This window comes from Pongo pygmaeus, chromosome 3 (genome assembly GCF_028885625.2).
Source record: "Pongo pygmaeus isolate AG05252 chromosome 3, NHGRI_mPonPyg2-v2.0_pri, whole genome shotgun sequence".
NCBI lineage: Eukaryota > Metazoa > Chordata > Mammalia > Primates > Hominidae > Pongo > Pongo pygmaeus.
The window spans coordinates 196,772,022-196,916,200 of NC_072376.2; the positions used below are offsets into that span (position 1 = coordinate 196,772,022).

Consider the following 144,179-nt stretch of genomic DNA (forward strand, 5'->3'; position numbering starts at 1 on the left):
ACCTGGGATGGTTCACCAAGTCCTAAAAACTCCTACCTGGCCTGTCTCCTGAGCCAATGTGAAGTAATGGAAAAAGACCTGAAGAAAGGTCTCCTTGAACCCCCAAGTAATGAATGAAAGCTAAGAAATCTTGCCAGCATTCCTCCCCCGATCTTGTCTAAAACAAGCCCTACCCTATACATGTTTATTCTTCTGCCTGGGCTTCTTCAGGTATCCCCCCGGGGAAATGCTACAATCCCGGGGTTGTATTTCAGCGTGGCTCAGTCCTGCCTTGGCAGTGGCACAAGATAGCAAAACTGCTGTTCTCCAAAGTAAGAGGGAGATTTAGGGTTTGTACTCCAAGTGGCTGATGTGAAATTTCAGGGTCTCTTGGATTCTTGGCTTGGGAGCAAGGCCGTGAATAACTAAGACTTTCAAAATGTCTTTATTCCCCCTGCTCCCTTACAAAGCACCTTAGGAAGGAGAAGGTGCTACATGGAGAATTCCATAGTGGAACTCTAACGCTGTCCTCGTTCACAAAACCAAGATATATTTCAATACAACAATACAAACATAGCTCTTGGCCATAAAGAGTTTTCAAAAGCATAGACGATGCTCAAATTTTTATTTTCAAATTTGAAAGTTCCTTTTCCTAACTTCAACCCTCCAGATTTGCATATAGGAATATTATAGTTCATCAAAAATTCATATTCCAGTACATTAATACAGTGGTGAAACATAGGAGAGAGAACATGTATACAGCATGAGTATGTAAATTAATAGGCATGCAGCTTTGAAAAGGAGATCCTGTTAGAGATTTAATTTTAACTGTAGCAGCGCCTGGTTTCACCTTTATTTTTCCTTAACCTATGTTCTCTTTTATAATCCACAATTAAATAAATCATTTACATAAGGATATTTTTACCTGGCAAAAAAATAGCTAGAGAATTACTGGCTGAATAAAATCTCCCAGTGATAAGCAACAGGCCAGTTACATAAATGAATGAACAGGCAGTATAGGCAATAGGACCAGTAGAGCCTGTGAACTGAAGATAAGCTTCCGGGGGCAGCAGCCACTCAGCCCGCACCTGCCAATTGTTGCCATTCAGGCTGGGGGTGCAGTGACACAAGCTCTTCCAATTTTTCAAGAGAAGTCAGACATCCTGATGTTTATGAAAAATGTCCAAAATTTTTAATTTGGAAATCCATGCAAAAATCAAAACAAAACATGGTACAAACAAACAAACACATCTCTAGTCTGGTAACATTTTATGAGTTCCCAATTAGCAAGCTCTGTAGTAAGGGGCAGCTGTTTGATTTTGTTTTGTTTGTTTTTAGTTATTTTATTTTATTTTTTGGAGACAGAGTCTCGCTCTGTCGCTCAGGCTGGAGTGCAGTAGTGCGATCTCGGCTCACTGCAACCTCCGCCTCCCGGCTCACTGCAACCTCCGCCTCCCAGGTTCAAGCAATTTTCCTGCCCCAGTCTCCCGAGTAGCTGGGATTGCAGGCACCCGCCACCACACCCAGCTACTTTTTTTGTATTTTTAGTAGAGATGGGGTTTCACCATGTTGGCCAGGCTGGTCTCAAACTCCTGACCTCAAGTGATCCACCCACCTCAGCCTCCCAAAGTGCTGGGATTACAGGCGTGAGTCAGAGTGCCTGGCCTGTTTTCAATTATTTTGAATGCTATTTGAGTTTCAAAGCAAAAGGAAAATTCTCATAAAGCGTTGAATTTGAAGATACAAATGTATTCAAGAAAATAACATTGATAGCTTAAAGTGGACATTTTATCTAAATGAGAACTATCACTGGGAACTGTGATGACACACAGAGGAAGTATAGAATGTTCTAGTACCTTCTGAGTCAGGCTAGCTGCATGGGCAGGCTAGCGCAGTGTCTTGATTGAAGGTTTTTCATGATGCCATATCACAGACCTATGAGAAGATGGGTTTCAAAGGACAAGTCATAGGTAACCTGTAAACAATTTGTTCAATCCACTTTGGTACTGAAAGTTCCTTGAAGCACAGGTTAAATTTGTTCTGGGTAAATTGCTTCAGACTGCAGAAGCTGACACTTCCCACTTCCTTCCTGTTTCTGTTTCCACTTTCTGTGTCCTAACTTTCTTCTTCCAGATCGGTTAGTTCTTTCCTCCTCCTGAACCAGTTTCATCATATTTACCATACAGGCAATTCTTCTTGATTAAATAAGATAATCGTTTTGGTTTGGTTCTGAAATGCATTATCCCACCTTCTTAGTTATTTACAGTATTTTCCTTAGGCTAATGTTAAAATTGGTCTAAGGAAACTATGCCATCCCAATCTCCCATGCAGCCATGCCTTTCTCCTGCTACAGAAACTCCCATGCACAGAGACAAAGACAGCCACTGTCTGGAAGTGCCAGGAGCCATTTTGGGATTTATGACAGGTGGTACACCTGTTCTGGGGGCTGACAATGGAATGTGCTTCTGGTCTGCTCTGCCTTAATTTGTTTTTCTAGACATGTTCAACAGCTGGACAAGATCCCTATGATCAATTAGGCGCTGTGCCCTTGAAACAAACACTCACACAAACAGCTGGAGAATCCCTACAGGCTCACACTCCCCATGGCAGTCCCTAAGAAACTCGGCTTTCCCATGACCAGACATCTAGAAACAGAATGAGTGAGGTAGGGGAGGCGTACGGTATAAGAAGTGGAAGGAAGATTCTAAATGTAAAGAAAAAAGGGACCCCAAGGTCAAGCACTGTATTTGGTCCTGGAGATACAAAGATCCATATAGTGAGATATCTTACTAAGATCATAAAAGAAAGAAGATGTGGGATCTTAGAGTCTAGAAAATGGAACAGACAAGTAACTCAATAACTACCAATTTAATATAATAATAGTAATAGACTATACAGGCCTCAGAGGATGTGCAGAGAAGCAAGAGTGAGAAACCCTATCTGAGGGCATAAGGACAGGTTTTGTTGTTGTTGGTGGTGGTGGTGGTGGTGGTTTTTTGGGGGTTTTTTTGAGACAGAGCCTCGCTCTGTTGCCCAGGCTGGAGTGCAGTGGCGCCATCTCGGCTCACCGCAACCTCTGCCTCCCGAGTTCAAGTGATTCTCCTGCCTCAGCCTCCCCAGTAGCTGGGACAAGGACAGGCTTTAAAGAGAATTTAGCCACAGAGTTTTGAGAGAAGAGTCGACTAGAAAGATTCAGTGGGGCAGGATGCTCTGGGCGCGATGGAGATGGACATATACAACCTAATAAAGAAGACAGGAACGACCTCCTCCTGCCCTCTGATAAAGACATGCGGCCTGTTTCCAGCCCTAACATATAGGTGTGTCTGCTTAGTGGACACTGAAATGAAGAGCAGGCTCAGAGCCAAGCATGTTAGTCTGGGGCGTTCAGGAAAGAGCAGAGAAGTTTGCTGCTTAGCAAAGAGGGGAGGGGGGACCCCAGGCCGCTGTGAAGGCTCCGGAGGCGGCAGAACTTGCAGGCGCCCTTGGGTTCTCCGAGGAGGCTTGGCAGCCACGGGGACCGGAGAGGCGTGAGAAATGAGGGTAGTTAGGGTAATTAGGGCAGGGCCCCCTGAAGGAGAGCCTTCCAGTCCAGCCTGCCTCGGGAGGATCCACTTTACCATCCAAACCAAGTGGGGAAGAGGAAGAGGGGCGATCAGTCGCTGCAACAAAAAAAGATGTGCTTCAGGTGGGAAGATTACTTGAGGCCAGGAGTTTGAGACCAGCCTGGCCAACACAGCGAGACCCTGTCTCTCTTTTTTTAAAAAAAGGCAAAATTTAAATTAAAAAAAGAAAGAAAGGAAAAGAGGAAGTGCTGGCCGTGCAGCACAGCAGAAAACGTGGGGCAAAGGTGACCACGTGGGCAGAGGCTGCGAGTGTCAGGAAAAGAGGAGAGGCCGAGAACTGCTGTTTTGCAGACCCCTAACTGGCCCCCGCTGGCCCCCGCAGCTGACTCAGCGCACCCTAAACTCGGAGGAAGTGCCAGATGGCCAGGTCCTGGGTAGCCCGGGCGCTCTCCCCGCTCCAGGTCTCCCGAGCAGGGGTGCAGGCCCGAGCACCCGCACGTGGCGTGCGCCCCTAGCTCCTCCAGGGGCGGCGGCTCACCAGCCCCCGCCTTAAGTGGCTGGCTTCCACCCAGCCAAAGCCAGGAAATCTCTGTCCTTAAGCCTCGATTTGTTAATTATTTAAGCACTCTGTGTGTGAGAGAGAAAGACCGTGTGTGTTTAATTTCCTTTATTAAAAAGCACGCCGAGCCCACTGGGACCGCGGTGCTGAAGAGGCCGCCGGGCCCGGGAGAGACTGCATTCTGAGAACCAGCCCGCAAGCCCCGAAGTCGGAGATCGCAAGGTCCTAGTGGCAACAGAGCCTCCTAGCGATGACAGCGAGCCTCGCCCCGGCTGCGGCGAACCCGCCCCCGCTCACCCCGCCACAGGTCTGGCGTCTCCCGGGTCCGCCCCGGCCGCGGGCAGAGCTGGGAGGGCTGCTCAGCCCGCGGGGCAACCCTGCTGCGGCTCCATCCACACCCTCCCGCTGCCAGGCGCCGGCACCAGGGACGCTGGGCCCCGGATTCAAACCTATGATGGTGCATGATATAGCAACATAACATAACATAACATAACATAACATAACATAACATAACATAACATAACATAACATAACATAACATAACACAACACAACACAACATAACATAACATAACATAACATAACATAACACAACAAACATAACATAACATAACATAACATAACATAACATAACATAACACAACACAACAAACACAACACAACACAACACAACACAACACAACACAACACAACATAACATAACACAACATAACATAACATAACATAACATAACATAACATAACATAACATAATATAACATAACATAACACAACACATAACAACACTGAGCGTTTAGATTCAGCATGTACTCTGGGCCAGGCTCCGCTCTAAGCTGGCGTAGATCACCACGATGACCTCTAGAGTCTCCTCTGAGGCGGGTTCTACTGTTAGCGCATTTAACAGACGAGGAAATGGAGACAGAAGTGGTGGAGGAAGTGGCCCAAGCTCAGGCGGTGGCTAAGTGACTCCAGGGCAAACCCCTCGCCCCCTGTGCTGGAGGAAGCCCGCGCCCAGGCTCTGTCGCTGAGCAGGGCACGCCTTCCACGCAGCACCCAGATGCATTGAACACTGCACGCGCACGGGAATAAGAAACCGCGACAAAAATACGGGTGCATCAGTGTAGAGTAATGAGAAGGGAAAGCTGTTTGTAAGCACGATACAAAACTCAGAAAACATCAGGGGAAAAAATGGAAAAGCCCGACCAAATACAAAATTTTAAACCTAGGTTGGCTATAAAACAATATACCACTGAAGAACTGGGGCCGGGCATGGTGGCTCAGGCCTGTAATCCTAGCACTTTGAGAGGCCACAGCGGCCTCCCAAAGGATCGCCTGAGGCCAGGAATTCAAGACCAGCCCGGACAACATGGTGCGATCCTGTCTCTATTTATTTAAAAAAATAAAAGAGGAAGTACTCGCGGTACAGCACAGAGGATTGCTTGAGCCCAGGAGTTAGAGACCAGTTTGGGTAACATGGCAAGACCTCGTCTCTACTAAAAAAAGACAACAACAACAACAACAAAAATTACTCAGGCACGGTGGTGCACATCTGTATTCCCAACTACTCTGGAGACAAGAGGATTGCCTGAACCCAGGAGATAGAGGCTGCAGTGAGCCGAGATCGCGCAACTGCACTCCAGCCTGGGCAACAGACTGAGACTCCGTCTCCAAAAAAACAAAACCAAACCAAAACAACTGAAGAACTGGGAAAATATTCATGACACTTATTAGGAATGAATGGCTAAGTTTACTAATATCCCCAAAACTCTTAATGACAAAAGATGTAAACACACATTTCAGAGAAGGAACTAAAAATGGAGGATAAGCAAATTGAAAAGGTGCTCAACTTCCTTCCTTCCTTCCTTCCTTCCTTCTTTCCTTCCTCCCTCCCTCCCTCCCTCCCTTCCTCCCTTCCTTCCTTTCAGACTGATTCTCACTCTTTTACCCAATGGTGCAATCTTGGGTCACTGCAACCTTCACCTCCCAGGTTCAAGCGATTCTCATGCCTCAAACCTCCCAAGTAGCTGAGATTACAGGCGTGTGCCACCACGCAGGCAAATGTGTGTATTTGTAGTAGAGATGCAATTTCGTCACGTTGGCCAGGCTGGTCTCGAACTCCTGGCCTCAAGTGATCCACCCACCTTGGCCTCCCAAAGTGCTAGGATTATAGGCGTGAGCCACCATGACCAGCCAGGAGGGCATTTTTCACCAGTAAAGTTTGCAACTGTGAGTTCACATCAATTGCCCCATTTTCAGTTTTGCACCTGAGACTTCAATCTAGTTTTCTTGTTTTCCATAATTATAACTGTTCTCTCTAGTAGTGAGAAACCCGGCTCCCATCACCCTCAATATATTTACTTACGGAGTCCTCCTCCTCCATGTATCCAGTCTCCCATTCCCTCTGTCCCACTATCGTACTGCTTGGACTTGGGTACCCTTCTCTGGCTGCTGCCTCCACTGCCCCTACACAGATGCCCCCTCCAAGCACGTGGATTCTGCCATCCTACTGTGTCCTCTCGCCCCAGCCCCCACATGGACACCTACCTTGACATTGTAGGCTGTACATTCCCCGTGGGTCTTCCCTTCCATGCAGGTGCCCTCCCTGCTTGGCCCCTCCTTTAATTCAGACATTAAAGGATAAATCTGGCCAGGCGCGGTGGCTCAAGTCTGTAATCCCAGCACTTTGGGAGGCCGAGGTGGGCTGATCATGAGGTCAGGAGTTCAAGACCAGCCTGGTCAACATAATGAAACCCCGTCTCTACTAAAAATAGAAAAATCAGCCAGGCGTGGTGGTGGGCGCCTGTAGTCCCAGCTACTTGGGAGGCTGAGGCAGGAAAATGCTTGAACCCGGGAGGCAGAGGTCACAGTGAGGTGAGATCATGCCACTGCGCTCCAGCCTGGGTGACAGGGTGAGACCCTGTCTCAAAAAATAAAATAAAATAAATAAAATACAGATAAATCCACTTGTGTGGAATGATTGGCTCAAAGGCCATACCTCTTTGAATACACATTGCCAAATTGCCTTCCTAAGTGTTTGTGCCAATTTATCCTGCACTGAGAATCGCATCTGAGTGCCTGTTTAACGACACCTTTGCTGGCATTGGATATTATCTATATTTTTCCAGTCCCTTTTTCTTTTGGCTTCTTTCATAAGGGCTGTGCCCAGGACAGAAAGAATTCCAGAGCTCTTTATGGAGCCATCTCATCCAGCCGCCTGACTCACCTACGTTCATACCTCAGCCATCTGATTCGTTTTGATCACCAGTTTTGATCTGACTAACTGGTGAGCTTCAGAGTACTAAACCATTGGTATAGTTACCACATTTCTTTAATGAGCTCATGCTCCCCCCATTCACAAAGTAGTGACTGAGCAGCAGTATGATGTGCTGGGTTTTATAGCAGTTTGCAAAGATGTGTAAGTTACAGTCTCTGCCCTCAGTGCTCTTGTATTCTTGAAAAGGCCAGATATTCAGATGATATTATGAATACAGCGTTCATGTGATAAGAACTCCACATCATCTGGGGTTCAGGTTATGCACCTGCAAAGTGGTGTGTCCAAAATCTTCCAGTGCCAATATTCAGAGTGATTCCACAGTTACACACCACCACCCTTTAAACTCGCCTCCCTCTCCTTCCCAACACAAGCCCTGTGCCCCCATCAGACTAGTCTCCTGGCCTCCAAATACACGAATACACTGTGTTTACTACTGATGGCATATCTTATCAGAACCCCTCCCATCCTCAAACAGCTGCATACATACATTCTCTCATTTAACTCACACAGCAACTCTGTTGAGGCAGTTATTTTAATCTCCCCTCCTTAGATATTGACACAGATTTCAAAGATGGTCCTGCCAAAGGTCTTAAAAATGGGGCAGAAAGTTGAACCTAGGGATGTCAGACCCCAAATTGTGTGGGTACCCTTCCCTTGCCACGGGCAGCTTCATTTGCCATGGGCAGCTTCATTGCCAGGGTGTCCTTCTCCATGTCCTGCTCTTCTTCCCACAGGGATCACCCTCCCTCTCTGCCCAGTGCCTGCCTCTTGGTTTTATGTAGGTCCTATCCATCCATCAAGGTCCAGCTGAAAAGCCCACAAAATTTCCCAAATCCTCCCGGCTGAGATTTCTCCGGGGAAGCTGAATCACAGTCTTTGGTAGACTTTTCACAAGGTCATCTGGCAAGGTTTTGATGGAGATAGATGGGATCTCCAAAGGAATAATTCCTGGGCCCCAAGCTGACTTCTAGTGGCATCCCCAGAGTCACGGGTTCCTCTGGGTGGAAAATCTTTTAAAACAAATGTTCACCTTCTTCACTGGGCTTGATAAATTCTCCCTGGGTGAAGGCCATGTGGAGCCCCTGGTCTGATGGGGACAGGAGGGACTGTGTGTGAAAAGGAAATTAATTCAATGCTTGCAAAAGGAAGATTCTATCAGGAAATACACCTAATTGGTGTAAAAGGCCACTGTGGTTGTTGGCACTGAGCCACTTACCCCGCCAGCCTCAGTGCTTAGTGTATTTATGTCCTTTGTCACCTTCCTAATTGGAAGGAGTCACTCTGCTGACTCACCATCTTTCTCCCCTTTATGGAAGAGCCGTGGGAGGTAGTGTCACTCAAGGTCAAGGGCTCAGATTTGGTCTGGGTCTGCAGTGAGACGGTGTCATTACCCTGAGAGCTGCTTGGCAGCTCTCAGTTTGGAAGGTAAATTAGTGTCTTCAGTTGAAGACTTGCTGCGCAGATGGCCACCTTAGTTGGCATGACATCTCACTTCCTTGTCTCCCCCTCAGAGGAAAACGCCTGGGCTGGCTGGGCCTCATGACTATGAATTTCCATGACTTTTTTTTTTTTTTCCAAGATGGAGTCTCGCTCTGTCGCCCAGGCTGGAGTGCAATGGCGTGATCTCAGCTCACTGCAACCTCTGCCTCCCAGGTTCAAGCGACTCTCCTGCCTCAGCCTCCCAAGTAGCTGGGACTACAAGCACGCGCCATCACGCCCGGCTAATTTTTTGTATTTTTAGAAGAGACAGGGTTTCATCAAGTTGGCCAGGTTGGTCTTGAACTCCTGACCTCAGGTGTTCCTCACCTGAGGAATCTGACCTCAGGTGATCCACCCACCTCGGCCTCCCAAGGTACAGGGATTACAGGCATAAGCCACTGCACCCGGCCGAATTTCCATTACTTTTGAAACACAATAAAATAACTAGAAAGAGAAGCTCAAAATCAGCCCAGTACTAAGAATGTACCCATGAGGACGACAGAGGCAGCAGGATGTCGACACTGTGCTTGGGAAGCAGGCAGCTGGGCGGGCGCTCAGACACGCTCACTCAGGAGCTCAGTCTGCCCCTCATCGCTCTTCCCTTCACTCAGAGAATTCTCTTGCCCCCAAATGCAAGTGTCAGGCTGCTGAAAAACTCCTTGAAGTTCAAGCACTTAGTCTTTCTACCGTCCTGTCCACCCTCCTGGCAGGGGCAATGAATCAAATTTCTAACAACCTGTCTTTCCTCTGCAAGCTTGGCCACATCCAAAGGGCAGTCATCTTAAAGCTGGGATGGAGAAAGAAAAGAGGGTATAAGCCATGCTCAGAACCTTCTGGGCTCAACTCTAGTGTGTGTTCCCACCCAGCCCCAGCCTGAAAAGGCCTAGACTAGAAAAGCCAACCAGATCATAGAAAAGCCCTCGGGGACAGGGACCAAGGCCCTTGGCCCTCAGCCTGGCTTGAGCTCCCAGCCAACAGCCAACTCCGATTTTCCAGCCATGTGCAAGACCCATCCTGTAAATGGATCCTCCAGCCCCCGGTGCAGCTGCCCTGGGGCCCAGTCAATGCCATGTGGAGCAGAGATGAGCTTTCCCCCACCCCATCTGTGTCCCAGCTGCAGATCTGATGATCTGCTATTTCAGTGAAGCTTTGGGATGGCTTGCTACGCCGCAACAGATAACCGTAGCACCAGGGTTCCAGCATTCCCTGAGGGAGCCCAGAGCGATGCTGACTGCTCAGCACACCCCAGGAAGGGGCCACTGGCCAGCCTCGCACAGGCAAGATGATACGAGCCTGTGAGACGGCACCCGAACAGCAAGCCCAGCGCTGAACACCTTTCACACGCCTTTCATGCTTTCCAGCCCCTCCCACTACTCCTCACCCGTATCCTTGGATCTTGGGAATCTGCTCAGTATTTGGGAGACTTGACCACGGTTGCTGTAACTTAGTAAATATAAATGGGGAGGAGGAACCCCAGTCACTTTTTCTCCCAAGTCCGAGCCCATTACCCCCGATGCCGTGGGGCCCTGTGCGGGCTCCCTTCCACACCCAGCATGGTGCTTTGTGGAAAATGGATTCCACAATGGGAACAAGGGGAGTTTGGGGTCTAGGAGGAAATCCAAGGGATGTGATTGCTGCAGGAGCCCAGGCAGGAAGGAGTTCAAGGAGATCAGGACCATGAGCATCACATACAATAGAGACACCATGAGAGAAAAGAGACTAAAGCATCTAGATTTGGGAGAACGGACATGAGTTCCAAGAGCAGAAGGGACAGAAACTAACCTGGGGTGGCTTCGAGTGACTGGGAGGGAGGAGGTAGAGCCGGTGGGTGCTCGCAGGCAAGCCCATCCTAAAGCTTGTTGAGAAGGGAAGGGAAAGGTATGAAGTAGCCAAGCAGGAAGGTGGAGAGGCTAGGGAAGATCTCTAGTTTCTAGGATAGTTTGCTTTTTAAGAATGAAGTTGCTGGCCAGGCGCGGTGGTTCACACCTGTAATTCCAGCACTTTGGAAGGCTGAGGCGGGCGGATCACAAGGTCAGGAGTTTGAGACCAGCCTGGCCAACATAGTGAAACCCCGTCTCTACTAAAAATAGAAGAAATTAGCTAGGTGTGGTGGCGGGCGCCTGTAATCCCAGCTACCTGGGAGACTGAGGCAGGAGAATCGCTTGAACCGGGGAGGCGGAGGTTGCAGTGAGCCGAGATTGTGCCATTGCACTCCAGCCTGGGCAAAGGGGCAAGACCTTGTCTCAAAAAAAAAAAAAAAAAAAAAAAAAGAATGAAGTTGCTAAGCAAGTTTATTCAAGAGAACAGCCGAGAGGAGGAGCTGATCCTAAGGCCTGGTCCCTGGACCATCTCCTGGTCCAGAATGCAGGAGCTGTCCCTGTGCAACTGTGGACTGCTGGGGGCTGAAGGGGCCCACCGGGTGCAGGCAGCCAAGCAAGGAATCAAACGACTGCGTTAGCTCCTTCCGTGCCTGCGTGCAGGAGGGGCTGTGGGGCAGCAAGCCTTCGCCAGGTCACGGGCCTGGAAGCTACATGTGCCTGCAGCTGAGCTCTAACCTTTAAATTAACTCAGATGGTCTTCTACAGACCAATAAAAATAGCATTTTCCAAAAACAGGTTGATTACCCCTTAACTAGAATGGCTTGGGCGAGAAGTGTTTTGAATTTTGGATGTTTTTTGGATTTTTAAATATTTGCATATACATAATGAGATATCTTGGGGATGGGATCCAAGTCTAATTCATTTATGTTTCATATTCATTTATATCTCATATACCCCTTATACACATCATCTGAAGGTAATTTTATAAAATATTTAAAAATAATTTTATGTAGGCCAGGCACGATGGCTCATACCTGTAATCCCAGAACTTTGGGAGGAAGAGGTGGGAGGATCGCTTGTACTCAGGAGGTGGAGGTTGCAGTGAGCCAAGATCGCACTACTGCACTCCATCTTGGGCAACAGGGCGAGACTCTGTCTCAAAAAATAAAATAAAGGCCGGGCGCGGTGGCTCACGCCTGTAATCCCAGCACTCTGGGAGGCCAAGGTGGGCGGATCACGAGGTCAGGAGATTGAGACCATCCTGGCTGACACGGTGAAACCCCGTCTCTGCTAAAAATACAATTAGCCGGGCGTGGTGGCGGGCGCCTGTAGTCCCAGCTACTCCGGAGGCTGAGGCAGGAGAATGGCGTGAACCCGGGAGGTGGAGCTTGCAATGAGCCGAGATCGCACCACTGCACTCCAGCCTGGGCGACAGAGCGAGACTCCATCTCAAAAAAATAAATTAATTAATTAATTAAATAAAAACAAAGAAAGGGTAGCTTTTGGCTACCCAGGGCACACTGCCTATGAGGTAGCCCTGCTCCTCAAGGGGCAGTTTAAAAAATAAAAAAGAGGCCGGGCGCGGTGGCTCACGCCTGTAATCCCAGCACTTTGGGAGGCCGAGGCGGAGGGATCACAAGGTCAGGAGATCAAGACCATCCTGGCTAACGCGGTGAAATCCCGTCTCTACTAAAAAAATACAAAAAAATTAGCCGGGCGCGGTGGCGGGCGCCTGTAGTCCCAGCTACTCGGGAGGCTGAGGCAGGAGAATGGCGTGAACCCGGGAGGCGGAGCTTGCAGTGAGCCGACATCGCGCCACTGCACTCCAGCCTGGGCGACAGAGCAAGACTCACAAGGACAGAAAACCAAACACCGCATGTTCTCACTCATAGGTGAGAACTGAACAATGAGAACACTTGGACACAGGAAGGGGGACATCACACACCGGAGCCTGTCGTGGGGTGGGGTAGGGGGAGGGGGGAGGGATAGCTTTAGGAGATATACCTAATGTAAATGACGAGTTGATGGGTGCAGCACACCGACATGGCACATGTATACATATGTAACAAACCTGCACGTTGTGCACATGTACCCTAGAACTTAAAGTATGATAATAATAAATAAAAAAAGAAAAAAAAAAGATGTGCTCTATTCTTTCTTTATATAAAAGAGAGCAAACCTGGACTATCCACGCTGCAAGTGGTTGTGGAGGGGCTGGCCCGCTCCCCTTCCGCGCAGTCTCCTCCCGCATCACCTCTGTGACCGCTGTGCCCAGTCAGGCCCCACAGACGCTGCAAGCGACGTCCTCAACCGCAATCTCGGCTCCTCGGGCGCCACCCAGTGGCCTCAGGGCGGAATCTCGGGCGAGCTCGGAGGGGCTCCGGGGCGGCGGGGCGCGGCGCGGCGCCTGTAAAACGACCCTTTGTCTTCAGAAGGCGCTTGTCCTGCCAAAGCAAAGCACCGTGCTTTACAGCTACTGGAAGAGCAGTCCTGAGAAACAAAGCCCCGATTTTTTATAGCCACCGGGGAAACCAGACCCCACTTCCTTCCTCCAGGACCAGGGCTTTATTGATGCGGGTCATCCTGTTTCAGGGCTGACCTGCTGCCATCCCTCCACGAGAGAGAGGAGAAAGATTGAAGCTCTCTCAGGGAATTTATCAAAGGTTTTTCTGTTCGGGTTACCAAACTGTTACAAAGAACTCTCTTATGGATCTCTTTCTCTTTCTTTTCTTTTTCTCTTTCCTTTCTTTCTTTTCTTTCTTCCTTTCTTTTCCTCTTGCTTTCCCTTTTTCTTTCTTCTTGCTTTCTCTCTTTTTTCTTCCTTCCTTCTTTCTTTCTTCTTTCTCCTCTTCCTTCTTTCCTTTCCTTCCTTCCTCTCTCTTTCTTTTCTTTCATTCTTTCCTTTCTTCCTTCCTTTCCTCTTTCTTTTCCTTTCTTTCTTCTTTCTTTCTCTCCTTTTTTTCTTTCTTTCCTTCCTGCCTTCTTCCTTCCTTCCCTTTCCTTTCTTTCTTTCATTTTTTTCTCTCTCTTTCTTTTCTTTCTTTTTTTTTTTTGAGTTTTTAAATAACACTGAGCATGATCTGCCCTTCCCTGCACAGCTGAGAGGAAGAGGCTTGGGGGCACGTGATGAGTGACACCTTTAGTGCCCTTCTGTGCCCTCCTGTCAGGGAGGGAAACGGCTTCTGCCTCCGGGAGGGAGATGCCAGGAAGCTCAGCACGGGACCAAAGGGGGCCCAGGTGAGGAGGGTGTTTGGGGCAGGGAGCCAGTGGTAACCATGGGCCCTGGTCTTCTTCAGGACTCGGTGCCCACTGTCCCCCACTCCCCCAGACAGCTGTGCATCCAGGTGCTGTGACCAAGTGAGGCGATACGGTGGGTGCTAGACCATGAATTCAATTTCTCATAAAGGAATTCAGGAGAAACCATGTCAGAATAAAGGTTTCACCAAATTCAAGAATAAAACTCCATAACCAATTATTACCCAAAGACGATGATGCAGGGAAGGTGGCCTTCCCAAGCGGGGGGGTTGCATTGAAAGTTCTGCTGTGAGTGATCAAGTTACTTAACCCTCTGAGGCTCAACCTCCTCTGCAAAATGGGGATGTCAATGACACCCACTTCATAAGACTATTGTGAGTTTTTATTGAGGTGATATACATTTAATGGTGATAAATTTTACGCATAGACTTGGAGTATTAAAAAAAAGTGCCACATTCAGAATGTTCCCAAATCATATTAAATCAGCTTGCCTCTGTGGTGAGAAATTCAATCCATGGAATTTCAGGTGTCCTTTTTGTCTCTAGGATCACATGAGAGTCGTTGGTAACCCTGTGATGTCCAGAAAGCCAGGGCTGGGCCTTTAGCCCTAGTCCCTCAGGGTGATGCCAAGCCCCCGCCCAGCCCAGCCAGCCTGGTCCCTAAGACTGACAGCCATGGAGGGCAGGGCCAGGCCTCCCAGGGCCCCCTCCCAACCAAGCCCTCTGGGTTACTTCCTCCTTCCTGAGGGGCCTGAGTGTGGGCTGATGTGGCAGGGCTTGTCTTTATTACCAGCAGAATACACACACACACACACACACGCACACACACATACGCGCACATATATTCTGCTGCCAGCCTTGGGAGCTGTCTCCAAGCCTCTGGCACTCAGCACCCTCCACCTCTTGTCCTCCAAGGGCTCTGTCCTGTGCCCTGAAGGAGAGATTTCACAGAATCTCCAACATGAGGCTGGAGAGCCCGATACTTGGGACGGCAAAGGAGAAACAAAGAAAACAGCAAGAACGACAACGTGGAAAACACAAATTAATTCCTCAATGAATCACCCTGTAAAACCATAGCACATGTACAAGGCAAATCCTCAGTAACTGGGAATTGTCATCGATGTCAGAGGCTGGATTGGGGACACATAAACTATTGTCATTAGTGCTGTATTATTGCTGTGCTGCGGCCTACTCGGCTGTTCCTTTTGTTGTATGGACCTACCTGCCCATTGGTGCCCTACTGGTCTGGATGTAGGCCCTGGATAGCAGAGAGCAACTTGTTCAGAGCTCACTCAAGGGACCTGCCTAAGCCTTTGTTATGTGAGTTTCTGGTGTGTGTGTGTGTGTGTGTGTGTGTTTTCAATATCTACAGAGATAAATTAGTTCAAACAAACTGTGCTGTGTAAGTGACCTGCCCTTGGTGAGCCCTCACTGCAGATTTGATCTTTCAACCACAAGAGAGAGAACTGTGCTCCAGGGGAGAGAACTGCATCGGGTCAGGAGGTCTGGGCTGTCCTTCAGCCCGCGGTGGCTCTGTGCTCGGCCTCTGCACACTGGGACCTTGACATTCACTATCTTGGGTTTCTCTCCTCTGATGGGAGATGGGGATGGGGGCAGGGGATCCCACCTTCCCTGCCTACCTCCCTCGGATCAAAAGAGGTCACAGGATATTCAGTGGACACATTCTGAAAAACACTTGTCAGACGAGGTAATTATATTTCAGATAATAACGTGAGCAGGGAAACGCCAATGCCTGAAATTCCCTATGTCACAAAATAGCTTCATGCTAGCCTGATACCCAGGCGTGACAGAAACTCAGAGTCCATGCCACTTTCTGGCCTCAAGCTTGCATTCTTCCATGGGGCGTGACCGGGCCAACCATCTCTGTCATCTACTCCCAGCCTCCTGCCACTTGCCAAGAGTGAGGGCTGTGCAACCATCCCTTGGGGCCTCTCGACCTGTCTCTATCCCACCTTCCTCCTCTTCCATACCACCCCCCGGCTTCCTGGGCCTCCTACTTGAGGCAGCCCCGGCCCCTCCTCGCTGATCACTCCCGCAGCGGAGAGAGGGTTGAGCCTCGCAGAGAAAAAGCTGGTGTTTCGTGAACGTGTGTTATGAGCTGCATCGTCTCATCAGTGCTTGTACAACCCTCTGACTTGGTCTTTTCATTTTTACAGGTGAGGAAACTGAGGCTCGGTAACGGGTTCAGCTTGTGCCCAAGTTCACACACAGCTAAGAAGACACAGAACAAGACCCTGCGCCTTGGTCCCTGGACCCCATCTCTGCAGTGCCAGAGGGGCTCCGAAGCCCGGGTCTCCACCCCATTCTCTGCCTCTCCTAAAGGGACTGATTCTCAGCTTGGCCACAGAGTGTGGGCAAAACAGAACTGGCCCCACTCAGTCACCTCTGAAGAGCTTCCCAGCCCAAGAGGAAGACACCCAGCTAAGCAGACCAGCTGCCTGCAGAGGCTTTGGGGAGACAGTGGCCCCAGGAGGGGTTCCCATTGATTCTATTTAAATAAGGGAAATGTAATAAGTATTTTTTGTCACAATGGTCAAAAAACGATAACAAATTTAGTTTAAAGATCTTAATTGTGGTCGGGCATGGTGGCCCACGCCTGTAATCCCAGCACTTTGGGAGGCCGAGGCGGGCAGATCACTTGAGGTCAGGAGTTCGTGACCAGCTTGGCCAACATGGTGACACCATCTCTATTAAAAATACAAAAAAAATAGCCAGGTGTGGTGGCGTGCATCTGTAATCTCAGCTACTCAAGAGGCTGAGGCAGGAGAATCACTTGAACCGGGAAGCAGAGGTTGCAGTGAGCCGAGATCGTGTCACTGTACTCCACCCTGGGCAATAGAACGAGACTCTGTCTCAAAAAAAAAAAAAAAAAAAACAAAAAAAACCCTTAATTGATCATTTATTCATGATTCCAGAATCAGGCAGCCCCTGTACTGGAATAGGTTCAAAGCACCGTGGCCAGACAGCACGGTGGTCAGGCAGTAGCAGAGGATAGAAAATGGAAGGGCAGTCTAGCGCTGAATGGTTGCAGCTGGGCGTTTGCCTAAGTTCACTCAGTTGGCCACCCATGGTTGACTGAAGCTCAGCTGCTGTAATGAGGTGAGGCTCAGCTGTTTGTTACAGAAGTATGCTCCTATGTTAGGTTTTCAGTTAGTTTCTGAACTAAGCCAGGCGGCAGTTTGTTATGTCAGGGCTGAAGTGTGGAGGCATCCTCGGGCCAAGTTTAGGTTAATTTAACACCACTGAAAGACCACGAGATGTCAAACAAAAATCCAGCATTGACAAGGCACATCTAGAATTTCACTATACTTCTCAGCCTCCATGACTCTTGTAAATATTAATTTAACCCTCTGGGTAAATTGGTAATCAAATTCTCTTTGTATTAAGGCAGTGGTAAAAGTTAATAGGCTGTAAGCCAGAATAATTCCTGGGTGGTTTTACTGCAGAGCATGTCAGTGCCTCGAATTGTACTGGGAGGCACTGAGTTTCTATGCCACACTCCATGACTGGAATAGCATTATCGTTGACTCATGTGGCATTCCCACTATTGTTATACAACCTGGTACAAAGTAGGTGTTCAATAAACATCATTGTAAGGCCAGGTGCAGTGGCTCACCCCTATAATCCTAGCACTTTGGGAGGCCAAGGAGGGTGGATCACCTGAGGCCAGGAGTTCAAGACCAGCCTGGCTAACATGGTGAAATCCAGTCTCTACTAAAAATACAAAACTCAGCCAGGTGTGGTGGCACGTGCCTGTAATCCCAGCTACCTGGGAGGCTGAGGCAGGGGAATCGCTTGAACCTGGGAGGTGGAGGTTGCAGTGAGCTGAGATTGTGCCACTGCACTCCAGCCTGGGTGACAGAGCAAGACTCTGTCTCAAAAAAAATTAAAATAAAATTTTAAACATCATTATAATAAGTATCAAACTCAGCACACATAGCACAAGACAAAAATCTAGGGGCTACAGTTAATACTTTTTTAATGTCCATGGTTCAGGAATGGATCTAGAAACTTCTTCCTTTAGTGCCCTGAAACAGAGATCCTAGAAAACTAAGATGATTTAGTTTGGGAAGTTTCCTGATCCCTTGTAGAATCTTCCTAATAGCTGACCCCAGTGCTCAGAACCATAACAAATTCTGAATTTTGTACAGGAAGTGTGAAAAAAAAAAATTTTACCACTGACCTCAACAAAAATAACAACCCCAGTCAAAGGTCTAGTGACACCAGGGTATCTTTAAAAAATGCCTGTAGGCTGGGCGCAGTGGCTCATGCCTGTAATCCCAGCACTTTGGGAGACCGAGGTGGGCAGATCACCTGAGGTCGGGAGTTGGAGACCAGCTTGGCCAACATGGGGAAACCCCGTCTTTACTAAAAATACAAAATTAGTTGGGTGTGGTGGCAGGTGCCTGTAATTCCAGCTACTTGGGAGGTGGAGGCAGGAGAATCCCTTGAACCCGGGAGGCAGAGGTTGCAGTGAGCCGAGATCGCGGCATTGTACACCAGCCTGGGCGACAAGAGCGAAACGCCATCTCAAAAAAAAAACAAACAAAAAAACAAAACAAAAAATGCCTGCTACCTGGTCACTAAACCTCAGGAATCCAAGGCCCCGGCCCACTCGGTGCTCACAGTTTGAGGGTGACATCTACCTGGTCTGTCTAAAAGAGCAAAACATCATTCCACAGCGTCACTACGAACAGCTGGCCTTCCCGTCATTCTCCTCACTTCACCCCGTGATCAGTCAAGCGAGGAAGGAAGAAGTCAGTAAGACACTGACGCCTTTCCTGTTAGACAACCAGGAAGACCCGCGTTCAGTTATCACACTGTAAATCAATCAATCCTGACACCTTCTCCGTGATCCCAGGTCTTCCTATGGCATTCACTGTTTTGTTTATGTCCTTTTGCTTTAATTCAAGACCCTGTGACGGCATCGTGCCCAGCTCATGCTCTGCATTAGTAAAATAGTGGCCGCTGTGGCATTCGGGTGTTTTTCTTGCCCTCGAGTTTAGCTCAAGTAGTGGGGCTTTCATGTGCAGACACACAGCGATGGGTGAGCAAGGATCTGGAGGAGCCTGGAGGGTCTGGGGCTGGTGGGTGGTTCTGGAAACTAACAACTCTAGTGCCCCACCAGTCACCTGACTCCGCCACTGTCTCTATCTCTTTTTCTTGTGATGCTTCTCACTTCTCCTGCCCCCAGGCAGCCGCTGCACTGTGATCTGCTTGTCACTGTCTATGCCTCCTGCCCAAGGGAAGCTTCCTCCTGCAGTGATCCCTCGTAGCCCTCCTGCCTCATCGCCTTTCCTGTGCAGCCTCTCAGCAAAGTCAGGTTCCACTGCTGCTAGCCTGCCTCTGCATATTTCAGAGAGGTGACCTGGTGGACATGGCAGAGCTCTCCGGGTCAGGCCCCTGCAGGGCCAATGATAAGCCTACCACGTGGCCCAGAATAAGACACCAGGTGCCAGCAGCAGCCCGGGTCTGCGCAGGTGCAGCTGTGTTTCAGGAGCAGGCTGAGCGCGGCAGGGGCTGTGACGGACACATCCAGGACAACGGCCCGGGGCACAGGAGCCTTTCCTCTGCCTCTCTATTTGGGTTTATGCATCCGTTCATCTGGTCTACTTGGGGTCACCAAGGTCCTCCGTGTTGTTGAGTCTGATGGCCAATTTCCAGGCCTGGTTCTCCCTGACTTTGCGCAGGCATCGGACCAGCTGTCTCCCTCTCCTCCCGGAAGAAGCTCGGCCCCAGGACACCACACTCGCCTGCCGTGGCCTGACTCTCCTGGCAGCCCCTTTGTTGGTCTCCTTCACTCTTCTGCCCCTCCCTTTATTGTTCCCTAAGCAAGGGCTACAGATTCCTTGATTCCCTCATTGATGTCACTGGTCTGATCGCTTTGAATACCATCTCCACGCTGACTACTGGAATTTACACCTCCATCCCAGGCCTCCCCCTGAACCCCAGCTGCAGACTCCTGGCTGCCGACTTTCCACTCAGTTGTCTAACACTCATCTGAAACCTAAAGTGCCCAAACTCCTGATATCCATTTCTAAGTTTATTTTAATTTTTGTACATTAAAAAATTTAGGCCAGGTACAGCTCATGCCTGTAATCCCAGCACTTTGGGAGGTTGAGGCAGGAGGGTCACTTGAGCCCAGGAGTTTTGACCACCCTGCGCAACACGGCAAAACTCTGTCTCTATTAAAAATATATACAAATTGAGGCTGGGCGCGGTGGCTCACACCTGTAATCCTAGTACTTTGGGAGGCCGAGGTGGGCGGATCACCTGAGGTCAGGAGTTCGAAACCAGCCTGGCCAACATGGTGAAACCCTGTCTCTACTAAAAATGCAAAAATTAGCTGGGCATGGTGGCACGTGTCTGTAATCCCAGCTACTCAGGAGGCTGAAGCAGGAGAATCGCTTGAACCCGGGAGGCAGAGGTTGCAGTGAGCTGAGATAGTGCCACTGCACTCCAACCTGGGTGACAGAGCTCTGTCTCAAAAAAAAAAATATATATATATATATACACACACACACATATATATAATTATATATATATATATATAAAAATTTAATAAAAATGTTTCTGTAGCGAAACATCTTGGTATGTTGCCCAATCTAGTCTCCAACTCCTGGCCTCAAGTGATCCTCCTGCCTTGGCCTCCCAAAGTGTTGGGATTACAGGCTTGAGCCACCACACCTGGCCTGACAGCCATTTCTATCAACTCCTCCCGTGATCCCTCCCAAAAAACCCCTGCTCCTCTGGGCTTCTTTGCAAATGATAACTTTATTCTTCATGTTGCTCACACAAATCTATATATATGATAAAATATCTTAAGAGATATATTTTATACAGTCATCTTCAACTTCTCTTTTTTCTCTCACTCCCACTTCCAGTCTTCAGCAAATTCTGTCAGTTCCGCCTTCAAAATGTGTCCAGAATCCACCCTCTGCTAACTCTCTCCCCGGCTCCCACGATCCTCCTGGCTTGTCACCTGCTTCCACCTTTGCCTGCTGTGGTCTCTTCTCAACTCAAGCCAAGCAACTCCGTTCAAATACAATTAGATCGCAGAACTCCTCAGCTCCAAACCCTCCAACAGAGCTTCCTCCGTCACTGAAATTCAATCCACGGCCATACAAGGCTCGCAGACCCACGGTACCTGGACCCTCGCTGCATCTCTGACCCTTCTTCCTCCTCCTCTTGGTTCTCTTGCCCCACTTTCTCCAGCACCCCAGACATGCCCCAGCCTTGGTGGTCTTTGTCCCTGAGAGACCTCCTCATGGTTGCCCCACCATCTCCTGCAGGTCTTTATTCAAATGTTGCCTTCTCTTGAGGCCTTTCCTGGACACCTCAGCTAAAACTGCCACCCCTACCCCCTAGAGCCCCCCTCCCTTCCCTCCTTAGTTTCCCTGATGAGCACAGGCCGCTGTCAGCACCCCACATTCTTACTGATTTATTATCTGTACCCCTCAGTGAACAAAGCCTCCGGGAGAGCAGGCATTTGTGTCTGTTCTGTTCTGTGCTGTATCCCTAGCACCTAGAAGAGTGCCTGACACAGAGGAGTTTTCCATGAATACTTCTGGAATTCGCGAACCCGTGCAAATCTTCATTGCCCTGTTCATCAATCTTTACGAGGCAGCTGCTGTCCGTGTGTGCACGCCTTCTCATGGCTGGTTGCTAGCTGTCCTTCAGCCAAAACAGAACCTTTCCAGGGTTCAGTTTGCCTAGACAATGCATTACTCACTTATGTGTTGTAGATCGACTGACAGAGGGATTTTTTTAAAACAATTTATTTATTTATAGATGGAATTTTATTCTTGTTGCCCAGGCTGCACCGCAATGGCACGATCTCGGCTCAATGCAACCTCTGCCTCCCAGGTTCAAGCGATTCTCCTGCCTCAGCCTCCTGAGTAGCTGGGATTACAGGTGCGCACACCATCACACCTTGCTAATTTTTGTATTTTTAGTAGAGATGAGGTTTCACCATGTTGGCCAGGCTGGTCTCGAACTCCTGACCTCAGGTGATTCGCCCACCTTGGCCTTCCGAAGTGCTAGGATTAGAGGCGTAAGCCACTGCACCTGGCAATATTTTTTTTTTTTTTTTTAATTCACAAGACTTTGTTACTCTGTTCCTTCATTGGTACAGTATTAAAAAATTAAGAATATTCACTTCACCCTATAGTCTCATTTGCAACTAAAGATGGATCTATATCACATGGGCGCTATAATGTTGGAAAGGCAATAGAAGAGTCTTTGTCAGAGGCCCTTGGTTACTCACTATTAAAGTCTCTAAGCTTCAAGAAGTTGGAATCTCAGAGAACCAGGGCATTCTTCTTTGAGGGCCAGGGAGGGCGTGTATGGGCAGCTTGCTGACATCTAATTTGTAGGTCTAATCAGGAAATTGCCGGACCACCTGTCAAAAAGCAATTATTTCTATGTCAGTATTGTTCCAGCCACATGATAATCTGATGATAATCTTCATCTGGTCATTTAAAACTATGTCAGAATGACATTTAATTCATAATCCCTGAGGTGAAATTTAGAAGGAAAAAACTTTCTGTAATTTAGTTTAAAATATCCATATATTGAAATGAACAGTGTTCAGTGTTTATTGCATGAAATGACACTTCCTCGCTTTCTCTTATATACATTTGTCATGTTATATGTTAAAGTATGAATGATTGTCAGGCTCTAGCTGAAAAGAGAGGGGCTGAAACAAGTCACCTGGGGTTCTGATTCGTTTCTCCATTTATTTCAGTCACCCCATAGTTCACGATGTCTAGTCCATCTGGCAGGCACAGGTGCAACTATAAAATAGGAAGAGGTTTTTATTACTTTCCAGTCCCGTTCTAAATGGAGCTGGTGACTGCAGTAGCCTGTCAACCTGCTGGTGATAAAACCTTTCAAATAAAAACTTCTCTTCTGCAAAGATAAAGAAAACTAGATTCTGCAAAGATAAAGAAAACAAGAAGTCTAATATCCTTGCCTCTTATAACCTTCTTCTTCTTCTTCTTTTTTTAAGAGCCTCTGTGAACATTATTTTTAAAGCCAACAATTAAACTCTGCCCTTCCATAATACAACCCAGGCCTTCAAACGCAGATGCTGCTGCCTTTGAATCACGGCCTCGCTCACTTCCTTCAGTCCTGGCAAATGAAGCAATTCAGAGGAATTGAATTGAGGCCCATCTCTATCCGCCCTGCATCCTCCTCTTCCTTCCAGGCTGTGTTGCTGAAGGAGACAGCTCAGGGGAGATGGCATGGATGCCTGCTGGAGGATCCTGCAAAATTCTGACAAGCCAGCTAGGAGGCCAGCGGCGCTGACCCTCTACGCCAGATGGGAAGGCAGAGACACAATCTGTTTCGCTCCGCAAACATCTGGGAACAAAATGGTCTGTTCACCAGTGCAAAATACCATCCCTAAGCAGTATTTCTAATTGTTCTTTTTGTGGGCTGGGCTGTCTGCACACACCCAGTGAGGCCAGCTCAAGTGGTTATTACTAATAGTCCATGCTTTACAACCACACCGGCACACAGAAAAAGAAAGAAGCCTTTCCGGTTCATTTCTGGATGTCAAAACAACTCTGGCACCAACACATCTGGCAAATACCGTGCTGCGGGCACACAAACACGAAACCAATGTTATTTATGATAGATGCACACATTCTAAATAAAATATTAGGCCAGGTGAGGTGTCTCATGCCTGTAATCCCAGCACTTTGGGAGGCTGAGGAGGGTGGATCACCTCAGGTCAGGAGTTTGAGACCAGCCTGGCCATCATGGCGAAACTCTGTTTCTACTAAAAATACAAAAAAAGTAGCCAGGCGTGGTGGTGTATGCCTGTAATCCCAGTTACTCAGGAGGCTGAGGCAGGAGAATCAATTGAACTCGGGAGGTGGGAGGTTGCAGTGAGCTGAAATCGCGCCACTGCACTCCAGCCTGGGCGACAGAGCCAGACTCCATCTGAATAAATAAATAAATAACTAGAAAACATATCTTGGACAAGAGTGAAAAATAGTGCAAATGGGTCCTGTCTTGGTCTGTTCCTGCTGCTGTAACAAAATAGCTTGTATTGGGTAATTTATAAACAATTGAGGCCCTGAACTCCTGGCCTTAAGTGATCCTCCTTCCTCAGCCTCCCAAAGTGCCGGGATTCCAGGCATGCGCCACCATGCCTGGCCTGGAAGATGTTTTCGTGACAGATGAGTCTTTTAATAGAAACCCCCCCTTGTGAATCCCTCAATCCAGGCTCTCCCACCCTCACCCCTAAAAATAAAAAAGAGAAGAAAAAGAAAGCCCCGTTGCCACACTATCAACACACTTCATCGCAATCCGGAATGTGCTAAACTTCAGCTCCTCACCTTGGCGGGCGGCCTGTCCACTCCCAGGACCACAGGCTGGTTTCTCTGGTGTGGCTCTCGGGCCAGCTGCTCCGGGGCTTCGTGTTCTCTTGTTCCATCCTTTTCACATCGCACACAAACACGACCTCTGCCGGGCTGTGGACTCCCTGCAATTGGCCTCAGTGGAAATCAGTGTCCTCCAATCGGCAGGAAGGGGTGGGCATTCAGGGCCACAATCGGGGTTTGGCCTGGCAGGGCCACGTCAGCAAAAGTCACATCACCACGGCCATGAGCACGTGGTACTTGTGCTGGTGCCGAGCACCCTCCCTCACAGGAAGGATGTTGATCCCCTTCTTGGTCAAGTTAATGAGGTGCGGCCAGAGCTGTGGGAGGACTCCACGGCCTAGACTAGACCACCTGGGCCTGCAATGTCAGAGACGTGGGAGATGGTGCCTGAGGCAGCCCCGAGGGAGAGCACCTGGGCCCTGGCTTGATGTGGGAGGGGTTCCACGCTTGGGACTCCATGCTGTCGTCTCCTGGCGAAGTGGGGACTCTCTCCTCTCCATAAACTGATTCTCCAGGGACCAGATTCTCAGTGACTAGTGCATGATCCTTTCCTCCATAATGAAGACACCTCAGCCCACACGGATCCACTGTCACATTCTTCCCAGACTGCTTTCCTCCTTCTCTACCCCACCACCATCCCAGTGGCCACCAGAAGGGAATCCTCCATCACCTCTTCCTCCTCCCCCACCACCTCTTCCTCCTCCTACCCCACCACCTCTTCTCCCTCCTCCCCACCACCTCTTCCTCCTTCCCCCACCACCTCTTCCTCCTCCTCCCACCACCTCTTCCTCTCCCCCCACCACCTCTTCCTCCTTCCCCCACCACCTCTTCCTCTCCCCCCACCACCTCTTCCTCTCCCCCCACCACCTCTTCCTCCTCCCCCACCACCTCTTCTCCCTCCTCCCCCACCACCTCCTTCTCCTCCCCCCCACCTCCTCCTCCTCTCCCCCACCTCCTCCTCCTCCCCCACGATCTCCTCCTCCCCCACCACGTCCTCCTCCTCCCCCCACCACCTCCTCCTCCTCCCCCACCACCTCCTCCTCCTCCCCCCACCACCTCCTCCTCCTCCCCCACCACCTCTTCCTCTTCCCCCACCACCTCTTTCTCCTCCCCCACCACCTCCTCCTCCTCCTCCCCCCCACCTCCTCTTCCTCCTCCCCCCACCACCTCCTCCTCCTCCCCCACCACCTCCTCCTCCCCCCACCACCTCCTCCTCCTCCCCCACCACCTCTTTCTTCTCCCCCACCACCTGCTCCTCCTCCTCCCCCCCACCTCCTCTTCCTCCTCCCCCACCACCTCCTCCTCCTCCCCCCACCACCTCCTCCTCCTCCCCCACCACCTCTTCCTCCTCCCCCACCACCTCCTCCTCCTCCCCCACCACCTCCTCCTCCCCAGCCACCTCTTCCTCCTCCCCCACCACCTCCTCCTCCTCCCCCCCACCTCCTCTTCCTCCTCCCCCACCACCTCTTCTTCCTCCCCCACCACCTCTTCCTCCTCCTCCCCTACCCCTTCCTCCTCCCTCACCACCTCTTCCTCTACCACCTCTTCCTCCTCCTCCCCCACCTCCTCATCCCCCTCCCCCACCACCTCTTCCTCTTCCCCCTACCTCCTCTTCCTCTTCCATTACCTCCTCCTCCCCCCATCACCTCTTCCTCCTCTTTCACTTCCTCCCTCTCTTTCTTCACCTCCACCTGGACCTCCGCCTTCACCAAAGCCTCCTCGACCCCACCGCAACCGCCACGGTCACCGATGCCCCTCAGCTGCTGAAGCCACCCCACAGGGACTAAAACCTGGCTTCATGGTGCGCCCTGACTTGGGCAGTTCCAGAATCCACAACACCACAAGTCTGGGGCTTTCGCACATGGGAAAGAGTGGAAGACATTTTTAAAAACAAGAGTACTGAGGAGCAATTTATGCCACCATGCAGTGCAGTGTGTCTTTTAAAGAATGCCGCAGCAGCTGTGCAATTTGAGGAGTAACTAAATCCAATAATTGCTAATGCTAGTAATGCATTTTATTAAACTACACAAATACTTAATAAAACAGTAGTACTGTTGGATTATCCAACAAGTAGATCAATGAAACAAAATGTATTGAATGAAATTTGAGTACGTCGGCTGGGCGCGGTGGCTAACGCCTGTAATCCCAGCACTTTGGGAGGCTAAGGCCGGCGGATCACCTGAGGTCGGGAGGTCGAGACCAGCCTGACCACCATGGAGAATGGAGAAATCCTGTGTCTACTAATAACAGAAAAATTAGCCAGGCATGGTGGCACATGCCTGTAATCCCAGCTACTCGGGAGGTCAAGGCACGAGAATCGCTTGAACCCGGGAGGCGGAGGTTGCAGTGAGTGGAGATCGCACCAGTGCACTCTAGCCTAGGCAACAAGAGAGAAACTCTGTCTCAAAAAAAAAAAAAAAAAAAGAAAAGAAAATTGAGTACCTAATATGTTCCAGGCAGTGGGCACTACAGAACCTATGTTTATATGTGGTTCCTGCCTGTGAGGTTATGCTATAGTGGAGGCCACCCCTCAGTGACACTGCAGTAACTAATGATCATAGTGACGGAGAGTTGAGGGAGGTGTGATGAGTTCAACGGTGTCCCCCAAAAAGATCTGTGCACCTGATACCTGTGAGTGTGGCCTCATAGAGAGTCCTTGCTGGGTGCAGTGGCTCACATCTGTGATCCCAACACGTGGGGAGGCCAAGGATCGCTTGAGCCCAGGAGTTTGAGACCAGCCTGGCAACATAGCAAGACTCTATCTCTAAAAAAAATAATAAGAAAAAAATTAGCTGGGCGTGGTGGTGCACACCCATAGACCCAGTCACTTGGGAGGCTGAGGTGGGAGGATCACTTGAGCCCAGGAGTTCCAGGCTGCAGTGAGCTGTGATTATGCCACTGCACTCCAGCCTGGGCGACAAAGTGAGACCCTGTCTCAAATAAAATAAAAAAGAGAAAGAAACACTGAGTGTGCCTAAGCCCCTTGAGTGTGTATTCTGTCATGCCTTTCCCTCTAGAAGATAAAGTTTGATAGTAGAATTGTTATAGACTTCCATCCTTGGATAAAATACCCAGAGATGTGCCTTGTCCCTCCGGGGCCAAGCCCAGAAGAGAAGGCACAGCCTCCCGACTCTGCCTAGACCAGAGTTTCTCAGAGTATAATGAACACAGCACCTGAAAGCGTACATTAAAGTTTAAAATCCAAGGCTCTTGCCCAGATTTCCTGAATCAGAGTCTGCTGGGGTGGGGCCCAGGAGTATGCATTTTGAAAGATTGTCTCATGTATTTGGACGCACACTTAAATTTGAAAACCACTGCATTCACGCATCTATGACACCCCTTCTCAGCTCTAAAGCGTCTGACCTACATTGCATTCTTGGTTCTCTTCTCGCCTATCAACTGAGCCTCCAACTACCTATCTAGAAAATAGAGAAAAATTTTATCTGCCACTAGGTACTTGTCTAGCATTCTTCGAAATCCTGAGATCAGAGGGTCCAGATAAAGGAGCACTATTATTTATCCACCCTTCATTTTCAAGAGACGGCCCTCAGCATTTTCCTTCCCTGTTTGTGCTGGAATTTGTCAAAGTCGGAAAGGCCTGGGAGCCTGGAAGATTGTTGTTTCTCTCTCACTCCATGTATGTGGCAGGTTAACATGATAAGTTTCTTTTTTTTTTTTTTTTCTTTTTTTTGAGACAGGGTCTTGCTCTGTCACCCAGGCTGGAGTGCAATGGGCCCCGTCTTGGCTCACTGCAACCTCCACTTCCTAGGTTCAAGCAATTCTCCTGCCTCAGCCTCCCGAGTAGCTGGGACTACAGGTGCGTGCCACCACACCCGGCTAATTTTTGTATGTTTAATAGAGACAGGGTTTCACTGTGTTGGCCAGACTGGTCTCGATCTCCTGACCTCGTGACTGCCTGCCTCGGCCTCCCAAAGTGCTGGGATTACAGGTGTGAGCCACCGCGCCAGCTGACATGATAAGTTTCAAGGGCTTCAGAGGTCTCTTTTTTTTCCCTTTCCTTGAAATAATCTGAATCAAATCTGGAAACTGCCCTCAGGCCCAGTTGAGCTCTGAGGAGTCTGAGCTAGTCAAGTCTCCAAACGACTCATAGCCAATCTCGGAAACCGGTTACTTCACAGGAAAGCCCGTCTACCTCCCAGCACCTCAGGGGCCCACAGTGCAAGCAGGTGAGCTGGCTGGATGATCGAGTTCATGCTCTGTACATGGGATTATTCGCTTAACACTCCAGCAACTCCACGAGCTGGGGTTCATTATTTTCATTTTTGAAACAAGAATAATGAGGCTCAGAGAAGTTAAGTGGCAGAAAGTCACACGACTGGTAAAGTGGCATCGTTGTGATTTGTGGCTGATAGCATCCTGTCTGTGACAGGAGGCATGCTCTGGCACTGCCCCAGGCTCCAGCCAGGTCATCACCATGATGAGCACTGGCTCACTCATGCCAGGCCTGCAGCCTCAGGGAAGGTGCTCCACAAACATTTGGTGAAAGCATGATGCCTCTGCCTAGGAGTGGGCCTGTCCCTGAACTTGAGCTGACTTCTCTCTTACAGGCTGCCTGACCCCAGAATGTCCTCCCTGAAACTATCCATCCTGCAAGCCCCACTCCTCTGTCCCACTATCTGACGGGACCCTATTTGTATTGGAAACCCCCTCCATTTCCCCACCAACTGCTTGGCTATGATACCAGCTGTTTTCCAGGCAAGTGGGTTCCAAATATTTAATTTGCTGGACTGAATTTCCCTGTGGTCCCTACAAGTGAAGATTTATCGTTTTTCGAGGGCCTGACCCATCTCAGCATGAGGGTCTTTGTCAAGGGCTGGGCCTATTCCTGCCACTGTTTGACTGTGGCTGACCATCCTAGGCCCAGTTACATTCTCAGACAGGACAAGGTGCTGCATGGCTGACACTTATGCAGGGACTTACTACCTACAGAGATCACCAGGCTTCCGAGATTCTGTATTCCTTTCCTCCTGGCAATCCCATTAAAGTTATTACAAGTAATAAAATAGCACTAATCCCACAATACCAAAGATACAGAGGCGTATTCAGCAGGCTAGGTATTTCAACACATTTAGAGAAGATGGGAAAGGTCTGAAGCGATGCAGGGAAAGCTGCCCTCCAGAGGGGGCTTGTGGCCAAGCAGACGGCTGACCTGCCGGGCACAGCGCCAGACGTCCCAGGTGTACATAGCTCAGATGTGACAGGGGAAGGAGGTGAGAGGAGAGTGAAAGAATGAAATGCAATGGAATATATATATATATATTTGTATATTTTATTTTCTTACAAAAATCACACATACTTCTGTAAAGATTCAATTAATGCTGGAATGCCTAAAGTAAAATGAGTCATCTTTGCCTGTCACCTTCCAATAGCTGGAATGTACTTCCTTGGCATAATTATGGTTAACAATTTTTTTTGTGTGTGGTGGGGGACAGAGTCTTGCTCTGTCACCCAGGCTGGAGTGCAGTGGCGCAATCTCAGCTGACTGCAACCTCCACCTTCCAGGTTCAAGCAATTCTCCTGACTCAGCCTCAAGAGTAGCTGGGATAACAGGCACATGCCACCACATCCACCCGGCTAATTTTTGTATTTTTTTTAGTAGAGACAGGGTTTCCCATGTTGCCCAGGCTGGTCTCAAACTCCTGGCCTCAAGTAATCCACCCACCTCAGCCTTCTAAAGTTCTGGGTTTACAGGTGTGAGCCACTGTGCCCAGCCGACCGTTAGCACTTTTTTTAATCTCTGTCCCTGAATTTTCGTTTATTTTTTGAAACACATGCAAACACGTGCATTTGTAGATTTTTAAAACATAAAATGGGATCACACTATTTGTTTTAAAGTGTAGGTTTCATTATTATTCAGGTGTGGTGAGGCTAACTAATCAGAACAACTGCCATTAAAAACACAGTTTTGTCCAAGCCCGGCGGCACGTGCCTCTAATCCCAGTACTTCAGGAGGCCAAGGCAGGAGGACCACTTCAGGCCAGGAGTTTGAGACAAGCCTGACCCTGAGCAACATATTGAGACTTCGTATCTACAAAAATAAAAATGAAAATAATTAGCCAAGCATGGTGGTGCACGCCTGAGTCCCAGCTATTCAGGAGGCTGAGACAGGGGAATCACTTGAGCCAGCAGCTGGAGGCTGCAGTGAGCTGTGATCGCGCCACTGCACTCCAGCATGGGTGACAGAGCAAGAGCCTGTCTGTCTCCAAAGAAAAGAGATAGTTTATTACTCCCATTCCCCGCGGCAGGGGGGACACTACACCAGGCAGGGCCACTTGGGGAGGTGCCAGGGTCAATCAGGAGGCAGCAGGAGTGAGGGGAAAGGCTGGTCAAGAGCCTCTATTGTGGTTTTCCTGGGAAGAAATGGGTAAGGCAGGCTCAGCAGGACAGGCAGGTACAGGAGTGCTTAGTCTGAATAATGGATGTAGGCACTACCCTAGTTGCTTGTGCTTGGCCCTGGTGTAATTAGAGCAGAGAGACAGTGGCCAAACCTGGGAGAGGTCAGTAAAGGAGGGAGGTGGCAGGGATGGGCTCTGGATTCATGAAAATGCAAAGAGCACTCCTAGGGGAGTCATTTGCTATTGTAGGAATTAGCCAGCCCTGGGAGGGTCGGTTTGTCTAGGATCGGCAACACCTTAAGATGCCAGATTAGCAAGAGTACAGAAAATTAAAACATAAAAATAAAAGGTTAATATGGCATATCTCTAACTTTTAAGCTAAATGATGTATTCAGGCTGGGCACAGTGGCTCACGCTTGTGATCCCAACACTTTGGGAGGCCGGGGTGGGCAGATCGCTTGAGGCCAGGAGTTGGAGACCAGCCTGGCCAACACGATGAAACCCCATCTCTACTAAAATACAAAAATTAGCTGGGCATGGTGGTGCACACCTGTAATCCCAGCTACTCGGGAGGCTGAGACAGGAGAATTGCTTGAATTCGGGAGGCAGAGGTAGAGGTGAGCCGAGAACACACCACTGCACTCCAGCCTGGGTGACAGAGCAAGACTCCATCTCTAAGTATAAAAAATAAATAAATAAATAATGTATCCAGAACAAGAGTACATACGTAACAGCTTGTTCTTTTTAATAACTTCATCATATCCCATAATTTGGATGTTCCCCATTTGAGTGTGAATTCCACAAAGGGACAGTTTTGTCTCCTTTTATCTACTACTATACCCCAGAGTCTAGAATAGTGACAGACACAGGGTAGATGCTCAAAAGTATCTCAAATGAACAAATAAATGGCCCACAATGGACTCAACCATTGCCTTATCAACAGATATTCAGATTGTTATTTTTTGTTATTTCGGACAACACTTCGATAAACCTATCTGTATCTATGGTTGTGCCTCAGTATCCATGGAGGATTGGTTCTACAATGCCCCACGTCAGATACCAAATTCCCTGATATAAAATGGCATAGTATTTCCATAGAACCTACACACATCCTCTTGTACAGTTTAAATCATCTCTGGACTATTTATAATACCTAATACAATGTAAATGCTACATAAATTACTGTTACACTGCTTTGTTTAGGGAATAATAACAAGAAAAAATCTGTATATGTTCAGTTCAGACACAATCACCATTTAAAAAAAACATTCCATCTGAGGTTGGTAGAATCCATGGATACAGAATCCAGGGATATGGAGGGCCAACCCTAAATCTTTATGCATTCGAATTAGTTAGGACTGGGCTTGGAGAGTAAAAGAATGACCCAAATAATTGTGGCTTAGCCAAGACAGATTTTTTAAATATTTGCCTTCATTTATTTTTATTTCAATAGTTTTAGGGGTACAAGTGGTTTTTGGTTACACGGATAAATTGTGTAGTGGTGGAGTCTGGGTTTTTAGTGCACCCATCCCTGGAATAGTGTACATTGTACCCAACAGGTGATTCCTTATTCCTCACCCCCTCCCAGCCTCCCCCCTTCTGTGTCCCCAGGGTCCATCATACCACTCTGTATGCCTTTGCATACCCATAGCTTAGCTCCCCCTTATAAGTGAGAACATCTGGTACTTGGTTTTCCATTTCGGAGTTACTTCACTTAGGATAATGGCCTCCAGTTCCATCCAAAGTGCTGCAAAAGACATGATTTCACTCTTTTTTTATGGCTGAGTAGTATTCCATGGTATACATATACCACGTTTTCTGTATTCATTCATTAGTCAGTGGGTCCCTGGGTTGCTTTGATATCGTTGCAATTGTGAATTGTGCTGCAGTAAACGTATGCATGCGAGTGTCTTTTGATATAATGACTTATTTTTCTTTGGGTTTATGCCCAGTAGTGGGATTGCTGGATTGAATGGTAGGTTGGTCTACTTTTAGTTCCTTGAGAAATCTCCATACCGTTTTCCACAGAGGTTGTACTAATTTACATCCCCACCAATAGTGTCTAAGTGTTCCCTTTTCACCACATCTGTGCCAAATTCTTTCTTTAAAAACTTTTTAATAAAGGCCATTCTGACTGGAGTAAAATGGTATCTCACTGTGGTTTTCATTTGCATTTCCCTGATGATTGGTGATATTGAACATTTTTTTCAAGTTTGTTGCCAAGATAGATATTTCACTGTCTTATGTTCAAGAAGTCTGGAGGAGGTCAGGTCAGAATCAATCTGCAGCTCCCTGGATTCGGGGCTCAGGCTCCTGCTACCTTGCTCTCTGTGCCCTTCACAGCTTCCACTCCCAAGTACACCACATGGCCCATCTTGCTGCCAGAGCTCCAGCCAGCAGCCTGTATTACAGAAGGAAGAAAGAAACAAGTCCCAGGGAGCATTACTCCTCCTTTTAGAGGTTACTTCCTGGAAGCTGCTACTTCTGTGTATATTGTATTGCCTAGAACTGCAGTGCAAGATCAAACCTAACTATAAGGTGTGATGGGAAATGACATTATTCCAGGTGACCATGTGCCCAGCTCAGCACCACAGGCTCTGTTACTGAGGAAGGCAGGGTGGATGGATATCAGAAAACAGCTTGCTCTTATTTCTGTGAGATAAATTTCCGGAAGTAAAATTGCTATATGGAAAGGTACATGCATTTAAACACTGATAGATATTTTCAACAAAGGCTTTAGTAATTGAATCCCAGCAACAGTGAATGAGAGGATCTATTTCCCTACTCACTAACATGGATGAGGGCAAGACTTTTTTTTTGGGGCGGGGGGTGGGGGATGGAGTCTTGCTCTGTTGCCCAGGCTGGAGTGCAGTGGCTCAACCTCAGCTCACTGCAACCTCTGCTTCCCAGGTTCAAGCAATTCTCCTGACTCAGCCTCCTGAGTAGCTGGGATTACAGGTGCTTGCCACCACACACGGCTAATTTTTGCATTTTCTTAGTAGAGATGGAGTTTCACCATGTTGGCCAGGCTGGTCTCAAACTCTTGACCTCAGGTGATCCACCTGCCTTGTCCTCCCAAAGTGCTGGGATTACAGGTGTGAGCTACCACGCCTGGCTGAGATGCGGGCAAAACTTTTTTTTTTTTTTTTTTGACAGAGTTTTGCTCTGTCACCCAGGCTGGAGTGCAGTGGCGCAATCTCGGCTCACTGCAAGCTCCGCCTCCCGGCTTCATGCCATTCTCCTGCCTCAGCCTACCCAGAAGCTGGGACTACAGGTGCCTGCCACCACACCCGGCTAATTTTTTGTATTTTTAGTAGAGACAGGGTTTCACTGTGTTAGCCAGGATGGTCTCGATCTCCTGACCTCGTGATCCGCCTGCCTCGGCCTCCCAAAGTGCTGGGATTACAGGTGTGAGCCACCACACCCAGCCTGTGGGCAAAACTTTTAAAGACTGATAATCTGTTAAGCAAAAGAAGTTATCCCACTGTTGTTTTGGTTTGTGTTTACGTGATTACTAGTAAAGCTTAACATCTTTTCATATATTTACTTGCCATTTTCTAGTCCTCTTCTACGAATTGCTTTTTTTTTTCTTTTTTTTTTTAAGACAGGGTCTCACTCTGTCACCCAGGCTGGAATGCAGTGGTGTGAACTTGGCTCACTGCAACCTCCGCCTCCTGGGTTCAAGCGATTCTCCTGCATCAGCCTCCCGAGTAGCTGGGATTACAGGCATGCACCACCACGCCTGGCTAATTTTTGTATTTTTAGTAGAGACAGGGTTTCGCCATGTTGGCCAGGCTGGTCTCGAACTCCTGATCCCCGGTGATCTGCCCTCCTTGGCCTCCCAAAGTTCTGGGATTAAAGACATGAGCCACCGCTCCCAGCCAAAACATAGTTTTAAAATCCTGGCTATACAGAACGTCAATGAGAAATCCTTTGGTTGCAAGTGGCAGAAATCCACCCCAAACTAGCTTTAACAAAAAAGGAGTTCATTGGGGTGAGAAAGAAAAGTAACTCAAAGCAATCCTACGCAAAAGATGCAAAATGTATCAGGCCCAGAAAAATTAGCTGGGCATGATGGTGCACACCTGTAACCCCAGCTACTCGGGAGGCTGAGACAGGAGAATTGCTTGAATTCGGGAGACAGAGGTAGAGGTGAGCCGAGAACACGCCACTGCACTCCAGCCTGGGTGACAGAGCAAGACTCCATCTCTAAGTATAAAAATAAATAAATAAGTAATGTATCCAGAACAAGAGTATATACGTAATGGCTTGTTCTTTTTAATAACTTCATCATATCCCATAATAATAAAAAAAAGTTATTACAAGTTATACAATGTGACCCTCACCCATCATCTTCTTGTTCCTAGAATTTGTGATACAAAGAACAATGTGTAGCGAATCAGTAGCTTATTTTCATGTTATTTTATGAACCAATGTAAGAACTGCCCCTTCTTTTTTTCTTTAAAAACTTACTGGCAACTGCTGCTAATCAGAGCATAAATTCAAGGCAACTGCAATCTGTGTCTCCCAGGTTGCAGTCCTCAAATTTGGCTCAAATAAACTCTCTACTTATATTAATTTTGCCTCAGTTTCTTTCTTTAGGTCCATAGGATCATTAATGACACTATCTAAAACAGTACTGCCCTAATGTGTTGCTTTTTTCTGTGACGGAGTTTTGCTCTTGTCATGCAGGCTGGAGTGCAGTGGCGCCATCTCGGGTCACTGCAACCTCCGCCTCCCGGTTCAAGCGATTCTCCCTGCCTCAGCTTCCCGAGTAGCTGGGATTACAGGAGTCCGCCACCATAAAAATTTTTGTATTTTTAGTAGAGATGGGGTTTTCGCCATGTTGGCCAGGCTGGTCTCGAACCACTGACCTCAGATGATCCACCTGTCTCGGCCTCCCAAAGTGCTGGGATTACAGGTGTGAGCCGCTGCACCCGGCCCCTAATGTGTTTCTTATTCTGTTCCTTTCTCCTTAATAGAACGTATCACTACCAGAATGATCTGTAGGTCTACATGTCCATCCATGCGTGCATCCACCCATCCATGTACCCCACCCATCCGTCCACCCACCTATCACTATGTCTTGATGTCCTTCACCAGAGCTTCACAAGGACTGAACTTGTTCACTGCTGAATCCCGGTGCCCACACAGAGCAGATGCTGAGGCCTGACCCTTGCTCTCTCCATTTCTGGGTTCTGTAGCTGCCTGCTCCTTCACGATTGCAATCCATGCTCTGCATTCTATGCATCCAAAGGATACACACATTCTTTTCCTGGTTGCTCCAGCAAAAGTCTCACAACTGGCTTTCAGTGGCCAGGCCTGGGTGACGTGTCCCCTGGATCCAGTGATTGGGGCTAGCCCCATACAGACCACAGGGACTGCCAGAGGGAAAGGAGCAGAATCCTGGGGAAACCACGAACTGTTATCAGACGAAGGTGGACAACAACACAAATCCATTCTCTTTGGTCAGGCTGCTTCAACCATTTAGGAAGAGGTCAAGGAAATGTATAGACACAGACACACTGAGGGCTATAAGAATTCACATGTGACAAACGTTACGGTGAAACAAACAGGAGAAAAGCACAACCACTTGGGCCACACCCTTCACCAAGGATTTCTTCTTTCGCAAATGTTCTAGGTGTTTGTTTTGTTTCTCACTGTGATCTCCTAAGTCCAGCTCTTGTCAATACACATTCCTTAATCTAATAAAAATGGTTTATTATTAATAGGAGCAGTATTTATCAAACACCCACAAAATGCTAGGCAAGATGCTAAGATATTTATGAGGATTATCTCATTTTTAAATTTATTTTTTATATTTATTTTGAGACAGGGCCTTACTCTGTCGCCCAGGCTGGAGTGCAGTGGTGCAATCAAGATGCACCGCAGCCTCGACCACCTGCGCTCAAGCGATCCTCTCACCTCAGCCTCTCGAGTAGCTGGGACTACAGGCGTATGCCACAACACCTGGCTAGTTTTTGGATTATCTCGTTTTATCCTCACAACAATCCTAAGAGGTAGTCACCGCTGTTGTCCCATTTTACAGATGAAGCAAGCGAGGCTCAGAAAGGTTAAGTAACTCCCTTTAGGTCAAACAGCTGGCATGCGGAGGAGATCCTTGTAGGCTTGGAAGCTTTTCTGCATGGGCAGGGCAGAGCAGGCAGAGCAGGGCCGGCTTGACTGTGGGACAGCAGAGAGAAGGAACTCTTAAGACATAGGGCTGGGTAGGGTCTGCACCAAGAAGGACGGCTTTCTCAGCCCCCCAGGAGCAGGGGTTTACTGGCCAGAGGTTTACTGGCCTCAGGGGAGCCCAGGGCCTGGTCAGCAGACTCTAATGCAATCCCTTAGGAATGCATAGCGCCCCCCACTGCCTCTCTCCTCCCTTCTGAATCCAGAATTGTGAGAACAACCAGGAGAAATGGACTGAGCCCCAGGCCTGCACTTTGGAGAGGCCGCCATGGGTGTGATTTCCTTTGCACTGTTTGGGCCTCTGGCACTTCCTGCCAGGCAGGAGACTTCTTGAGATTTCAAAGGCGGCACACAAGAGGAGTGTTAAGCAGATTGAGCACTAATAAAGAACTAACGCCTAGAACAATCACAGCTTCCCTGTGATTCCTGAGAGTGAGGAAAGCACAAAGAAGAAATGAAAGTCTCTCGCTAACCCTGGGAGAAACTAAAACATCCAGGAGCAGATTCTATACTCAGTAATGTGATAGAGTTCACAAAAAGGTTATAGTCACACTCGAAGCTACTGAGGCTCATGCTCAGTTGCACTGAGAGCGGTATCACCATACCCAGAGAAAAATGGCCTCCTATGGAAAAAGCTAACCTAATATCATGCATATTATTCTGGAACAAAATCAGTAGAATAATATACCTTATATTTCTAGAGTGTTTTGCTTTTTAAGGATTTTAATACCAGAGCAGCCAACATTATCTTGTTGCTTTCTCACATTTCCTTTATAAAAATTTTCTTTAGAATGTTCAAAATCACGAATTCCTGCTTCCAGAAAGTCGTAAGAATAAAATTGCATTTCTCTCTCTCTCTCTTTTTTTTTTTTTTTTTTTTTTTGAGACAGCCTCGCTCGGTTGCCCAGGCTGGAGTGCAATGGTGCCATCTCGGCTCACTGCAACCTCCACCTCCTGGGTTCAAGTGATTCTCCTGCCTCAGCCTCCCAAGTAGCTGGGATTACAGGCGCACACACCACCACACCTGGCTAATTTGTGTGTGTGTGTGTATATATATGTGTGTAAAAATATATGTATATTTTTAGTAGAGATGGGGTTTCACCATGTTGGCCAGGCTGGTCTTGAACTGCTGACCTAGGTGACACGCCCGCCTTGGCCTCCCAAAGTGCTGTGATTATAGGCATGAGCCACTGCGCCGGCCGAAATTGCATTTTTAAATGTAAAAGGCCCCAGAAGGAAGGAGACTAAATACAGTTCCCAGGCACCACGCAGCTCTCCCCAAGGCCCTACGTGGGTCTCCACGCTGAAACCTCGGGGTGAGGGGAGGCCAGGGGACCGAGTCACACAGCAGTGGCCAGTGTGGCTCTGAAGGAGGTGCTGCTATGTGGTTAAGACTCTTCACACTGTGGTATGTACAGTCTTGTGTTGTTTTCTTCTTGCCTTTTAAGCATTGTGAATTCTCCAAGTGAGTTTAACTGTAAATCAACCTGGATCCTGGATCCTTTCTTTGGATCCGACTAGGGAACTTCAAGTGGTAGCCCTGACTAGCCTTTTCTCTTCTGGAGACCAGGGCTCATAGAAACAGTACTGACCTGGAAATTGTGTTAGTCACTGCTAAATGGCCTCTCTGAGCCTCAATTTCCTAATCTTTCCTAAATTTCCTAAAAATGAGGAAACAGCTTCAGTTACCCCTAAGGAACCTGCCTATGAAAGAATTCCATGCATCTACGATGTCATAAGAAAGCAGTCCCCCACTTTTTTGGCACCAGGGACCAGTTGCATGGAAGACACTTTTTCCATGGATGGGGGGTGGGGGGTGGTTTCGGGATGATTCAAGCGCATGTTTGTTGTGCACTTTATTTCTATTATGATTACATTGTAATATATAATGAAATAATTATACAACTCACCATAATGTAGAATCAGTGGGAGCCCTGAGCTTGTTTTCTACAACTAGATGGTCTCATCTGGGTGATGGGAGACAGTGACAGATCATCAGGCATTAGATTCTTATAAGGAACACACACCCCAGATCCCTCACATGCACAGTTCACAATAGGGTTCTCACTCCTATGAGCATCTAACCGCTGATCTGACAGGAGGTGGAGCTCAGGTGGTCATGCGAGCAATGGGAAGTGGCTGTAAAGACAGATGAAGCTTTGCTCACTTGCCAGCTGCTCACCACCTGCTGTGTGGCCCGGGGTTGGCGGCTAGCGGCAGGGGGGACCTCTGTTATAAGAGAATTGAAGTGTTTAGAATTGAGTAATTAGATTTGAATTACTTTAAATTTTTTTCTAATAGTTCTTCCCCCCATCCCCCAATGGGTATATTACATCTCCTCTCTCTGAACCAGTAACTCAAGCATATATGATCTCTGTCTTGAAAGACAGCCAATGGTGATGCTAAGTCCATAATGTTATGACCCAGGGCCACTAAGGCCAGGCCAGCGCCCAGTGAGCAGCAGGACAGTCCACACACATCAGGCTCCTCTCGTGAGTCTAAGCTGAAGCCTTCGGCCGCAGTGTCTGACTCTACCTACTTGCTTACTAAAACGTGCCACCAGAGGTCTTCTCCCACGATAAGAAGTAAAGTCACAGCCTTGGGGGTGATATAACTGTGTTCTTTTCCCTTCCTTTGTGGTTCTAGTTTCAGGTGGCAGCGATAAAAGGAGTGTTCTCCTCCTCTTAAACTCTAGATTGGAAAAATAAATGAATGTGAATAGACATCCCCCGCTCTCTTCATTCTGTATCAAAGCACTGGGGAATCCATTTTTACCACACTGAGTCTCACTGAAGTCAACAGCGTAAGCTCCTGTATTCATTTCCATGAGACTTGGCATTGTGAAAATAATTGGATTGCACTGCACTCTAACACTCCTTTCAGGAAACAGAGAAAATGTGCCTTTGCTACTAGGTGGGGTGAAAACTCGTCTGCGTACTGGTAGGTTTCACCGTGTTTTCAGTATTGTCTTGTCAAAAGCAGTTATTATCAAGTCCCAAATGAGCCTGGCAGTACAACCCTCAATGAGGTGTTTAAAACTGCCTTCCCTAGTGAGAAAGAAAACACTGCTTTTGTTCTCGTTTTTAAAATTAACTGCATAGTATTACCACTATCAATGAGGTGCTTAACATCAAAATTGTCTTCCCTGGTGGGAAGAAAAACATTTACTTTGTTTCCTTTCTTAAAATTAATCGAGGTTTTTAAAAACTTATCCTTATTCAACCAACAGTCGCATGAAGGGGAGAAGAGACAAAAATGGGATTTTAAAATGTTGTCTTTGGTGGCCCATCAAAGATTTTCAGCACATTCTTCCTGTTTAGGCCACTTGCTGAACACTTTTTTTCGCCTTTGCTTCATTTCTCCCCTATTATATTTTATAACCTTGGCCTCATCGGTGTAGTCCTTGGTAGGGAGCTAATCATAAGATCTTTGCAGGAATGACTACATTGATCCATGTATTGGTTTTTTTGTGTTTGTTTGTTTTGTTTTTGTTTTATTTTTTTTTAGATGGAGCCTTGCTCTGTCACCCAGGCTGGAGTGCAGTGGTGTGATCTTGGCTCTCCTCTACCTCCGCCTTCCGGGTTCGAGCAATTCTCCTGTCTCAGCCTCCCGAGTAGCTGGGATTACAGGCACATGCCACCACACCCACTAATTTTTGTATTTTTAGTAGAGACGGGGTTTCACCGTATTGGTCAGGCTGGTCTTGAACTCCTGACCTCAGGTGATCTGCCTGCCTCGGCCTCCCAAAGTGCTGGGATTACAGGAGTGAGCCACAGCGCCCGGCCTGATCCACATATTCTTTATTAGCTTGCAAATTTTCCACAAGGCTGCTCTATCTATTCTATAAGGTTAAAGAAATTGCTTATGAAAAGTTAAAAATCAGCCTGTAGTATTAATATCTAAGGGGGCTTTGGCAGATACGGCTAACGACGCTCCGCCCCTCATTTCCTCAGGGGATTCCGGGGGCGGCTCTAACCTTTAAAACTGCCTCTGCCTGCCTCTGCCTCTGCTCGAGGCATGGGAGTTCTATGGCCACTGCCTTTTACAAGATGCAGCAGAGAAGAGAAGGCAAGAGAAGCAAAGCCCTGGCTTTTATGGGCATAATAACAGTAGGTTTCAGAGGACAAATGAACACCCAGGCTACCTCATATCCAGATAAGAAATTATCCGACGGATAGGAAAACTTGAAGGGTGAGGGGGAAGCTAGGGAATTCGACTGCTGGTATGGTTCTTGGAAGAGAGGCCCCTTGTCCTGCCTACCTGTACCTCCAAGGCCGAATTACAACTGGCCGGCGGGGGTGCGGTGGTGGGGGGGTGGGGGGAGGAGAAAGGGAAGCAGAGAGGTGGGGAAGGATGATGGCAATCTTAAAAGGTTTGGGAGACCCATGAGTAAGGTGACCATGGCCATTCCCAGCAGAAGCCAGCGAAGCTGCAAGATCTGGAGCATCCATCCCTTCTCCCTGGCACGGCACAGAGGAGTAGACTAGAAATGACGGTGTGCCATGTGTGGGCAAGTGGACTGAGAGGGCCTCAGAGAGAACCTGTGCTCCCTAGCACAGTGCAGTAGGCGATGGAATGTTCACCCGGGCCCGAGAGAGGCATGAGCACAGCAGGGAGAGTCACCTGACCTAAAGAGGCACTGCTACAGGGATGAGGAGGAAGCAGCAGTGACATGTGGGCCGAAACCTGGTGGGAAGACGGCTATTTCAGGGGATGCCTGGGAGCGCCTCACCTTGTCCCTGACCCTGCCCTTGTGCCTCCATACTGTGTCAGCTCCCTGGAATGGATACTCAAATTCATACAGAAGGAAGTAAAATCTTCAGGTGACTGAAATTAAGTTTCCACCATTTGGTAGGATGGGACCTTAAAATAGAAAACAAATTTAGGCCGGGCGCGGTGGCTCACTCCTGTAATCCCAGCACTTTGGGACGCCGAGGTAGGCAGACCACCTGAGTTCAGGAGTTTGACACCAGCCTGGCCAACGTGGTGAAACCCTGTTCTCTACTAAAAATACAAAAAATTAGCCGGGCATGGTGGTGTGCACTCACTTGTAATCCCAGCTACCAGGGAGGCTGAGGCAGGAGAATTGCTTGAACCCAAGAGGCAGAGGTTGCAGTGAGCCGAGATTGTGACACTGCACTCCAGGCTGGCGAGAGAGTGAGACTCTGTCTCAAAAAAAAAAAAAAAAAAAAAAGAAAAGAACACAAATTTAATCAGAGAAAAATATTGTAGCTACATTTGTTTACACACCTTGAAATTATGGACAGAGATTTGTACCTGCCATACTCAGAATTTATTTGAAAAAAATGTTCTCTGCATAAACAAAAAAGAAACAATTATTAAACTTTGTCAATATTACCAAATAAAACCTAAAGTGTTTCTAAAGTTCATTAATTGGATTTAAACTATGTGCCTTTATATATATCATCTCATTTATTTCTTATGATTCATAGGTGCTGGTATCCCCTTTTACAGGGAAGGAAATGAAGACTTAGAAAAGTGAAATACTTTGCCCATGGCCACAATGATGGTAATTAGCAGAACCAGAATTCCAACTCAGGAATGTCTGACTCCCAAGTCTACATTCTTGATCACTAAATTAAGCTCTATGCTGTTCTTTCCTCTGGCTTTCTAGATCCCTCCAGGAACATTCCTTTCTGCTTTCTTGGCTGCTCACATTTACAAGGCAATCACACATTCATTAACTGGAGCCCTGGGTACAAAGAAGCACAATTTTTTTTTTATCCTTCCTGCTCCTAATTTCCAAAGGGCCCAACAATTAAGTGGATTATTGTGGTCATAATCTTAGTTTTTTGATTTAACAAGTCTTTTTTTTTTTTTTGAGATACAATCTCACTCTGTCACCCAGGCTGGAGTGCAGTGGCGCGATCTCAGCTCACTGCAATCTCCGCCTCCTGGGTTCAAGCGATTCTCCTGCTTCAGCCTCCTGAGTAGTTGGGATTACAGGTGCGCACCACTATGCCCAGCTAATTTTTGTATTTTTAGTAGAGATGGGGTTTCACCATGTTGGTCATGCTGGTCTCAAACTCCTGACCTCTGATCTGCCCGCCTTGGCCTCCCAGAGCGTTGGGATTACAGGCGTTAGCCAACGTACCTGGCCTGGATTTAACAAGTCTTAGCTCAGTTCTTATTTATCTTTCAGTCACCACATCTTGTGAGTTAATCATTGGACAATAATCAGCTTGGACAATAAGTTAACCACTCTGAACCTAGGTTTCTTTGTCTATGAAATAAATGCAATCTGTAAGGTCCTCCTCCAGCTTAAACTTTGCATGATTCTGAAGAAGCAGGATCAAGTTTATTGTTTTATGGGAAGTTGAACTGCAGTTCTTCAAATACTAACTCTTCTCTGACCTCCATCTCTCTCCTGGATTTAAACCTCCCACATTCGGGGATGAGGGATAGGTGTAGAGCTTCACAAAGGGATGGGAAATAAGATATAATAGTATCTCGCCTTGTCGGCATGAGGAGGAACATGAAGACTAAAAAGATGACATTGTCTTCAGTAAGGCTCTATGAAACAGCATATAAAAATGTAAAAATTGGTATAAAAAGGTTTTTCACTTCAGCTAAAATGGAAGCCATCTTGACAGCAGTGCCTCTTAGAAGTGCCTTGTGTCATTTAAACCTGCTTACTACTATCGTTTCTTTAACATCTTTTCTGGTATTTGGCCATCCTTCTGTTCATATTGTTGTTACCTCCATTTCCTTGAGTGTAAATTCTTTTATTTATTGAGTTCGTTATTTTCCTTGCATGATACTGACCTTACTCAGATATTTTATCATTCTTACGGCGAGTGCATGACTCAGACCTGCACAGTCATTTCATACACCTGGCTAGAGTGTTTATGTAAGGGATATATGACTCAACAGGACCAAAGAACTCCCAACAGAACATTGGTAGAAACTACCAGGAAAGAGAAGCTCTCTTGCTACTGAAGTTGCTGAGCTATGAAGAATGTATGCTGTGAGCTAATAGGAACCATTTTGCCACTCTGTAGGAAGAGCTTGCCTGAGACTGTAGAGACAAGAGAAACAGATTTCCTGACTATATTGTTTCAGTACCTGGATCCCACAGTCTACCTTGGGACTCTCAATAACACAGCCAATAAATTCCCTTTTTGTTTCAGCACAAGCCATTTTAAATCATAATTTTTTGTCACTAGCAACCGAAATTAATCAAACGAGAATTTGTGAACCTGTAGAGAAAGTCCATAGTTCTCTAGCTTCATTCACATCAGTAGATGCCCAAGGGGCCTTTCTGTTTTTTCATTTTTGTTTTTGTTTTTTTGAGATGGAGTTTCACTCTGTCACCCAGGCTGGAGTGCAGTGGTGCAATCTTGGCTCACTGAAACCTCTGCCTCCCTGGTTCATGCAATTCTCTGCCTCAGCCTCCCAAGTAGCTGGGATTACAGGCGCCCGCCACCACTCCCGGCTAATTTTTGTATTTTTTTAGTAGAGACGGGGTTTCACCATGTTGGCCAGGCTGGTCTTGAACTCCTGACCTCAGGTGATCCACCTGCCTCAGCCTCCCAAAGTGCTGGGATTACAGGCATGAGGCACCGCGTACAGGTTAATTGCGACACTACAGGAAAAGAAGGTAAAGTGGAGTCACATCTGACGTCTATTTACATGCTGGTTTTAGAAACTCACCCCCATGAAAGGTATAACTTCACAATCTACTTAATCCTCACAGCAGCAAACAAATTTATTAACATTTATTAATGTTAAGGCTTAATGTAAAAACAATGGCATAAATCCTGCAGGTAAGTAGGAAAACTTCAGAATTATCCATCTGCTGTCAATTTATCACGAGAGATTAGATTTTATCCTAAACGCATATTTTGGGAATATCCAAATATCTGTAATATGGTCTCTCCTTCAGAATTTTCTTACATGATGTGGAAATCAAGAGCTACCTGCCTGAAGTTGATAGATTTTAAAATGATGATTAAGTATAATATTTGAATTTATGACAGGTAACCAACGGGAAAACAATAAAGGATAACAAAAATTACAAGAAAAAAGGGGTAGTGTAAATGATATGGATTTCTCAGCTTCAACATTCAGGAGTGAAATAAGTACTGCTTAAAGTTGAAAAATTAAGAAATGGAAGTATAAGCATTTAATTTGGAGTTATGAAAATAATCACCCAAAGAAATCAAGACAGAATTGACATGAATGCTGATGTCCAGAGAGTGGGACCAGGTTGAGTGAGGGAGATTGTTTGCTTTCATTTATGCCTCTTTTTTTCTACTTAGATGTTTCATTTTTGTGTGCATGCATTATATTTTTATTTTATTTTTTGAGACAGTCTCCCTTTATCGCCCAGGCTGGAGTGCAGCAGCGCGATCACAACTCACTGCAACCTCGACCTCGTGGGCTCAAGTGATCCTCCCACCTTAGTCTCTCGAGAAGCTGGAACTAGAGGTATGTACCAACACACCCAACTATGTTTTGTATTTTTTGTAGAGACAGGGTCTTGCCATGTAGACTACGCTGGCCTTGAACCCCTGGGCTCAAGTAATCTGCCCACCTCGGCCTCCCAAAGTGCTAGGATTACAAGCCTGAGCCACCACGCCCAGCCTGTAATTTTAAATTGGCCAAAAAGACTATGTTCATCTAGGCAGCCTGCTCTTCTGCCCTCTAAAATATCCACTGCTACTATTCTCTGCATCATCAGATGGCCTCCATGTCAACTTCTCAGCTCCAAACTTACAAACGTCTTCTTTTAAAATAGAGGAAGTGTCTGCCCACCTAAGGTTAATCTCTCCACCTGTGTGTGGATCCCAGCCACACCTATGTCTTCAGAAATTGATAATTACCCTCTTTCTCTTCAGGATCCTCAAACTCTCCTTTTCTGTGAGCTACCTTCAAGCAGTGGGCAACATGCTCAGGCTACTCCCATCTGAAATTGAAAAGCCACCTTGACCCCATGACCCTGTCCAGCTTCCTCTCTCTTCTCCTCTTTACAGCCAAATATCTCCAACTCCTGAACTCACTCTGATACGGAGTCTGCTTTCATCATTGCAGTAAAACAGCTTTTGCCAAGCTCACAGGTGGCTCCAATCCCTAATCAGACTGTTACTACCAATCTTCCTCCTACTTGATTTCTCAAAGCTTCTAACAGAGGGGATCACTCTTAAAACATTCTCTTGCTTTTTCAGGACATTCCACCTTATCACTGTAATTTGGCAGATTTGTGTCCTCACACATCATTAGCACAAAATATTTCCCCTCACCATGAAGTATTTCTCACATCAAGACATAACCTCGGCCACAACTGGAGTATTTGCTCCTCACAAGCCTCTCCACTCCACATGCAGACCTTCCTGCCAAAGGCTTTCTTGCTTCCACAGTCACATCCAGGAACAGGGACAATCCCTTCATGTTGCTCCACGGGAAAGCCATCTGCAGAAAAGCCAGCTTGCCGCTGGAATTTTTATTGGATGTCTTCAGAGAGATATGCTACAGAACCAGTTTCAGTGAATGGGCTTCCACTTACAGCAGAAAATTTAATCTTGTGAACTCAGTCACTTGTTTGAAATTCAATTTGGGATGATAGTGGATCTTTCTCAATTCATTAGAATTCTCTCCCTTTTCTCCTCTGAGTAGATTTCTAGTGAGGGCAGTGGTGGGGCGAGGCTTGGTTATCATCCTAGCATTGTCTTGTGCTTTCTTCCCTGTGGGCTCTGCTGAGAGTGTAACTGCTTGATCTACCAGCACAAGCAATGCACACTGATCATTTCAGGAGAGGTTGAAGGTCCTCTCCTATTGATGTGGCCTGAGGGGCACTGGTCTGATGACTTGCTGAAAACTAGTTGCATCTTCCTTTGCTGACAAGCTGACCATCCCCAGCCTCATTCACCTTGGACCCTGGTGCTTGGTAGGCACTTCACCATTCAACTCTTTCTTGGGAACCTATTGGATCTCCTCTAGGCCCTGTGAGATATATGTGCGTAAATGCGTGTGTGTGTGTTATGTATATATACACACACACACATATGTATATATATACACACTTGTGTGTTACGGGCAGAGGAGGGAGTTATATAGTTGGTTATCAAAGCTATAAAAGGCCCTTTCTATGTTCATTTCTAAAGGCCAACACATACAGGCTCAGAGCACTATTGGGCTGTCTTCTCTCAGAAACTCGGGCAGAGCCAAGTCCTTCTGCTCTTAGACCCAAAATCTACCCAGCAATTTCTAACAGCCAACACTTCCCTCCCTGCATCTTATTCCCTACTCCCACAGATTTTCCTAGTTATCACCTAAGTTCTCCTCTCACCTTTTCTCTCAGAACGTCCCCCCAGCTCAGAGAGGAATTTGTCTCTGTAGGTGGGAGGGTCTTTAAAAAAAATGAGGCCGGGCACAGCAACTCATGCCTATAATCCCAGCACTTTGAGAGGCCGAGGCAGAAGGATTACTTGATATTAAGAGTTCAATACCAGCCTGGACAACATAGTGAAACCTTGTTTCTACAAAAAAATAAAAAATTAGCCTGTCGTCGTGGTGCCCACCTGCAGTCCCAGCTACTTCTGGTTCAGTCTTCGAATCTTTATATGCAAAGTCAACTTTTCAAGAATCAAAAAAGAAAAATGCATGTATCTTTTATTCCAAGCACCTGGTTTTTGCACATGAGTACTCCACCTTTCAGACTGTACCGCTTTTATTATAATTAAAAAAAACTTTTGAAATTTAGGCTCTATTTGTTCTCCCTTCAAGGCAATGAAGCTCATGAATGGGAGGAAGACTATAGGGCAACAAGAAAAAAAGTGAGAACATTATTATTTTTTGAGATGGAGTCTCACTCTGTCACCCAGGCTGGAGTGCAATGGCTTGGTCTCGGCTCACTGCAACCTCTGCCTCCTGAGTTCAAGCGATTCTCCCGCCTCAGCCTACAGAGTAGCTGGGACTACAGGCATGTGCCACCACACTCGGCTGATTTTTGTATTTTTAGTAGAGATGGGGTTTCACTACATTGGCCAGACTGGTCCCGAACTCCTGACCTCATGATTCGTCCGCCTCGGCCTCCCAAAGTGCTGGGATTACAGGCGTGAGCCACTGCACCCGGCCGTGAGAACATTCTTGATTTAAAATTCACATATATAATCTAGGTATGCGATCATAGCTTCTTTTACTTGCTATGGTCCCCTTGCCAAAGAATTCATGAAAAGAGAAATCATAATTTCTCCACCTTTTAAATAGCCAGATTTCTGCAATCCGTCCACCCCCTCTAGATTTTCAGCAATTATCTGTGAAAAGGAGGAAAGAATAGCAAACTAAAAGCAAAATCACAAAGCTTCAAAATTTCTTTGTGCCTCCGTTTTTATGTAGTTTCTTTTGGTATGGCAGGAAAATGGGCAATATTGTTTTCATACAATAACTATATTTTGTTCCAGCCTGCACATAAATTAGTTAACCTTATCTGATCTTACCCAGAGTGACCTTTTTTTGCTTGATTATTCTGATTCATGCATTTTTACATCAAAGTCTACATTTATTGAAAGAAAACTTTCATAATTTATATCATTTAACGTATTAATCTTAGAATGCATGTATACCTGGAATGGGAAACCTAACAATAAGCAAGCCAGCAGTTAGAGTACGTAACTGTGGGAAATGTAAATTGGAAAAAAAAAATATAGAAGGAAAAAATAGCTCTAACAGGGAGAGAGGTTTGGGGCCCTATAGATAAAATAGGCACATTTCCACTCCACCTCCGGACATCTGCCGGTTGGTGGTAAAGTTGTTGATTTTAGGAAATTCTAGAGACAGAGCGTTGTCGGGGTGTTGTTTTCCTACTGACCAAAACAGGAAGACAATGCCTGGATTAACTAGAGACCTAAGAAACTGCGGGAACAAGCGCTACCGCCGCGAGGCCAGGGCTAGCTTCGAATGCTGCAAGCCTCACGGCAACACGGAGTCACGTCCTCGTGTGACCTTACTGTCTACTACTGCTATGTAAGGGGACCGGCACTCCCGCCCTCCTGAAGGCGCCGAGACCCCGACGGCCTCGGAACGCTTCGCTCGGACACACTGAAAGCAGCGCGAGACGCAGTTCCCAACACTCTAACATGGAGGCCGGCTTTTGTTTGTTTTGGCCTCGCTCACACATAGGCGTCTCAGGGCGGAGACCATAGGCCCCGCGGCTGCGGGCGGCTCAAAGTCCCCCGGGACGCCGCCCTAGAGGACTTTGCCCGCCGCGCCCGGCTGCCTCCCTTGCCCGGGCCCTGCCCCTCTCGCCTCTGCTCCCGGCGCCGCAGCTGACCCGGCGGGGGAGGAGGACGGCAGGAGCGCGCGGCGTCACAAAGCGAGGCCAGAACGCCCGGGGTTCAGCCGAGACTCGGCCGTCCCGGGCCAGCCCTACTTGCAGTCCGCCCTCGTGGAGCGGGAGACGCCCAACGCCCGCCCACCTCACCCCCGGGGTGTCCTCCGTGGCCTCACGGGGACGCAGCGTCGCGGCGGCCCCGACGCCGCAAAGCGTCCTGGGAGCGCCGGCTCCCGCCGGAAGAACGCGAGGGCGCGCGGCGGCGGCGAGGTTATAAAAGGGAAGTAGCCCACGGCGGGCGGAAGTGGGCGGTTCGGCGGCTCTGGGCGCTGTTGTTTGGTCTTTGGGCCTCCGGAGGGGCGTTATCTGGAGGGCCGCCGGTGCAGGCCGCAGTGACAGGGCCGCTCGCCCCGCTAGTCGTGCCTGTCTCCCGGTGCAGCTGGGTTCGCGGCCTCCGCGGCCTGCAGGCCCAACATGGCGCAGGAGGTGTCGGAGTACCTGAGCCAGAACCCGCGGGTGGCCGCCTGGGTGGAGGCGCTGCGCTGCGACGGCGAGACTGACAAACACTGGCGCCACCGCCGGGATTTTTTGCTTCGCAACGCCGGGGACCTGGCCCCCGCTGGCGGCGCTGCCTCCGCTAGCACGGATGAAGCTGCCGACGCCGAGAGCGGGACCCGAAACCGGCAGCTGCAGCAGCTCATCTCCTTTTCCATGGCCTGGGCGAACCACGTCTTCCTCGGGTGCCGGTGAGTGAGGCAGCGTCCCTAACCAGCACGCCCCGTTTTGTCTGCCACCTGCAGACCGGGGCCCGGCGCCCTCCGCGGGACCGGCCTCGGCGGGGAGGGGAAGTTGTGAAGCGCGGGAATCCGCCGGCCCGGCTGCCCTCTAAGGGTGAGAAGGGCGTCCCTGCGAGGAGCCGACATGATTCCCGGACGTCTGTGTGCCCGGTGGTGTGGGCGCGGCTGCTGGTAGGGTTGCTTGTGTTAGGGAACAACGCTCTTGGGGACGGGTGCTAGATTTAAGATTAGTGAGGAGGTGCTCTGCCTCCCAGACCCTGGGGCACTTGTTTATGGGGTTCCAGGAAACAGTTCTTGGCGGTTGGTTCACTTTCTTGATTGCAGCCAGGAAATGCAGTTCCTGTGGCCTGTTTTTTGCACAGCACAAGTAGGACCTTAGAAAAAACACTTTAACAATGACTTTTCCTTCTTTTTCAGATACCCTCAAAAAGTTATGGATAAAATACTTAGTATGGCTGAAGGCATCAAAGTGACAGATGCTCCAACCTATACAACAAGAGATGAACTGGTTGCCAAGGTGAAGAAAAGAGGGATATCGAGTAGCAATGGTTAGCAGATCATAGATGTGAACATACATAGGAGTTTAGAGCATACGTTTGATATAATTAGGAATTATTGTTACTAATTTTTTTAACAAGCTAGAATTTTTATGTTATTAATAAGTAATAAAGTTGGAATGTTAAACCTAAAGTATATATCTGTGTCTTTAGGCTTTGAATTTGATAGTTTGCTTTGACTGCTTTAGATTTCGAAGTGTCCACTGTTGTCTGATGCTGTTATTTTTTTAATATTAGACATTCATGATGTTATTCAACACTGTTTTGAGAAATTAATGACTCCACACTTTTTAAAGAAACGATTAGTCTTGAAATGTTTTCACTTTGTGCCTTTATTTTAATGTGTATTTGTCTCATCACCCGTTTTGTACGAGGTATTCTTAGTCACATATCTATGTTTTTCTTCTTTTTAGAAGGGGTAGAAGAGCCATCCAAAAAACGAGTTATAGAAGGAAAAAACAGTTCTGCAGTTGAGCAAGATCACGCAAAAACTTCTGCCAAGACAGAACGTGCATCAGCTCAGCAGGAAAACAGTTCAACGTGTACAGGGTCGGCCATCAAATCAGAGAGTGGGAACTCAGCTCGGAGCTCTGGCATCTCCAGTCAGAATAGCTCTACAAGTGATGGAGATCGTTCTGTTTCCAGCCAAAGCAGCAGCAGCGTTTCCTCTCAGGTAACGACTGCGGGATCTGGGAAAGCTTCTGAAGCAGAAGCTCCAGATAAACACGGTTCTGCGTCATTTGTTTCCTTGCTGAAATCCAGTGTGAATAGTCACATGACCCAATCCACTGATTCTAGACAACAAAGTGGATCACCTAAAAAGAGTGCTTTGGAAGGCTCTTCAGCCTCAGCTTCTCAAAGCAGCTCAGAGATCGAGGTGCCCTTGTTGGGCTCCTTGGGAAGCTCAGAAGTAGAATTGCCACTGTTGTCTTCCAAACCTAGTTCAGAGACAGCTTCAAGTGGGTTAACTTCCAAAACTAGTTCAGAGGCAAGTGTTTCATCATCAGTTGCTAAAAACAGTTCCTCATTAGGCACATCCTTACTGACTCCCAAGAGCAGCTCTTCAACAAATACATCGCTGCTAACTTCCAAAAGCACTTCCCAGGTAGCTGCGTCACTACTAGCTTCCAAGAGCAGCTCCCAGACCAGTGGATCTCTGGTTTCCAAAAGCACTTCCTTAGCAAGTGTGTCCCAGTTGGCTTCTAAGAGTAGTTCTCAGACTAGCACCTCACAGTTGCCTTCTAAAAGTACTTCACAGTCAAGTGAGAGTTCTGTCAAATTCTCTTGCAAGTTAACCAATGAAGATGTGAAACAGAAGCAACCTTTTTTCAATAGACTGTATAAAACAGTGGCATGGAAGTTGGTAGCTGTTGGTGGCTTTAGTCCCAATGTGAATCATGGAGAGCTCCTAAATGCAGCTATTGAGGCTCTGAAAGCAACACTGGATGTATTTTTTGTCCCACTAAAAGAATTGGCAGATCTGCCTCAAAATAAGAGCTCTCAAGAAAGTATTGTTTGTGAATTGAGGTGCAAGTCTGTGTATTTGGGCACTGGCTGTGGAAAAAGCAAAGAAAATGCAAAAGCAGTTGCATCAAGAGAAGCATTGAAGTTATTTCTCAAGAAAAAGGTGGTAGTAAAAATATGTAAAAGGAAATACAGAGGCAGTGAAATAGAAGATCTAGTACTCCTTGATGAAGAATCGAGGCCTGTAAACTTACCTCCAGCACTAAAACATCCTCAAGAATTACTGTAATGTGTCCAAAATATCACTGCATACAATATCTGGTATTTGAAGAGAAAAACTGACTTTTGTACAGTATAAAACACAGGCTTTCACAAATTTTGTATTGCTTTTTTTCCAGTTTTGCAGAAAATTTACATTCTAGTTCTCTTCACACAGTAGCAGTTGTAAATAATTTATGAATGACAGTACACATTAAAAGGTATGCATTAGCAGCATATTAGTATGCTGTTTTATTTGCTGAAGAAAGTACTGTCTTCTATTTTTAATGATACATTAGGTACGATGTGTAGTTCGGTAGAGTCCTAACATTTTTGTACTACTTTCAATTTGGTGAAAATGTATTAAGTTGTCTACCATGTTTTCTTTTCTAGCTGAATAAACCACATCAAAGAAAAGGGACCACAGTATTTGAATGTTTGAAAGTCTGTAAAGCTTAAGGTTTTAAAAATGTTGCCCTTAATGTTGAACATGTCTATTAAAAAATAAAAGAAAAAATAGTTGCTTCAAACTATTTTTATGAGAAGTTGTAAGCATTTTTTAGATATAAAGCAGTATAAAGTACTTATTGTTATTTTATTCTGAAGTTGTTTAAAATTCACCATGACTTTGACCGCTGCAGATTCTTTAAGCGGGTTAATTTATGTTTTGAGGTGGAATACAATTTACACTTTTTCTTAAATACATGAATGTGGGTTTCTATATTAAGCATATTTTGTGACTACTATTAACAGATTGATTTGTTTAGATATTAAATGCTTTAAGCTATTTTACCTTTTCAAGAAGTTGTGTTTTTTTTCTCCAAGTCAGAACCAATTCCTGCAAATAGGCTTCCCATGACTTGTCATTATAAATTAGACAACCAGGTAATTGTGTGATATACATCTTTATTTAATTTTTTTTTTTTACAGCAACTCCCTGAGCCAGAATAGATTCAAAGTGATTTCCCTTCAATTTTCAAATCTAGAACTGCATGATTTTTGTGTTTATGAGTCTTTTAGAATACTGGAAAGAACAGAGAGCCATGTTCAGCTCTTGATAATGAGCCTATTCAATTTAACTACATTCGTTAAAATGAAGTGGAATTTTGTTTTTGTCTTAGGTGATTCTGCCTGTTTGTCATTGTGTATTCTGTTTACTTTGCTTCAAACTGGCCCCAAGATGTTATTTTTGTGGTTTCTGGCTTTCTAGATTCTATTTTTAGATACTGCCCATTGAGCAATAATGGTGATAATATACAGAGAAAAGAAAGACCTTTCATGGGCCAATTGTGTTGGAATAGGAAAATTGAACGTAAGCACAATTTAAGTATGTAGCAGTTATTCCTATTTTGTATTCTAGGAATAAAAACAAGATACTTTAATTTTTTATGCTTGAATTACATAATCAGATGTTTTAATTTTACCATATAACATTTAAAAATGATTCATTTTTGAGGATATTTAATTGGATACCAAAGCTAAAATCCATATACTGTAAGTGGGTTGCCTTTATAGATTGCAGGACACAATAACATGAATGTATTGTGAAAGCACTTTTAGTTAACCTCACTTTCCTGTCTTGGAATGTGTATTTTGTGGGATAATGATCATCAGAAAAGCAAAAAATTACAAAGAACAAATAAATTTATGTAATATATCTAATTAGGTGGTTTGGTAATTTCCTAAATTGGCTTGTTTCAAGTTAATATGAAGGTTATTGAAAATGTTTTATAGTGACCTTTGATGTGGAGGAAGTTGTTTAGTGTACATTTATGATAATCCTATTTAAAAACCTAGAAAAATACTCTTGGTTAATAACATTTAAAGAATCCTGATTTAAGAGAAATGCATATTTTAGAATTCTATTATTGAGAGTGAATCTTGGCTGTCTCTTACTAGACATGTAACCTCTGGGAATTTAGCCTTTTAACCTTACTTCATCTGTGAAATAGGACTAATAGCTGTCTCATAGAGCATGGCAGTTAGATGAGATGATACATTCAAAGTGCCCAGCATGGTGCAGGTATCCCATGGTTCACTTATATATTCTCATTCCTCTTACAAGGAGCTCTTCTCATTTGGCCTTCTTTTCAGATGGAGAAACTTACACAAAGTAATTTGGTCAGATAATTCAAGCCCATATCTGATTTCAAAACCCAAGCTCAAGTATGTTGTATTGCTTATTATCCTTGTCACTTCTCTATATGCTGAAATTTCTGAAAATCCCTCCCAGAACGTGATTTTCTACCAGATTAAGTGACCACATCTTTCTAAAGCCTCCTTGAAATGAGTCACTTCAGAGGCTCTTCTATTATTAATGCTTCTAATACTTGCATATCTTAAATATCCTCAACTAGTGAATCATCCCATATGGATGCAGTTGAACTTTGTAAAAAGACCATACACACACAAAAGAAATCTGCACAAAAAACCCCCCAAAACCAAAAAACCAAACACACCTGCCTAAAATAGTGTATAATCAAGTTGAGTGAATAAAGTCGGTTACCAGGATGGAATATACTGTTTTTTTCAGATGAGTGAGGGGAGACAATTTCCTGAGACGTCAAGATTTTTCTTGATGTTAGAATGAGAATTTTTTTTTAACGGTAAAATTAGTTGACTTGTAAGAATGATATTGTCATGAGTTTTTGACCTAAATTCTTGGAGCCTGTCACTGCTGTCATTGGCTAGGATAATTGTCATAGGGGTATGTGTAACTTTAAGGCCTTTGATATGTATTATTAAGAGCCTACTCCAATTTGAATTATGTTTTCCCTGCCGAGTGCAGCTTTTCTTGGTACAAATTTCTCCTTGCTGTTTAGATTTTCGAGTAACAGCAGTGAGAAAGTAACAAAAGCAAGCAGCAATGGGGAATCAGGTCAGTCCTACAGGTATTGTGTTACTACTTTGTGGACTTTGTCCTCAAAAATTGTGCTAAAGTCCTATATTGACCTACTTTCTAGACATTGGTTATCCATTCCTGCACGATTTTTAAATAATATTTTCTGTGATTGAGGAATAAACTATTTCACTTTCTACTAGAACAAAATGTTCAAGTTGAATGAAGGGTTGTCAAGCCATTTATTGCCCAAATACTCCTCCCCAAGAAAAATACCAATCATATTTCGTTGGTGTCCCTGCACACAGCTTAGTTGCCATCCAGTTAGAACCATTTCTTACTACCAACTTTAATTTTAACATCTCTTGATTTTCCTCCTTTTGTTTTTTTTTTTTTGTTTTTTGTTTTTGTTTTTTTGAGACAGAGGGAGTCTTGCTCTGTGGCCCAGGCTGGAGTGCAGTGGCGTGATCTCAGCTCACTGCAACCTTGGCCTCCTGGGGTCAAGCGATTCTCCTGCCTCAGCCTCCTGAGTAGCTGGGATTACAGGCATGTGCTACTACACCCAGCTAATTTTTTTGTATTTTTAGTAGAGACGGGGTTTCACCTGTTGGTCAGGTTGGTCTCGAACTCCTGATCTTGTGATCCACCCGCCTCAGCCTCCCAAATTGCTGGGATTACAGGCGTGAGCCACCATGCACAGCCGATTTTTCTCCTTTAAAAAAAGGTCATTATCTGAAAATTATTAGTTTTTAAAGTCCTTTTTCTGTTCCTTTGCTATTCATCTAGCAAGAAAAAGAGTAGACAAGGCCCCAAACTAAATGGACTTTTAACTTTGAAGGGAAAAAAGAAAAGTAATGCTAGGTTGGGCATGGTGGCCCACACTGTAATCCCAGCACTTTGGGAGGCCAAGGCAGGCGGATCACCTGAAGTCAGGAGTTTGAGACCAGCCTGGCCAAAATGGTGAAACTTTATCTCATAAAACTACAACATTAGCCGGGCGTGGTGGTGCGTGCCTGTCACCCCAGCTACTTGGGAGGCTGAGACAGGAGAATCGCTTGAACCTGGGAGGTGGAGGTTGCAGTGAGCCATGATTGTGCCACTGCACTCCAGCCTGGGTGACAGAGTGAGACTCCGTGTCAAAAAAAAAAAAAAAACAAAGTAATACTAAACACAAAGGGTTGGATAAAGGACATTTTTAGTAAAAACTAGAGATTTCATATGCCAATACTTAAGAAGCAATCAGAAATACTTGGTGAATTTGAAACTTTATTGAATAGAATCAGAATCTTTGGAGGTCTTAGAAAGCAACCAAACTAAACAATATAAGCAGTAAATACACTAAAGACTACCATTTTACTGAAGTGGGACTATTATGTGCAATGTATATAACTTGGAATCTAGAGACAAATGTACAAAAAGGTGATTTGGGAGGGAATCACCTAGTGATTTCCTTATTCTGTTTTTAGTGTACCAGGGCTTAGACACTTAAAAATGATAAAACCTAAGTTCTGAATATGTGATCCAGTGGTTTTCAAACTTTAGCCATATTTCTTCAAAGAAAAGTGGGGGCATTGTGTATGTAAAACAGAGAACTACTTTGGTCAAAGGAGGGTGGCCACACCCTACAACTGAATTATATGTTTGGTTCTTAATTTCTTTCTTTTTTTTTGAGACAGATCTGGTTATGTTGCCCAGGCTGGAGTGCAGTGGTTCACTGCAACATCTGCCTCCCGGGTTCAAGCGATTCTCCTGCCTTGGCCTCCTAAGTAGCTGGGATTACAGGTGCGCACCACCACACCCAGCTAATTTTTGTATTTTTAGTAGAGATGGGGTTTCACCATCTAGGCCAGACTGGTCTCGAACTCCTGACCTCAGGTGATACACCTGCCTCAGCCTCCTAAACTGTTGGGATTATAGATGTGAGCCACCACACCCAGCCTCTGTTCTCAGACTCAATTTCTGGGCTACCTCCTTGGATTATGAGCAGAGGGGATGCAGCAACTAGGAGGCTCAGTGTAAACAGCCAGCCTCCTTCTGCAATAGGTGTTAGAGTGGATGTGGGTCGAAGCTGCCAGTTTACTACAAAGTTGAACTAATTAGTTTTTTACAGTAGTATGCCATATTAAAATTTACTTGAGTGGGGACTCAGATCAGGTTTAAGGGATTATTACATAAATTAACATTTAAGTAATACTAAAAATAGCTGCCTTTTATTTCTTTTTATTGTGAAATACAATTGTAAAAACCCATAAAGTCCACACATGTAAAGTCCAACAATTACTGAATGCCCATATAATAATTATGTAGGCCAAAAAATAAAATTTTATCAGCACCTCAGGGACCCAAATCCAGTGTTTTTACAGAAGACTTGAACAGTGGTTTGGTTCTGATTTGGGGCAGTGAATGTAAATGCCAGTGAGACGTGCTGTCCCATGATCCTTGTTTCCTATATTCCAGAAAATAGTAAGCGAAATGCACACTTTGAGGAAAATTTGAGAAATTTTATATTCAACTATTTAGGAAGCTTCTAAAAAAGTAAACTTTAAAGAAAACTCAATGATCTGAATCACTAGAAAATTTTTCTAGACATTCTATTTGTAGAATTCAGGGACAATTTACAGAGGCAATGATATAACCAATGCGTCAAGACGCATGATGTATCTTAGGAATGCTGTCTGTTACTCTTCACCATTTGCATATTATTAAATAATTTTCTATACTAGCTAAGGAAAAAATGATTCTCATGAAATAAAATCTGAGTTCCCAGGAAGCATTTCTAGTGTATCTTACCTATGTGCACTGATAGTGGATCATATATACTTAATGCGGGAGTGTATCATGAATGCTCAACCTGCAGTTTAGAAACGAGTATGGGGTAGAAATATGTGCACCTTTCTTTGTTTTTTGTTTCAAAATAATATTATATGTGATTAACAAGAGAAATAAGATGGAGTAAAATAAGGATACTATTTTGAAAATATTCACTACCCTCCCCTGTAATTTGCATTCTCTAGCAATCAGTCTGCCACTGTGGTGCTCATAGGGAATGATGTCAAGGAGAAGGTTAAAGAGGCAGGCATTTGAGACCTGTGGGTCCTGACCTCTATGACAGTGGTCCCCAACCTTTTTGGCACCAGGGACTAGTTTCAGGGAAGACCATTTTTCCACGGACGGTGGGTAGGGAATGGTTTTGGTATGATTCAAGTACATTACATTTATTGTGCACTTTCTTTTATTTTTTTGAGATAGAGTCTCGCTCTGTTGCCCAGGCTGGAGTGTGGTGGCGCCATCTCAGCTCACTGCAACTTCCACCTCCCAGATTCAAGCGATTCTTCTGCCTCAGCCTCCTGAGTAGCTGGAATTACAAGCATGAGCCACCATGCCTGGCTAAGTTTTGTATATTTAGTAGAGACAGGGTTTCACCATGTTGGTCAGGCTGGTCTTGATTGAACTCCTGACCTCATATTACCTACCTGCCTCGGCCTCGCAAAGTGTTGGGATTACAGGCGTGAGCTACCACACCCAGCCTGTACACTGTATTTCTATTATTATTACTTTGCAATATATAATGAAATAATTATACAACTCACCATAATACACAATCAGTGGAAGCCCTGAGCTTGTTTTCTACAACCAGATGGTCCCATCGGGGGGTGATGGGAGACAGTGACAGCTCATCAAGCATTAGATTCTCATAAGGAGTGTGCAATCTAGATCCCTCACATGCACAGTTCACAATAGGGTTTGTGTTCCTATGAGAATCTAATGCCACCGCTGATCTGACAAGAGGCGGAGCTCAGGCGATCATGTGAGCAATGGCGAGCAGCAGTAAATACAGATGAAGCTTTGCTCACTCACCCACCGCTCCCCTCCTGCCGTGTGGCCCCGTTCCTAACAGGCCACAGACTGGTACTGGGGGCTTGCAGGTTGGGGGCCCCCTGCTGTATGGCATAGCATGAATTTCACCTGGTCAATATAGCAGAGATGAGAGTGATGACAATTTTCATCCAATGCTCCTGCTGCTTTTTTTTTTTTTTTTTTTTTTTTGAGACGGAGTCTCGCTCTGTCGCCCAGGCTGGAGTGCAGTGGCGCAATCTCAGCTCACTGCCAGCTCCCTCTCCCGGGTTCACGCCATTCTCCTGCTTCAGCCTCCCAAGTAGCTGGGATTACAGGCTCCCGCCACTACGCCCGGCTAATTTTTTGTATTTTTAGTAGAGACGGGGTTTCACCGTGTTAGCCAGGATGGTCTCGATCTCCTGACCTCGTAATCCGCCCGCCTTGGCCTCCCAAAGTGCTGGGATTACAGGCGTGAGCCACCGCGCCCGGCCGATCCTGCTTCTTTTATCCCCTGGCTGTAATTAAAGAATGCATCACTTCTTAGGTTCCAAGAGAGCAAAGCAAAGAGGTCTTGAGTAAGAAATAGTGAAAGCATCAGGACCTTAAATACAGAGCCACCGAGCTGTACACACCACGGGGAGCCATTCACAAGCAATGTAATAGACATAATTTACTACAATGAGTGATGCCCTTTGAAGTTGTGGAAGAAGGTGGCCCTTTTTGGAATCCCTGTGATTGCTGTATATAGTGAACTTATTTTTAAAACCTTACTTTAAAAAGGAACTTGGTTCTGTAATATGGAAAGAGCTGCTAAAGAAAGGATTTTGAGAAGAAAAATAGTATTAAAGGTCTATGAAGCATTGATAGCACATAAATTCTAAGAAACTCTTCTTGGAAGTAGCATATATGCTAGTTATGTGCTGATGCTGGGGGCACTATTTTTACTTGGTCATGAATTACTTTGCCCAACAGATTCTTCTACAGGAGGGATTATTTCAAGACTGTCCAAAAATAAAAGCACATGAGATATGTAAGGCTGCTTGGACTATGTTATATTTGTTTTGTTTCTATTCCCAAACCTTGGGGGAAAATCAGGAACTAGGCAGATGAAGAATTGTGTTGGCTCAGATATGGAATAAAACTTGAGTGTCTGCTTTGTGTTCTCTCCTACAAATAGATAATGTCCCTTAATTTATCACATCCCTTGTTTCTGAACATTTGGTGTAAACCCACCATCTCTTGCCCAGTTTCATTTTCATCTATTGCTCCTAGCTTTCCCAAGACAACATGGCCTGAGCCAAGAACATACTTGAATTCAAAGCTATGGGACCAGAATGAAGGTTGGTTAACTTATCTGTCCCTGGGCATTGGACAACAGACCCCTGAAGCAGCTTTTAAAGTGCCTATCCTGAGCTGGGCACCTTGACTGCCATCCCCACTGAGACCATATGACCTGGGTATGGGTGGCTGGGCAGTAGTGGTGGTGGGGAGAATTCCTGAAAGTTCTCATTGCCTCAGGGATGACTTTCCAGAGGGATGTTTTAACCATAAAAGGAAAAAATGTGCTGGGCAGGCCAAAATAGATGTCCCGTAGAATGACTCAAGGTGAACAAACAGCCGTTGAGGCCTCCAATAAGTTCTTGCCATGGTCCACGCTGTAAGAAGACGGTCACGAAAGCCATCCAGCACCCCCAGGTCCTGGAGCACACTCTCCCCATTCTCAAGGTCTTTCTCCCAGCAAGTTCCCCAAACACTGTGCCTCAGAAAGAAAAATGGTCAGGAGATTTCCCTCAGAAACTGAAACAACTGATCAGAATAGGGTGATGCTGGTGCCCTCCCACAACGGATTTCCTCCCCCTGGTTCCTGTGGTTTTCATTTTACTGGTCTCCAAGCTGCCATCACATCCAGCCAAAGCACCTCTTTGCTGCCAATGCTGCCAATATGGGCAGCTTTTTCACCAGATGTCTATCGATTAAAACCATTGGTAAGAGCCATTGAACGATGCCAACAATCTTATCTTACAGTGGACTTGGTCTCTCTTAGTTTCCTACCCTAACTTTTTGGTTATCACTACCTTCCTGGGAAAGCTGTTTCCACTAAGATAATGTCTAACGTTTTGTTCCTTCCAACAGTTAGACAGATGGTCATCACAAATACAGTATGTGCCTTTAAATCTGATATAATCTGTAAAAAGAATAGATCATTCAATCTTCCTTATTCTATCATTAGCAAAAAACTACTTGTGATATCACTTACAGCCAATGGGTGTCACACTGATGAAAATGAAAATTGCTGCCTCCTCAAGAGATTAAAGAGCCAGACTCACAGCATTATGCCCTTTTAGACAAAGTCTATCTCAGGAGAGTCTGGTAGCGGCGTAGCTCTTTGGTTTTCTTCCACTCTCCAGGAGAAATTGTTAGTATTCTAGCAACACTGTTTTCAGGAGCTGGCTGGAATACTCAGCAGGCAGAAAACCGGCCACTCTTGAGCGTTAATGAGGCTCACAGCATGCTAGCATATCCTAAGCACAGGGTGCCTGTCCTAACATCAGGCTTTTTCACCCATGTCCTCCAAAATACTTAATCTATCAAAAAATCCCAGAAACCCAAGAGTCTGCGGAGCCCTGAGGTATACAGCAGGCAGTCTCACATTCTTAGACCCGATGGGCCACATTATGAGCCAACAATAACAGTCTGAAAATTGGGACCAAACATTACTCCATGAATTAAAAACAACAGCAGCAGCAACTTAAAACAGTAACCAGTTCTATGAAGCAAGAGCTCAAAGCAGAAGTGTGGTAGCCCAGGGAAGAATGAGCAACAGGAGCACATAAAACATAGGCTGGAGGGACTCAGGAACTGCGAGGAAGCAGTAAAGTCTGCATAGAATTGAAAACGAGATCGGAAGAAGCACGGGCAGAGAAGATGCTGCTGACGACACAGGAGCAGAAAGTCGAAAGCATAAAAGTGGATCAAAGGAAGTGTCAATTTGGGATTTTAAAATTAGAGTGAAATGACAGAGAAAATAGACAAAGGAGATGAAGAGCATAATTGGAATCTCAAAAAAATAAAGTTGAATTGTTGAACAGGACAAATATTTAATAATACTTCAAACATTTTTATAAAATAAAATAGGATCAACATACTGAAAGAGCACACCATATTTCAGGGAAAACTGGCCTATAATACTAAATATTCACATATATATATTTTTTTGAGATGGGGTCTTGCTATAATTCCCACTCTGGTCTTGAAATCCCAGGCTCAAGAGATCCTCCTGCCTCAGCGTCCTGAAAAGCTGGGACTACAGATGCATGCACCATGCCCAGCTCTAAATATTTACATATATCTTAATAAAGTTATTGGACTTCATAGATTTTAGAAGGAATCCTTTTGGTGTCCAGGCAAAAAGATCAAATAACATATAAGAAAAAACTCGGTAAATTCATACTTCATAGCAACATGAAGCACCAGAAGACACTAAGAAAAAATTGTGAAGAAGAATTTTATCCGGGCAAATAATGATTCCAATACAGATACAATTTTTAATACCCAAGAACTCAAGGATATTGTCCCATGAACTCTGCATAAGGAAGTTTTAACCAGCAAGCTGACTGGGAAAGTTAGCACAAAGGGATGGGAACCAATCACTGACTCTATTTTTTTTTTTTTTTTGAGACGGAGTCTTGCTCTGTCGCCCAGGCTGGAGTGCAGTGGCGCAATCTCAACTCACTGCAACCTCCGCCTCCCGGGTTCACGCCATTCTCCTGTCTCAGCCTCCCGAGTAGCTGGGACTACAGGTGCCCGCCATCACACCCGGCTAATTTTTTGTATTTTTAGTAGAGACGGGGTTTCACCGTGTTAGCCAGGATGGTCTCGATCTCCTGACCCTGTGATCCACCCGCCTCGGCCTCCCAAACTGCTGGGATTACAGGTGTGAGCCACTGCGCCCTGCTAGCTCTATTTAACAGTATAACCAAGATGAAAGCAAACTCAGGGATTAAAGTGACAGAAAAGAAAGTAAATTTTATATTTTCTGATAATGTAGAAATGATATAATTAATAAAAGTTGCAGCAGAAAAGAGAAAGAAGGTAGGTAGAAATAAGTGTGCAAATTTACTCATCTTTAATAGATGAGGCCAGCGTTTACCATTCAATGCTAGCAAGTCAAATAGTAGAGGGTTTTAGGTTTTTAAAAAACACACTGAAAGGTAAATAATGAGAAAGATAATAAACTAAATTTGGGAATAGTATTGATATGGTTTGGATGTTTGGTCCCTGCAAATGTCACGTTGAAATATGATCCCCAGTGTTGGAGATGGGGCCTGAGTTCACGTGAGATCTGGTTGTTTAAAAGTGTGGCACTGCCCTCTCTCTCTCTCGTCCCCACTCTCACCATGTGACACACTGACTCCCCTTTGCCTTCTGCCATGATAGCAAGCCTCCTGAGGCCTCCCCAGAAGCAGATGCTGGCACCATGCTTCCTATGCAGCCTGCAGAACTGTGAGCCAATTAAACCTCTTTTCTTTTCCTTTTTTTTTTTTTTGAGATGGAGTTTTGCTCTGTTGCCCAGACTGGAGTGCAGTGGCACAATCTTGGCTCACTGCAACCTCCGTCTCCCAGGTTCAAGCAATTCTGCCTCAGCCTCCCGAGTAGCTGGGATTAGAGGCGCCTGCCACCATGCCTGGCTAATTTTTGTATTTTTAGTAGAGACAGGGTTTCATCATGTTGGCCAGGCTGGTCTCGAGCTCCTGACCTCAGTTGATCCGCCCGCCTTGGCCTCCTAAAGTGCTGGGATTACAGGCGTGAGCCACTACACCTGGCCTTAAAGCTCTTTTCTTTATAAATAACCCAGCCTCAGGTATTCCTTTATCACAATGCAAGAATAAATAAATAGATACTCTCTAAAGAAGTGAGAGATTAAGGGCACAATATAAAGTCATATTTAGAAGGGTAAACTCTGGGAGGAAAAACCCAAATCTTCCTACCTTTCAAAAGAAAAACATACACACAACACAGAAAATAGGTCATACAGTGACATCTTTTAAAAGATGTAAAAAGAGAAAGCACAAAATAAATAGGACAGAAGCAACACCAAATGTATGTGGCTCATCAAAAGTATAAATGAATAAACTTACCTATATAAAGAAAACAATTTTTGGATTGAATCATAAAGAAAAATACAACTTTATGCTGCATTCAGGGGACACAATTAAAAATACGCAAAAAGTTTGAAACTAAAAGGATAAACAAAAACATATCATTAAAAGTAAAAGACATTAAATGAGGTAATGTGTAGAGTGCTTACAACATTGCCTTGCACCTAATGTGTAGTATTAAAATATCAACCAAAAATAGACAAAGTATCGAAAAAGAAAGCAGGAGTTGAGCTCTTACTGTCAGACAAGGTCGAGTCCACGTTCAAAAGTAAGAAACAAAACAAAGAATAGCGCTTCATAATGGCAGAGGACATAATTCACAATATACATCTAATAGTTATGAACAGTTAAGCACCAAATAGTAGAGCGTTAACATTCAGTATTCAAAAGGAAAAATTATAGGAGAGACCAGAAAAACAGACATCAGTGCACTGATGACTTTGAATCGCCTCTCAAGGTCCATGACAGATCAACTGGATAAAAATCAAGGCTACAGAGGAGCTAGATAATACAGTTAATGAAACAGATCTCAGTTGTATATCCAAATATATATCAAATGATGATTGCTGAAAAAAGGCAACGGTCTGTTTTTACAAGTACTCATGGAATATTCATAAAAATGAAAATGTACAGACAACAATCTCAATCACAATGCAACAAAATTAGGAGGTAATAACATCACCCAAAACAAAAACTATCTGCCATCTGGAAACTTTAAAATACTTTCTTAACAGCTCTGGAATTCAAGATGAAATCAAAGTAGAAACTGCAAAATAGCAAATAAAAATAATAGAAAGTATTACATATTTGTATGTATGGGATATGAAGCTTAGCTACAGAGTTAAAGTAAATAAGAAGGAAAATACAAATTAGAAGAATAAAAAATAAATGTAAGGAAAGCAGAATAAAGAAATGAATAATGATAAAATCATAAGTTGATGAAATAGAACAATTTTTTAAATCCATAGAACTGGAAACTAAATTCGAAATCTTTTTTTAAACAATAATATAGGCGAGGTGCAGTGTCTAATGCCTGTAATCCCAGCACTTTGGGAGGCTGAGGCAGGAGGGTTGCCTGAGCCCAGGAGTTCAAGACCAGCTTGGGCAACATGGTGAGATCCTGTCTCTACAAAATATATTTTAAGAAATTAGCTGGGCATGGTGGCACATAGCTGTAGTCCCAGCTACTCAGGAGGCTGAGGCAGGAGAATTACTTGAGCCTGGGAAGTTGAGGCTGCAGTGAGCTGTGATTGCTCCACTGTACTCCAGCCTGGGTGACAGAGCGAGACCTTGTCTCAAAACAAAACAAAACAAAACAATAAAATGGACAAGCCATTGCTTAACCTAATGAAGGAGAAAAACAAGTATGCAAATAAGAATTTATTGAGGCCGGGTGTGGTGGTCCACGCCTGTAATCCCAGCACTTTGGGAGGCCCAGGTGGGCAGATCACCTGAGGTCAGGAGTTCGAGACCAGCCTGTCTAACATGGTGAAACCCCGTTTCTACTAAAAATACAAAAAAATTAGCCAGGCGTGGTGGTGCATGCCTGTAGTCCCAGCTACTCGGGAGGCTGAGGCAGGAGAATCTCTTGAACCTGGGAGGCAGAGGTTGCAGTGAGCCAAGATCAGCCACCACACTCCAACCTGATCCAAAAAAAAAAAATTACTGATAAGAGGAAAATAACCACAAATATAGTGGAAATCTCATATAAAAATGAATAAAATTGTTTTCTAGAAAAGTGTCATTTACCATAATTGTTTTTTTTTTTTTTGAGACAGTCTCCCTCTGTCGCCCAGGATGGAGTGCAGTGGCACCATCTCAGCTCACTGCAACCTCCACCTTCTGGGTTCAAGTGAGTCCCCTGGCTCAGCCACCCAAGTAGTTGGGATTATAGGCGTGCGCCACCACACCTGGCTAATTTTTGTATTTTTAGCAGAGACAGGGTTTCACCATGTTGTCCAGGCTGGTCTCGAACTCCTGACCTCAATTGATCCACCTGCCTTGGCCTCCCAAAGTGCTGGGATTACAGGTGTGAGCCCCCATGCCAGGCCCACAATCGATTTAGAAGAGAAAAAAATTTAAACAGATCAATTACTATAAAAGAAATAGGAAATTGTCAAAAAAAAAAAAAAAAAAAAAGACCCCTCAAATTCCAGCAGTTCCAGAGGAATTCTGGAACTTTAAACCTTTAAACCTTTAAACCTTTAAAGAAAAGACAACTCCCATATCTTAATTTTTTAAGAGTATATAAAAAGAGGTAACATTTCCAGTGTTTAGTTAATGAACCAAGTATATTTCTACAGAAATATATTGTTATTATTAATAGGTGTAAGAAGAAAAATTCTATACAGATATGTATGACTTAATGATGGAGATATGCTCTGAGAAATGTGTTAGGCAATTTTGTCATTGTGCAAACATCATAGCATGTACTTACGCAAACCTAGATGGTAGAGCCTTCTACACACCTAGGATCTATGGTATGGCCTATAGGTATGGCCTCCTGCTCCTAGACTACAAACCTGTACAACATGTGACTGTGCTCAATACTGTAAGCAACTGTAATACAATGCTAAGTATTTGTATGTCCAAATATAGCTAAACATAGAAAAGGTACAGTAAAAATATGGTACAAAAGATAAAGAATGAACGCCTGCACAGGGCACTCACCATGGATGGAGCTTGCAGGACTGAAGTGGCTCTGGGTGAGTGAGTGAGTGGGGAGTGAGTGTGAGGGCCCAGGACATTACTGGGCATGGGTAGAGACTTCATAAACACTGTAGACGCAGGCTATGCTAAATTTATAAACAATAATTTTTCTTTCTTCAATAATAACCTTAGGCTACTGTAACTTACTTTATCAAGTTTAATGTTTTAAACTTTTTTGTAATAAGAGCTTAAAACACGAAAACATTGCATAGCTGTGCAAAAATATTTATAAGCTTTTTCATGTTTTTAAAAAATTTTATTTTTTATGTTTTTACTTTTAAAACATTTTTTGCTAAAAACTAAGACAAACACAAACATTATCCTAGGCCTACACAGGGCCAGGATGATCGGTATCACTGCCTTCCACTCCTACAGCTTGTCATCTCCTGTAATTACATGCCTTCTTCTGGAATAACTGCTAAAGGACCTGCCTGAGGCTATTTTACAGCTTTCTTTCCTTTTTTTGTGATGCAGTCTTGCTCTGTTGCCCAGGCTGGAGTGCAGTGATGTGAGCTCAGCTCACTGCAACCTCCACCTCCTGGGTTCAAGCGATTTTCCTGCCACAGCCTCCCAAGTAGCTGGGACTACAGGCATTCGCCACTACACCTGGCTAATTTTTGTATTTTAAATAGAGACGGGGTTTCACCATGTTGGCCAGGTCAGTCTCAAACTTCTGACCTCAAGTGATCCGCCTGCTTTGGCCTCCCCAAGTGATAGAATTACAGGCGTGAGACACCGCAAAGCAGGAGTACACTCTAAAATAACAATGGAAAATATAGGATAGTAAATACATAAGCCAATAACATATCCCTTTATTATCAAGCCCTTCATTATGTGCTGTACATGATTGTATGTGCTATACTTTTAGACGACCAGCAGTTCTGTAGGTTTCTTTACACCAACATCTTCACAAACACGTGAGTAATGCATTGCATTATGATGGCTATGATATCACTAGGTGATAGGAATTTTTCAGCTCCATTATAATCTTATGGGACCACCATGGTATATGTGGTCCATTGTTGCCAAAACATCATTATGCAGCACATAACTGTACTCATGTCTAAAAAAGCTATCAAAGACATTTGAAAAATTCCATATAAAAAAAAGAAAAATTCCATATTCATACTTGATGTAAGTTCTTAACAAGAGTATACAAATACGTTGTTAGCATAATGAAATATATTTATGTCAACCACAAATAATCTGTTTAGTATGGAAACAGCATGGATGTAATGTTGAAACACTCCTGCTAAGTTATGGACAAGATAAGCACTGTCTTTTTTTTTTGGTGGGGGATGGAGTCTTGCTCTGTTGCCCAGGCTGGAGTGCAACGGCGTGATCTCGGCTCACTACAACCTTCACCTCCCAGGTTCAAGCAATTCTCCAACCTTCACCTCCCAGATTCAAGCAATTCTCCTGCCTCAGCCTCCTGAGTAGCTGGGATTACATGTGCGTGCCACCACGCCCACCTACTATTTGTATTTTTAGTAGAGACGGGGTTTTCACCATATTGGTCGGGATGGTCTTGAACTCCTGACCTCATGATCTGCCCACCTCAGCCTCCCAAAGTGCTGGGATTACAGGTGTGAGCCACCGTGCCTGGCAAGTACTATCTTAAGCTAAGGAGAGAGGCCATTTCTCTTACTGTTTCCTGTCTCTGAAGAGAAGGAGGAAGTAAAAGCTGAAAAACAGCAGAAATGAAGTCAGTGGCAGAAATGAAGTCAGTGGCAAGACCAACTGTCGCCACTGACCAGGCCTGAGGTTAAAGATTAACCCCTCACTCTAACTACGTGTATTACCTATAGATCACTTGCTCAATATATCACAATTCTTTCACGTAGACCACCATAGAGTTGTAAGCCCTTAAAAGTGTGTCCAGAGTTGGTTCCCTCTGGTGGGTTCTTCGTCTCACTGACTTCAAGAATGAAGCTGCGGACCTTCACAGCGAGTGTTACAACTCGTAAAGGTGGTGCGGACCCAAAGAGTCAGCAGCAGCAAGATTTATTGTAAAAAGTGAAAGAACAAAGCTTCCACAGTGTGGAAAGGGACCTGAGCAGGCTGCCGCTGCTGGCTGGGGGTGGCCAGCTTTTATTCCCTTATTTGTCCCCACCCATGTCCTGCTGATTGGTCCATTTTACAGAGTGCTGATTGGTCCATTTTACAGAGTGCTGATTGGTGCATTTTTACAGAGTTCTGATTGGTGCATTTAATCCCTTAGTTAGACACAGAGTGCTGATTGGTGCACTTAAAATCCTTTAGCTAGACGCTGAGCGCTGATTGGTGCATTTTTACAGAGTGCTGATTGGTGCGTTTACAATCCTTTAGCTAGACACAGAATGCCGATTGGTGCTTTTTACAGAGTGCTGATTGGTGCATTTACAATCCTTTAGATAGACACAGAGCACTGATTGGTGCATTTTTACAGCGTGCTGATTGGTGTGTTTACAGTCCTTTAGCTAGATACAGAGCACTGATTGGTGCATTTTTACAGAGTGCTGATTGGTGCGTTTACAATCCTTTAGCTAGACACAGAGCGCTGACTGATGCGTTTGCAATCCTCTAGCTAGACAGAAAAGTTCTGCAAGTCCCCACTCAACCCAGGAAGTCCAGCTGGCTTCATCTCTCAAAAGGGCCAGGAATTTTTTCTTCAGGGAGCTTGGTTCTTGAGATGCAAGTCTGCCAAGGTTCCCAGCCAAATAAAGCCTCTTCCCTCTTTCAGCCCACGTCTGAGGGGTTTTGCCTGCGGCCCATCCTGCTACAAAGCAATAGAATTAAATAAGAGAAAACCAGCCTGGTCAACATGGTGAAACCCCGTCTCTACTAAAATACAAAAATTAGCCAGGCATGGTGGTGGGTGCCTGTAATCCCAGCTATTTGGGAGGCTGAGGCAGGAGAATTGCTTGAATCTGGGAGGTGGAGGTTGCAGTGAGCTGAGATGGTGCCATTGCACTCCAGCCTGCCATTGCACTCCAGCTGCTCAACAAGAATGAAACTCTGTCTTAAAAAAAGAAATTCAATGAGAGAAATATATGTCTAAACATTGGAAAGAAAGTAAAATCATTGTTATTTAGATATAATTGTATACTAGAATTTCCACCCCTAATCAATTTAAAAATCTAAATAAATAAGTGAATTCAGTCAAGTACCTGGGTATGAAATTAATGCCAAATACCAATAAAATCTGGTGCTTTAGAATATAAAAATAACCAACCAGAAGACATAATAGAGAAGACCTTATTTACAATAGCAACAGAAAATAAAATATTTAGTGATAAAGAAGCATTTAAAACCTACATGCAGAAAACCTTTAAATACTAAGGGACAAGAAGGAATTTTTCAACAAACAGGAAAACACATAAAGCTCTTAGAAATAAAATTTAACTTCATAAGTGTAACAGTTATGTTTGTTTAACTATATTTTAACATGATCCCAATAAAAATACCAAGAGGATTTTTATACTAGATAAGCTGATTCAAAAGTTTGTAGGAAAAAAAAAAAAGTAGTCAGGAAAACTCAGAAAAAAAAAGAATAATGAAGGGGTATTATCCCTACCTGATATTAAAACATATTTTAACCCTATAACTAAAAACATATTTTAACCCTTGGAGTCATAAAAGTTAAAATTGTATAGTAGTGGAGCATAACAAGATAGGAGATAAATGGGAGAAAATAGAAAGTTCAGAAATAAGCCAAATTTTCTAGGGAATATAAAATATGATAAAAGCAGCATTTTGAACTAGTGGGAAAAAGATAGCTTAATCAAAAACTAAATTAAGTAGCAAATTGGAAATCAAATTAAGATCCATCTCTGCTCTCCAACTTACATCAAGATAAATTCAAAGACTTAAATATAAAGTGTAAAACTATGAAAGTACTAACATGAGCAAATTAATCTTGAAGTATGGTGTGGGGCGGCGGGTGGTGCTAACTTTGACACAAAATTCAGAAGCCATTAAAGGAAAATACCAGTTAATATGCTGATATGTTTTGGTTGTGTCCCTATCAAGATCTCAATGTGAATTGTATCTCCTAGAATTCCCACATGTTGTGAGAGGGACCCAGGGAGAGGTAATTGAATCATGCGGGCCAGTCTTTCCCTTGCTATTATTGTGATAGTGAATAAGTCTCACGAGATCTGATGGGTTTATCAGGGGTTTCCGCTTTTGCTTCTTCCTTATTTTCTCTTGGCGCTGCCATGTTAGAAGTGAATTTCACCTCCCCCCATGATTCTGAGGCCTCCCCAGCCCACATGGAACTGTAAGTCCAATTAAACCTCTTTTTCTTCCCAGTCTCAGATATGTCTTTATCAGCAGTATGAAAACAGACTAATACAGTAAATTGGTACCATTAGAGTGGGGTGTTGCTGAAAAGATACCTGAAAATGTGGAAGCAACTTTGGAACTGGGTAACAAGCAGAGGTTGGAACAGTTTGGAGGGCTCACAAGAAGACAGGAAAATGTGGAAAAGTTTGGAACCTCCTAGAGACTTGTTGAATGGCTTTTTCCAAAATGCTATAGCAATATAGACAATAAGATCCAGGCTGAGGTGGTCTCAGATGGAGATGAGGAACTTGTTGGGAACTGGAGCAAAGGTGACTCTTGTTATGTTTTAGCAAAGAGACTGACAGTATTTTGCCCCTGCCCTAGAGATTTGTGGAACTTTGAACTTGAGAAAGATGATTTAGGGTATCTGGAAGAAATTTCCAAGCAGCAAAGTAGTCAAGAGGTGACTTGGGTACTGCTAAAGGTATTCAGTTTTGTAAGGGAAGCAGAGCATAAAAGTTCAGAAAATTTGCAGCCTGACTATGCAATAGAAAAAAAAATTTTTTTCTTGGGAGAAATTCAATGCAGCTGCAGAAATTTGCGCAAGTAGCAAGCAGCCTAATATTAATCCCCAAAACCATGGGGAAAATGTCTCCAGGCCATGTCAGAGACCTTCATGGCAGCCCCTCCCATCACAGGCCCAGAGACCCTGGAAGAAAAAGTGGTTTTGTGGGCCAGGGCCAGGGTCCCTGTGCTGTGTGAAGCCTAGGGACTCAGTGCTGTGTGTCCCAGCCCCTCCAGCTGTGGCTGAAAGGGGCCAACATACAGCTCGAGCTGTGGCTTCAGAGGGTGGAAGCCCCAAGCCTTGGCAACTTCCACATGGTGTTGAGCCTGCAAGTGCACAGAAGTCAAGAATTGTTTGGCAACCTCTGCCTAGATTTCAGAAGATACATGGAAATGCCCAGATGCCCAAGCAAAAGTTTGCTGCAGTGGTGGGGCCCTCATGGAGAACCTCTGCTAGGGCAGTGCAGAAGGGAAATGTGAGGTCAGAGCCTCCACACAGACTCCCTACTGGGGCACTGCCTAGCAAAGCCGTGAAAAGAGGGCCACCATCCTCCAGAGCCCAGAATGGTAGATACACTGACAACTTGCGCTGTGCACCTGGAAAAGCCACAGACGCTCAATGCTAGCCCATGAAAGCAGCTGGGAGGGAGGATGTACCCTGCAAAGCCACAGGGGTGGAGCTGTCCAAGACCATGGGAATCCACCTCTTGCATCAGCGTGACCTGGATATGAGACTTGGAGTCATAGGAGATCATTTTGGAGCTTCAAAATTAGACTGCCCTGCTGGATTTCGGACTTGCATGGGCCCAAAATCCCCTTTGTTTTGACCAATCTCTCCCATTTGGAATGACTCTATTTATCTGATACCTATACCCTCATTGTATTTAGAAAGTAACTAGCTTGCTTTTGATTTTACGGGCTCATAGGTGGAAGAGACTTGCCTTGTCTCAGATGAGACTTTGGACTGTGGACTTTTGAGTTAATGCTGAAATGAGTTAAGGCTTTGGGGGACTGTTGGGAAGGCGTGATTGGTTTTGAAATGTGAGGACAGAAATTTGGAGGGACCAGGGGCAGAATGATATGGTTTGGCTGTGTCCCCACCCAAATCTCAACTTGAATTGTATCTCCCAGAATTCCCACATGTTGTGGGAGGGACCCAGGGGGAGGTAATTGAATCATGGGGGCCAGTATTTCCCATGCTATTCTCATGATAGTGAATAAGTCTCATGAGATCTGATGGGTTTATCAGGGGTTTCTGCTTTTGCTTCTTCCTCATCTTCTCTTGCTGCCACCATGTAAGAAGTGCCTTTTGCCTCCTGCCATGATTCTGAGGCCTCCCCAGCCATGTGGAAGTGTAAGTCCAATTAAGCCTCTTTTTCTTCCCAGTCTTGGGTGTTTTTTCAGCAGTGTGAAAACAGACTAATACATCTGTTTACATAGAAAAAATCTGCAAGGCAAAATCCTTTCACACAGTATCTGTCTTTGTGGATAGAAAATTGTAGCATTTTAAAGGATCAAGTTTAAAATACACAAGTACACTAAGCGTTAAGTGTCTGTGGACAGGGATGACCTGCTTTTGCACATCACCAAACCTTATGTTCCAGTGTGGGGGGTGGACAATAAATGTTTGAAGTCTCTATGGGACAGAGGAGTTCCAGAATGCATGTGCCACAGTAGGCTGAGACATCACCCTCCCCATACCAAATCACCTCAGTCCCTCAATCTCCTCTCGGATGCCACGACTGACAGCAGTAAATACGCTCTCCCGGTTGGAAAACTGGAGTGAAAGTTTCATTCTAAAAGAAGAATTTTAATGCACTGTGACTCAGCTGCCCATTCCTGTTGTTTTGCTGCTGTAAACATTGCAACACGTGGATTGTGCAGGGTAGAAGTGAACTGTATTATTACTTATTAACTTTTGCTTGCAATTCTCTTGTCTAATATTTATTATGCCCTCCGTTCATATTTGTTGGTGTTTTTTAAAGTCTGATGGTTAAATGTAGCAGTTTTTAAGGAAAATATACTAAATGGAAGAGCAGTATTCATATGCTTATACCTGTGAATAATTCTGATTAAAGCTAATTACAACCTTCTGAGTCATTTCATGATTCAGCATTAATATGATTAAGGATGCACCAAAAAGTAACAATCAAAGTTATTTGTCGATGAGTTTTAGGTGGTCTGGTAATTCAAGTTGGCCTAGTCTGTTATATGTTGAGTGTCATCTTACAAATACAGCAGTGGCTCCAAAAAATTGGAAAAGAACCTACCTACAAATCACAGCCATTTAATAGTAAAAGTGCTGCTTTTTTTAAAATGGCTATTGGAAATTCCAAACAGGGAAAGCTCTTGCAAGAAAAAAAAAGAAAGAAAGAATGAAAAGAAAAGATAATCACATTCAGTGGAAAGGCTTACAGCAACTTATTTACTAGCTGGACTAATTGCTCAAAAAAGGAAAAGTCACACCATTGGTGAGAATCTTATTAGGCCAGCATGTAAAATTACAGTGAGTAAAGCGACGAGATAAGATGCAGTATAAGAAGTTGACAAGGTTCCACTTTCAACAGTATAGATCAACATAGTGATGACGTCACATGATGTGGAAGAGGATTGGAATGTGCTACCCCAAAATGTGCCACTTTGGCATATGAATTATTTCGAGCCGAAGGCATTTGAGAATTAGCAGATGCAGAGAGAACCTTCCTGGGGCTTTCCCTATCTGACTAAAAGCAGAAATGCCTGAGAAATGAGAACTGCCATAAATCTCCTCTCCCAGGGACATTTTATGACCATGAAGAAAACAGAAAGTTGGCACCAAGATGGACCTGCACAAACCAACCTTACTAAATTAACCCTTATCTTCCATTACTTTCCCCATATGTCTATGATCCCACAGAGGGCAGCCCCTAGAAGCTTAAAACCCTTTTCCTTCTGGTGTGGTGGCTATACCTGTAGTCACAGCTACTCAGGACTGAGGTGGGAGGATTGCTTGAAGCCAGGAGTTCTGGGTCAACCTGGGCAACATAGCAAGACCCCATCTCTCTTAAAAAAATGTCCTTTGTCTTGTCACTTTTCCACAATTTATTGCTCTTTGTTGAAGACGGTATATAAGCTCTCAGATCTATCTGCTTCTTTGGCTCTTCACTTCTTTTCCAGGAAGGCCCTTATATATAAAGATAAAGATCAAATAAAATTTTTATGTCTTTTCTCCTGTTAATCTGTCTTTCATCAGTCTAATCTTCAGGGCCCCAGACGATGAACCTAAAGGAGTAGAGGAAACAGTTTGTATTCCTTTCCTGTGATGCTGAAGAATTTTGCATAATGAACTGGAAAACAATAGCTTCCTTATTGAGGTTGATGAGTCAACAGACGTTACCAATAAATATCACTGGGTAGCACTGGGAAGATTTGTAAGTAATGCTGAATCTCAAGAAACCTTCCTGCTGTAAAAATTCACCTCAAGGCCAAGATACATTTAATGTTCTGTCTTCCTACCTGGAAACAAAAGCTCTGTCTTGGAGGAACCATGCTCACAATCTGGACCATAGGGTCCCACGCATGGATGGTTCCATAAGAATTTTCACCTCTTGGCTGGGTGTGGTGGCTCACGTCTATAATCCTAGCACTTTGGGAGGCCAAGGCGGGCAGATCACCTGAAGTCAGGAGTTTGAAACCAGCCTGACCAACATGGTGAAACCCTGTCTTTACTAAAAATACAAAAATTAGCTGGGCGTGGTGGCGGGTGCCTGTAATCTCAGCTACTCTGGGGGCTGAGGAAGGAGAATCACTTGAACCTGGGAGGCAGAGGTTGCAGTGAGATGAGATTGCGCCACTGCACTCCAGCCTGGGTGACAGAGCGAGACTCCATCTCAAAAAAAAAAATAATAATTTTCACCTCTTGTAAAGAAAGAAAATTCTGACAAAGTCACAACACACTACTTTCTTTATAGAAAGGTATTGAAGTAAAAAACTCTTGGAGGTGAAGTGACCAAAGTTCTGAGTGATTCTCAAACATGATAAACTACATTTTAAAAAGCCCAGTTCACTTGAGTATGCTTTAAAAACTAAGAAAACCTGGACAAAGGTACATGAATCTCCCAGTACAGAGAAACCAGGTGGCTTAACAATGGAAGAGTTCTCAGAGTTTGAGCTGAAAGGTGACTTGCAGGAGGACTTTCAAGAAAATGGAAAACCAGATTTTTCTTAGTGCTTTGAAGATAAAGAATGTCAGCAGAAACTAGCCTACTTAGCAAATACTTTATCACATAAACTAGTTGAACAAGTATCTTGCAGGCCCCAGGAGAAAATGTTTTGACTCCAAGTAATGAGATTCTTGGATTTAAAAGGAAACTGAATTTTTGAAAAAATCATGCTGAAAAAATCTTAAAATGCTTCCAATGTCGTTTGGCCCTATGAGCAAGGAAGGACATCAGTAAGTCTTATATCTTATTGAAAACCTTCTGGAAGAACTTCAGGACAAAATGAAAGGGCGTTTTCTCTCCCTTTCAACACCAATGACCGGCCGAGGGACCTTTCCTTTAAACCTACTCAGCTTGAGAACTTGATTTTGAGAGGAGAGAAAGAACTTTGTAAACTGCAATCTGATAGTACATTCAAGATGAGACTCACTGATCTCTCCCTAGGCAAGTTCTGGATTTCTGTAAAAGAAGAGTATCCTGCTATTCATATGCCTAAAATGAAAATTTTGTTACAATGTTCAATTTCTTACTTATATAAACAAACTTTTTCCAGTATAACAAGCATGAAGAACACAGACAGAAATTCTCTTTTCAATTGAAAAGGAAATCTGCGGGTGCTTAGTCCAAATTCATCCCAGGATCCAGTATTTGTGCTACCAAAAATAAGCACAGGTATCCACTTAAAGAGGCAAATTTTATTCTTTATTGTTAATTTCAAAAGTAATATTTTATGCCTAAACAGGCCTACAAAAAAGATCAAGAAACAATAATTTTGTAGGTGGGAGACTAGCCTAACCAACATGGTGAAACCCTGTCTGTGCTAAAAATACAAAATTAGCCGGGCATAGTGGCGCACGCCTGTAATCCCAGTTACTTGGGAGGCTGAGGCAGGAGAATTGCTTGAACCCAGGAGGCGGAGGTTGCAGTGAGCCGAGATCGCGCCACTGCACTCCAGCCTGGGAAACAAGAGCGAAACTCTGTCTCTAAATAGATAAATAAAATTAAACAAAAAATTAAATCCCAATTTTGGCTTAAGCCAGTTACTTATTTTGTTTTAAAATTTTATGGAAAGGAAAGAGTCATCTCAAGAAAGGAAAGCTAAATATAGCGGTTTTGTAAAAAGGAAGTTTGGCTAAAAGGGAATTGTTTGTTTTAAATGGAAGGAGGAACTACTCTCGCACATGTCCATGTAACCCTTTTATTCGTAGGCATTTTTATTAAGACTTTCAGGCTCACTTGGATAAAGTTTTTAAAAATCAAATATAAAATGTAAAAGAAAGAAAAACGTATTTCTCTTATCTATACCACTGATACCCTTTAACGTCCTTAATATCCTTTGTGAGGAAGGGGAACTACACAGTCAAATAGAGCCACGGTTCCCAGCCCACAGCATTGCCAAGGAGGGTTTAGGCTCCCAATGAAAGGATCCTTTAGCCACCAGGGGGCAGCACCAGGGCACTTATTTCGCAGGGAATAAACAAAAAGAAGGAAAAAGTTACCTTATTCAACAAACATGTATTGGATGTCATATGTGCCAAACACTTAAGGAATTTACATTTACTGGGGCAATGGAATGGTGATAACGCGTATCAAAAGCAAAGTTGCCTATCTCCAATTTTACGAATACCTCATTAGCATTACCTCTTCCAAACACCCATGTTGGCCTTTCAACAAACATATTTTTCTCTTCTTTCTCATTTCTAGGCCCTCTTCCTTTTATGAATCCCACTTTTGGACGGATAATAGTTCACATGAGGCTCTGATCATTTCCTAAGTGGAACAAAAAATTGTCACTACTGGCCACTCCTCTCTCAAAATTATAGACACTATGTCAGACTTTTTTCCTACCATTGTCATTATGGAAATTTCATTTTTCCTTCTTTTTTTTTTCTCTTGGCCTGAAAAACCTAACTTATTTATCATCTGGTCCTTTACAGAAAAAGTCTGTCGACCCCTTGATCCACCCCACCATCTTCTCTTCTTTGCACAACAAAAGATTCCAGGCCGTGTGTCTGCTTCTTCAACCTCCTGGGCTCTCTTCTCTTCCTCAGTCTTTCCCTTCCTCAGGACTTCTATACTTGCTGCATCCTTTAACTGGAATGCTTTAGAGGCTCATTCCCATCCCTTAAATCTCATCTCCAACACCACTATCTAGAGTAAATATCCCCCTCCCTAGTTACTATGTCATGAAATCACCCCTTTATTCCCTTCATAATTATCTCACTTATTGTCTGTTTCCTTCACCAGAATGGAAGCTCCATGAGCTCAGGCACCTCACTGTCTTTTTCAACACTGACTAGCACATAACAGGTGCTCAATATTTTTTTTAATTGTGGTAAAATATACGTAACAAAAGTTACCATTTTAAGTATATAATTCAGCGGCGTTATGTACATTCAAATTGTTGTGCAACCATCACCACCATCCATCTCCAGAGCTTTTTGTCTTCCCAAGCTAAGGCTCTTGGCCCAATAAACAATAACTTCTAATTGCATCCTTCCCTATCCACCCTGGCAACCATCATTCTGCACTCTATGAATTTGGCTACTCTATGTCCCTCATATAAGTGGAATCATACAATAGGTGTCCTTTTGTGACTGGCTTATTTTCCTTAGCATAATATCTTCAAGGTTTATCCATGTTATAGCATGTAGCTGACTTTCTTTCCTCTTTTATTTATTTATTTATTTTTGAGATGGATTCTGGCTCTGTTGCCCAGGCTGGAGTGCAGTGGCGCCATCTCGGCTCACTGCAACCTCCGCCTCCCGGGTTTAAGCGATTCTCCTGCCTGAGCCTCCCAAGTAGCTGGGATTATAGGTGCCCACCACCACACCCACCTAATTTTTGTATTTTTAGTAAACACGGGGTTTCACCATGTTGGCCAGGCTGGTCTTGAACACCTGACCTCAGGTGATCTGCCCGCCTCGGCCTCCCAAAGTGCCTTCCCTTTTTTTTTTTTTTTTTTTTTTTGAGACAGAGTCTCACTCTGTCTCCCAGGCTGGAGTGCAATGGCGCAATCTTGGCTCACTGCAACCTCCACCTCCCGGGTTCACGCCATTCTCCTGCCTCAGCCTCCCGAGTAGCTGGGACTACGGGCGCCCGCCACCACGCCCGGCTAATTTTGTGTATTTTTAGTAGAGACGGGGTTTCACCGTGTTACCCAGGATGGTTTCGATCTCCTGACCTTGTGATCCACGCACTTCGGCCTCCCAAAGTGCTGGGATTACAGGCGTGAGCCACCGCGCCCAGCCATGCCTTCCTCTTTAAGACTGATTAATATTCCTTTTTATGTACATACCGCATTTTGTTTATCCACTCATCTGTTGATGGACACTGTAAGACTCTCTTAGTATACACCTATAATCCCAGCTACTTGGGAGGCTGAGGCAGGAGAATCGCTTGAACCCGGCAGGCAGAGGTTGCAGTGAGCCGAGATCACACCACTGCACTCCAGCCCAGGCGACAGTGCAAGACTCTGTCTCAAAAAATAATAATAACGATAAGAATAAGAATAATCTTGGGGCAGGGTGCGGTGGCTCACGCCTGTAATCCCAGCACTTTGGGAGGCCGAGGTGGGCAGATCATTTGAGGTCAGGAGTTCAAGACCAGCCTGGCCAACATGGTAAAACTCTGTCTCTAGTAAAAATGCAAAAATTAGCTGGGCATAGTGGCTCATGCCTGTAATACCGGCTACTTGGGAGGCTGAGGCAGGAGAATCGCTTGAACCTGAAAGGTGGAGGTTGCAGTGAGCTGAGATCACGCCACTGCACTCCAGCCTAGGCAATAGAGCGAGACTCTTGTCTCAAAAAAAAAAAAAAAAAAATCTTGGCCAGGTGCAGTGGCTCACACCTGTAATCTCACTTTGGGATTAGCACTTTGGGGGGCTGACCTAGGAGGCTTGTGTGAGCCCAGGAGTTTGAGACCAGCCTGGGCAACATAGTGGGACTCTATCTCTACAAAAAAAAAAAAAAAAAAAAAAAGCTTTTTTTAATTGGCCAGTGTTCTACAAGGGTGTACCAACAACAATAAACAGAAAATAAAGAATACATAAAATAAATAAATAAATAAATATATTAGCTGGGTGCAGTGGCATGTACCTGTGGTCCCAACTACTCGGGAGACTGAGGAGGGAGGATTGCCTGAGCCCAAGAGATGGAGGCTACGGTGAACCATGATGACACCACTGCACTCTGGCCTGGGCGAAGGAGTAAGACCCTGTTTCAAAATAATAATAATAACAAATATCTTATCAATTGTAAACATTCCCTGGGGCTTTTAAATGCCATTTGGCTTAACCGAGCTTTACAATTACAATCAATGTTCAGTTAGTATGTGCTTAATTTTCTATCCAAAATACCTACTAACTAGCAAAACAAAGGGAGTAATAACAAATACCAGGTACATTACATATCTTAATGAGAGAGTCTTTAAAAGCATTTGGGTGGACAGCTTTTTTTTTTAACTTTTAAATTATGGAGTATATCAAATATACATATATAATATAATACATCAAACCCCCATATAATCATCACCCAGCTTAACAACTATCAGCTCATTGTGAAGCAAATCACATCATGTTGTCTGTATTTCAAATGCCTTCCTGACAGATTAGTAAATGGTTTGAATGTCTTAGCATTTTATGAAGATTTTTTCAGCTGAATTTGGTATCAGATTCATATCTGCAAATCTGCCATAAAATGTGGGAGAAAGCATTTCATTAATACAAATTTTAAATGGAATATTTTAGGATTTTTACATGCCTGATTATTTCAAGAATGCAAATTTTGAAGGAAAGTATTTGTCAACAATTAGTCACTAACAAAGATAAAAATTGTTGGACTACAAGGTGACTATACTTCTTTCAGTAACTGGTGGGGGCTCAGAGACTACGTCCATGGTTCTCCACTTGGTGAAAGAATCACAGGGAACTCAATTTGCTTGTTTGTTTTTGAGACAGAGTCTCCTTCTGTCACCCAGGCTGAAGTGCAGCAGCTTTCTGGGCTCAAGCAATCCTCCCACCTCAGCCTCCCGAGTAGCTGGGACTACAGGTGCACACCACACGTGGCTAACTTTTGGATTTTTTTTTGTAGAGACAGGGTTTCACCATGTTGCCTGGGCTGGTCTCGAACTCCTGGGCTTAAGCAATCTTCCTGCCTCAGCCTCCCAAAGTGCTGGTATTACAGGCATGAGCCACCATGCCAGGCCCAGAAAGAACTTGTTTAAAATGTAGGTTCTGGGGCCTCATTTTTGGAGATTTCAAGTTAGGTCTGGGCTGAGGTCCAGAAATATGCACTTCTAGTAAGTGCTAATGGTGATTCTGATGGAGGTGGTCTGAGACCCCATTAAGGGCAACACTGGCTGAAAACCCTTTTTCTAAGTTTGGCAGTAATTTGCTCCCTGGCTTTGGCCATTTCACATTTGGCCTTTTAGTATTCTCTTCAGTGAGGATTTTCATGTACCAATCAGATAAATATACCATAACCCAGCACAGCCTTTCTTTCCATTCTCTGCTTTGAATGATGCACACTCTCCCCACAGCTTTCATGATCATATATTGTCTCACTTGTGAGTATGATTCGTTTTCATGGTCTTTGTAAATTCAGATTTCTTTGTCGGTTTCCAGGAGCAACGAACGGTATCATTAAAATCAGATGGCATTGGCCTGAGCAGTTTATAATACAGTGAATATTCAATACTACTGAGGATGAGGAAAAATGTAAGAAAAGATTATCCATTTTGGTAATAGTCATTTCTTTTGCATCAGCTTGTTTACTGTTGGAACACAAAAACAATTTGCCTGAATCTTCTTAATTTAAAAACAGGCTGGGCACGGTGACTCTCGCCTGTAATCCCAGCACTTTGGGAGGCCAAGGCAGGTGGATCATGAGGTCAGGAGATGGAGACCATGGCTAACACGGTGAAACTCTGTCTCTACTAAAAATACAAAAAATTAGCCGGGTGTGGTGGCCCGCACCTGTAATCCCAGCTGCTCAGGAGGCTGAGGCAGGAGAATCCCTTGAACCCGGGAGGCAGAGGTTGCACTGAGCTGAGATTGTGCCACTGCACTCCAGCCTGGGTGACAGAGCAAGACTTCATCTCAAAACAAAAACAAAAACAAAAAAACCCAGAACCTAAATCAGCAATGCTTTTTATTAATTAACAGCAACTAATAGCAATCAACAACAATCTTCTTAGAAAATTATTTTATGCTACCAATTAAAGTTCCAATTTCACAGCGATAGAGCTAAAGCTAAAGGGAAAACCTCAAGAATAAGTGGCCTGAACATGAGGAAAATGTAATGGAAGAAAGCAAAGAATTAGAGGAAACTGGATCTGAGTTATTTATCGAAGCACATTAAAGAACAGCCATAGGCCAGACGCCGTGCCTTACACTTGTAATCCCAACACTTCGAGAGGCCGAGGCAGGTGGATCACCTGAGGTCAGGAGTTCCAGACCTGCCTGGCCAACATGGCGAAACCCCGTCCCTACTAAAAATACAAAAGTTAGCCGGGCATGGTGACACTCGCCTATAGTCCCAGCTACTCAGCAGGCTGAGGCAAGAGAATCACTTGAACCCAGGAGGCAGAGGTTGCAGTGAGCCGATATCGTGGCATTGCACTCCAGCCTGGGTGACAAGAGAGAGACTCTGTCTCAAAAAAAAAGCCATAAATTTAAGAAGCTCAGAATTGGCACCCCAAAATATGCCACTTTGCGAAAGCATTATTTTAAACTGAAGGCGACTGTGAAATAGCAGGTGCAGGAAATACTCTCTGTCCTCCCCTTTTCTACCTAAAAACAGGGCACAAGTTTCCCTTTGTGAAAGTATCCCCTACTTTTGTACCAGGAAGGGAAAAACAGCCTTTATCTCTGGAGATGGAGGTGTACCAAGATGCGGCTGTGTGAATTAACCTTATCTTCCCATGAATTTCCCCCGTATTTTACCTTCCCAGAATTTGCCACCCTAGAAGCTCCACTCCTCTCTCCTTGGTCTTATCACTTCTCTACGTTTTGTTGCCCTTTTTAAGATGGTATTTAAGTGCCCCGAGTTTAACCACTTCTTTGGGTCTTTACTTTGTATGATCGCTTTTAAGCATATAAAAAACAATTAAAATATTAACATCAAATACGTTTGTATGCCTTTGTCTTTTGCCAGTTTAATTCACAGGCTCTAGTCACTGAACTTAAGAGAACACAGGAAAGTTTTTCCTCCCCTACAATATTATTTGGGAACTTAATCCACTGGGCATTTGCTCACAGCCTTCCCTCCCTCCCTCCCTTCCGTTCCGTTCCCTTCCCTTCCTTCCTCCCTCCCTCCTTCCTTCCTTCCCTCCCTCTTTTCCTTCCTTCCTTCCCTCCTTTCTTTTCCCTCTCGTCTCGTCTCCTCTACTTTTCTCTTCTCTTCTCTTTTCTGTTTTTCCTTTCTTTTCTTTCCCAAGATCTTGCTGTGTCACCCAGGCTGCAGTGCAGTGCAATCATAGCTCACTGCAGCTTCAATTTCCCTGGCTTAAGCAATCCTCCTGCCTCAGGCTCCCGAGTAGCTGGGACTACACGTACATGTCACCATGCCTGGCTATTTTTTTTTTTTTTAATTTAATTTTTTGTAGAGATGGGGTCCCACTGTGTTGCTCAGGCTAGTCTCAAACTCCTGAGCTCAAACAATCCTCCTGCCTCGGCCTCTCAAAGTGCTGGGATTACAGGTGTGAGCTATTGCCCCCGACCACAGTTTTCTTTTAACTATGAAGGGATACTGGTGTAGGAGAAAGAACTGTGAAGTTAGACAAACCTGGACTGAAAACTCGAACCTATTAGTTAATGCAAGTTATTTAAATCTCTGCCTCAATTTCTGCATCTATAAAACAAAGATGAGACCTATTTAATCTAACAGCTATTGAAGGTTCAATAAAATGAAACATGTAAAATACTTAGCACAAAGTAGAAGATTGGTTACATTTAGTCCCTGAATTCTGATGTGTATCTCTATGGCTAAGATTGCTAGAAAGAGATGCATTTAGAAAGCTGGATAGATAAAATGTAAGTCTTGCGTTTTTCTCTTTTCCTTTAGATGGGGCTGCCATAGCTATATGCAGGGGTCCCATCGTGCTAGCTGGCAGGCTTTGCACAAGATTTTGCAGCTGAAAGAGGAATTTGAGAAAAATATAAGATCCCAATGAGTATAAAATAAAAGCACAGAAGGACGCAATTACCATTGTGGATATTGCCAAATGATTCACAGGGCAGAAAGTGGGAAGGGAAGGAGCAGGATCTGCCCGATTCTTAATATGTAGCAAGAGCTTCTACCCAATAATTCTGCTTTAAGGGGCCTCTGTTAAGGAAATAATCCTAAATACATAAAAACAAGCACATAGGTGGTCATGGCATATTATTTAGCCATTATAAATAATACAACTTAGTATATACATTATCAACTCAATTATGTTTTCTGAAAACGATACAGATGAACAAAGACTAGAAAGAAATACAAAACAGTACTATAAGTACTTAATTTTTGTATGGTGAATTACTACTGTGGAATTTCAATATTCATTTTAGTTCCTATTTTGAAAATTTCTACCCTTAACAATGTCATTTGTATAATCTCTCTACCCCCAAAAAAACCCACAACAAAAAAATGATCACCATAACACAAAAGTTTTTCAAAAAGTAAATGCATGGAAATTATCTGTATTGATTAAAAAGAGATCCAATCACTTCAGGTTTCAGATTTGTAGGTGGCAAGATGAAAATTTCTTTCTTTCTTTTTTTTTTTTTTTGAGACAGAGTTTCGCTCTTGTCTCCCAGGCTGGAGAGCAATGGCACGATCTTGGCTCACTGCAACCTCCACCTCCTGGGTTCAAGGGATTCTCCTGCCGCAGCCTCCCCAGTAGCTAGGATTACAGGCATACACCACCATGCCCCGCTAATTTTTGTATTTTTAGTACAGATAGGGTTTCACCATGTTGGCCAGGATGGTCTCGAACTCCTGACCTCAGGTAATCCACTCGCCTCAGCCTCCCAAAGTGCTGAGATTACAGGTGTGAGCTACTGCGCCTGGCCGGAAATTTCTTTATGTAGATTAAAGGGCCTGAAATTTGTGTTTCCTATAGGGTGGAAGGCCTCCATGGCTCCACATGGAAGAAGACTGCAGAGGGATTGCAAAAGAGAGTCAACATTTTTTTTTTTTTTGAGACAGTCACTCTGTTGCCCAAGCTGGAGTGCAGTGGCATGATCTTGGCTCACTGCAACCTTCGTCTCCTGGGTTCAAGTGATTCTCATACCTCAGCCTCCCAAGTAGCTGGGAATACAGGCATGTGCCACCATGGCTGGCTAATTCTTGTATTTTTAGTAGAGATGGGGTTTCACCATGTTGGCCAGGCTGGTCTTGAACTCCTAGGCTCAAGGGATCCACCTTTTGGCCTCCCAAAGTACTGGGATTACAGGCGTGAGCCACCACACCCAGCCATACTTTCAATAGTAGGTTTAGATCTATTGTATTGAGCAAAAAAAGTTCTCAACTATAGCCTCGACATTTTGTACTTGACAGGTGTGGTGGTTCACACCTGTAATCCCAGCACTTTGGGAAGCTGAAGAGGGAGGATGGATTGAGGCCAGGAGTTTGAGACCCGCCTGGGCAACATAGTGAAGCCCCCATCTCGACATAAAATTAAAAAATTCTCCAGGTGTGGTGGCCCGTACCTGTAGTCCTAGCTACTCGGAAGGCTAAGGCAAAAGATTGCTCGAGCCCAGGAGTTGGGGGCTGCAGTGAGCTATGAGTCCAGGAGTTGGGGGCTGCAGTGAGCTATGATTGTGCCACTGCATTCCAGCCTGGGCATCAGAGACAGACCCTGTCTGTAACAAATAAAAATATAAAAATTCTGTACCTTACAGCATGGTAGAGAAAACCATGGCTTGGACTTTGAGGACTATTGTTTGTTTTTTGAGACAGAGTCTCATTCTGTCACCCAGACTAGAGTGCAGTGGCACGCTCATGGCTCACTGTAGCCTCAACCTACTGGGCTCAAGTGATCTTCCCACCTCAACCTCCTGAGTAGGTGGGACTACAGGTGCGAGCTACCATTCCTGGCTAATTTTATTGTATTTTTTGTGGAAACAGTTTCGCCACGTTGCCCAGACTGGTCTCGAACTCCTGGGCTCAAGCAGTCTGCCTGAGTCAGCCTCCTAAAGTCGTAGATTACAGGCATGAGCCACTGCGGCTGGCCCTATTGTTACTAATACTCCACATAACCATAAAAAGACTTTGATATGGCTATTAGAGAATGTTTGATTTTTAAACAGGACTACGTTCATATGATTGATCATTAGGGATTTAAATCTGAAAACTAAATAAAATGACTTCTCATTCCTTGGGCCTGGCAGGAGTTTAAAAGTGTTTCTTTCTATAGTAAATGCTTTTGTCCTTCAAAGGCCTCTACTAGGAATCTATGGGTGTATTTCCCATGACTGAGACAATGTATTTTCCTCTTGGTGACATTTCCACCACTAATAGGATTTTCCATGGCCCACTCCACAGGGACATTTTTCTCGTGGGGCCCCATTGTGCCTCTTGGTCAGGATTTTAAATGGCTCCGGACTCTGGGGCCTTCATGTGATCTGCAGGAAATACTCAAGCAACATTGGGCCTGACAAACTCATGAATGTAGGCTGATCCCAAAGTATCAACAACCCCTTCTCCATGCCTGCCTTTTCAGGAGCTAGTCATCTCTTCTTTGTCTTTCTTGATTTCTAGGTGAGATTTGGTTAATGCACTGTCTCTTTAATTACAGGTGAACATATTAGACTTTCTGAGAGGTCCCACTAAGTCCTCCCTCCCAACCTGAGGTTTTCCCCGCCCTCTTTCTCTGGAGGACTCCACAGCACAGCCATCTGTATAGTCATCTTCACTATCTATTTACCTTTTAAAATACTTAATGGAGACTAGGGGCTCAAGACGCATGTATTGGCTGGGCTCGGTGGCTCATGCTGTGTCCGGAATTGGTGGGTTCTTGGTCTCACTAACTTAGAGAATGAAGCCGCGGACGCTCGCGGTGAGTGTTACAGCTCTTAAGGTGGTGCGTCTGGAGTTTGTTCCTTCTGATGTTCAGATGTGTTGAGAGTTTCTTTCTTCTGGTGGGTTCGTGGTCTCGCTGGCTCAGGAGTGAAGCTGCAGACCTTCGCAGTGAGTGTTACAGCTCTTAAGGCGGCGCGTCTGGAGTTGTTTGTTCCTCCTGGTGGGCTCGTGGTCTCGCTGGCTTCAGGAGTGACGCTGCAGACCTTCCCAGTGAGTGTTATAGCTCATAAAGGCAGTGTGGACCCAAAGAGTGAGCAGCTGGAAGATTTATTGCAAAGAGCGAAAGAACAAAGCTTCCACACTGCGGAAAGGGACCCAAACAGCTTGCCAGTGCTGGCTCAGGCAGCCTGTTTTTATTTTTATCTGGCCCCACCCACATCCTGCTGATTGGTAGAGTCCAGTGGTCTGTTTTGACAGGGCGCTGATTGGTGCGTTTACAATCCCTGAGCTAGATACAAAGGTTCTCCAGGTCCCCACCAGATTAGCTAGATAGTGTCCACACAAAGGTTCTCCAAGGCCGCACCAGAGTAGCTAGATACAGTGTCGATTAGTGCATTCACAAACCCTGAGCTAGACACAGGGTGCCGATTGGTGTATTTACAATCCCTGAGCTAGACATAAAGATTCTCCATGTCCCCACCAGACTCAGGAGCCCAGCTGGCTTCACCCAGTGGATCCCGCACCGGGGCTGCAGGTGGAGCTACCTGCCAGTCCCGGGTCCGTGCGCCCGCCGCACTCCTCAGCCCTTGGGTGGTCGATGGGACTGGGCGCGGTGGAGCAGGCGGTGGCGCTCTTCAAGGAGGCTCGGGCCGCACAGGAGCCCATGGAGGGGATGGGAGGCTCAGGCATGGCGGGCTGCAGGTCCCGAGCCCTGCCCCGCGGGAAGGCAGCTAAGGCCCAGTGAGAAATCGAGCGCAGCGCCGGTGGACTGGTACTGCTGGGGGACCCAGTACACCCTCCGCAGCCGCTGGCCCAGGTGCTAAGCCTCTCATTGCCCGGAGCCGGCAGGGCCCGCCGGCTGCTCCGAGTGTGGGGCCCGCCAAGCCCACGCCCACCCGGAACTCCAGCTGGCCCGCAAGCGCAAGCGCCGCGCGCAGCCCCGGTTCTCGCTCGTGCCTCTCCCTCCAAACCTCCCCGCAAGCTGAGGGAGCGGGCTCCGGCCTTGGCCAGCCCAGAAAGGGGCTCCCACAGTGCAGCGGTGGGCTGAAGGGCTCCTCAAGTGCCGCCAAAGTGGGAGCCCAGGCAAAGGAGGCGCCGAGAGTGAGCCAGGGCTGTGAGGACTGCCAGCACGCTGTCACCTCTCAATGCCTGTAATTCTAGCACTTTAGGAGGCCGGAGTAGGCGGATAACTTGAGGTCAGGAGTTTGAGACCAGCCTGGCCAACATGGTGAAACCCCGTCTCTACTAAAAATACAAAAAAATAGCGCCCCGGAAGAGCCTCGTCCTGGGCAGCGGTGGCATGGCGGTCGCTGTGATGGCCACAGGGCTGGGCCGCTGACCGCTGGGCTAGGAGAGGGCCCAGCGCCCCGAATCTTGGTGGCCGCTGCTGGAGCGCCGCCTGCGCCATGGCCACCTCCGCTGCCTCCTTGGAGCGTTTCAAGAAGCTGCACGAAATCTTCTGAGGCCTCCATGAAGACCTACAAGGGGTGCCTGAGCGGCTGCTGGGGACGGTGGGGACCGAAGATAAGTTGATCAGGGATTTTGATGAAAAGCAACAGGAAGCAAATGAAATGCTGGCGGGGATGGAGGAGGAGCTACGTTATGCACCCCTGTCTTTCCGTAAGCCCATGATGTCTGAGCTTCGAAACTACCAGAAGGCCTTGCCAAACTCCATCAGGAGGTGAGAAGCACGCCTCTGACAGCCACACCAGGAGGGCGAGGAGACATGAAATATGGCATATATGCTGTAGAGGATGAGCATATGAATTGGCTACAGTCTCAAAGGGCAATGCTTCTGCAAGGCCCTGAAAGCCTGAACTGGGCCACCCAAAATATTGAACGTTCTCATCAGATTGCCACGGAGACTGACCAGATTCGCTCAGAAACCACAGAAGAGCTGGGGGAACAACGAGACCATTTAGAACGCACCAAGAGTAGACTGGTAAACACAACTGAAAACTTGAACAAAAGTCAAAAGATTCTCCGTTCAATGTCCAGAAAAGTGACAACCAACGAGCTGCTGCTTTCCATCATCATCTTACTGGAGCTCGCCATCCTGGGAGGCCTGGTTTACTAGATTCTTTCGCAACCATTGAACTTCCTGTAGGAAAGGGTTTATGGACCAGAACTTTCACCTTGTGAATGCATTGATGTTAGGGATGTGGATGGAATAAGCATATTGCTGCTGAGGGCTAACAGTTCAGGCATGCATTGTGTAGCCAGGCTGTGGGAGGAGGCAGGAAAGATGGAAAGCCACTTAAATGTGAAGGAACAGTAATAAGACCAGTATGATATATCAAGGTAATAAATGCTGTTTATGACTTCTTTTAAAAAAAAATACAAAAACTAGCTGGGCAAGGTGGCACAGGCCTGTAAGCCCAACTACTGGGGAGGCTGAGGCAAGAGAATCACTTGAACCCAGGAGGTGGAGGTTGCAGTGAGCCAAGATCGCGCCACTGCACTCCAGCCTGGGTGACAGCGAGATTCTGTTTCAAAAAAAAAAAAAAAAGATGCATGTATCTATGCTAAAGTTTTTGCATGATGGTTTATTTAGAATATAACATATACAGACTCATTGCCTCTACTGAAATTTTGACAGGAAGGGTCCCAATTAATATCCTATAACATCCATAAATGCCTGTATATGCGTAGCAAATCTCTGGCTTCTTTTGGGAAGAAACTGGCTCTTCCTCTGGGAAGAGAAGCTGCAGGGGCCGAGGTCAGGGGCAGAACTATATTTATCTTATTGATATCCCTTTTTACTGTTTGCATGTACTATGCGCACGTACTACTTTAAAAAAATTCAAATAAATTGAAGAGAAAAATATATAAATAAGGAGAAGATAACTTCTGCATAAATGGATATTAATATCATGCTCTTGGTTGGGAAAATTTGTCATTGTAGAATTGTTCAGTCCTCCAAAGTTAATCTATAAATGTGGTGCAATACTAATAAAAATCCTATCAAGATTTTTTCAAGAATTTGACAAATAAATGCTAAAATATTTGTGAATAAATAAACCTCCACACACTAGCTAATATAATCGAAAAAGAATTGTCTATATTATTATTATATATATGAGAATTATATAAAGAATTGAAAACGAAAAGAGGAAAGAATTGCCTATCAATATAAAGACACAGTATCCAGCCAACAAAATTGTAAATTTCTGTATTTTGGGTAGTGGGCATAGAGAAAGAGCAAGGGGATGGAGAGAGTCAAGGCACAGAGCCAGGAATGGTACAGAACGGAGTGTGGGCTGGGAGCGGTGGCTCATGCCTATAATCCCAGCACTTTGGGAGGCCAAGGCCGGAAGATCACTTGAGGTCAGGAGTTCGAGACCAGCCTTGCCAACATGGTGAAAACCTGTCTCTCCTAAAAATACAAAAATTAGCCGGGCATGGTGGCACGTGCCTTTAGTCCCAGCTGCTTGGGAAGCAGAGGCATGAAAATTGCTTAAACCTGGGACGCAGAGATTGCAGTGAGCTGAGATCATGCCACTGCACTGCAGCTTGGGTGACAGAGCAAGACTCTGAAAAAAAAAAAAAAAGAACGGAGTATGCATGATAGCTGAATCACCTGGGGGTGGCATGACAAATCCTAGGGGAAATGGTCATTTAGTGAAAATGGAAAAATGGCTTGCTTCATGGAAGAGAAAATAAATTATGTCTCTACTATACACACCTTATAAAAAATAAGCCTTAATTAGGTTAAAAGTGTGAAAGATGAAAACAATATATTTATTTATTTATATTTGTTTTGAGAGGGAGTCTTGCTCTGTCACCCAGGCTGGAGTGTGATGGTGCCATCTTGACTCACTACAACCTCTGCCTCCCAGGCTCAAGCGTTCTCATGAATCAGCCTCCTGAGTAGCTAGGATTACAGACACCCACCACCCCGCCCAGCTAATTTTTGTATTTTTCGTAAAGACAGGGTTTCACCATGTTGGCTGGGCTGGTCTCAAACTCCTGACCTCAAGTGATCCGCTGGTGAGATTGAGAATCTCTTTATGAAAATTCCTACTCATAGCCTTTGACTATTTTCCTTTAGGGTTTCCTGTTTTATCTTGCTGATTTTGATTTTCAGAATTTTTTTTTTTTTGAGACAGCCTCACTCTGTTGCCCAGGCTGGAGTGCAGCGGCTCGATCTCGGTTCACTGCAACCTCCACCTCCCGGGTTCAAGTGATTCTCGTGCATCAGCCTCCTGAGTAGCTGGGATTACAGGCGCCCGCCATCATGCAGGGCTAATTTTTGTGTTTTTAGTAGAGACAGGGTTTCACCATGTTGGCCAGGCTGCTCTCAAATTCCTGACCTCAGGTGATTCACCTGCCTCGGCCTCCCAAAATGTTGGGATTACAGGCGTGAGCCACCGTGCCCGGCCTGCAGAAGTTCTTTGTAGCTATTTATCCCTTTATTGCTTTTATATATTGTATTTCTTTCCAGTCTGTTACCTATGTGTTAACGTGGTCTATTCTATCTTTGAACAAAACTATTTAATTTGGGTGTACTCATATTCATCTGTGAATTGAGGATCTTGTTTAAGAATCTTTTCCACTCTGATGTTTTAAAAATATATTTTTTTAAAAAATTGGTTTTGGCTGGGCATGGTGGCTCACACCTGTAATCCCAGCACTGTGGGAGGCCAGAGCAGAAGGATCGCTTGAGCCCAGGAGTTTGAGACCAGCTTGGGCAACATAGTGAGACTTCATCTTTATTTAAAAAAAAAAAAAAAAATTGGCCTGGCAGGGTGGCTCATGTCTGTAATCCTAGCATTTTGGGAAGTTGAGACGGGTGGATCACCTGAGGTCAGGAATTCAAAACCAGCCTGGCCAAGGTGGTGAAACCCTGTCTCTACTAAAAATACAAAAGTTAACTGGGCTTGGTGGTCGGTGCCTGTAATCCCAGCTACTCAGAAGGATGAGGCAGGAGAATCACTTGAACCTGGGAGGCAGAGGTTGCAGTGAGCCGAGATCATGCCATTGCACTCCAGCCTAGATGACAAGAGTGCAACTCCGTCTCAAAAAATATATAAATAAAAATAAAAAATCTTTTTAGGCCATGCACAGTGGTTCATGCCTGTAATCTCAGCAATTTGGGAGGCTGAGGCAGGAAGATCACTTGAACCCAGGAGTTTGAGACCAGCCTGGGCAACACAGGGGGACATCATCTGTATCAAAAATAGAGGTTAGTCTAGTGTGGTGGCACACATCTGTGGTCCCAGCTACCCAGGAGACTGAGGCAGGAAGATGGTTTGAGCCTGGGAGGTCGAGGCTGCAGTGAGCTGTGATCAGACCACTGCACTCCAGCCTGGGCGACAGACTGAGAACCTGTCTCAAAAAAAAAAAAAAAAAAAGATTCTTTTAATTTGTACAGGATAATGGAAGGGCTTTTATTGGAAACCAGAAGACCTGGCTCCACTATTCAGTAGCTATCTGACCTCCATGTTAGAATCTGGCTTCTGTAAGCCTATTTCTTCATCTGTGAAAAGCTGCCTACCTCAGTGTCAGTGTAAAGAACAAACCAAAAATACTCAGTGAAATGTAGTGTTATAAACAAAAACCTAAGGATTTATTAAAACTCTTCTTTTGATGTGAAATAGCAGCTCTCCTAATCATTTTCTTAAATGGATTTATAAAACTGAATTCACACATAACTTTAAAGAGAAACGTGGTATTTAAGAAAAAAATCTATTTCTTGGTCAGTTACTTTCAAACAATGTAGGAGGTGGAATGTGTATATTAGAAGATTCTGGAGAATTTAAAGATATTAAGGAATGACAGTTGGCTATAAGCCAGGCTTTATTTGCTCTTTAGAATAAACTCAGTATTTCCCTCAGAGAGAAATGTTCATCGTTTCAGGACAAGTGTTATTTATCACATTACAAAAAAACTCGAACATGTAAAATTTTTAATGTATGTTACGTTATTTTAACCAGCAAAAAAAAATGTATGGAAATGTAACTTTGCACATAAAAATGATTCAATTATCAAAAAAGGACATCCTATTTCAAATTCACCATAAACATTTTTGGCTGGGTGCGGTAGCTCACACCTGTAATCCCAGCACTTTGAGAGGCTGAGGCAGGCGGATCACGAGGTCAGGAGATCGAGACCATCCTGGCTAACACGGTGAAACCCCATCTCTACTAAAAATACAAAAAAAAATAAATAAATAAACAAAATTATGCAGGTGTGGTGGCGGCGCCTGTAATCCCAGCTACTTGGGAGGCTGAGGCAGGAGAATGGCATGAACCCAGGAGGCGGAGCTTGCAGTGAGCTGAGATCACACCACTGCACTCCAGCCTTGGCGACAGAGCGAGACTCTATCCCAAAAAAAATAAGTCCCTCTTTTCCCTGATAATTCTTTGTCTGGAAATCTACATTATGTGATAAATAGCCACTCCAACCTTCTTATGCTTATATTTTGTGCCTATCGCTTTCCATCCATTTACTTTCAACCTATCAGTTTTTGTATTTAAACAGCATCATTGATAGACAGCATATAATTGCCTTACTTTTTAATGCATTCTGAGAGTCCTTGCATTTTAATTGGAGTTTTTAGTTTATTCAAATGTAATGTAATGATTGCTATGGGCAAATTTAGCAAAACCTCTGAGTTGCTTTTTTGTGGTTGCCCAAGGGATGACAATAAACAACCTTAACTTTTCATACTGTTTTTAAAGTTAATATTGTGCCACATCACATAAAATACAAGCCCCTTGCACTCTACTTGTACTTTAAGCTATAGTTGCCAAATGCCTCACATTTCCATGTTATAAATTTCATTACAGGGTTTGTTACAATTTTTGCTTTGAACAGTCACGTGTTTTAAAGAAATGATGAGGAAGAGGAGTCTTTTATATTTACCCACATATTTACCTTTGTGAGCCTCTTCCTTCCTTCCTGAACATTCAGGTTTCCATCTGGTGTTATCTCCCTTCTGTCTAGAGAACTTCATTCGGCATTTCTTGTAGCACAGGTCTGCTAGTGACAGATTCTACGTTTTCAGTAAAAATGTATTTAATTTGCCCTCATTATTGCACGATATTTTCATTTCATCTGTAAGATTATTTCCAGATAAAGGGTTGATGTTTTCTTTTTTTTTTTTCAGGGCTTTAAATATGTCATTTCACTTGATTCTGATGAGAAGTCAATGGCATTTCAAACCTTTGTTCCCCTCATAAAATGTCATTTTCCTTTGGTTACTTTAAAGATATTCTTTTTATTTTTCCTTTTCAATGGTTTGGCTCTGTTTTGTTTTTGTTTGTTTTTTGTTTTTGTTTCTGAGATGAAGTCTTGCTATGTTGTCCAGGCTGGTCTCAAACTCCTGGGCTCAAGTGATCCTTCCACCTCAGCCTCCTGAGTAGCTGGGACTACAGGTGCACGCCACTGTACCCAGCCTCATTTTTGAAATTTAAATACAAAAAGTGAGCACTGGCTTTTTAAAAACATACACACAGGCCGGGCATGGTGGCTCATACCTGTAATCCCAGCACTTTGGGAGGCAGAGGTGGGTGAATCACCTGAGGCCAAGAGTTTGAGGCCAGCCAGGCCAACATGGCAAAACCCCATCTCTACTAAAAATACAAAAAATTAGCTGGGCATGGTGGTGGTGCCTGTAATCCCAGTTACTTGGGAGTCTGAGGCAGGAGAACTGCTTGAACCTGGGAGGTGGAGGTTGCAGTGAGCCGAGATCACGCCACTGTACTCCAGCCTGGGCGAGGGAGTGAGACTCTGTCTCAAAAAACAAACAAATAAAACATACATACAAGTCTAACAGCCAAAATGCACAGAGGAAATGATCTCCCACTCTATCCTCCAAGGTTCCCATTCTGTGGTTGAATTTGCTGCCGGTGTTCCTCCTTTACAACATACACAGAAATCCACAGCATCCACTTTACACTACAGCTGTAATGCGTTTTGTCTGCTTCATGCCGTGTGCACATCCTTCCTCATTCTGATTGATGGTCAAGGATACATCCGTCCACTAGCATCAGTTCCTGCCCTACAATGGGATAGTGAGGAGATCAACCAGTTAGGAAAAATCTAGTAAAAGGGGTAGGGTGGCTAGAGATGGAGTAACCCTCTGTACTGATGTACTGTGGTATCTGAGTGAGGAGAGAAAAAACAGGGCAGAAAAGCATGGAGGGCACAGTTGCAAGTTGGGAGTTTCTCGGTGAAACACTGTGAGGAGGATTCTCCTGATCTGCTTTAGATAGATCAAAGTGCCAAAGTAAAGAAAAAAAATCCAAATAATCAGCAGTCTAGAGACCTGACTTTCAAACTTCTCCCAGCAAGATGGCTCATATATGGCAGTAACAATCTAGATCTCTCCAGGAGTGAAGGGAGAGCCTGTGGTAGGCCCCGTGGTAGGCCCTAGAAAGTAGCCGCTGCTGCTTCTGGTTGCTGCTGTTGTTCCACTTGCGACTCAGTCTCAAAGACAACAGCACAGCCAGGAGTATAAAGGAAGTGGTTGCAATCCACAGGCTGTTCTGGAAAATCTGGGTATCTTTTCAGCCACGAAGAGGAAGAGATCAGAAATGGACCCAGCTACAGACCAGAGCTCTTTGGGAGCATCTCCATTTGACGCCATTGTCATGATGGGTCTCATTTAGCTCCTTGTGGCTCCTATTCCACCCCCTCCTCAGTCTCCTCTATGTTGCCTTTTGGGCGCAATTTGGGGACAGGGATACCCCTGTGCCATGGCAGCAGCAAATAATGGGCATCCATTTTCTCTTTCCTTTCTGGAACCCTATACATGTTAGATCTTTTTGTATTGTCCTGTCTCTTAGGCACCGTTCCTTATTTTATTTTCCTCTCTCATCTTCAGATTGAATAATTTCTATTGCTTTACCTTCAAATTCACAGATACTTTCTTCCGTTATTTCTATTCTGATCTTTTTTTTTTTTTTTGAGACAGAGTTACCCTCTTGTTGCCCAGGCTGGAGTGCAATGGCGTGATCTCTGCTCACTGCAACCTCCCCCTCCTGGGCTCAAGCGATTCTCCTGCCTCAGCCTCCTGAATGGCTGGGATTATAGGCATGCGCCACCACACCCAGCTAATTTTGTATTTTTAGTAGAGATGGGGTTTCTCCATGTTGGTAAGGCTTGTCTCAAACTCCCAACCTCAGGTGATCCACTGGCCTCCACCTCCCAAAGTGCTGGGATTACAGATGTGAGCCACTGCACCCGGCCTCTATTCTGATCTTAAGGCTATCCAGCAAAAATTTCATTTTAAGTATTATATTTTCAATGTTAGCATTAACCTTTGGTTCCTTTTTATGGTTTCTTTTTCTCTTCTGTGATTTCCTATCTTTTCATTCATTATGAGTATATTTTCCTCTAAATCCTTGGGCATAGTTTCGACAGCTGCTCTAAAATTTTTATCTCTAATTCCAACATCTGGTTCATCCTGGGATAACTGATTGACTTTGAGTCACATTTTCTTATATTTTCGTATGCTCAGTAACTTTAGATTCTATCCTGGACACTTGGATGAACTCAAACTTCTCAGTTCAGTTATTTAAGCCTTATATGGGCTGCTTGGAGTCTGCTGTGCACATGTGTAGTTTAGGTTCGGCAAGAAATTTGGGCAGTTTCTATACAGTCTTTCAGGCTCCTCCTTTGTGAATCTCTCTTTTCTGTGATTTCTCCTCTACTTCCCATTGCTGTGTGTTTGCATCCCTCCTCCTCACCTCTTTGGTGAGGCCAGGTGGGGCCTGCACTTGGAAATAGAGAACCACCACGGGTGCAGGCTTTGTAGTATCAAGAGGATGAGGTCGCTCCTGGTTCCTGAGGGAGGACGTGACTGGTGTGGATGAATAATCCCATAAACTGTCAGGGAACTAAAGCCTGTGACTCAGGAATAAGCAGGAAATGTGCCTGATCCTTGAGCTAAGGAGCGGAGTGTGGACAGGAACTTGTAGTTAGGCCATTCAAGGGCCTCCTGATTTTACCAGATATCAAGGCAATGCATGGTATTAACTTTAGACCATACACCACCCTGTGGTTGTCCTGGACTCCAACCTCTGGCTCTTCAAGCCAGTAAGTCTGCAAGTTTGAAAGTTATAGTCATTCCACAGGGTACTGATGAGGGCCTGCCCCCAGGCTAAATGACATTCTTATATGATGAAACTCATGAACTGCTATTTCCTTCTTCCAAGTGTGGACTCCCGTCCAGAATTTGCCTTCTTTTTCTTGCTCTCCAGTGCCTTTTGGTAGATTTTAAAATTCTGTTCAGAATGTATAGCTGTTATTTGCAGGAACACTGATCTGACAGGAGCTATCTGGCCATTATAGGAAGCAGAACCTTCAAAGCTCCTTCTTCATCTGGGCTGCTTAGAGTCTGCCCTACACATGTGTAGTTCAGGTAAACTGCTTTGGACACAAGCAGCTTAACCACACAACTGAAGGAATTATCAGGTGTGACTAATTATAACAGGAATTGGCATGGAGTCTCTGGAATAATAACACATGAGAACATTATCCCACAGCTGAAATCCCTAACTGGAGGGCTCATAAAAAATTGTTGCATAAAACATTTAAATTTTGATTTAGTACAAATTTAGATTCCATACAAATAATTCATCAAACTTGAGTTGAGCTTGGAATATATCAGATAAAATCCAAGAAAAAAGTTTTTTTGTTTTACAGTTTTTACCTACTGCTAAAGTACATATGGGGGAAAATTATGGCTATCATTTGATAATGCAGTCCTATATCTCTTCTTAAATACCTACCATCTTTCATTAGCCTTGCTTGACTTTTACCAATTTTAATCTCTCTTTAATTCTGCCGTCATTGCCAATTTGCTTTTATTTATACTTATGCTCATAAGCATTTCCCTAACATGTGTCATGTCCCTATAAAGACTATAAATGTCTCATGGACAAAGACCAAAGCCTTGATTTCATTTAAACCTCGACACCGCAGATACTCACATATGTTGATTATTCTTTTTCAGTGAATCCTATCAAGACTCAGATGGACAAATTGGGCTTTAAAAAAAATCTCTTCAGTACTAGGTATATGGTTGTTTCCTTTGGTGATCCCAGAAGGCCTCACAAGACTCAATAGCAGGTTATAAATTAATACGTGGCTAAGATTAATGACAGCAAAGGATACAGAGCAAAAGCAACAGGAAAAGATGTATCAGTAGAGTCCAGAGAGGTCCAACATAGGATTCTGTTGTCCTTTGTCTGCAGCTACACAGGAATTCTCTCTCTGTCTCAGCGAACTATAGACATGTGTGGAAAGTCTCTGCCCACAGAATCCCACTTGAGTCTCAGGGTCTAAGGCTTTTGTGGGAGGCTGTTCATGTACGCATACTCTGCTATGGAATTGGCTACGGCAACCAAAACTCAGGGGCCCAATAATAAAACCAGGTGCCTATTTATCAGTCTTGGTGTTTGTGCAACGCAACCTGGTGAGCCAGTATGGAATGGTCCAATGCTCCAGGTGTATACAACAAAATCAGCATCACTAACATAAAGAACACTCCAAGGACTGCAATCCAGGGGTTGGCCAAGGTCAAAGACGGTTCCCCTGGAGACATGCAAGGGGTAAGCATCCAGAACTGCTACAGTAACTCTTTTCCTCACAAGGACCTGCGTATCCTTGCTTATCACCTAGTACTAATTCCTGGCTTACTAATAGGAATAATACAAAGCTAATGAAGTCTGGGCATGTGAGAAGATATTTAAACCTATTTTATTGCTAAATCATTCCCTCCAGTCTCTCTGCCCTACCCAACATATTCTAGCTTCCAATTTCTATCCTGGTAGATAACATTACATTTGCATTTTGTTATTCCAGAAGGTGCATAAAGTTCTTTGTTTTTTTCTTCTCTTTTCTTTTTTTTCAGATGGAGTCTTGCTCTGTCGCCAGGCCGGAGGGAAATGGCATGACCTCGGCTCACTGCAACCTCCGCCTCCCGAGTTCAAGCGACTCCCCTGCCTCAGCCTTTATGAACAGGCAACATGTAGGCAGCAGTAGTTTATGCTGCTTAGAAGAGGAGGCCTAAGAAGGATAGAGCTCAAAGTTGTAAAATCTACAGAGTTCATATCCTTGTATGATTTACATTTGTATCATTTCCCCCACACACCTGCGTTACCTCCTGGATTTTTCTATTTCATATAGCCTTAACAAGATCTACCTGTGGCCCAAGCCAAAACCCTAGATGATACCTCTTCTCCCCCATCCTCTAAATACAGTCACTAAACCCAATTGATATGAGCTCCTAAAGACGCCCTGATCTATTTCCTTCTTTCCATATGACCTCATTTTCCTCTTAACTGCTCCTTTCTCTTGCTTCTCTTCCCCTCTCCCCCAGGCCATTATTCATTTCAGCAGGGTTCTCCCTCCCATTCTTTCCTAGAAAGCCAATGCACCACACGCTGAAGAATAATTTTCCGAAAAAGATGTCTTACGTAATGAGGTATTATTACCACTTATCTCTATTTTTGATTGTTTCCTGTATGTTACAGATCTACTAATATCTATTTTACTGGAAAACAAATTAATTATATCTCAAATTGAAAAAATATGTCCTTAGGATAGAATCAATTGCTTGGAGTTCTCTCAGCCAAAGTGCAACAGAAATAATAAGAGCTGCTTCCTGTGCCTCATCCTCTCTTTGCTTTACGGCATCTGGAGTCTTCTCCCAACCCTTCTCCTTTCTCAACTGCTATGTTCAGATTCCTCTTCATTAAATATTTCTGCCAAATTTCATTCCTACAGAAAAGACCACAGTCAGAAAAGGATTCCTTGGCTAGTTAATATTTCATAGGTCCCTTCTGAGGGTGTAGACAGATGTTATAGATGGTGTTAACATATAACATCAATCTAAATTTGAATTTTAAAACATCTGATTCATAAAAGTGATAAGAATTGTTCCATCTGAACCTAAAATACTCAAGTGAGATCCTGCAAAAATTGTTAAAGCTCTTAGCAGCAAGTTGAGGGCTATACTGAATGAGAAGAGGGTTACCTAGAACTTCTCTTAAACTGCTAAAAAATTTTCACAAAAAATGTGTTTCTAAGCCAAAACTGCCTAGATTAATTCCTAAAGTGAGAAGTCTCCAGAAGCTTCAAATTTACCAACTGTGGTATTTCTTCACTTTAATTTGCGTAATAATTTATGTGTTATTAGAATGCTGGTATACTAAGACCAGACATGACTAATAAGTAAAAAAAATTATCATAAAAGTGAACTAAATCCAAATATTTGGTGTATCTACTTATCTACTCTTTTCCTGGTAGATAATAATATTACATTTGCATTTTGTTATTCCAGAAAGTGCATAAAGTTCTTTGTTTCTTTTCTTTTTTTTTTTTTTGAGACGGAGTCTCGCTCTGTCGCCAGGCTGGAGTGCAATGGCGCGATCTCGGCTCACTGCAACCTCTGCCTCCCGGGTTCAAGCGATTCCCCTGCCTCAGCCTTCCAAATAGCTGGGACTACAGGCACGCGCACATCACGCAATTTTTTGTATTTTTTTTAGTAGAGATGGGGTTTCACCATGTTGGCCAGGATGGTCTCGATCTCCTGACCTCGTGATCCACCCGCCTTGGCCTCCCAAAGTGCTGGGATTACAGGCATGAGCCACCGCACCCACCCAGTTCCTTGTTTCTTTTATATTTTAGATGAAGCATAAATTTTTGTTAAAATAATACATATACCAAAAAAAGAAAAACAAATGTGCAAAAGGATAAATGAAGCCTCTAGATATTGCCAGACTATTTTTCCAGAGATATTTAATCTGAATACAAAGTTAACATTGTTTAGGATATCCTAAATGTAATATCATATAACGAAGTCACTTGGCTTTTTGAAATTATTTTTTAATCAACATGCTAATTATCAAGTCAAAGACTAGGTTAGATATGCTATTGTTCTAACCCTGTATTACAACTATACACACACACACACACACACACACACATATATGTGCACACACACATACACACACACTGTTTTTTTTTTTAGACAGTCTCTCACTCTGTCGCCCAGGCTGGAATGCAGTGGCGCGATCTCAGCTCACTACAAGCTCTGCCTCGTGGGCTCAAGCAATTCTCCTGCCTCAGCCTCCTGAGTAGCTGGGATTATAGGTGCCTGCCAGTGCACCCACCTAATTTTTGTATTTTAGTAGAGGTGAGGTTTCGTCAGGTTGGCCAGGCTGGTCTCAAACTCCTGACTTCAAGTGATCCACCTGCCTTGGCCTCCCAAAGTGCTGGGATTACAGGCGTGAGCCACCACACCTGGCCAGCAACTATATTTTTTGTTATTAAAAAAAAAATCACAAATAGTATCCATAAATAAAATTTGTATATCTCAGTCCCTAAATTTTAATTTTAATGTTCTACCATCATCAGTAAGGGCTCAAATAATCATTTCTTTCTCTGATTCTTCTATTTCCCCTTACTATATAGCTTTTTAGCTTCTAATACTTCTCATATAATTTTCCCCCATATCTTTTATATCTTTGTTTTTAATCTAATTTTAGTACTTACTTTAGCCAGATACCAGAAGAAAACATGTGTTCTGTCACTTCAGGCACTTTTTCGAAGTCTTTTCCCTGAAGATATCATTTCTGTGATGAAAAGATGTTGTACTAAAATATCTGCAATGTACAGTATAGTTAGAACAAGAAAATGAAAGTACATCTAGACTGCAGTTAATGAACACTACCTATGTTTTCTCAAGGTAACAACAGAGAAAAAGAAATAAAATAAGATAAATTATTTGTATTAAATGAATATTTTCATTTTCAAAATTTCGGTCTCATTTTATAGAACTGGCACATTTAAAATTACCCGATTTAGCAAAATAAGATTTAAATACAATCTTCCAGAAACATATGTATTGTGTAAAGTGAGATATACTGGTTTCATGTATAAAACAGTCAGAGAATGTCAATTTATGGAAATAAATAATTTTTAAATATCTGTTACCCTTACTGGGCATGATGGCTCATGCCTATAATCCCAGCACTTTGGGAGGCCGAGGCGGGTGGATCACGAGGTCAAGAGATCGAGACCATCCTGCCCAACATGGTGAAAACCCGTCTCTACTAAAAAATGCAAAAATTAGCTGGGTGTGGTGGCGTGCGCCTGTAGTCCCAGCTACTTGGGAGGCTGAGGCAGGAGTATTGCTTCAACCCAGGAGGCAGAGGTTGCAGTGAGCTGAGATCACACCACTGCACTCCAGCCTGGTGACAGAGTGAGAGTCGTCTCAAAAAAAAAAAAAAAAAAAAAAAAAAACCTGTTACCCATGAAAGATAATCAATACCTATCAAATATTGGATTAAATTAACCATGCTAAGAGCAATTAATGTAACAATAGCTCACATAAGACCTCATTAAATAATCAAGTACTTCAAATAAATGATAGATTTAGCAAAAATCACCTAGCCGATAGCATTAGTTTCATTTTTAAAAGACTATTCTTTAGCTAGTGCTGAAAGCATAAGGCATTGATCCTTTAAAATAAGAGTAAAGGATACACAGTTTCTAGTACTTTTGACTGGGTGGTTACTTGAAACATTATTCTTCAGGAAATTCTAATTTTCCTTCAGAGATGTTAAATTTGCTGCAAGACTTCACAGAAAAATATTTTATGATATCCAAGTTCTTAATTTTTTCCCATGGGCCCGCTTCTCCCTTCAATAATTGTCAGCCAGAAAAAAGATAATTATTTGTTTAACTCTTAAACTTTTAGGTATATACTTATTTTATGGATTGTTATACGACACTGGGCAAGCTAACTTCTCTGGGTCCCAATACTATCACCTGTAAAAAAGCTGGTCTGTAGGTGATCTGTAATAGTGATCTCCATCCTCTTTCCCATCCCTACATAGATGATGGTTAGGATAAACTACCATCAGCAGCACTGGGTCCTCCAGCTACCCAGTTGGGCTGCCTGTTGCCTGCTCTTCCTTCCTTTGGAGAAATCGTTGATCTAAGATAACTTCAGCATTAAAAAATTACGAGTCTAGAGTGATCATGAGATTGAAAACAACTATCTGAAATCATGCAACCTTGAGATGCATTTTCTTTTTGAGACAGGGTCTCTCTCTATTGCCCAGGCTGGAGTGCAGTGGTACGATCCTAGCTCACTGCAGCCTCAAACTCATGGGCTCAAGGGATCCTCCTGCCTCAGCCTCCCAAGTAGCTGATACTATAGGTACACACCACTGCACCCAGCTAATTTTTTAATTTTTTGCAGAGACAGGATCTCTCTGCTACTTAAGCTGTTCTCACGTTCCTGTTCTCAAGTGATCCTCCTACCTTGGCCACCCAAAGTCTGGGGTTGCACGTGAGCCACAAGGCCGGCCTTTTTTCTTTTTTTTTTTTAAATGAAAACATCTTTTTTGCAAGGTTCTTAGTAAAAATAATTATCATAATAATACATATAAAGGAAGGGTGAAGGCTGTGCCACCAGAACTTTCAATACATTCCCTTCCTGCCACTCACTTCCATTTGATGAAATCAATAGGAAAATTGCTGTACAACAAAGAATAGCATCTGACAGGCACTGTGCCAACCTTTACCTCACACTTTGAAAGACCGGAAGAATTCAAGGCTTTAGTTTACACATGGTTTGGCTATTCTCAGACGCTAGGCAATTGTTGGGTTTCCTGATTACCTGCAAAAACATTTTCGGGTAACAGCTCATTGAGAAAAAGGGATATCTACAAAGACAGAATATGTCATTTTTTATGGATCTAGCTATTATGTTATTTGTATAGGTTGAATAATTTATATGTACTATATCAACTATTAAATTTTGGACAAATTTTTAGGCTTTGCCAGCAAAATTAGACCAAAATTTCAATTTTGAACAGAGTATAAATCTCTCTTCTCTAAATTAAAAACCCTTTCCCCTGCTTTTAGAAAACGTAATTGCATAATTCAAACTCCTTCAATACTGTGACCTAGTTCCCCCTCTTAATGTTATAAAGGGCTTATGTAACTATGGTAACTAGCCAGGGAAAATTGAATGTTTTTCTGGTCAGCAATATGCAAAGTATACCATATGTGCTATTTTTTTCTCTTTGGGATAGCTAAGGGGATATTATGTTTGCCTTTTTTCTTGGTTATGAAAATATGAGATCTTATTATACCGAATTTCCTCTTCACTACAATCCTAGTCATTCACACAAGTCCCTTCGTTAAAACGTTTTAGGATCATGTTTTGCTTTTAGTAGTCATCCTAAATGCTGAATAGTACTAGAATCTAAAGCAGTAGGATTGACTGTATACACCAGTTAAATCTGTGCAGTCTAACACATAACTCCACGTATAGGGTGATATTGCTCAGATTTCTAATATTCCTTTACAGAATCTGATATTTTCTTAACTTTGTCCTTTTTTTTTTTTTTTTTTTTTTTTATGAGATGGAGTTTTGCTCTTGCTGCCCAGGCTGGAGTGCAATGGTGCCATCTCGGCTCACTGCAATCTCCACCTCCCAGGTTCAAGCGATTCTCCTGTCTCAGCCTCTGAGTAGCTGGGATTACAGGCGCATGCCACCACGCCCAGCTAATTTTTGTATTTTTAGTAGAGATGGGGTTTCATCATATTGGTCAGGCTGGTCTCGAACTCCTGGCCTCAGGTGATCTGCCCACCTTGTGGCAAAGTGCTGGGATTACAGGCATGAGCCACCACACCTGGCCTAACTTTGTCCTTCAATCCTAGCCAAAGTGTTTTCTTAAAGCAAAAGAACTGCTAAAATGGAATTACATCTTGGAGTATATTTAGATATTGAGAAGAGGTATCTCCAGTTTGTAGTGACTTTTATATATCTTTTTATTTCTATTGAAATTTTTTCTATAATAGTGTGTATTATGTAATAAAATAATAAAAAATGCTTTAAAACTGAGTTCAGTGGAGATGCAAACTATTAGGTCTTTTTTTTTTTTGAGACAGAGTCTCATTCTGTCGCCCAGGCTGGAGTGCAGTGGCATGATCTCAGCTCACTGCAACCTCTGCCTCCCGGGTTCATGCCATTCTCCTGCCTCAGCCTCGCCAGTAGCTGGGACTACAGGCGCTCGCCACTACACCCAGCTAATTTTTTGCATTTTTAGTAGAGACGGGGTTTCACCGTGTTAGCCAGGATGGTCTCGATCTCCTGACCTTGTGATCTGCCCGCCTCGGCCTCCCAAAGTGCTGGGATTACAGGCCTATTAGGTTTTTCTTTAGTTGCTTTTTGTACTAATGAATTGATTTAAAGTTTTAGGGTTTTTCACTATAATTTAAGATGCTTCACTGGACCTTCTAGAACAAATTACACTCTAACACAGCTTCCTAGATTATTAAGGATTTATTTGCATCAGGTACAATTTCTTACAACACGCTATCAATTGGTGACTTTTTCATATGAGGATTTCTTCTTAAATTTCTCCATATTTAAAGCAGTGATTTTAAACTACTTAAATATCTTCCTCAGAAAAACATTGCTCTCTGCTTCACTGAATTAAACAGGGAATTAACTGCCTCTTACTGGTTTGGAAAAGACCTCATTAACCAAATAAAATGCATGGGATTTGCTGGATCCTGTTAAACCAAATGTGAAAGATTTAATGAGACAATAGGAAAATTTGAATTGTGTAGTTATTAAATGATAGTAAGAAAATTTGGGGAGGCAGAATACATGGTATTATGGATATGTTTAAAGAACTGTTATCTTGGCCAGGCACGGTGGCTCACGCCTGTAATCCCAGCACTTTGGGAGGCCAAGGCAGGCGGATCACTGGAGGTCAGGAGTTCGACACCAGCTTTAACCAACATGGTGAAACCCCATCTCTACTAAAAATACAAAAATTACATGCCTGTAATCTCAGCTACTTGGGAGGCTGAAGCAGGAGAATCCCTTGAACCTGGGAGGCGGAGGTTGCAAAGAGCCAAGATCGCCCCATTGCACTCCAGCCTGGGCGACGAAAGCAAGTCTCAGTCTCAAAAACAAACAAACAAAAAACAACTGTTATATTTTACCTATTCATATTATTCATATTTAAAGTATTTACAGATAAAATGATAAAAATCCAACAAGAGTGAGGGAATGTGAAGGGCTATAGATTAAATAATCTTAGCCATATGTTGCTAAATGTTGAAGCTGGGTAAACGGTATATAAGGATTTATTGTAGTATTACTTTTGCCTTTGTCTGAAAATTTCCATAAAAGTTTAAAAATATTAAAAAGTAGAAAAAAGAAAAGGATTTCATTTATTTGGTCTGACTCAAACAGAAGCTGAATTTTCTCAGCAGGCATCTTTAGGAATCTTTCACAATTACTTGCCAGTTTGTTTTCAACCAGTTTGAAGTTGTTGCTCTCCCCAAGAGACAAGTATGGAGGCATACACATTTCCTGCCAGAGACCTCTTAAAGTCACTGACTTAGAAATTCAAGGTAATCCCAGACTAATTTGGGGAGATCAGTTACTTTTTTTTTTTTAGGGTTGCTTTATGGTACATAATACACTGTAGAGCAAATAAATTGCCTTTTTGCTTTATTCACAGGATTAAATACCATAAATTAATTTCTAGTTGCTGAGAACGGGAGATTTTAAATTTTGCATTTAGAAGACAAGAAATTCAATCTGAAGAGGCCCCATATTTCCAGTTAAGTGACCACTCAGAAGGGAAGGACAGCACTCAATAACCAAGGTGAAGAGTTGGGTTTAGGGTTTGTGGCGATTTTTTTTTTCGGGGTGGCAAGAATAAGCCTTAGATTAACCTCTTAAAATAAATATAGCAAGAAAAGCATGTCTAAAATAATTCATACATATACATATATTATCATATTACAGTGTTTTACAGTTTTAGATCAGTGCCAGCAAAATATTCTTTGGATTGTTTTTGCTTTTTTACCAGCCTGTCCAACAGAATTATAAAAGGTGACAATAATGCTATAAATGTCTCCTATCCCATGCTCATCCCTCCTCTCATCTTGCTCTGTTCTGGAGTACTCTAGGTATTCTGTATCTTTGCCTTTTTCCCCTTCTAGTTTCTGAACACATTTCTTATCTACTTGCAGATCACTTATCAGACTGAATAAAATCCATAGGTACATTCGGTGTCTGACCTGTAACAAGGCACCCCACATTATTTTGGGCCTTTGATAAAGACCAGCTTATTCAAACTTGTGAGAAAACAAAAATTGCAGGGTTCAAGTAAAAACCAGTAAAATTCAGTTCTTCACAGTGGTGGTTTTTTGACAAGACCCGGCCGAAAGATTTCAAGAACAGTAAAATCCCCGAATGTTCTCAGAAATACTATCCACTGTACTGTCTGGGTTGCTTAATACTGGCCCAAACCTCAGTGTCCTAGGATAATAACCCAAGACAATTTCCCAGTCCTTTGAAATAGTTGACGTCCCAAGATGTCAAACTGCCTGGAGTGCTTTATTTTGGTTTGAAATTTAAAATTTCCTCTAGATAAAGATCTAGATTTCTCTTTCCAAGTCAAAGGCTAGTTACTATTAACAGCTGTTTCAAAAGTGCTCTAAATAGGTCACCATTCAGGTGTACCAACGCTGCAAACTGGATCTAAGAAGATCCAAATTTGTCACCACTCACTCACATTTTCTTTTTAACTCAAAGGTAGTACTCACAATTGGGCTTGTTTACATAGGCATTCCATTAAAATTCTCCATGCATTCATTCTATTTGCACCCACTTCTTTCAAAAATGTCCATCTGTAATTAAAATCAGCTCCTCTGCCTGGCATCTCGTTTACACTACACCGAAATTAAACCCCACTAGGAGATCACGTATATCATGGGGCCGAGGGCCCGCCCGCTGACTAGGTTTTTACTCGCGTCTCCTCCATGCCCCAGGTCCCCTCCGATTGCAGTCCTGGGGCAGAACTGAGCAAAAAGTCCCGTAAAGCTGGCGTGTGCCCCACTGCGCCAGGAAGCCTCACCGACGTCCTGTGCTTAAATGTTCTGACACCCCCCAAAAGCAGCTGTTTTTAAAGGCTGCCTGTGGGACCAATGCGTTGGCAGGCAGATGCCGTCCCGCATCCCCTCCCCCTAAATGACACAAAAGATTCCAGCGCAGGGGAAGGGCCACGAAACCCGCAGGGCACACGACGCCGGGGGCCGGAGGGAGCACCGCCTACCTCCCTGATCGGGCCCGGCAGGAGGCGGGCGGCAGCCCCAGGCGAGCTCGGAGGCGGCGGGAACGCAGCCGCCGCGCATGCCGGGAGCCGCCCGCCGCCCGCCGGGGCTCGCAGTCCCGAAGGCCTCGCTCCAGGTCGTCCGAAAAGGAACCGCCTGCTGCTCCTCTGCAGGCTCGCGAGGAGCCGCACTCGGACCGCCTAATGGGGAAAAAGCCGGTGTGGCCGGGCGGAGCTAGCCGAGCGGAGCTGCCCCTCCCCGCGGGGAGGACGCCACGAATGACCGAGCCGCCTACCCTCCCGGGTCCCATTCAGACGCGGGGCGCAGAAACTGGCTCCCCGGGCTTCCCCTTTAAGGGGGGCGGGGCGCGGCCTGCCGTTTGGCCGCCCCCCACACCCTCCCCCTCTAGCCCAGAGCCGGCAGACCAATCGCCCGGGCGGCGGAGCGAAGGCGGGAGAATGCGAACCCTCCGGTAGGCGGTAGGGGCGGGCCCCGGCCTTATTCGGAGCGAGCGCTGCGCAGGCGCAGAGGCGGCCGCGGGCGGAGGGGCGGGGGCAGGCTAGCGGGAGGCTCTCCGTCAGGCACGGAGGGTGACTGGGGACAGGCGGGCGGCGACGGGCTTGTCATGGGGATCCGGGCTGCGAGACGGCACTCGTAGCATCTGGGGACTCCGAGGGGGACAGGAAGTGTCAGCGCCCGGGACCCCGGCGCCGGCCCCGCCGAGGGGATCCCCACTGCTCCGGTCCTGGAGCGAGAGGGGAGAAAGGAGGGAGCCCCGGTTTCGCCCCGCCCCTGGGCTGGTGCTGCGGGGGCGGGGAGTGAGGGCTGCTCTGGGGGGAGTGGAGATCGGGGAGCGCGGCCGTGCCCTCTCGAGCGGCTGCGGGGTCCCCGCGGCGCCGGGCTGCTGAGCTGAGGGCCCGCGGCGGCCGCGGCCGGTGCATGTGCGGCTGCTGGATGCGGAGGCGGCGGCGACGGCGCGGATCGGCAGGATGTTAGGGCAGCAGCAGCAGCAACTGTACTCGTCGGCCGCGCTCCTGACCGGGGAGCGAAGCCGGCTGCTCACCTGCTACGTGCAGGACTACCTTGAGTGCGTGGAGTCGCTGCCCCACGACATGCAGAGGAACGTGTCTGTGCTGCGAGAGCTGGACAACAAATATCAAGGTAGGGGCGGCGGGGCTGCCGGCCTCGGGAGCCGGTGGCGGGGAGCCTGTCCGGGGGAGTGCCACCTTCCCTTTCTCCCGTGACAGTCTCCCCGAGCGCACCCGAGGGTCTGCCGAGCGGGACAGGGAGGACTGGAAACCGGGTTGGCGGCCCTCTCTTGCCCCGCGGTGGGCGAGTACTTCTCTGGGGTCCCCGGAGTGGGGGTGGGGGCCGCTCGTCAGCCCCCGCTGCAGACCCAGCGGCTGCAGCTGCCGCTGAGGGGAATCAGCCATTTTAAGCAGCAAGCATTTGTTCAGGCGCTCGCCCGCCCCGTGCCGCAGACCCTACCGCCCCGGCCCGGGACTGCAGCCGGGCAAGGGTCGGAGGGAGTGAGCGGCCGGGCTCCCGCTGGTCTGCGGGGCGCGCTTCCCCACCTCACTCGCCCCCACCCCGGAGTGCGGGTGCTTTGGAACGTGCGGGGGGAGGGGGCGAGAGGCCGCGGAGGCGGACTGAGGGGGCCTTCCTCCGCGCTCCTGCCCCGGCCCAGAGGAGAGCAGTCCGTTCCGCTCTCTCGCCCCGGGAAAGTTCGCGGGCGCCCCGCGTCGCAGCCCTAGCTCAGTTCTTTCGGCAAAATGGTTAAGAGGGGAGGGGTCCCCCGCGGGAGAGGAAGAGAGGGGCGTGTGTGGCGGGGAGGGCCCCCGCGTCGGGGGCGGGGCCTGCGGGCGTGACGTGTGGGCGTGGGAGGGGCGCGGCGCGCGTTCCCGCGGGCCTGGAAAATGGCTGGTCGCGAGAGGGGCGGCGGCGAGCTGGCTGCTGGGGAGGGAGTCGGGGCTGTGCGGGGGCGTTGGTTCGGCCCCAGCGGAGCCCGAGTAGGGATTTGCAGCATGTTTTGCGGTGATGTTTCCAGCCTCTTTCCCAACCAATGGATCAGGACGGCGATCAGCAGCTCGGACCGTCGCGGATCCTGGCTCCGCGTAGGTTCCGGAACATGTGTCACTTCCGGGCTTCAGGAGGAAGTGGGTTGGTTGACTGGGCAACCGCCTGGCGTCCCCGAGCCCTTGCTTCTCCGACTTTAAGTGTTGAGGCGAAACCACCCTTTGCGGGCTGACCCGGGAACCCGGGACAGAATCGACCTTCCTTACAGTGTTATCACCTACTATCGGTGGTGCTACTAGGAGGGCAGTTTAAAAGGGGAAATGTGTTGCGCTTAATAACCTTGAATCGAGGAACAGACCTTGAACATAGTTTGGAAACAGCCATACAAACTTTAAAGATAATTTCCTGGACCCATTCTCTGTTTTTGTAGACACGCCAGTAATCCTATAGTTTAAAAGTCTCTAAGGAATCCACTTCTTGGGTGACATAAGTGTCTCTGATTTTTTTTAGTTTATAAATTTGTTTCTGTTTTCTGAATCCATAGGATTCATAGGACTGATCCGTGTTGGGGGGGAGGGGAGGGAATTAAAACTGATGCGCTGGGTCCAGACCATTATATAAATATTTCTTTTACAGATTACAAAGAGTTTAAGTAACTCGTCCAGTTAATTAGATATAGAATATTTGGCTCCAGAGCCTGCTACTTTAGATGCATAACCTTGTTTTCAAACAATTTAAATGTTAATAAAAACTGTCCAAGGGGATTTCTACACATACGGAGCGCAAACATGAATGGTAACCTAAAAATGATATGTGCTTAATAATTGTATATGGAACCTTTCTAGTTTTTCAGATAACACCTAAGTTTGTAAAGCTTGTAGTTTGTGTTGTTGTTGTTGTTGTTTTAGACAGTCTTGCTCTGTCCCCTAGGCTGGAGTGCAGTGGCTCGATCTTGGCTTACTGCAACCTCTGCCTCGCGGGTTCAAGTGATTCTCCTGCCTCAGCCTCCCGGGTAGCTGGGATTACAGGCACCTGCCATCACGCCCGGCTAAGTTTTGTATTTTTAGTAGAGACGGAATTTCATCATGTTGGCTAGGATGGTCTTGAACTCCTGACCTCAGGTGATCCGCCCGCCTCGGCCTCCGAAAGTGCTGGTATTACAGGCGTGAGCCACCGTGCCCAGCAAGCTTGCAGTTTTTTACATTTCTTTGAAGGCATGTGTTTCCTTTCACAAGAGTTAAGCTATTTGAAGTTGGTGAGGGATACTATAATTTGTTGACAGGGAAATCTGCTTTCGGATCATCTATAATTGTCAGGTATTAATAGCTCTGGTAACATTAGTAATGTAGTAGGCCTTACAAGATTGAGAGATTATAAAAATTCTTAGCTCTACGAAGTTTGTGATTAGTGATTAAAAACTCATCTAGTTTTCACTCTGCACGTGGTTACTGAGCTCAACTTTCACAGTTTTATGTTTATATTTTGGGTTCAGATTTCATGTTTTTTATGTCTTCACTAGTGCTTAAGTATTTTCTGGTTTTGGATCTAATATTTCTAGCAATATTTAGTGATATAAATTATATAGGCAGTCAAATTTCTCTCACCTACTTGAGACACTTTCAGAACTGCTGAAAAACTTATGACAAATAAAGAAGAAAACAATTTCACAATTGAAGTACTTATGGGATAGGGTTATTAGAGAACCTTTATTTTTATTCTAGTGTTCTCACTCATAATTTCTTAGATAAATAACAACCTTCAAACTAAACTTTGATACTTAATTTCAAGTGCCTTTCATATAGTTTATAGGAAGTGCTTACACTGCGAGGTCAGACATACAGGTCTGGTACAGTTCAAAGTCTGGGGTTCTTACCTCTTGAGTTGCAGTTTTTTTCACAAGCAGAAGTGATGGCTTCCTCATGGGGTTGCTGTGGGGATTAACTGAGAAAATCTTTACCACATAGAAGGGGCTGAGTAAATGTTAATTTCTTGTCTTCTTTCACTATATAATAAGGTATCTTAAAAATTTTTTTATCTCAGCTATCAATGTGCTGGTATGATATATACTGTACTTAGCCTCTAACACCTGATTATTAGGTACAAAATATTTGAAAAAAGGTTTGCCTCTTTTTTTTTTAATCCTCAGTTTTTTATGTGTCTGAGGGAACTAGTTTCCTTATTTTTCCTGTAGGGAAATTAGGTTCTTAAGAAATCTGCTTAGATGCCGAGCTAAGCAAATGGAATAGACATGAACTTTGTTCAAAAATATGCTATGCAGGTATAAGTACTCTTAACTGTGTGGTGGCACTTTGTTATATATTCCAAGTTTGACAGTTGTACATCAAGTGTGAGTACCTGCAATTTCCAGGGAGAAGCTAATTAATGAGTTCTATTGAATATTTGCTTTTGTGTGCCTTACTTGCAGACAGCCCCAATGTATATATGTACTTGTCTAACATTTCTGTTTTTAATAATTATAATATTGGAATATAAAACTAGTATGCCATGTGGTATGAAAAATACCATGCGGACAGAACTCTTTGAGATAGCATTATCTTGTAAGAATGAGAAATAAAACAGATTTGAACAAAACTAATCTTAAGTAAATTTTTAGTGACATCTGAAATTATATTTTCAGATTTTTGGATACCTTCTAGTGACTCAGCTATTTTTATTTGATTTAAGTAAGTGTATTCCACGTGCCATACAACTAAATCAGCAGTTCAGAAAGCCTAGAACCAACTACTGATTTATCTACAAAGGCAGAATGATCGAATGCTGACTTTATTGTAATTTTGTTAGTGGTTTGGTCAGTTGATGCCAGAACCAGAACCTACTCTGGAAATAGTTTTACTCTGGAAATAGTTTCATTTTCAGAATTTCCCATGTGAGGCTAAAGTAGAGCCACTAAAAGTAAGATGATGAGAAGCTAAGACTTGCTTATGCCTTCTTTGTTAAGAATGTATGATGTGAAAGTGAAGCTATAGTATCTCCGGAGTCATGTCACAAGTCATTGATTGGACTGTAAATCCTGTAAACACAGTTGGGCAGTAATCTATAGCCTAGTCCTATAACCTTTTCAAGTTTTAGAGCTGGACCCCAGCCTGCAAATTTTATATATAGGGTTGTTTTGAAGGTATTACAGCACTTAGTAGACTAAGGTGGCATTCAGTGTTCCTGCCCATGAGAAATACTTTTGATCATTAATTAGCCAAACATCTCTTATCCTTTTTTTTTTTTTTTTTTTTCTTTGAGACGGGAGTTTTGCTCTGTCGCCCAGGCTGGAGTGCAGTGGTGCAATCTCGGCTCACTGCAACCTCCGCCTTCTGGGTTCAAGCAGTTCTCTGCCTCAGCCTCCCAAGTAGCTGAAATGATGAGGGGCGTCTGCCACCATGCCCGGCTAATTTTTGCATTTTTAGTAGAGACAGGGTTTCACCATGTTGGCCAGGTTGGTCTTGAACTCCTGACCTCAGGTGATCCACCTGCCTCATCCTCCCAAAGTGCTGGGATTACAGGCGTGAGCCACCATACCCAGACTCTTTTTAATATAGATTAATGAGTATTAGTTTTGTGTTTTTTCTTTTCATTACTTTATTTCTAACTATACTTCCATATTAGATAATGTGGTCTTTGTATGAAATAGTTTTTAATGTATATGTACCAAAGAGGAGTGTGGTTTCATGGTTTGAGTTCTAACTTCAATTCTGTAAAAAAATAACTAACTTGGAAATGTTGTGTCTGCTAACACATGATAACGTTCTCATTTTTCCTTTTTTAGAAACGTTAAAGGAAATTGATGATGTCTATGAAAAATATAAGAAAGAAGATGATTTAAACCAGAAGAAACGTCTACAGCAGCTTCTTCAGAGAGCACTAATTAATAGTCAAGAATTGGGAGATGAAAAAATACAGATTGTTACACAAATGCTCGAATTGGTGGAAAATCGGGCAAGACAAATGGAGTTACATTCACAGTGTTTCCAAGATCCTGCTGAAAATGAACGAGCCTCAGATAAAGCAAAGATGGATTCCAGCCAACCAGAAAGATCTTCAAGAAGACCCCGCAGACAGCGGACCAGTGAAAGCCGTGATTTATGTCACATGGCAAATGGGATTGAAGACTGTGATGATCAGCCACCTAAAGAAAAGAAATCCAAGTCAGCAAAGAAAAAGAAACGCTCCAAGGCCAAGCAGGAAAGGGAAGCTTCACCTGTTGAGTTTGCAATAGATCCTAACGAACCTACATACTGCTTATGCAACCAAGTGTCTTATGGGGAGATGATAGGATGTGACAATGAACAGTGTCCAATTGAATGGTTTCACTTTTCATGTGTTTCACTTACCTATAAACCAAAGGGGAAATGGTATTGCCCAAAGTGCAGGGGAGATAATGAGAAAACAATGGACAAAAGTACTGAAAAGACAAAAAAGGATAGAAGATCGAGGTAGTAAAGGCCATCCACATTTTAAAGGGTTATTTGTCTTTTATATAATTCGTTTACTTTCAGAAAATGTTTTAGGGTAAATGCATAAGACTATGCAATAATTTTTAATCATTAGTATTAATGGTGTATTAAAAGTTGTTGTACTTTGTCTGTGACCTTAATTTTCTGCACTGAATTACCAAATATTTCGAACCAGGTAGTCTTCAGATCACCTGATGAAAGGAGCAGGGAACAGGAAGAGGGTGGTGTAAACATTATAAAAATTTCACAAACCATGCCTATTTCATTTTCACTTAAAACTGCAATGCTGTTTTTTGGGTAAACACAAAAGTTTCACTAGCATTTTAGTTATACATGCTTAAAAAAATGTTAGATACAGTGAGAGTTCTCTTAAGCATCAAATGATCTTGGGTACTTTAAAATACAGACACTATGCCATTTGAGCTTCTTTTTCCCTAGCCCTATTTATACGTTGGCTTGTTCATCTCTAGTCTTCCAGGAGTTTAAGGAACTGGAGATAAGAGTAATTTGGGATTCCACGTGGAATAATGTGCTCTTATGAGAGTACGTGCTGCTGTCTTTTGCTTAGTAGCATTTTGATCCACTGTCAGTAGCCCATTTGTCAATGCCTTGCTGCTGTTTCGTAGATATACTTAATCTAGTGCTTAATAAGGGAGTTGTTTTGTGTTTTGTTTTAATTGGGACAGTAAGAGTAGTTAGGATACCAAAAATATACATTGGCTTACATTGGCAAACTTTGTGTTATATAGTATCACGGCTCAAGTTTGAACAATTTAAAAATTCATGTTAATTAATAGTATTTTCCAAGTGACCTGCTGCCAGGATGCCTAGTCACAGGCCTATCAGTGGAAAAGGGCATAATAGTAGTCTTTACATATTGCCTTTATGTCAGAGAGTTGTTTTAAATGGTTTTGCTAGTGGTTATTGTTCATTTCTGTCCCAATCAGTGACTATTTTAAATAATAGTGTATTTACCTTTTTAACTTCTAGTATTGGTGCTGTTTGATGTTTTCACATTTAATTAACTTATTTCATCATAATAATGCAATTAATGTATGTGTAAATTGAATTTTCCAAGATTCTGATATTTGAAGAGTAAGCATCTTGATGGATATATGTCCATATGTTTAGAGAAGGTTTTGGTTTTGGGGGCAGCAGATTGACTAGTTCTTTAAATCTATGTGTAACATATGTTTTATTCCTCATTTCTTCCTAATCTGATGATCTTGATTCTTTTTGATTAACATGAAAAATCCTGTCTGCTTGTTTTGGGGGAAAAAAAATGCTTTTTTTCTCTTCTAGCTCTCCTGTGTGACTTTTAGGCATGTCATTTCACCTCGTCTGGGTGTCAGGTCATTCACCTGTAAAATGAGTTGGCTTAAATATCTCCAAGATTCCTTGGAAATTTCTAGTATTTGCACTATAGTGAGGATTTTAATAATGACATGACTTCTCTTTCATTAATTTTGTCCTTCATTCTGAGGTATAAAGATAGTTTAAAGGTGAGTTTGGAGATGGGTAAATGTGCAATATTTGTTAGCTTCTGTCCTAAGAATATTTGGATTCATGACTGGAGCTAGTTGATTCTATTACCTTTTGAGTGAGAAACGTTAGACAGCATGATTAAGAATTTAGGAGATCCTTTCTCATCATCATAACTTAGTTGAATTGTAAGGAAATCCTTTTCCTCTTGAGAATATGGCATTTTGTTTTAGTGATTACAACCTTGTTACCAGAATGGAGCTTTTTACTTGACACCATTAAAAATAGCAGTATGGACAAAACCCCCAAAGCCTTCAGATGCGACTTACATAGAAGTCACCACTTTTTCATACATAAATCTGCCTTGGCAGATGGGAGAAAAGAATCAACTTCCTAATAGAAATGCCCAAGTTTGGATTAGACTTGACGGGAAAACGAACCTGGAAAATCCTGGAAGGTGTGCTCTCTTTAAGACCTAATATCTGAAACAGTTTTATGAATTTTTTGTTTTGTTTTCTACGCATCTTGGAAATAGAAGTCTTAAGCGTGCGTAGCATTAGGACTGGAATTGCTTTTGTTGAGTATTCTGCATCTCATATCATGGTTACCAACTCATACTGTATATACCAGTGGTTCCCAAACTTAACGTTGGAATTACCTGGGAGTTTCAACAAATACTGATATCTGTGCCCCACCCTCAGCAATTGTGATCTAAATTCATTTGGAATGTGGCTTAAGCATTAGAATTTTTAAAAGATCCCCATTCTAATATATAGAAATGTTTTGGAACCACTGCCACATTTCACAGTTTTCAACTTATTGAAAGCTGCTGTGGATTGTCTACATCCAGATTTATGCAAATCTGAAGCATATACAGATGCTTATACACACGTGAGAGTATCTCCTGCCCCCAGTGGCTCCACCACCAGTGCTTGAATACTCAACATCTAAGTGCTTCTTAATGTGCCAGGCACCGTTTTAAGCAGTTGTGGTGTAAAAAGGAAATATCCCTGCTTGTGGACGATACATTCTAGTGGAGGAGTCAGATATATAAAATGTCAGGTAAATTGCTAAAGTGAAAGGGAAACTGAGTAAAGGGCTGGAAATGAATGGAAGGGGGGGGTGGCGAGTCTTTTATTTATGGTAACTTAAAAAGGTGTCTCTAAGGAAGTAATCCTTACAGCTAAGAGCAGAAATAAGGCAGGCAAAGATTTGAGGGAGAGAGGAGGGAACAAGCTTGGCAGTTTGACCAAAGCAGGGCATTAGAGCACAGTGTACAAGGGGCTAGGAACTGGGGACTCTTGGAAGTCATGGTAGGAAACTTGGGAAGCCATTGAGGGGTTTGAGCCATGGTCTGACATATTTGAAGGTCACTGGATACTGTGTATACAATATTATAGGGAACCTGAGTGAAAATAGGGAGATTTAGGAGAAGCAACTCAGAAGATTTAATAGCAACTCAGAAGTCTTCACATGGAGTGTTGGTGGCTTAGCCTAGGGTGGTAGCAGCAGCAGTAGTGGCTAGTGGTAGGACGCTGTGTACTAAAGGTACAGCCAACAGAACTTTGGCCCAGGAATTGGAAGGCAAAGAAATGACAAGAGTGACTCGGGTTTTTGGCCTGAAGGGGAAAAAGAATAAAAATTTATGGTTTGTGCTTAGGTTTGAGATGCCTGATAGATTTCTAGTAGAATCCAGCATGGAGCCCCGCATGTGACTGTTGGGGTAATAGGAGGTAAACATTTTGGTGAGTCATCTCTGTGGCATTTGAAGCCGTGTGACTGAAATTACTCAGGAAATTAGAGCTTCTCAAATGTTAATAAGCATGTATGGTTAAGATACAGATTCTGCTTCAGATCTGATGTGGGGCCCGAGGGTCTGCATTTCTAGCAAGCTTCTCAGTGATGCTGATGCCGCTGGGCCAGGGCCCACATTTTGAGTAGCAACCAAGTAGATGGGGAGGAGAGAGGGTCAGCCCTGTGTCACTCCAACATCTAAAATGGGGAGGAGCCAGCAAAGGAACCTGAGAGCTCTCCGTGACATGAAATAAAGTGTTTCAAGAAGGGAGTCGTCGGCTCATTCAGGTGCTGTTGAAGGAAGATGAACACAGAACTAACTGTTAGATTGGGGGAATTGTCATTAACAAGCTGCAAGTTTGGAGGCTGGATTGTGAGCAGAAGGGGACTGAAATAGAGATGGCAACTGCAGACAAGCCTTGCAAAGGGGAACAGAGATGGGTTATAACTGAGGCGGAGGTGAGCTAAGGGAGGACTTGAGCTATTCGGGAAATAGTATGGCATGATTGACTGTATGCTCGTGGAATTCCATTAGGAGAGGCAAGTGAACGCTGTTGATGGGGAAACTGAATAGGCAAGACGGAGTGGGATGCAGGACTCAGGAGAGGCTGGTCTCAGTAGGCAGAAGGGGCAGTGCTTTGTCCATGTACACGGGGAGGGCAGCACTTTTATTCACTTACTCAAATATTTATTGTGCACCTATTTGCAAGGCATCGTTTGTACTGGGGATAAAGCAGTGACCAAAATGAGACAATCTGTAACCTTGTGGAGCTTAGATTCTGGAGTGAATGGGGCGTATATGCAGGTAGGTTGCTAACTTTGTTATTGGGAAAATGATAGATTCCACTTTCCCAGCTGAGGAAGTGATGGGGAAGGGAGTTGGAAGTCTGTAGGAATGAGAGGTGTGGATCACCACCTGGGAGAGTAGGAGAGTGAATGGCCCTGGAATGCCAGGACTGTGGCCAAGCTGCAGGTTTGGGTCAAAACTTCACATAAGCAGACTACTCATTTTGTTGCCTGGATGCAGGCATGAAAAAATAAACACAAAAAATAACAGAAAATTTCAAAATCTCTACAGTACACCAGAAAAATTGCATCTCCCCAATCCTTTTCATATACCTATTAGGTGGCTTCCTCTGGGGTTCTGCCCTCATTCCCCCTCCTGAAATGGAAGGAGCAAATTTTCAAGGAGCAGTTAATGTAAATAAGCTAGACAGCTAGACGGCTCTTCGGTGCTTTCTGAATCAAGTACTTAGTAGTTTTATGTTGTTCAAAATGTATTTTAAGTGAAGTTAGTTATTTTGGGACTTCCTTTACTATATTGCCTAAACTGTACATCAATTAGAGAAACCACAGCTCCTTCATCGTCTCCTATTTCAATGCGAGGGAAGTGGTCTGGACCAAGATTCCAGAGATGTGGACTCAACCTGTGATCCTGGACAGGTCACTCGTCCTCTTTGGCCTGTAGTTTGTTCAGCTGAAAAATGACTGATTTAATATATGGTTACCTAAAAGTGTGGCTGTTATTCATGTCTTAACATTAGTCTGAGGAAAGAGGTCTCCTGGTCACAAACTTACTAATTGGGTAGTTTATAAAATAACAGCTTTAATTCACGTGCGTGGTAAGTAGACTTTAAAGCAGGGCTTTCTAAACTTCAGACACCACAGACAGATCTTGATGGATTTTGCCATGTCTGCACACCATTCTAATTTTATATTTAAAACTACTATGTGCTTAGTACTTTTAAAGTCAACTATTGTTTATGTAAATTTATTTTAAAAAGGAAGCATATCACTTTGGCAAATGGAAAATTAGTATCACTTTCTGTGACTAGAAGACTACCTTAAAATGTAATAAAAACAGTGTTATTAAACTCTAGCTATGCAGTATGGCCAGTGAAGAGAGCCCAAAGTCTATCCTTTTTTTAATTAAAAGGTGTGATTAGTAAGTAACGTTAGGTAAGGGTAAAAGACACGTGAACACCAAATTGAGTCCTTCTGCATGATGTGATCAAATGGATTTTGAGACTTTTCTTGAGTACTTACCATCCTACTCTGGAAAACACTTTAACAAAAGGTTAACCACTGCAGTTCCTTGACTATCAGTATAAAACAAATATTAACATTTCTTAGTTTAACAGCAGTTGTCTAGCTGCATGCAGATGGATGTTGCCTCTTAATTAAGGTTTCTGTAAACCTCATAAGGTATTTGCCAACATTGTCTATATCAGTACTAGAGTGACATTATCCTGACCCCAAAGGAGTTTCTAGTCTTACCTCTTTTTTCATCTGAGGATTAAAAATGGCACCTCCTCAGTGCATCTCTCTCTTTTTTTTTTTTTTTTTTTTTTTTTTTTTACACGGAGTCTTGCTCTGTCACCCAGGCTGGAGTGCAGTTGTGCGATCTTGGCTCATGGCAACCTCAGCCTCCCAGGTTCAAGCAATTCTCCTGCCTCAGCCTCCCAAGTAGCTGGGATCACAGGCGTGTACCACCACGCCTGGCTAATTTTTATATTTTTTGTACAGACAGGATTTTACCGTGTTGACCAGGCTGGTCTCGAACTCCTGGCCTCAAGTGATCCGCCCCCCTTGGCTTCCCAAAGTGCTGGGATTACAGGCCTGAGCCGGGCCTCAGTGCATCTCTTTGGGAGCTGAGAGAGGTTTCCTGGGCCAGCCTTGCAATACCATCACTCTTGGGCCCAGCATTCCAGACCTGAAAAATCCTTAGAATTACCCAGATAATTTCCTCAGTTATCCACTAGCTAGTGAGTTCTTCATTTAGCAGTCTCTATTATAAAAACAAAAATTCCAATTTCCTTACAAATTGGATAAAAGCAACATGTCCATGTCTGTCATAAACATGGGAGGAATGAGATTTTTACTGCAGCAGTGTATTTTGGTATTTTGGATAGCTGTGTACCTATGAGAGCTAAAGTAGTCTTTCAGATTTTAATTGTATTGGATAAAAATTTTCCTGCCTTCTTAAATATGTCCTTAAATTCTTCTTGGCATATAGTAAGACAAACAAACATTTAATGTATTCATCCTTTGACTCAACACCATGTGATTATACAGTGATATTCTGAAATCTTGCTCCAGTGTGGAGGACCATTTGCCTCTGTACTTGCTTCCGACTGGTTTTTAAAATAAATTTGGCTGCTTTTGATATTTTTCATGCTTCCTTGCTTCTAAAACTGTCTGCCTTGTAGTTTGTATCCCTCTTAATTTGTTGTGTGTTGGAAAAGCATTTGGTTGAATTTGTGTCTAGCTTCAGAATAAATAGATTCTAAGAGAGTATCTAGTGCTTGACTTCAATGTATGGTTTTTTTTGTTTGTTTTTTGGGGTTTTTTTGAGACGAGTTTCGCTTTTGTTGCCCAGGCTGGAGTGCAATGGTGCGATCTTGGCTCACCGCAACCTCCGCCTCCTGGGTTCAAGTGGCCCTCTCCTGCCTCAGCCTCCCGAGTAGCTGGGATTACAGGCATGCACCACCACACCCGGCTAATTTTGTATTTTTATTAGAGATGGAGTTTCTCCATGTTGGTCAGGCTGGTCTCGAACTCCCGACCTCAGGTGATCCACCTGCCTCAGCCTCCCGAAGTGCTGGGATTACAGGCGTGAGCCACCGTGCCCAGCAGTTTTGGTTTTTTTTAATATGTGGATTGTTTTTTCTCCCCTGTTCTTGTGTTCAGATAGCAGTGTTTTGCCATATACTTGCTTTGAACAGCAAGATCTAATTGCTTTGTTTGACAAGAGGACTTAACTTACTTATACAGTATTCTAATCTTAGAAACTTCCCACATAGAAACAGGTGTTAGGCCAGCTGGCTAGTCTTCTCTCCAGGTGTTCAGGTTTTAGATTAGTGATATGGAATCATACCCTTGGTGGGAAGTAATCTTTTTGATTCTAATAGAAGAACTTGGTTTACCAACTATATGAAATGGTAGAACATAGCAATTTCAAGCCTTTTAGACAGACTTCCATTGCTTTTCTGTGCCTTCCTGAGATGTGAAAACATCTTCCAAATTTCAGAAATTTTCTTCTGTAATCTTAGAACACATTTTGCTTTTTGGTTACATTCATTTCCCATCAACTTGAAAAAAGTAAATTCTCATAGATTAAGCAATTATAAAGCACCGTAGCAAAATCGTGACTAGGAAGTTCAATTTTCACAGCAAAAACTTTGCAGTAGCTTTGGCTTTGAGTTTATAGTGTTTGAGTATTGCGTAGACTATTTTCTTCATCAATGTCATTGTTACTTCAGGATAATTCTGACTAAGGTGCAACTTGGTGGAATTGACAACCCAGCACTTTTCTAATTACCCAGTGACAAATAAGGACATTTTCCTGTGCCCAGTTAAGAGAGGGAGAAAAGCTAGAGTTATCTAAAGTATTCTGTCTGTCTTTTTTTTTTTTTTTTTTTTCTGAGACAGCCTCACTCTGTTGCCCAGGCAGGCTGGAGTGCAGTGGCGCAATATTGACTGACTGCAACCTCCACCTCCCAGGTTCAAGCAATTCTCCTGCCTCAGCCTCCCAAGTAGCTGGGATTACAGGTGTGTGCCACCATGCCTGGCTAATTTTTTTTTTTTTTTTTTTTTTTTTTTTTTTTTTGAGATGGAGTTTCGCTCTTGTTGCCTAGGCTGGAGTGCAATGGCACAATGGCACGATCTTGGCTCACTGCAACCTCCGCCTCCCAGGTTCAAGCAATTCTCCTGCCTCAGCCTCCCAAGTAGCTGGGATTACAGGTGTGTGCCACCATGCCTGGCTAATTTTTTTTTTTTTGAGATGGAGTTTCACTCTTGTTGCCTAGGCTGGAGTGCAATGGCGCAATGGCACGATCTCGGCTCACTGCAACCTCCGCCTCCCAGGTTCAAGTGATTCTCCTGCTTCAGCCTCCCGAATAGCTGGGATTACAGGCATTCACCACCACGCCCGGCTAATTTTGTATTTTTAGTAGAGATGGGGTTTCTCCATGTTGGTCAGGCTGGTCTTGAACTCCCGACCTCAGGTGATCCGCCCGCCTTGGCCTCCCAAAGTGCTGGGATTACAGGCATGAGCCACTGTGCCCGGCCTTGTATTTTTTTTTTTTTTTTTTTTTTTTTTTTTTTTAGAGAAAATCTGGTTTTGTCACCCAGGGTGGAGTGCAGTGGCACAATCTCAGCTCACTGCAACCTCCACCTCCAGGTTCCAGCAGTTCTCCTGCCTTAGCCTCCCGGGTAGCTGGGATTACAGGCACGCACCATCACACTGGCTAATTTTTGTATTTTTAGTAGAGACAGGGTTTCACCATGTTGGCCAGGCTGGTCTCCAACTCCTGACGTCAAGTAATCTGCCCCCTTCGGCCTCCCAAAGTGCTGGGATTATAGGCGTGAGCCACCGCACCCGGCCTAAAGTATTCTCTTTCTATTTTAGTCTTCACTGTATTAAATTTATTTTAAATTAGATTTCCCCTCCTAATAGTAGACTAAATGCTTAATTATCTGGAATTGATTTTAAAAATTTATATCATTTTCATGTCACTTGAAGGTCTCAAAACAAGACTTTTATCCGTTTAAGCTAACAAGAGTGAGTCTGGGTTCTTTGTAAAGTGCTTTTGTAAAAAAGTACCTTATGTGTGAGAGTTTGCAGTACCTGCCTAAGTATTTCAACAAGTGGCTAGTCCAGTGAGTTGCAAATAGTAGCTAAAAGTAGATTTTTATACTACTTTACATCCAGGATTAAGGTAGAGGCTTTACTATTTTGTTTTGTTTTGTTTTGTTTTTACTAGATACTTTCATGTTTGTTTTACTTGTTGTGCTCCACTGAGGTCTGTCCTACCAAAGGGACAAGAGAAGCAACTATTATGCCATGAAAGGAATTTTCCCATAGCATTCGTAAATAATCCCCAAGCGTAAACACAGTGCCACTTGTTTCCTTACCATTTTCTCAGACCTGCCACATCCTGACTTCCGACATTGACACAACAATTCAAAGATAAGCAGAATGTGAAAAATAATTTGCAAAAGCATGCCATGTAGAACTTGGAGAGGAATCCTGTAGTAACTAGGCAACGTCCTTCCGCTTGGGGTGAGACTGTGTTCCAAACAACGGCTTCCCAGGATCCATGGATCCTAGAATGCTAACCGGCCCAAGAAAGCCGGGATACTTTGCATATAAAATTCTTCCTCTTGGAGATTCAGAAGGCACGCACATATTAGAGCTTCTGAGAAATACTGCCACTTTTCCCCCATAATACCTTAATATTCTGAGGAAGTAGGGTCCTTTCAAACAGTTTGAAAATATTGCCCTACACTACACTACACCATGAAAGGATGGATCATATTCAAATCTACTGAGAAATCCTACTGTAGGGGGACTTATACCCCAGCTCCCTACTTTCCCATATCCAGCACTATGGTCTTGGTGCCATTTGTACCATTGTTTGAAGACAGCAGTCAGGCATAAGGACCGGTATCTTCTTTCTACTAGACAGTACTACTCAATTGGGTGGAGGAAGTATAAGTGTTTAAAGCCTCCCTAACCAAATCTGGTGCAACAAGTAACAATACTCTTCAAGAATTGTGTGTCAAATACAATTGGGTTATATAACCCACTAGCTCAACCTTGAAAATAAATTAACTCGTTTGGGTTCTTAACTGGTAGAATTCACCTACGTTCATAGTCACACATGGATAGTAACCTTCACATTTGATCAGAGGAACTCCAGAAAGGACCACTGTTCGTCTTATGTCCCTTTCTGAGAAAGAAAGGACTACAAAAGACAAGTGATACGGAGGATCTGAACTCAAGCCACATTCTTTTGTTACCATGAGGATCAAGTAGATGTGAGAAGTGGCCCTAGGCAACAATCTTGTGCTCCCGGTTGGCTCTGAAGTTGATTCGAATTTAATGTCATGATGCACCTTTGGCTTTATAACCTGTAAAGATCAACTAAACTGTTTTCCTAGGAGAATGCCATTGTCATTTTAAAGTAATTGTTTCTGTAAAATGCATTTACAGAAAGTCAGATTTGCTTAACCAGTGTCACCATCAAAAATTTCTATTAAGGGTGGAAAAATACCATCTGTAGATAGAATTAAAACCAGAATTGTGCATGAGGCACAAGCTCTCTAGAGAAAAGGGGTAGCTAATTGCCCAAGAGTATTAATTCCAGCAGAGTCATTGACGGGGCTCCAAATTTGCCATATCTAGCATGGTTTAGTGAGAGTAGGAAATCTATCTTTCTGTTTGTTTCATCTCTTAATTAGTTGAAGTCTTCAGGAAAATCAGTAGCTATGAAGGAAAAAATGATGAATTTATTCCTGGAGCCAGAAAATTGAGTTACAGCAGTGTTTGATGCTCTATATACTGAGAGGTAACAGGCTCTCTGTCACTCTGTGTAAATTTGTGTGGTAAAGCTATTTTGAGACTAGTTTACTGTTTATTCTGAAAAGAATAAAATATGAAGTCCAAGGGAGGAGGATGTGCAAAGGGAGAATTTCCCTTCCCTTTCCATAATCACCCTCTCATCTTACCATACAAATGGGGGCCGGAAGCTCTGACCCTGCCACCATATTGCTGTGGTGCGTTACCTGAGTTTCACAAACTGCTGGAGCCATACATTCTCAAACAATGAAAACCAACCAGCTTTTCACTCTCGTGGTTTCGTCATGGTTCTGAACACCACACTATACTGGAGAGCACACCATTTAGTGGCCTCAGATTTTAAAAGTTTATGGGCCACCATGGGGAACATTTGAAATACGCTGGGAAACCTTTTCTCAAAGCACCATAAAGTTTCCCCCCAAATCCTTGTCATGTTTAATACAAGTTTATGAATTTTAACAATTCCCAGTGTTCATGTTTCAATCAATTGTGAACTAATAATTGCAATACTAAATTCAGAAAAACTTTTTAACTTTGAGAATTATATATGCTTTTGTTTGTTGCAAGAAGTATAATAGGGTAATCAAATGACTGGAGAATAAGAATACATCATTAGGATACTATTTTGTGGGGGAAGTGGAATAGAAATACAATTTTAGGGGAAAAGCAATGTTAAACTCTTATTGTAGGTATTTTAAAAAATACGTGGCATAGCATTTATATTCCATTGAACTTATTTGAGCCATGTAATACTTAGATGTTTTGTTTAAAAATGACAGTATAGGCCGGGCGCAGTGGCTCACATCTGTAATCCCAGCACTTTGGGAGGCCGAGGCAGGTGGATCACTTGAGGTCAGGAGTTTGAGACCAGCCTGGCCAAAATGACAAAACCCCATTTCTACTAAAAATACAAAAATTAGCCAGGTCTGGTGATGCATGCCTGTAGTCCCAGCTACTCAGGAGGTTGAGGCAGGAGAATCGCTTGAACCTGGGAGGTGGAGGCTGCAGTGAGCCGAGATTGCACCACTGTATTCCAGCCTGGGTGACAGAGCAAGACTTTGAAAAGAAAAACAAAAAAGACAGTATAGACAATATACCGGAAACTACATTTGTTGTAATCATGGAAGTTTATAGCAAAACATTTTAGATGTCAACTTATATATGTGAGAGGGTACGTACTATTTCAAAAAAATTTTAAGATATGTGAGAGCAAAAACATTAGAAATGTACAGAAACAATGTGTTCAGTATTCTGGCCATGACTCACACCTTAAATCCTGCCTCAGCCATCTGCCTCCTTGGAGTTACCTTAGACTTTGCAAGTACCAAACTCTACCTACCACCAAAAAATACACTCTCAATTTGAAGCATCCCACCGTCTGGCCAACACTGTTGTTCACTCCTTCCTCTACTCTGACTGAACAGTTCTTCAGCACTACCACGACCTCCAAAATATTTCCTCCAAACCCTCCTTCCTACCCTTCCACCTTCCCAGGTTGGCCGTGGCCTCTGCCTGACTCAGATTGTGTGGCTCTCATGCTAATCACCCGCTGGTACACATTTTCAACCCTCCTCCCCTGCCTTGGCCCTGTTGTCTAAACCCGGCTCTCAGCCTCCTCAGCCGCTGCTGTCAGGCAGCTAGTAAGTGGCCAGAGTATTCGTTCAATTAGCGACAGAGTTCAAGCAGGCCCTTCAAGTTGCCTGACGATCCTCCTACATTTTCTTTTTTCCTTTTCTTTTTTTTTTGAGATGAAGTCTTGCTCTGTTGCCCAGGCTGGAGTGCTGTGGCACGATCTCAGCTCACCGCAACCTCTGCCTCCCAGGTTCAAGCGATTCTCCTGCCTTAGCCTCCCAAGTAGCTGGGATTACAGGCGAACGCCACCATACCCAGCTGATTTTTGTATGTTTAGTAGAGATGGGGTTTCACCATGTTGACCAGGCTGGTCTTGAACTCCTGACCTCAGGTGATCTACCCGCCTCGGCCTCCCAAAGTGTTGGGATTATAGACATGAGCCACCATGCCTGGCCCCCCTACATTTTCTTAGTCAAGTTATTCTTTCACCTCTGAGACCATGATTCTACTTTTTCTTCTTTCTTCAAACCTTCGGTACCCAATATCCCTCTCCCTCTGCCTTCGCAGGGTGATTAACTCAATTCTTATTTTGTTAAAAACAACAAAACAAAGGTCATCGGAGCCCTCCCCCTGTTTCTACCACAACTGCTGGCCCACCTGCCTTCCATCTCTTTACAGTGGATGATTGTCTGTTCTTAGGACCAACCCTTCAACCTCTCCCTATGCACAGGAACTTCACTCCCGCAATTATTCCCTCTCTCTCAATCATGCATGTTTCCCCTTCCAGTGGACCTTTCTATTGGTATGTAATGTCGTTATAGTGCCAATCTTAAAAAACAACAATGAATAGCTAACTAATGTCCCATTTTTTGTGTGTTCACCTTTGTGGAGAAACTCCTCAAGAGTTGTCTATTCCATTTTGTTGTTGCTGTTTTTCCTACCAACATTTATTAAGATTTATTTTTCCATGGTCCTCAATCACAGAACAATTAAGCAACCATATAAAAATTTAATGTACCTGAATATGAGATGTTGCTTTTTTCTTTTTTAAGACAGGGTCTCACTCTGTTGCCCAGGCCGGAGTGTAGTGGCACAATCTCGGCTCACTGCAGCTTCAACCTCCTGGGCTCAAGTGATCCTCCCACTTCAGCCTCCTGAGTACCTAAGACAACAGGCATATGCCACCATGCCTGGCTAATTTTTTGATTTTGTAGAGATCAGGGTCTTGCCAATGTTGCTCAGAGTGGTCTCGAACTCCTGGGCTCAAGCAGTCCTCCCACCTCAGCCTCCTAAAGTGCTGGGTTTACAGGCATGAGCCGCCACACAGAGCCCAGGAGTTGTCTATTCTTGTCTCTGCTTTCTTTCCTTCCATTCTTTCCAGAATGGCTTCGTCTTGAACACTCCAATACAACTGCCTTAACATTAGTAAATTCAATTGTCGATTCTCTGTCATTATATTTTCCTGCTCTCATTTGACACAAATGAACACTTTTAAAATGCTTTTTCTACTTCGCCTCCATGGTACAAAGTATACCTGCTCTAGAATCTCCTCCAACCTCAGGGACTGTTTCTTTTCTATCTGCTTTGCTGAATCTGCCCCTTCTTGCTGTCCTCCAAATACTGGAGTGTCCTAGGTGAAGGCTTCAGAAGTCCTCCTCATATAACCATTCCCTAGGGGCTGTCATCCTGTGCACTGGCTTTAAACACCTTTTACACTGTAATGACTCCCAATGTCTGTCACCAATCTAGGACTCTGATCTAGACGGACATACTCAGTTGCCCCCAGCATTTCTGTTGGTATGTCAGGTGAACATCTCAAACCTCACGGGTTAGTTCCTAGTTTTCAACCTCCCTCCCAGCACGAGCCTACTCTTCTTCCATTCATGGTAAATGAAAATGAAAATTCCATCTTTTACTTGTTCAGGCCAAAAATCTTGGAGTCATCATTGACTCCTTTCTTTCTCCCCACCCACCGCCCCCCTCATTGTCTCTCTCTTTTTCTTTTCTTTCTTTTCTTTTTTTTTTTTTTTTTTTTGAGACAGGGTCTCACTCTGTTGTCCAGGCTGGAGTGCAGTGGCAGGATCACAGCTCACTGCAGCCTCAATTTCCTGGGCTCAAGTGAACCTCCCACCTCAGCCTCCTGAGTAGCTGGGACCACAGGTGTGCACCATTATGCCCAATTAATTTTTGTATTTTTGTAGAGATGAGTTTTTGCCATGTTGGCCAGGCTGGTCTTGAACTCCTGGGCTCAAGTGATCTGCCTGTCTCAGCCTCCCAAAGTGCGGGGATTACAGGTGTGAGACACCACACCCGTCTCTTTTTTTCTCTTATACTCCAAAACCAATTTGTCTGAAAATTCTGTCAGTTTAGCCTTTGAGATATACTCAGCAGCCTGCTGCTCTGCTGCCCCATTGCCTCCCCTAGAGCACAGTCGCCTCTACCAGGGCTATTGGAACAGCTTCCTCATCAGTCTTCCTGCTTCCACCTCTGCCTTTATGTTTATTGTCCGTAAAGCAGATAAAGAGATTCAGCCACATCCCTCTCTCCTATGCCTAAAGTCTTCCAATGGCTTCCCATCTTACAGTAAAATCCAAAGTCTTTACGTTGGCCTAAAAGGCCCCATGTAATCTGGCTCTGAGCTCTGACTTCTCCTAGCACTCTCCTTTTGCTTACTCCATTCCAGACACATGGGCCACCTTGCTCTTCCCTGGACACACTCGACACTGTCTAGCCACGGGCCTTTGCACTTACTCTTCCCTCTGCCTAAATGCTTGTCCCTTGTCTCAGATTTCCATTTCAGTTGCTTTTATCGCGTAGCTAATCCTGCAATGCCTGTTTTATATTCTAGAATGCTGTTTGTTCCTCTGACCCATCAAAACCCTTCTCCATCATCGATGTTAAAATGAAGATCATAACCTATGAAACTCTAACTAAAGGAAGGTTTTCTGAACTTAGCCTTTTCAGAGAATTTTAATACTGCTAGTCCAGCTAAAGTGATATTAATCCAAACAAATCTTGACTTTGTGTAAATTTGAGGCAGTATACAAAGACATAATTCAAATAGAAAAGAAATAACCCCTATGAAAAGAGGAAGTGTTCTAGTAACATGTTATCAATCCCATCACTTTTTTTTTTTTTTTTTTTTTTGAGACAGAGTTTTGCTCTTGTTGCCCAGGCTGGAGTGCAATGGTGTGATCTTGGCTCACTGCAACCTCCACCTCCTGGGTTCAAGCGATTCTCCTGCCTCAGCCTCCCAAGTAGCTGGGATTACAGGCATGTGCCACCACGCCTGGCTACTTTTGTATTTTTAGTAAAGAGGGGGTTTCTCCATGTTGGTCAGGCTCGTCTCAGACTCCTGAGCTCAGGTGATCCGCCCAGCTAGGCCTCCCAAAGTGCTGGGATTACAGGCGCGAGCCACCATGCCCATCACCTTTTCTTTTTATTTTATTTTATTTTATTTTGAGACAGAGTCTCACTCTTGTCACCCAGGCTGCAGTGCAGTGGTGCGATCTTGGCTCACTGCAACTTCTGCCTCCCAGGTTCAAGGGATTCTCCAGCCTCAGCCTCCCGAGTAGCTTACAGACATGCACCACCACGCCCGGCTAATTTTGTATTTTTAGTAGAGATGGGGTTTCATCATGTTGGCCAGGCTGGTCTTGAACTCCTGATCTCAGGTGATCCACCCGCCTTGGCCTCACAAAATGCTGGGATTACAGGCATGAGCCACCACTTCTGGCCCACCTTTTATTTTCTTCATAGCATCTGGTTATTGGACTGTCTCCTTTCACTAAAATGTAAGCTCCTTGAGAGCAGGAACTGTGTGTGTTTTGTTCACAGCTGTATTTTCAGTGCCTAGAACAGTGCTGACACCCAATATGTTATGTCCTTAATAAATACATTTTGAATGGATGTTATGAAACTTTTGTTGATCCAATCCAGTGTCTTTGGTTTTTAAACCTATCATCCCTTCTCACTAGGCCTGTTTTCTTTTCTTTCTTTCTTTCTTTCTTTCTTTCTTTCTTTCTTTCTTTTTCTCTCTCTCTCTCCCCCCCTCTCTCTCTCTCTCTTTCTTTCTTTCTTTCTTCTTTTTTTTTTTGAGACGGAGTCTCGCTCTGTTGCCCAGGCTGGAGTGCAGTGGCACCATCTCGGCTCACAGCAAGCTCTGCCTCCCTGGTTGACGCCATTCTCCTGCCTCAGCCTCCCGAGTAGCTGGGACTACAGGCGCCCGCCACCAAGCCTGGCTAATTTTTTTGTATTTTTTAAGTAGAGATGGGGTTTCACCGTGTTAGCCAGGATGGTCTCGATCTCCTGACCTCGTGATCCGCCTACCTCGGCCTCCCAATTTTTTTTTCTTTAATAGAGGCTGGGCGTGGCGGCTCATGCCTGTAATCACAGCACTTTGAGAGGCCAAGGCAGGTGATCACTTGAGCCCAGGAGTTTGGATAGAAAGAAAGAAGAAGAAAGAGAGAGAGAGGAAGGAAGGAAGGAAAGAAAGAAGGAAGGAAGGACGGAAGGAATGAAGGAAGGAGAAAGAAAAGAAGGAACAAGGAAAGAAAGAACAAGAGAAGGAAAGAAAGAAGAAAGAAAAATGAGAGAGAGAGAGAGTGAAAGAGAAAGAGAGAGAAAGAAGGGGAAAAAGGAAAAAAGAAAAAAGAAAAAAAATAGAGATGGGGTCTCGCTATGTTGCCCAGATTGGTCTCGAACTACCAGGCTCAAGTGATCCTCCCATTTTGGCCTCCCAAAGTACTAGGATTACAGATGTGAGCCACTGTGCTTGGCTTCACTAGGCCTGTTTTCTTAGGATAAAGATGTTGAGTGGATTAAGTGCTTGTACATATTACTAAGTAATATTAAATAATTCTGGTAGGAAATCTACTTGTCAGGGCATCATGGGAGCACTTAGTTATTGTATTTTTTTCCCCTAAATTTAAAAGCTGATGCATTTTGTCCAAGTGGGGAAAAACCCAAGAATGCTTTTGGTTCCAAAGCAAGAAGCAAGACTTGATATTAAGTAGGGGAAATAAGAAATTAATTTTAATAATGCTTACTTCGTCAAGAAATAGTGCACAGCGCAAACCTGTTATAGAAGCATTAAATGGACAGTCAAGCATCACAAAATACTAATTTCCTATTGAGCAGCTTGGTCTGAGTAAAGGAAGATGGGGCTCTCTGAAGTTTTACTTGAACTGTACTCTGATCTCAGAAGCAAAATCCATCAGCTTCTGTGATGGTCAAGTCACACACACAGGGCTTGCTGCTTGTCCATTGGGAAACGTGAAGAGTCGGCTTGTTACCCTTGCTTTCCTATGTCAAATTTTAGACAACCATGCTCTGTTATCCAGACACGAAAATTAATCAGGGAGGCCCTTTTGCAGGGCTGTCTCAGTCAGTGTACAAAAGCTTCCTTTTCAGAATGTTGTTCTGCACCTCAAGAAGCTGAAGACAAACAGCAGGTGTGCCAGGTCACAGGTATATTAGAAGAAATGTTAAAAATGTGACATCCCAAGATGATACTTGTTGGCCACAGTTTTGCACGGTTCAAGGAAAGGCAGGTGGAGCAACAGCAAATATTTGGCAAGAGTGCTGTCAGTTAGATACCCATGCTGGACATAGCTCATATTTTTCACAGTACTCTTTACTTGCTGAACTTCAATGACCTCCAAAGCTCTTCTCAATATAGATTTGAGGGAGCCACCATCAATTGATTGGCATTAACACTGAAGAGCAAACCCATTTGTTTTTTGCAGTTCTGATGGAACTTTCAACATTCTTCACAGGCAGGCACGCTGCTTTCTGATTGTCATTCTTTGTTGACAATTTTGCAAAAGATGAAAATCTGTCATTGTTGGTCAACTCATCACCGACTGGGTTAAACAGGATCCACAGAGAATTTGCCTTTTGCTTGCTGGATTCCAAATGTGGGTATTTTTTCCCCTTCTAAGTATGTAGTGAAGTACCTTGAGATTTTCAGCTGCATTAAGCTGGGAAAGCAGAGATCAGCACTTCTGGATTAGACCCCATGTTAAGCATGTAACACAGACTCACCACCAACAGACTGCAACGGGAATGGTATGCATGGCTTACCTCTAGCCACTATTTTGCCCTTAAGAGTTGGGACTCAAAAACAAAAAAAAAGAGTTGGGACTTATGCCTGTAATCCCAACACTTTAAGAGGCTCACGTGGGAGGGTGGGAGGATTGCTTGAGGTCTTGAGTTCAAGACCAGCCTGGGCAACAGAGTGAGACCCACCTCTACAAAAAAAAAATTTAAAAATTAGCTGGGTGTGGTTGTGCATGCTTGTAGTCCCAGCTATTCAGAAGGCTGAGGCAGGAGATTCTCTTACACCCAGGAGTTTGAGGTTGCAACGAACTGTGATTGTGTCACGCACCCCAGCCTGGGTGACAGAGCAAGACCCTATCTCAAAAAGAAAAAAAAAGTTAGGACTCTTAAAACTTAGTGATAGTGGTAGTTGAGACATTCTTAGTAGGCTGATGTCTTTTCTGCTTCCTTCTAAAATGCCTCCCCTTCTCTTTAACCTTTGTTGTACTCAACAGTTTTGTCATTTTTTAAAACTGTCTGATTGTGCCTCCATTGAAACCATACTCTCTGTACTTGCTTTTTACGCCTCTGACCCCTTTGTGTATCTGCATTAGTCCCTCTTCTTTCTCTGGCTCTTTAGCTGGGAGTGTCTTCTGTTGCCCAGCCCTGGCCTCCTGTTACTTTCCACACACTCTTCTGAAATCTCAAGCTTGGGTGGGAAAGCAAAGGCGTCATTTATTCACTCCCTAAAACTTCCACACTTAGTCAATAATCGGTCCTCAATAAATAGTTGTTGAGTCATTAAAGAACTTTTCCATTGTACAGATTCTCCCCATCCCATGTTATTTGGCTTGGTCCAGGAGAGGACCCATTGGAATTGCAGACTCAAAAGCCAAGTGGCAAGTGATAGGCTAGTATGTGGTCTCTGGTAGAGGGAACAAGTCAGTCAGCTTGTGTGCCAGATTTCTTGCACAGAACCTTGTCCCAGAAGTCAGGGTGTCTAGCACAGCACAGGTGAGGTGAAGTTAGGGTAGAACTTTCCCTACAGACTACACCACTTTTGAGCTAACATAGAAAATGGAAAATTTCCAGTAACTGATCACTAAAATCTCTCTTGGTGTTTATTAGTTGCTCCTTGGAAGAGAGGAGTGGATTAGACATGTTCTATCCATAATAAAACAGAGTTCTGAAAGGTGGCAATTGAAAGGGTAAAAGTAGTCACAGAGGCGTTCTCTGCTGGTAAAATCCGCTGGCTGGATTAGGACAGGAGTGGTGTAGTCTCTTTTCTAGTTGTCTTTTTTCTTCCATTTTCCTATCCCAAGGAGTCCAAAGAGCTGAAGCCATACAAGGGATTAAGGAGAGGGAGAGGAGAGTGGCCTATCCATACAAATCCAGAGTTTTGAGAACCAGGCCTATTATAGATCACAGGTGTTGATATAGCAAGCTAAATTAGCATCTCTTCTGCCCACTCAGGGATAGATAGGATGAATTTAACACCTTTATTTCAAAACTGCTATCAAATGTATCAAACATGCATGTGAGGACTCTCAATATAAAGAACTGACTTGGCAGATCACGAGGTCAGGAGTTCAAGATCAGCCTGGCCAACATGGTGAAACCCCGTCTCTACTAAAAATACAAAAATTAGCGGGGCATGGTGGCGGGCACCTGTAATCTCAGCTACTTGGGAGGCTGAGGCAGGAGAATCGCTTGAACGTGGGAGAAAAGGTTGCAGTGAGCCAAGATTGTGCCACTGCACTCTAGCCTGGGCAACAGGGTGAGAATTCACCTCAAAAAAAAAAAAGAGCTCACTTGATGTGGATCTGTACTTAGTAACAGGGGATGGTGACTCTATCTTGGTCCTTAATCTTTGAGGAATGCTGTAATTCTTAAATCACTCCCAATTTTGTTTCCTTCCTAAATTTGGGTAATCAACGCACTATCTTCATTCCATAACAGAGGATAGTTCTGCTTCTTTGGATTCTCAGTTCCCAAGGGGTTTAAAATTCTCAGGATCCAATTTTGGGTTTAGTTACTACATAGTCTTTGTAGAAATATCAAGAGAGAGACTCACTGCTCAGGGATTATTTGATATTTCAATTTGATATATGTTTGCCCACTTGATAGAAAGGACTACCAGAAGAACAGGATATTTACATGGTGTCAAAGTAAAACCTCATACCTTGTTAACTAACTTCAAAGGCAAATGTACCAGGTCAGTGGAATTATCTGGCTGTCAGCACTGTAATCAAACCAATCATTACTAACAGTGAGACAGGTCACTGTTATGTATACCCACGATGTGATCTGAGATACCCAACATCACCTATGAAGATTTTTGCCAAAAATGTTGACTCTTAAGTCAAATGAGATCTCTCTAGATGTAACATCTAGAGGGGATAGACAAGTTAAATTACAAGACAAGTTAAATTACAATTTTTCTGATTGTTTCAGAAAAATCCAGAATGTGAGATAACTGGCATGGATGTTTAAAAAGTCAATGTTGGCTGGGCATGGTGGCCCATGCCTGTAATCTCAGCACTTTGGGAGGTGGAGGGGACAGATCACCTGAGGTCAGGAGTTCGAGACCAGCCTGGCCAACATGGCGAAACCCAGTCTCTACTAAAAATACAAAAATTAGCCTGGCGTGGTGCCTTGTGCCTGTAATCCCAGTTACTTGGGAGGCTGAGGCAGGAGAATTGCTTGAACCCAGGGGGCAGAGGTTGCAGTGAGCCAAGGTCATGACACTGCACTCCAACCTGGGCAACAGGATGAGACTCTGTCTCAAAAAAAAAGAAGAAAAAAAAAAAAAAGTCCGTGTTTTTGGGGGAAAGGAGGAGGGGAGAGAAGTATTGTGGATTAAAAGAGACATACCCAAATGTAATGCCTGAACTATGATTGGATGCTGTCTTGAACAAAAAAGGCTATAAAATACATTTTTGTAATAAATGGGGAAATTTGACCATGACTAGACAGTAGATGATATTATGAAATTATTGTCAATTTTCTTAGATGTGATACTAGTATTGTGGCTCACAGGAGAATGTCCTTACATTATGGAGATGCACGCTGATTTCATGATGTCTGCAACTTATTTTCAAATGGTCCAATAACAATAACAAAGACAAGTAAAATATATACATACGTCCAAATACGGCAATTATTGGATCTGGGTAGAGGATAAGAAGTTATTCATTGTACTATCTTTAAGATTTTTTCATGTATATGAAATTTCTCTAATAAAAAGTTGGAGGAGAAATTTGATAAAACAAAATCCAAAAAGTGCAGTCAGGTAGCTGTGGTAACACTTCAGAAAGATAGCCCTTTCTTTTCCCAGCCTATTCAAATCTTGCCACACATTTGTGAATTTGTTTTTGCGTGAGATCTTATTTATAGTGGACCATAGGAAGGGCTTAGTACTGCCCAGACACCAATGATTCTGAGACCCTTATTGTGTAAACACATTCATTCTATGGAGCCAAAGGAGCTCTCCTAATAGAGGCAGGAATAACAAGAACCAGTGTATGGCTCTGATTTGTGTGTAGCGTGCTCTGTTGTTATATTTAAAGTATGATTGCTAAATTCATTATTTGGGAATTGTTACAAGATGTGGTTTCAAACCTTTAGAAAATAGTATGATATTATTACAAAGAATGCTCTAAAACAACCTCTATTCTGCTTTCCAGCCTACTATTGGCTATCTTTGTTTCAGCTTTCTGGCCTGGAAACCTCTTGGTTTGTGGAGACCCGTGGAAGAGACTTGAAATTGGCAGATACTTGAAATTGGCAGATGATCCCCTCAGCCAGGTCTGGGGCTTACCCTTTCAATTCAGGGTGTGGAATCTGCTTTTGGACACCTGGCATTTTCCTTAGCTGGGTCCAGAGAACTCATTCAGTGTGACTCTTTATGGGTTGCCCAGATGCTGACCCTAAGCCTATCCAGAAACCAGGAATGTTTTACTGTGGGAAAAGAATTCTGGTTAATGAGGAAACCTAGCTATTACTCAGCTGGAAAAAAACAGACGGCCCAATCCTGCTAAGAGTTAGCTGCATCACTCTCTGTAACACTTTTCTCTGAGTACATGGAATACATGCGTTAAGGAAACCCTTGCCTTGTGAAACTGCTGTTTGTTTGCTTCAAACAAAAAACTTCGGTACTGCTTCCAACGTCGGTACTGAAGGGGAGCAGGGAGAGGGACTGCAGAGGAAAATGTCCTTTCAGAGCTTATTACCTCACAGGGGAGATGGACGCACACACATCTGCAGAGAGGCCATCAGGGACGCCCTCATCTTCAAACTGCCTGTGCCTTTAGTCCCACGCTCTGTCTTCCTTCCTGTCCGCCCCTTTCTGAAGCCAACCATTTCCCTTGCGTCCTGACCCCACCCCGGCCTTGTTAAAGACTTGCTTCTTCAAGTGTCCTTCTCTCCTCCCTGCCTCATTTCTCTTTTTTGGGCGGCGGGGGGGATGTGGGGAGCTGGGGGAGACGGAGTCTCGCTGTGTCGCCCAGGCTGGAGTGCAGTGGCGCAATCTCGGCTTACTGCAACCTCCTTCTCCCGGGTTCAAGTGATTCTCCTGCCTCAGCCTCCGGAGTAGCTGGGACTACAGGCGCACGCTGCTACGCCCGGCTAATTTCTTTTGTATTTTAGTAGAGACGGGGTTTCACCGTGTTGCCCAGTCTGGTCTCGAACTCCTGAGCTTAGGCAATCCGCCCACTTCGGCCTCCCAAAGTGCTGGGATTACAGGCGTGAGCAACCGCACCCGGCCCCTGCCTCATCTCTTATCTCTGGGGCACCATTCTTCTCAGTAGCCACCGGGGTCTAATGGCATCTCATCTTTAAAAATAACAGGCAGGGTGCGGTGGCTCACGCCTGCAATCCCAACATGTGCCTGCAGTCTCAGCTACTCCGAGGCTGAGGCAGGGGGAGGGCTGTGGGGGTTGTGCGGGAAGAACGGCTTGAGCCCGGGAGTTCAAGCAATGAGCTATGATTGCGCCACTGCACTCCAGTCTGGGCAACGGAGTGAGACCCTGTCTCTAAAAAACAAACAAAAAAAGATAAAGAAAAAAATAATTGTACACCTCACTCCCCAAATTCAGTCATCTTCTTTCCCTTCCAGCCATGGTCGCGTTCTCTGCTGCTCTTCCAGCAAAGTGACTGTCAGCATCTAACTGCGGAGCAGCTTCCATCCCCGCCCCTCCTCCGAGGCTGCTGTTGTCCATGTTTCCAGGGACCTTGAAGTTGTTGGCTTCCACGGGAGCGTCTTTGTACTTCTCATGCTTGGCAGGATTCAGTCAGTTCCCCACTCTCCTCCTTCTTGAAACAATTTCTTCTCATACTGCCTGACAGCAGGCCCTTCTGGTTTCCTCTCCACCTTAAGAGATGCTGCCTCCCACTCTCCTTTGTTCTTCCTTCTCCATTTGACTTCTAGATGTCAGGGGCCCCATCTGATGTCTGTCTAGGTACTTTCCTGGCTGACCTCATCCAATCCCATAGCTTTCCATACCTCCATATCCTGATGATTTCCAATCAGTATCTCCAGCCCTGACATCTCACTGGAATTCCAGATTTATAGAACCAACCACCTACTTGATTAATCAACTGATAGATTTATTTAATTAAAACATTTATTATTTTTTGAGACAGGGTCTCGCTTTCTTGCCCAGGCTGGAGTGCAGTGGCATGATCACGGCTCACTGCAGCCTCAACTTCCCAGGCTCAAGTGATGCTCCCACCTCAGCCTCCTGGGTAGTTGCGCCACCATGCCTGGCTAGTTTTTTGTATTTTTTGTAGAGACGGGGTTTCACTATGTTGCCCAGATTGGTCTCAAACACCTGGGCTCAAGTGATCCTCCTTCCTCGGCCTCCCAAAGTGCTGGGATTACAGGCAAGAGCCGCCACACCTGGTTGATAGATTTATTAATTCCATGAATATTTATCGATTACCTATAAATGCCAGATACTATTCTACTATTCTAGGTTTGGAGGATACCTACATCAGTTAAAGACAGACAGCAACCACTACCCCGGAAATAATGAACATCATAAATAAGTAAATCAGACACTATGTTAGAGGCTGGAAGTACATAGAAAAAAATTAAGCAGGGGAGACAGATAGTGAGTACCAGGAGGAGAGGGTGTTACAGTTTTAAAGAGGATGGAGACAGAATGTCCTACTGAGAAGGTGACACTTCAGCAAAGACTTGGAGGAGGTGAAGGAGTGGCCCGTGTGGCTCGTTTAAGGAAATAACAGTGGAGGCAGAAGGTACAGTAAGTTTCAAGTCACTGTGGCAGGTATGGCTTTCTGTGTTCAAGAAACAGCAAGGAGGTGAGTAGAGTGAGGGAAGAGTCGCACGGCAGAGGACCAGAGAAGAAATGGCGGGTACAGGTGCGGATCCCATGGAGCGTGGCCAGCCATAGGAAGGACTTTGGTTTTTATACCAACTGAGATGGAGATCTGCCAACAGTTTTAAACAGAGGAGTGACATAATTTGTCTAACTTTGTAAAAGCTCTCTTTGCCTGCTTTGTTGAGAATAGACTCTAAGGGACAAAGGAAGAAGAACTGGGAGGCTATTTTAGCCGTTTCAATGATGATAGTGTCTTGGCCCCAATGGTAGCAGTGAAGATGATATAACAAAAAGCTTCAGATTGTGGATATGTTTTGAAGGTAGAGCCAATAAGATTTGCTGACAGAATGGATAAGGGATGTGAAAAAAAAGAGTGAAGGAGGACACAAGTATCTCTGGCCTGAGCAATTGGAAGGATGAAGTTGCTACCAATTAGGACAAAGAAGACAGTGGGTTGAACAAGGTTTTGAGTAAGGTTGCTGGGTTTAACAACAACAACAAAAAAAAATCAGGAAGTCCAGTTAAATTTGAATTTCAGTAAAACAACAGACACTTTAGTATAAGTACATCCCATGCACTATTGCTTATACTTATTATGTGCTGTTATTCTAAATTTACTGGGCATCCTTTATTTTATCTGGCAATCCTAATTTGAGAGGAAAGTTTGAGTTGTGTGTTAGAGATGTTGAGAAGGCAGTTGGATATATAGGACTGGATATCAAGGTATAAGTCTGGCCTGGAGATTAAAATTTGGGAGAGAACAATAACATTTAGGTAGCCTATAAAGCTATGAGATTAGAAGAAATCCCCAAGGGAGTGAGAATGAATAGATGACTGGCCCAAGAAAGGAGCTGGGGCCCTCCAATGTGAAGAGATTGAGAAGATGAGGAAGGAGCAGCAGAGAAGAGGGAGGAGAAGGGGCTAGTAGAGTAGGAGAGAAATCAGTATGTCTACTCTGACAGAGATCCTGAGGGAAGCAGCAATTGGTACCTACGACTCCTGACTTCTCCACACACACCCTCTCAAATTCTGCTTCCCCCCCCATACTATCTCAATTCGGGATAGAACTGCATCTGTCCAGGAACAAAGGCCAGAGGGATAGGAATTATTTTTAATTCTCTTTCCATCACTCTTGTCTGTGTTCAATCCAATAGCAACTTTGGTCTCCTCTCCTTTCAAGACATGCTCTGAATTCATCCAGTTCTCTTCATCTCTACCATTACTACCACAGCTCAGCCCTCATCATCTTTCAGCTCAGCTCCTACAAAGCCTCTGATTCCCTTACAATCATTCTCAACATGGCAGTCTGAACCATTTAAATATGTTATATGTATGTGTGTGTGCATATATACACACATATATGATATACTTTTTTTTTTTTTGAGACGGAGTCTCGCTCTGTCGCCCAGGCTGGAGTGCAGTTGCGCGATATTGGCTTATTGTAAGCTCTGCCTCCCGGGTTCACGTCATTCTCCTGCCTCAGCATCTCGAGTAGCTGGGACTACAGGTGCCCGCCTCCATGCCTGGCTAATTTTTTGTATTTTTAGTAGAGACGGGGTTTCACCGTGTTAGCCAGGCTGGTCTCGAGCTCCTGACCTTGTGATCCACCCGCCTTGGCCTCCCAAAGTGCTGGGATTACAGGCGTGAGCCACCGTGCCCGATCAATATAAATATTTTTAATATACATATACATACAGTGGACGCTCGAACAACACAGGGCTAGGGATGCCAGCCCCCACACAGTTGAAAATCCACATGTAACTTTTGAATCCTCAAAAATTTAACTAGTAGGCCTGACGTGGTGGCTCACGCCTGTAATCCCAACACTTTGGGAGGCCAAGGCAGGAGGATTGCTTGAGTTCAGGAGTTCAAGACCACCCTGGGCAACATAGTGAGACCTCATCTCTACTAAAAAAAAAATAATAATAAAAATAAAAAAAATAGCTGGATGTAGTGCCACATGACTATAGTCCTGGCTACTTGGGAGGCTGAGGTGGGAGGATTGCTTGAGCCCAGGTGGTCGAGGCTGTAATGAACTATGATCATGCCACTGTACTCCAGCCTGGGTGACAGAGTGAGACCCTGTCTCAAAAGAAACCCCAAACACCCCAAACTTAACTACTAATAGCCTACTGTTGACCAAAAGATTTACCAATAACTTAAACAGTTGATTAACACATATTTTGTATATATAATGTACCATATTTGCATAATAAATTATAGAAAAGAAAATATTTTAAAAATCATAATGAAGAGAAAATATATTTACTATTCATTAAGTGGAAGTGGATCATCATAAAGGTCTTCATCCTCGTCAGCTTCATGTTGAGTAGGCTGAGGAGGAGGATGAAGAGGAGGGGTTGGTCTTATTGTCCCAAGAGTGGCAGAGGTGGGAGAAAATCTGCATATAAATGGACCTGTGTAGTTTGAACCTTTGTTGTTCAAGGCTCAGCTGCTTGTATGTGTGTGTGTATGTGTGTGTTTGTGTGTGTGTGTGTTGAGGTAAACCCTCTGCTTCAAATCTTGCAATAGCATTTCACTGTCAGTGTCAGTACAATGAAGCTGAAACTCATTATCATGGTCCCTGTTACCTCTGACTTTTCCCTGTAACCCTCTCCCACTCACCCACTAGGATTCGACCACAGTGTCTTGATTATGCAGGGATAACCAAAGGCGTCTATTTTAATAGTCCCAGCAAAGAAAGGGGACATGACCTGGAGCAATGGGGGTACATAAATATTAGAGAAAGCTCAGAAAGAGACACAACAAATAGGTATTCCTGGCTTTCTACCTTTATTCTTTATGAGTCTCGATTTTAAATCACAGATAATGACGAATTATCTGAAAAGGCTTAAAGGAAAACCCAAGTCTGGGTAATTTATGAAGAAAAAAGCTTTATTGGCTCGTGGTTCTGCAGGCTGTCAAGCAGGCACCAGCATCTGCTTCCGGTGAGGGCCTCAGGAAGCTTCCATTCATGGCAGAGGGCAAAGAGGAGCGGCATCATGTGGCAAGAGAGGATGGAAGAGAGACAGCTAGAGAGAGTGGAGGGAGGTGCCAGGCTCTTTTTAATAATCAGCTCTTCTGGGGTCTAATAGAGGGAGAGCTCATTCATGACCATGAGGACAGCACCAAGCCATTCATGAGGAATCCGCTCCCACGACGGAAACATCTCCCACCAGGCCCCACCTCCAACACTGGAACCACATTTTAACAGGCGACTTGGTGGGCCTAACAAACCATATCCAAACTATAGCAACCAGGTTGTGATTGTTGTCTTTCAGAAATGAGGAACTGGGGGCCGGGTACGGTGGCTCACACCTGTAATCCCAGCACTTTGGGAGGCCAAGGTGGTGGATCACTTGAGGTCAGGAGCTCGAGACCAGCCTGGCCAATATGGTGTTACCCTGTCTCTACTAAAAATACAAAAATTAGCCGAGCATGGTGGTGTGTACCTGTAGTTCCAGCTACTTGGGAGGCTGAGGTGGGAGGATCACTTGAACCTGGGAGGTGGAGGTTGCAGTGAGCCAAGATCATGCCACTGCACTCCAGCCTGGGTGACAGAGCGAGACTCCATCTCAAAAAAAAAAAAAAAAAAAAAAAAATGGAAGAACTGGCTTTCTGTTGATTATTCTAAATGGTGGCAGTTCCTTACTGAAAACCACAAATTCTGAACAGCCATGTTGTGAGCTCTTCATTTGTTTGTGGACACAGAAATTTTAGAAAGAAAATGTAGATGTTGGAGACAAAATATTGAAGGAAAGCAGCAATCAGGCCGCAGTCTGCTTTTTCCCACCTGCCTGTAGATCTTCTCAGGTTATTGCTATTTAGCTTTCATGAGAAATTACCTGGGCAATACTAGGTATTATTCAGTCAGTGTCCACACAGGCGTTTGTGATCACAAGGAAAAAGTGGCAAAAATGAATTTTGCTTTTGAGACAGGGTCTTGCTACGTTGCCCAGGCTGGCCTTGAACTCCTGTGCTCAAGCTGTCCTTCTGCCTCAGCCTTCTGAGTAGCTGGGAATATAGGCGTGTGCCACCATGCCCGGCTCAAAAATGCATCTTAAATAATTTTAAAAGATTCCCCTTTAGGATTTGTCCAAAAGGATACACCAGAAACCAGAATCAATGCCTGCCTCTAGGGAAGGAAACTAAGGGACTGGAGGTCAAGAGTAGGAAGAGGATTTACTTTTACTGTATATCTTTTCATGTATTTTGAATTTTATATTGTGCTTTTGTACTACCTACTTATAAAAAAAATTGACTGGGTGTGGTAGGAGGCTGAGGCACTTGGGAGGCTGAGGTGGGAGGATGGTTTGAGGCCAGGAGTTTGGAACCAGCCTGGGCACACAGTGAGACCCTGTCTCTACAAAAAATTTTAAAAAAAATGAGCTAGGTGTGATGATGCTCGCCTGCCTGTGGTCCCAGCTACTCTGGAGGCTAAGGTGGGTGGATCACTTGAGCAGGAGTTTGAGGTTGCAGTAAGCTATGATTGTGCCACTGCACTCCAGCCTGGGCGTGACAGAGTGAGACCTTATCTCTAAAAAGAAAAAGAAATTAATTTTTATAAAATGACAGCTTAAGACGGCCAGAAACAAATCTTATTTGTTTGTGTTTTCTGGAATTACATATGCACATTTAAAAAATTTTTCCCAGCTATTCAGGAGGCTGAGGCAGGAGAATCACTTGAACCCGGGAGGTGGAGGTTGCAGTGAGTCGAGCTCGTGCCCCTGCATTCCAGCCTGGGTGTGACAGAGTGAGACCTTATCTCTACAAAGCAAAAAGAAACTAATTTTTATAAAATGACAGCTTAAGGCCAGAAACATCAAATCTTACTTGTTTATGTTTTCTGGAATTACATATGCACATTTAAAAAATGTTCCCCAGCTACTTGGGAGAGTCACTTGAACCCAGGAGGCGAAGGTTGCAGTGAGTCGAGCTCG

General features: G+C 44.3%; 2 protein-coding genes and 2 pseudogenes across 8 annotated transcripts; 3 read left to right on the top strand and 1 right to left on the bottom strand.

The window, feature by feature from the left end:
* Positions 1 to 24,281: 24,281 nt before the first annotated feature.
* LOC129034638 (rRNA 2'-O-methyltransferase fibrillarin-like) lies at positions 24,282 to 26,138 on the bottom strand (annotated as a pseudogene).
* A 22,529-nt stretch (positions 26,139 to 48,667) lies between these two features.
* CDKN2AIP (CDKN2A interacting protein) lies at positions 48,668 to 100,730 on the top strand. 6 transcript variants are annotated; one of them, XM_054484575.2, is made up of 5 exons: positions 49,161 to 49,924; positions 50,393 to 50,523; positions 50,946 to 51,205; positions 98,916 to 99,120; positions 99,429 to 99,488. In XM_054484575.2, the coding sequence occupies exons 1-4, from the start codon at positions 49,653 to 49,655 to the stop codon at positions 99,072 to 99,074; spliced, it is 822 nt and encodes a 273-aa protein (XP_054340550.1). In that variant the 5' UTR covers positions 49,161 to 49,652; the 3' UTR covers positions 99,075 to 99,120; positions 99,429 to 99,488. The 6 variants fall into 6 exon arrangements, with proteins under 6 accessions (XP_054340548.1, XP_054340553.1, XP_054340550.1 ...); XM_054484576.2 differs by lacking the exons at positions 98,916 to 99,120; positions 99,429 to 99,488 and adding exons at positions 56,770 to 56,875; positions 58,343 to 59,961 and having other exon boundaries at positions 49,170 to 49,924; XM_054484574.2 differs by having other exon boundaries at positions 98,916 to 100,730.
* LOC129034854 (vesicle transport through interaction with t-SNAREs homolog 1B-like) lies at positions 88,459 to 89,148 on the top strand (annotated as a pseudogene).
* Positions 100,731 to 108,694: 7,964 nt separating the features above from the next.
* On the top strand, positions 108,695 to 114,779 carry ING2 (inhibitor of growth family member 2). 2 transcript variants are annotated; one of them, XM_054484579.2, is made up of 2 exons: positions 108,695 to 109,324; positions 113,958 to 114,779. In XM_054484579.2, the coding sequence occupies exons 1-2, from the start codon at positions 109,153 to 109,155 to the stop codon at positions 114,626 to 114,628; spliced, it is 843 nt and encodes a 280-aa protein (XP_054340554.1). In that variant the 5' UTR covers positions 108,695 to 109,152; the 3' UTR covers positions 114,629 to 114,779. The 2 variants fall into 2 exon arrangements, with proteins under 2 accessions (XP_054340554.1, XP_054340555.1); XM_054484580.2 differs by lacking the exon at positions 108,695 to 109,324 and adding an exon at positions 110,057 to 110,277.
* Positions 114,780 to 144,179: the final 29,400 nt, after the last annotated feature.

What these genes read in the sequence shown, in the direction of transcription:
- CDKN2AIP (XM_054484573.2), top strand. Translation starts at nt 49,653, where the DNA reads ATGGCGCAGGAGGTGTCGGAGTACCTGAGCCAGAACCCGCGGGTGGCC. An exon ending in CACGTCTTCCTCGGGTGCCG is followed by an intron (nt 49,925 to 50,392) that starts GTGAGTGAGGCA and finishes CTTCTTTTTCAG; the next exon opens with ATACCCTCAAAAAGTTATGG. An exon ending in AGGGATATCGAGTAGCAATG is followed by an intron (nt 50,524 to 50,945) that starts GTTAGCAGATCA and finishes TCTTCTTTTTAG; the next exon opens with AAGGGGTAGAAGAGCCATCC.
- ING2 (XM_054484579.2), top strand. Translation starts at nt 109,153, where the DNA reads ATGTTAGGGCAGCAGCAGCAGCAACTGTACTCGTCGGCCGCGCTCCTG. An exon ending in GCTGGACAACAAATATCAAG is followed by an intron (nt 109,325 to 113,957) that starts GTAGGGGCGGCG and finishes TTCCTTTTTTAG; the next exon opens with AAACGTTAAAGGAAATTGAT.